This window comes from Lissotriton vulgaris, chromosome 1_1, assembly GCF_964263255.1.
Source record: "Lissotriton vulgaris chromosome 1_1, aLisVul1.2, whole genome shotgun sequence".
Taxonomy (NCBI): domain Eukaryota; kingdom Metazoa; phylum Chordata; class Amphibia; order Caudata; family Salamandridae; genus Lissotriton; species Lissotriton vulgaris.
The window spans coordinates 587,666,427-587,810,605 of record NC_141685.1 but is presented as its reverse complement, the minus strand read 5'-3'; the positions used below and the strand labels follow the sequence as shown (position 1 = coordinate 587,810,605).

Here is a 144,179-nt window from a genome sequence, read left to right as displayed (position 1 = left end):
AGCGGCACATTTGTGTGAAGTATTGTAAGTGCCATTTTTACGGTATCACGCTTTCGTGGTACTTTTTGAACATGCCTGTTTTAAGCACACTCCGAGGGATGTGCTGTCTTGGAAATGGTACCACATATAGGTTAAACGAATCTCAGCCGAGAGCCCAGAGGGAACACCTAATCGTGATATGTATGTCAAATTTGGCCTCCCCCCTATACTGTACAGTAAATTATGGCATAAATATACTAGAACCGATCCCGAGTTGCAATGGCCACTACATGGGTCGTTTGATTTGCGAAAGGTTCAGTTTGTGGAGCAATGTTTGTTTCAGCACAGGTCTAGACAGGACATGTTTGATTGTGTGCGAATGTGGGAGAAAGCAGTGCATGAACGTATGAAGCGTGAGATTGCCTTGGCGGACAAAGAGCAGCGCAAGGCTGCTTGAGATAAAGCTTTACAGCTGGAGGAAAAGGAGGCGCAGGAGAAGAAAGAGAGGGAGGCACTGGAACGTAATTTGCAAACGACCGGTCAATTTCCTATTCGACGTCCGCTTTATCCTGTCCTTAATAATGAAATTGATGATTTTTCGTTATTAGATCGATCTCTGCCTCCGTATGTTCAGCCTTCAGCCCCGTCCGAGGATTCCGGTGATGAAGGTCAGGATAAGACGAGTACGAGGTTAACTGCACAGAGAGCTTCGGATTTACGAGGGTTTGCTAGGAAATTGAACTTGAATAGAATTACTATGTCAGACCTTAATAATGAAAGGAAACTGTGGTCGGAACGAGAACAGATGTGTTTTTTGAGTACTTTTGCAGATTAAGTTATTGAGCGGTTTCGTAAAAATTCAGAGGAATTAGAACCTAAGGGAGTATCGATCTATCATGAACAAATGCGTAAAGGTTTGTTTGATATTTCAGATGCGGATACCTTTTTTCAACAATTGCTCCAGCTACGGGATGAGGCGTCCACATTGCGGGAAGCCCGAAAGGCATCAGAGCAACCTGAGCCGGAGTCGACGGAACAGTCCAAACAGTGTTCTATCCTGGGAACAGATAAGAGTTCTAAAGTGCATGTTATGCCTATGCGTGAAGCTGCACCTTTGTATGTTCCCCCTAAAGGGCAAGGTACAGATGAGGATAAAACGTCCGCAAATGCGAAAGGGTATTTTATATATAATTGGGTGTATACGCCCTGGAACAGAGCAGATGTTATGGCATTGAAAAACGCTTTACCTGATCTCCGTGAGAATCCGGCAGCATTCTATGAAGGGGTGGAGGGGGCCATTTTCTCTTGTGTTATGACTCTTGTTGATATAGATCTTTTCTTTGGATTAATCCTTCCCCCTGATATGTGGAGAGCGATCCGTAAGTCTAATGATCAAGCGATGTTTGGGGCAACTTGGAAGGAGATAGGCCAGGCTGACTTAGACAGGGAACCTGCATGCAAACCATGTAACCTAATTTTAGAACTTCCAACGGCTATTTTGAACAAATTGAAAACGCTTGTTCCCCCTAAAAAGATCGATTGGACTATGCTAGCTTCGTGCAAACAGAAGCAAGACGAATCGGTATCTGACTTTTTCACACGTTTTGAAGAAGCGTTTCATGATTACAGTGGGCAGTCATTAACAGATGATACGGGTAGGCATTTGTTTATAGATAAGTATGTGGCTAATCTCCTACCGGAGATTGCAAAAAGATTGAAAGCAAGTGAAAGTTCCTGGACCACAGCGACCCCTGCGTCTTTGTTAACTATGGCTCAGTATTACGAGCGGCAGGAAGTAGAGGCTAAAGAAAGTGTTGATAAGAAAGCGAAGGAATTGAAAACGAAGGTGATGTTGGCACAGGTTCGCGGTGCGCACTCTAGAGGGAATGATAGAGGCAGGCGAGGAGGGGGTAATGCGTCGTACGGTCGTACCGATATCGCTGAGGACCAATGCGCATATTGTAAAGAGTTTGGGCATTGGGCTGAAGATTGTCCGGTGCTTCGTGAGCAACGTAGTCAGCGTGGTCGAGGAGGTGGAAGGTCGAGGAATAGTTATTCGGGAGCGAGAGGTGGCGGAAGTGATCGTGGTCGGTTTGAAGCGAGGAGTCGTGGTCAGGATGAACGAAACACCTTTGATAGACGGAACCAGTATCAGATATCGGAGGGTGAGAATGTGGAGCATCAGGATTATGTGCATGCATAGGATTGCGTAGGGTGTGGAATCGGTTGAAGTGCCAGTAGATCAAAGAGGTCCATATGTATCAGCGGGCATTTTGGGTTCTACTGATCAGTTTTTAGTTGACACAGGAGCTACTCGTAGTGCTTTGTCTAAAAACTTGGTTCCAAGGGCTCCCCTGTCTGGCGAAACGATAACATGTATAGGGTTTGATGGCATACCCTCTCCTAGCCCATTATCACAGCCTCTTGCACTTTGTATTGTCAAATCTTTTAGCTTTTGCCCATTTTTGTTGTCGCCTCACACTCCAGATAACATTATGGGCATTGATTTGCTCAAATATTTTCGAGCAACGATACGCTGCGCTCCTGAAGGAGTGCGGGTTATTTTGAATGACAATTACCCAGATTCGGACAGATTTTGTACAATGAAGGAAATTGAAGCATTAGCCTCTCTCCCGCACACATTATGGGCGACCTCAGATACGGATGTGGGACAGATGCTCATTCCGCCTATTCGAAATACTGTCAAGGAGGGAGTACTTTTGCCACGAGTACCGCAGTATAAGATCTCTAGGGAAGGTGAAATTGCCCTGACGCACATCGTTCCGGATTTAATCATTGCAGGAGTAGTGGAGGAAGTTCCTTACAATGTCTGTAACAGCCCTATTCTTCCGATCCTTAAGAAAGACACTGATGACAAAGTCAATCGATTTATTATTGATTTGAGAGAAATTAACAAAATTGTCATTCCCCAATATCCGGTGGTGTCTGATATCACGACATTGCTTACATTGGTCCCCCCAACTGCAACGACCTTTTCTGTTATTGACCTTAAGAACGCGTTCTTTTCCATTCCCATCCATCCTGACAGCAGATACCTATTTGGCTTCACGTTAAATAATAAATCGTATCGATTTTGTCGTGTTCCTCAAGGTTACACAGAGAGTCCTAGCATTTATAGTCAGGCTTTGAAAAGACAGCTTGACTCTTTTGAACTGCAATCCGGAGTAGCCCTTATACAGTATGTTGATGATCTCCTGTTGGCTGCAGACACCTATGCACAATGTGAAGAAAGTACACTTGCTTTGCTTTCCTTTTTGGCTCAGAATAATCATAAAGTCTCTAAGAAAAAGCTACAATACTGTAGACCCGAGGTGACCTACCTCGGTCATCTTTTGTCTAAGGAGGGGCGTTCATTAACATCTGATCGAATTCAAGCGATTTTAGATACACCAGTCCCCCGCACTCAGAGAGATGTACGCGCCTTTCTAGGAGTAATGTCCTTTTGTAGACAGTGAATCATGGGGTTTTCACACATTATCAAACCTTTGTTAGCGTTATTGTCCAAAACTACACCAATGCCCCTTGAATGGACAGATGAATGTCAGAATGCTTTTGATCAATTGAGACAAGCTCTTTGTTCTGCACCCATGTTAGGTACACCAGATTACACAAAGATTTTCACGTTGTACGTGCACGAGAAAGATGGGTGCGCGTTATCAGTGTTAGTGCAGACACACGGGGATAAGCAGAGGCCATGTGCGTATTTCTCAGCCATTCTTGATCCTGTAGCGCGAGGGTTACCTGGGTGTTTTCGAGCAGTTGCAGCAACAGCAGTAGCCATACGGCAGAGTGAGGGAATAGTTTTGTCGCACAAATTGTTGGTGCTAGTTCCCCATGCAGTAGATGCCTTGTTAAATCAAACGAAAACACAGTATCTTACGAGCGCACGTTTGACAGGATATGAGCTCACACTTCTGGCGCCACATATCACACTGAAAAGATGCGCTACCCTGAACCCTGCCACTTTATTGCCATATCCGGTTGAAGAGGGCCAGGAGGAAAAGCACCATGATTGTGTTTTCCTGACCGAGGAACAAACAAAGGGTTGTGTCGACTAACAGGATATGCCACTTCCAGATGTGGATGGGGAACTGTGGGTTGATGGATCGTGTTTGAGGCTGACAGATGGCACAACTTCTGCAGCATATGCGATCACAACACTTAAGACGGTGGTAGAAACAGCACGAATACCCCAGAAATCAGCCCAAGCAGCGGAGCTGATAGCTTTGACAAGAGCCTGCGAACTGAGTGCTGGCTTATGTGTGAACATCTACACAGACAGCCGGTACGCCTTCGGAGTAGCGCATGACTTCGGCCTACTCTGGAGAGAGCGTGGGTTTTTAACTTCGCATGGAGTACACATTATGCACGGAGAACTAGTGCGTGATCTCCTAAACGCGTTACTTTGTCCAAAGAAAGTGGCGATATCAAATGCAGTGCACATAAAAAGGTCACTGACAAAGTGGGACAAGGTAATGCTTTTGCAGACAGTATAGCAAGACAAACGGCTATGTCACGAAACGACTCCCCCATGTATGTAGTGAAGTCACAGGCCGAGCGATGGCATGATGCTAGAGCAGAGATATTAGACATTCAGAAATCAGCGACTGAAGCGGAACTTGTAACATGGGCAGCAGAGGGGGTGCTGGATGATGAGGGTTGTTGGAGGAGCAAGGATATGGAACGATGGAAATTGCCTGCAGCTTACTTGCAAGCGATGGTCCAGATGACACATGGGTTGGCGCATGTTGGAGCTCTTGTGATCGCTCAATTATTAACACGAGTTTGGGAGCATCCTGAGATTGCCAATACTGCCAAGAGAGTAGTGCAGACTTGTTTGATATGTTTGCAGCACAATCCTGCAAAAGGGACGCATACTCCGAAAGGAGGGTTCGTTCCACCTTCTGCACCATTCGAGGTACTTCAAATGGATTACATCCAGCTTGAGTGTTGCAATAACCTTAAGTATGTCTTAGTGGTGGTATGTGCTTTTAGCAAATGGGTTGAGGCCTTCCCCACGAAAGATAATACGGCTTTGACAACGGCTAAGGTTTTGCTCAAAGAGTACTTCCCTCGATATGGAGTTTGCAAATTTTTTTGGAGCGATAATGGTCCCCATTTTGTTGGGAAAATTGTGGAATATGTGCTGAAGGGATTGGGGATTCAGCAAAAGTTTCACGCTGTGTTCCATCCTCAATCAGCAGGTCTTGTCGAACGGTACAACGCCACTTTGAAACTAAAGTTGGCTAAGATTGTGGCGTCCACGTCTTTGAAGTGGCCGGATGCCTTGCCGTAAGCATTACTCTCTATTAGATCAGTACCTCACTCTCGAACTTGCCTCACACCTTATGAAGTGGTGTTTGGAAGGCCAATGAATATATGGGGAATTCCTAAGCTGCGATTGTTACATGATCTGCCTTGTATAATGATGAACGATTATTTGGCACGATTAACAAATTATTTACTTTCTATTCACCAACAGGTTCGAGAAGCGCTCCCTGACAATTCTATTGGAGAGGCTCACAATCTTCGTCCTGGCGATTTTGTGATGGTAAAATCATTTGAGAGAGCGAACAGCTTGGAACCGAGGTGGCGTGGCCCCGAGCAAGTCCTGCTTGCAACTCGAACGGCTGTGCGAGTGACCAACAGGAAGCGGTGGGTGCATTCAACTCACTGCCGTCGTGTCTCTCCGGATCTGGTGAATCCCACCGTGCTGTCTGACTACAGAGACATCTTGGACGAGGAGAAAAGCCCAGCTGTGACGTCGGCCGAATCTGAGGGAGCCTTCCCGGACCACACCGTTTCTGGACAACAGCGTTACAATCTGCGGCCACGATAGGAAGAAGATTTTTTTTTTTTGTTTTGGTGCGAGACTGGTTGAGTTACCGCTCCAGGTATGTGAAACGGAAGCCGGGAATCTCAAGGGGGGGGATCAGTTCTGCCAAGAGTAGTGACACCCGTCTTGACCCCGGAGAAGAAAACAACGGCTACCTCGGAGCTCAGCACTCACATTTTAATTTTTTTAGTTGTATACTTGAGACATTGTGAACTCTTTGGAACTATGGCGTCTTCTGCATCACGAGACAAAAGAATTCTTGGTGCTATATTGTTTGTATTGACAATTGTGGTGATAGCAGTGATAGCCTGGGTAGTAGAACTTGTGGTACCTGTACGAGAACATTTGCTGCTCCATCTGAACATTTTAATTTCACCTTACCCTATCATGAAGAACGTCACCGACAGACTTACTTGAACAATAGCTTCTTTCAAATTTTGCATCATACTCACAATATGACGAACACTTCTAACTGTTGGGTATGTGGGATGTTGCCTGGGCATCAGAAGAAAGGAGGCACACCGCTTATCCCACTCCCGTTTTCCCACAATGGTTCCTACAATGCTTGGTATACTCTTCTGTTCACTCTGCGATGGCCAACAAAAGGGGGGATGCTTTTCAGTTTAAACAAGATATGCTATCATGACCGGGACGGTTATCCACAAGCTGAGGGTACTCGATTCGAATGGGAAGAGTACCGCCCCAACAACGTGTCTGCACCCCGAATTTACAGCAATCAACGGAACATTAACATGTCCAGCTCTCATGTTATTAATGTCATAGATACTAAGGCTGATCTCTGTATACGTAATAAAGGTACAATCCCGGTTGGAAAAAGTGAATGTAACACCACACTTACATTTGACAGTCCGAATGGCATATCATTTGTGGCATCTCGAAATACATATTTTATCTGTGGCAATAAAGGTTATCATCGGCTCCCGTTAGGATGGTTAGGTACATGTTATATCTCTTTTGTATTACCCCCTGTATTCATTGCCCCACCAATGTACCATAATGACTATATTTTATATCACGATTTTGTGCTAAATAGAGTCAAACGTGCTGTAGTTCTTGAAGATATCGATCAGACCGATACTGCTCTGCAACAATATGTGGATTTTAATTTGGGTTTGTTTTCCTTTGTGGGAGCTGCTCTGAACAGTCGAAAGATACGACGACTGACCCGTGTTGTTGAGGCTGTAGCTAATGATACTGCTTTTGCATTGGGAAATATAACTGAAGAGCTTCAAATATCTAGAATTGTTACGCTCCAGAACCGGATGGTTCTAGATGTACTTCTAGCCTATCGAGGGGGGGGGGCATGTAGAATTATCGGAAGTAGCTACTGCGTTTACGTTCCAGACAATTCACCATCTGTATATGATGCCATATCTAAATTACATAAAATTGGTACATGGACCTTTTCGGGGTGGTTCTGGTCAATGCTTAGTACATGGGGCTGGAAGCTACTATGTATCATAGTTGGGATATTATTTTTCTTGTGTCTATGTATTTTTCTTGTGTCTATTTATACAATGTGGCCCTGCATTATGTTCAATGTGTTTATCAGCTTGTATTCCATCTAGACGAGCTCTTGCCCAAAATGAATTGATGCTTCATAAAGAAGTCGCCCAAATTATGTCGATTGATATAGAGGATGAGTATCCTGACTATGTTCACTATGAGGTAGCTTCAGCTAAACGCTAAAAGGGTCGTCTGTCATAATTTGACGATGGCTGGGTTAGCGCTTAGCTTTGCTACACGTTATTTCCCTTATCTTGGCCTTATTCGAAAACGCCATTTTGTATGTTACGGCGGCCATCTTAGGGAATGAGTGGCCTCGTGGTCAGCATGCCCTTTAGTCCTTTGTCCGTGCCACTGACCACTCGAGTTTGCCCAGCAACAGGCTATTTTTAGTAACGGTCAAGCCTGTACATGCGCAGTTCCGACTGACCAGTCACCCCTTAGGAATGTTCCGCCAAACTGACCAGTGGTGCTGTAACCCCTCCCATGAGTTGGCTGTGTTCCAAAAATGACCATATATGTACCTAAAACTCTGTAACCATGTACCGCCTACCTTTTTTATGTTTGAAAACTGTATAAAGAAGGACTCGCACCGAAGTTCGGTGTGAACTCGCACCGAAGTTCGGTGTGATACTTCTTGCATTGCCGAAGGGTGCTGTAGGAATGTACCACCACCCCATGGGGTCTTAATAAACTTGTCTTTTGCATTTTTCAGTTTCCGTGCCAACAGTTCTTTCGGTGTAATGGATATTCTGCAGAGTATGTAGGCCTTGGTAACCCAATACCACAACTTTGCAGAGTTTCTGCCTACTAATATCTACATATATATATTGGAATAAAGTGTATGGTGAGCAGTAATAGTTCAATAAACTAGGGAGCAATGAGAAGTCTTTAGGGGGTTGTGCCTTCTGCTTCCAAGTTTCTATATACTCAATAAACAAAAAGAGAGAGGAACCCACTTTCCATTGGGTGCATGTTTATATGTATCTCAGATAAGTGAGCGAAATGCACCCAGGTAAATCAGTATGCCCTTCACAATTTCTTAGATATGTGAGTTACATGATTAATAGTATCTTAATATAAATATAGCTTCATCATCGGATCCTCACCCGATCTAATAGATGTATGGGAATATTATGTCCTAAGAGCATCACACTGTTATTTTAACCTAGTCCTAAATCCTGTATCTTAAAAATTTGGCATTTTAGTATTCAGAGCCTATTTTAATTCACCCATACTACCTGCCTTCACTCACTTCAACTATCTAAAGAGCTCCGCTTACAAACATCGCCAATCAATCAATCAGGAGTTTGTTAAAGTGCAACTACTCACCTGTAAGGGTCTCAAGGCGCTAGGGGTGAGGGGGGGGGGGCAGGTTCCATTCCATCAAGAAGGGGGTCTGTCGAAGAGCCAGGTTTTGATGTTTCTTGCGAAGATGGGGAGCGATGTTGTCTGTCTGAGGTGGAGCGGAAGGGCGTTCCATGCTTTGGCCGCAAGGAAGGAGAAGGAACAGCCTCCCGATCTGGTCTTTCTGGTGCGGGGGACCTCGGCGTAGGAGAGCTGGGCTGATCGTAGGGTCCTTTGGGGTGACTGGAATTTGAGCCGGCTGTTCAGGTATGCTGGTCCGGTGCCGTGGAGGGCCTTGTGTGCGTGGGTGAGCATCTTAAAGGTGATTCTCGCCTCGACGGGGAGCCAGTGGAGTGTACGCAGGTGCTGGGAGATATGGCTGTGTTTTGGCAGGTTGAGGACCAGTCTTGCGGCGGCGTTCTGGATGTTCTGTAGCTTGCGGATGAGGTTTTTGTTTATTCCGGCATAGAGTGCCTTGCCGTAGTCGAGTCTGCTGGTGACAAGGGCATGAGTGACTGTCTTTCGGTGTTCGAGGGGGATCCATTTGAAGGTCTTACGAAGGAGGCGGAGGGTGTGGAAGCAGGAAGATGTGACAGACTTGATTTAGGCGTCTTGGCGGAGTGGACAGTTTGGGCTGCAAGGTTACAAATTGCCGATCTTGTCTAGTTTCCTCGACTAACGCCCTTTTTCACGGATAACACAGGAAGTACGAATGAATGCGGATCGGGAGTGGACCGGTCGAGGAAACTAGACAAAATCAGCAATTTGTAACCTTGCAGCCCAAACTGTCCACTCCGCCAAGACGCCTAAATTTTGCCAATAAGATAAAATTGAATACGGATAGGAAGCGGGACTACATAAGGGTCAGCAGTAGTGTGACAAATCCGAGGGCGGAATCACCTGAGTGAGCAACAATCTACTTAGCAGATTTTAACTCATCATATTCGTGCTAAAGGTCTAAAGGTCAACAAAGTAGGCCACGTGGAATTGATAATAACCACACATCTAAAACTCAGACCATTCCTCAGAGTCCCCGATGAGGATGCTCAATATTGAGAAGAACCTCACAATAATCGTGAGATAAAGGAGTTCTCAAACCAGAAGGCAACCAACCAGTGCTGCTGAACAAGAGAGAGACATAAAAAAAAAAAAAAAATAGCCTTGAAAAAGATGGCATCAATTTGAAACCTAAGCCATCGAAACGCGTCGACGCCACATAAATTGCTCAATTGGGTAACCGTGCCAAACCTGTAGGCCGCAAGATTCAAAAGCGCCCAGGATTGGTGTTTTGAGATTGCAATACTCGATGTGCTAAATTTCAATGACAAATGATACTGTCCCAACCTTCTGTCTCTCCCCTGTATTGTGTTTTCTATTTGATTAATTTAAGGGCATTTGTTTAGTATATTTGTATAGGTAGTATTTTATGTTGACAAACCTTGTGTAAAGTAGAATTGTGTTTTTTATATATGCTTTTACTGTGTGATTTGTCTATGTTTTTAACAAAATAATAAATTTGAAATAAGTTTTTATATATACGTTTCTGTACATTTTGTGTAGTGTAAATGTCCAATATCAAAATGTGGGCTTGATTAGTGAAGAAACTTACCAAGGGAAACCTTTACTTTACTGTTGACAAGTACCCTATTCCCCTGGTTTCGGGGGTCTCTCTCATTCTAATTTAACGAGTATACTCCGATGCCAGGCAAGGGTCCAGAATGTGGAGGCTACCTCTTGGGGATCGGGACTCACTCCAGCACTCCAGCAGAGGGCAGCAGCAGCCCTTATGTAGGGGAATTCTCTCTCCTACCCTCACATATGGTTCTGGAAAGATCTTTCCCTTGTCAAGGCTCCAAACTGTCTGGGGTTGATAAAAGGCAGGGCAGGTATGGTGTCAGTTTCCTTCGTATGTGCTGAAGGAAAAGCCTTTTGAATTTTAATTCAGGCTTGGTACAGCTCCTCCCCAACCATCCTGTTAGGATGGCCCATCCTGTCTTCATCTAAGCCCCCTTTGTGGCACTGTCCAGAAGCAATATACAAACCCCAAAAGCAGTGCCATTCACAATAATGTGACCCAGGACACTGGCAAAAGGCACAGTTGGTTGGGACAAGAAAATTACAACTTTCTAAAAGTGGCATTTTTCGAATTGTATTATAAAATTCAGCTTCCTCATAAAGGTGATTTTAAATTACAATTCATTTGAGTTTAAACCATATAGTTCTATCGGTTTAAAATCTAAAGTTAGCACATATTAAATGTACAAGGGAGTCAATGGGTGAGAAAGGCCTTCAAGCAAAGAAATATGACTTTAATCATTTTCCACTACCAGGACATGTAAAACTTAAGTACACATGTCCAACTTTTTAATTACAATGCACGTATACATATTAAAAAGAAAGGTTTAGATTAACAATAAGCTTATTCTGCCAGGTTGACATGGCAGTATTTAACTGCACTCAAACTGCAGTGTCAGACTTGAGACATGTTTTAAAAGCTACTATAGTGGGTGGCACAATGGGTGCTTCTGCTCACTAGTATAATTTAGTTCACAGGCCCTGGATATGCATAGTCATATTTGCTATTGACTTATTAGTAAATTAATTATGCCAAATAGGTGTAGGCCAATTTTCCATGTTGTAGGGATCGAGCGCAAGACATTAGCTCTAACTAGCAGGGGTAAAATGCAGAGAGTTCTAATGGCAACAGAAATTAGTTCAGCAAAGTAATAATATGAAGGTAAAAACATTTGGGGGAATACCATGCTGAGGATATCAGTTCCAACAGGTTTTAAATCCTATACTATATTTTGTAGGTTTTGTCGACCACTTTTGGTGGTCAGCAACAAAACTAAATTAATGTGTATATACAGTTACTCAGAAGACCTTGGAAAAGTATTTTGGGCTAAAACATGCTTACTGGCAAGTGAATGTTTGACTGGGGGGCAGCAGAAATTGTCAATGTTTGCAGAGAACAATGACCAGAAGTGGAAAATCCAATAGGTCTGTTTTTTTTTTATTTGTTTTGATTGAGCAGAGCAGAGAACCAAAAATAACATAGCATTGATCATCATGAAGCAATGACACTAATATTTCCAGATTTAACAAACATATATATTTTATACACTTATATCAAATATACAATTAAAAACTGAAACCCATCAGACCAAGGTATACACATCCTCAAAAATAAATTATATATATATATATATAAATAAAACAAAGAGTCCTGAACACCCTATATTCATAGCCATTAACATCTAAAACTACCTAAAGTGACTAGTACGAGTTTATCATCAAACATACAAGTAAATCAGTTCGTTCATCTGTAGCTTTTTCCATTTACCCAATCTTGGCAGTATTACTACAGTACAGAACTTTTTTGGGGCGGTTTAAAGTGCAATATATTAAGGTGCTTAGTTTTCTAAAGTGCAAACGTGTTAAAGCGCTAAAATTCCTGTAATACAGCCAAGTTGTCAAAAAACTTCCAACCCCCTGCAAACCTTTTTGTTGCACTAACCTGTATAGCATATGCTTCCTCAAATCTCCTTATTCTTGCCATTTTAGTTATCCATTTTAGGTAAGATGGCGTATCTTCCGACCTCCAATTTTGGAGAATTAATGAGCGGGCTACTGTAGAGCAGATTGATATGTATGTCTCTTCAGATCTGGTCAAGTCTGATTTAGCTTTAGAGAGTCCAAAGAGAGACACTTCTGTCTCGGGGTTAATCTTTTTTTTATTTGACTGGCTCAATGCTAAAAAAATATTTTTCCAAAAGGTCTCAAGCTTTGGGCATGTAAAAAATATATGAAGCCAGTCTCCCTCACCTTGTGAGAGACATCCAGAACATTTAATATATACTTCTGATTGACATTTGTTTAGCATTTTCAGAGTATAATAAGCCAGCCATCGTGGCAAGAAGGCCATCCTTTTAAAATTAGCCACTCCTAGGGCCTTACTTCATAATTGGGCTATAGCCTGCCATTCCTAATGAGTGAAAGAACAGTTTGTATCCCGAGTTATTTTTCCCAAAAAATTGTCAACCAAGGGGAGTGCCTTGTGCTTCATAAGTAGGGAATACCAATTTCCCACTCCCTTCAATGTTACTTTAAATAACGCATTAGCCAGGGGAGTTGGAGCCCCGCTTAACGGGAATATATATTTTTTAATAAAGTTTGTGATCTGCATATATTCCAGGAACCCTGTGTTAATTCGTTTCCCTACCCTACATAGTATTCCTTCCCAGGGAATCACTTTATTTCCAATGAGAAACTGGTCCAGATGCTCAAAGCCACTATCTTTCCATCTCTTAACATGGCTTGAATGAATATGTAGGCCAAACCCCTTACATTCGTCCAAATTCAAAAAGGCAAATCTTGAAACATTTGCTTGTTTAAATAACAACTGACGTCGGTTGGCATTGTCGCAAACAGTCTTATACTGTGACTTTTTTGGTAGTTTAGTCATTTTAAAAAAAACTGGGATTTGTGTGCCGTCTCAACAATCATTTAAAAAAAATATGTGTCCATCTGGTCATTAGGTTCCACCAGGCATGCCGTAAGATCTAATAACGCAACCTCATAGTATGTGCAGATGTTTCGTAGAGCTAAGACCCCCCTGATTTATTTCTAATTGTAGTATAGGCAATTTAACCCTAGACGCCATTTTGTTCCAAACAAATTCACTAAACATAGAGTCAATTTCCTTAAAATATTTAGCATTAATTTTCAAGGGTACATTGACAAACAAAAATATTAATAAAGGAAGAATTTTAATTTTTAGGAGTGCAACACACCCAATCATTGTCAAAGGCATGGGGGACCAATTATCTAATAAGGTTTTGATTTTAATTCGCCCCACTATATAAATCAAATTGAATAATTGATCTATGTGGCATGAGACGTTGATACCCAAATATCTAATTGGCTCATCTTTCAGGACCTGGGTTCTTAAAGTCGTGGGTAAGCAGTCACCATTCAAATTAAATAATAACAACTCTGTTTTCTTTTGATTTATCTTATAGCCTCCTATTAGTTCAAATTTGCTAAATTCCAAAAGGGCTTCTTCCACGATCTGTTTTTCCAGCCAGAGGTACATTATTAAATAGTCTGCAAATATTTTTAACTTTGGCATCCCTTCGCATGGAGCTCTGATAAGGGAATTTCCATGAATTCTTCCAGCAAGGGGTTCAATGAAAAAAGTAAACAAAAGAGGGGAGATCGGACACCCTTGTCTAGTACCGTGGTTTATTTCCACGGTCCCTACTACGTCTCCATTAACTATCACCCGGGCTTGAGAACCTTGGTGGATATTTTTTAGCATGTTTAACACTTGATCTGGAAAACCAAATTTACCTAAACCAAATAAAAGCACATCCCAATTAACCAGGTCAAATGCTTTTTCAGCATCGACCATGGTAATGAGAGTGGGTTTTTTATTGATTGTGAGGTAATTAAGCGTTTGATTTAAAAAGCGAGTATTTGTAGACATGTGCCTCCCCGCAACAAACCCAGTTTGGTCACAGTGAATAAGCTCCTGGGCAATAGGCGTAAAGCAATGTGCCCAGATTTTTATTAGTATTTTAAAATCATTAAGAAGTCTAATAGGCCTATATGAGGTAAAATATTTATCATTTTACCCTTTTTAACAAAACTAACCAATATATATTCCTTAAAGTTTGGGGGAACACAGCCTCCTTGGGTGATATTGTTAAAGAGATTTACCAAAAACTGGGTCAGCTCTTTTGAAAAAGTTTTTTAAAAACTCTGTTGGAAGGCCGTCAGCCCCACAGGCTTTTGCTCCTGGAAGGGACTTAATAACACCTGTAATCACTTCTTCAGAGATATCTAACAGGAGCTGTTCCGCCCTAGGCCCTGAAAGAGAAGGAAGCTCAACTCCATCATAATAACTGCAGATTTGGCTAGCTCCAACTTTATATCTAGTTGTATATATTTGGGAGTAATGATCTCAAAAGACTTGAGCTATGTCCTATTTGCCTGTTACAGACAATCTAGTTTTGGGGTCTGTAATCTCTGTAATGGTGGATGCCTCCTGTTTGGTTTACACGCTACCAGCGATCAGCTTGCCAACCATCTTACTCTCCTCATATACACGCTGAAAATAGGTTCTAGAACTAAGAATCTCTTCCAGCGTAAAGAACTCTTTTAACTCATATTTGGCCCTATCTAGCTTTGCTTTAGCGTCCCCTATACCCACAAATGGTGCATATCTTTGTGGCTTCCACTATGGCCTGCTGGAGTATAAGAATTTTTTCTTTTCTTAATTTAACAGGAGAGGCAGATAGTGCAATCATTTGCCCAGCAAGGACAGTCTTCAACGCCCCCCAAACTGAAAAAAAGTCTGTCGTATTCACATTGATCTTAAAGAATTCAACAATCCAATCTTTTATGTCTGCCACCCATTGCTGGTCCTGCAAAAGGAGCCAATCCATCTGCCACCTGGATCTTGGCCTCTTTTTTAACCCAATTTCTATCCAAAGTTTAATAAGAGAGTGATTAGAAAATGGATTAATGTCTATATCAGTGGTTGTACGGCCCAGGGATTGTGATATTAAAAAGAAATTAATTCGAGACGCCATATGAAATTGATTTGAATAGCATGAGAATTCCAATTTTGATGGATTGGCAACACGCCAAGGAGCCATCAAAATATGCTTCTTCTTTAACGCCTCAATCACCTTTTTAGTCTTTGGTTTAAGCTCTTTTTTACTTTTATTCGAGGTATCTTTCTTTGTCCTGAATAAAATTGAAATCCCATCCCATAATTAATTTCACGGGTACCCCTCTTAATAATTCACTAATTTTACTTAGAGCAGTAGTGTCATCCACAATGGGGCCGTAATAGTTGATAAAATGCAATATTGTGCCATTCAATTTGGCCTCCACCCATATGCATCTCTCCTGAGGATCTCTCTTTACTTGGCCAAACTCCCATGGGAGACCCCTACAGAAATAAATCGATACTCCTCGCTCTGCCAATCCCGCGAAGCAAAAAAGGCATGTGAATACATTTTTGGGAGAAAAATTGTAGGGGAATTAGTTTTTAAATGTGTCTCCTGTAAAAATAGTACTTTGGGTACAAAGGAAGCTAGCCATCAAATCAGGGCTCCATATTTTTGCTTGTTCAAAATTCCATTCATGTTGAGGGAAAAACTGCTACATTTACTCATCATTAATAAACCTATGTCTATAAGCCATGCCATAGGCCATGCCAACTAGAGAAAAACTTTGCCTGCTCCTGTCCCTTATACCAATCAAAGCCCTGCTACTGCTCATGTTACCACTGCATTCACCCCCCTCAAACCCTTCCCTCCTCCTGATGTGGTCTCTTTGGGTCCCGCACACCATATTCCCCCTTTCCACAAATGGGCTGCCCTGGTCCTTCACTCTAGATGAGTACCCCCTACCCCCAAACAGAAAAAAACCCTGTGGATAAGAACTTAACCATTATACATATTTGTAAATCTAGTCAAATCAATTTCATTTTGCAGTAGAAATATCTCTCAGCAATTCCTGAGCTTCTTCCACCCGTAAGGGCATATGAAATTTCCATTAAGCCAGTACCCTTAACTTGGACTGTTGAGCAATGGAGGCCTGAGCCCCTTGTGCTTTAAATAAAAACAAGAGTTTGACTAATTCCTTGCGCCTACGGGCTGCCGTTGCTGACTTGTCCGAGAAAATCCGACATTTGAAGCCCTCATCAATGACAAATTGTTTCTGCTAGATTGCTTAAGTTAACCCTCTTCTTTGATTCTGTAGTCTGCAAAATTAATTAAAATTGTTTGAGGATATTAGATAGGAAATAGAGAGTCTAAAATTAATCCATTCGGCAGATATAGACGTTGTAAATCTAATAACTTCGAAAAATGGAAAGATAGCTCGTGTGAAATTTTACTCCAAATTGGTATTAAATCACATTCTTCAGTGGGCAGAAGAATTCCAAATAAGAGGAATTGATGTTGATATTCACATACCGGCCAAAATAGTCGGCCAAAATTGCAAAGGATTGTTAACCTATCAGGGGTTAAAAGCCTATTCTTCGGACAATCTTCCTGTAAAGAATGAAGAGTTGAAAATACGGATACAAAAAAATAAGCGGCAAGTGACAGTCAATAATCCACTCCCGTTAAAACAGACTAGGGTAAAAGATGCCGATTTTGAGTGGAGTTGGTTACCCTCTATTCTGTCGAATAAATCGGGTCCTTCATCCGGAGTCAATCCTAATCTTTAGCGATAACTTAAAGATAATTTCATGGAACGTTGCTGGTTTAACCCAGAGTTCCGATAAATTGTTATTTTTAAACTCTTTAGATACAGATATAATCTGCTTACAGGAAACCTGGCTAATAGGGCACTTACCGGTTGTGAAAGATTATTACGTGCTAGAGAGTAGCGCCACTCCCTCTATAAGAGGCCGAGCGAAAGGTGGGCTAGCTTGTTTATTATCAAACAAAATTAAATGGAATTATACCCACTTTATAGATTCGAATAAATTATTCCAGGCGATCACATTAACAAATTTCCTGAATGATGGTTCGAACAAATCAGTCATAATAATAAATGCTTATTTACCTTCTGACTTAAAATATAACTGTGGTATTAAGAAGATATGCTCTTTTATCCTCAACTTACAGGAATCTTGTCCCCCCCATACATTATACTGGTGGGTGATTTAAATGCAAAAATATCGAATGGAGCCTTAGAGTTATTTAGAAATAAAACAAAGGAGGAAATGTTCCAGATACCAAAAGCCATATTCCCAAAGAATATTAAAACAAATAAAAGAGGGAAATTAATTCTGGAGAGCTTAATCGAAGCAGACTGTATTATAGCCAATGGGAGGTTTTCCTCTGACAGTCCTGCTCATTTAACACATAAATCAGGGAATGGTGGTTCAATTTTGGATTATGTGATTGTCGATAGCACATTTTTTAGTTTTTTGAAGGACTTGATAGTGTTAGCCACCGATCTTAGTGATCATAATGTTTTGATTTTGAAGTTGAATGTATCATCTCCTCAAAAAAATCACTGGAAAATTGGGGATGATTTATTGAACCTTAATATTAAAAACAGGAAGTGCTACTGGAACTCCGGGACTATTAAAAATCTGTCCAACTTACTGGAATATACAGTAGATAATTTAGCTTTATGGGAAGGCAGAGAATTAGGCTGCTTTACATCATTTTTACAAATTTTAAATTTAAAAGCTCAAAAGCCTCTAACAGCTACGGTAATGCCCAAAATTCCCTCTGATCTCCTTAATTTAAATAAGGAAATAAATAAGTTGGTAAGGGCCCAATACCTTTTTCCCTCCCCAGACCGTAGACAAAGAATCTCACTTTTGAAGAGGAGAAGAAATAGGCTGAAGGTCACATTAAAACGTCAGAAGGAAGATGCTCTTTGGTGTAAACTACGTGAAGCAGCCAAGAATGGTCGAACTAAGACCTTTTGGTCATTAATCGGGGAGGGTTGTGGGGTGAGAGCCAGACCCTCTTCGATATCAATAAATGAGCAGACTTGGGTAAATTTTGTTCAGGGTCTATATAGTAGTAATGGTGAGGAGTTTGATCTTAATAAATTGCAGGAAGATTTATGTCCTTATGATCCTCCTTCCGAATTAGAAATTGAAGCCGCAATTAAAGCTCTCCGTTCGTCCGGTGCCCTCGGCCCAGATGAAATTCCAATTTCAGTATTGAAAACTCATAGTGCCTTATGGGGAAAAATTCTATACCCTGTTTTTAAAGCTTGTTATAATAATGGCATTGTTCCACACTCTTGGAAAGGGAGCTTGTTAATCCCTATCTACAAAAAGGGCGCCAGGGATTCACCTGAAAATTATAGACAAATAGCTCTCCTAGACGCTATAGGCAAGGTTTTCACCAAGTGTCTATTGAATTCTATAAATGACTGGGTGACCATGTCCGCAATTCTCCCACTAGAGCAGACTGGCTTTAGAAAACAACACGGCACCTTAGATAATTCTACTGCTCTCCAAATATTGATTGAAAAATATGTCACAGTCCGTAGAGGAGGTATTTATGGAGCATTTATTGACTTCTCTACGGCCTTTGATAAGGTGGAAAGAGTTTTGCTTTGGAGTAAGCTAATACAATTAGGAATGCCCTCGAGCTTATTGAAACTAGTTATCGCACTCCATACAGACACCTGGTGCAGAGTTTTAATGGGTGGTGATAGAGGACTTTCCAGGATAATACCTACCAATAATGGGCTTAAACAGGGCTGCCTGCTGGCGCCCCTGTTATTTTCCCTATACATTGCTGATTTACCTAAAGCCATATTATCCACGAGCAATGGTATTGCCCCTGTATTAGGGGGATCATCCATCGCATGCTTAATGTATGCCGACGATATTTTAATTCTGGATCTCACCCCAAAGGGTTTGAATAATCGTTTAAAAAGTTTGAACTCCTACTCCGAGGCCCACTTTTTAAAAATGAATACCTCAAAAAGTAAAATAATGTGCTTCTGTGGAAGGAGAAAACCTAAATACAGCGATTATTTCTGGTCTGTCGGGGGTGAAAGACTAGAAGTAGTTAAATCCTACCCCTTCCTTGGGAAGATAGTCACGAGTAATCTATCAGAAAAAACCCATACAGAGAAAAATGGTAGGAAAGCTCTCGCTCAAGGGAGGAGTCTTATCTCCTTATACAAAGCGACAGGTCGGAGGCATTTTTCCATATTGCTCGAAGTCTATCGGGCAAAAATCCCCGCATCTCTAATCTACGGACTGGAAATAGTGGACATGGCATGCTGGAAATTCCTGGATTCTATTGAAGGAAGAATTCTTCGTAATTTAGCCTCTGTAAACACTGCAAGCTCTACGTCATCGTTACGACAAGAGTTTGGTCTGCGTAGTGCACGGTCCCAGGCAATAGCGAGTGTGGTGCGATGAGTTTTTTATATTGCTGAAGGAAAACCTGGCACCCTGAGGTTTCAAATAAAAAATGAGTTGTTGGGTTCCTATAATGTTTACTCCTCTATTGTAAAAAACTTCAGACATGCAATTTCTTTATTACAGATAGATGAACAAAGTCTTTTTACACTATCAGCTCCCCAACTAAAGTTATCTTTAAAGACCTCGTCTTGGGAGTTGAGTTTTAGAGCTGACAGTACGATCCGAAATTCTAAGAGAGGAATGTTCCCCCTCGGTAACTCTTGTGAAATTAAAAAATTTCAACCATATTTAGGTTGGAATCTTCCTCATGCAGTTAGGCGATTTATTTTTTTGTTGAGATATGATTTACTTCCATTGAATTGTTTATTGTTTAAATGGCATGGTGGTACAGATATCTGTGACCTCTGTAAACTTTGTTCCCAGAATTTATACCATGTAGTTTTTGTTTGCCCAGCCCTTATGGTACACAGACGAAAATGGTTAAAACCCTTGTGTTTTCAGCTGGGTATTTTTACTGCTTATGATTTCATTGTAGCTATGTTTAATCCTCCTAACGAAATGTTTTGCTTTAAATTGTTTTCCTTCTTTAAATGTTTTTTAACATTGTATTGACATTTCTATTTAATTATGTAATCAATGTTGCCTTTTCTTGTTATTGATAAACTGTTATGTGGATCTCGCCAGAGTTCCGTTATCATAAAAAATAAAAACTTGAAAACTTGAAACTTTGAGGATATTTAGAATTCAGAATTGGGTGTGCCAGGACCTGATGTGCCCTGGTTATTGTAAGATCCCCCTTAAAGTCAGTGAGCACTTTCTGTTTACTAAATGTCTCAACCCAGCGAAGGGTGCCATCTTTCCCTTCAGGTACTCCCACAATGCGAAGATTTGAGCGGCATGAGTGATTTTCCAGCTCCTCTACTTTAGACTCTAGGGCTATCTTTTCCACTGTCACCTCATTGATCTTCTGTATTGTAGAGCTCATCTGGTCTTCCAATTGAGCTGTTCTTGACTTCCCCTCCTCAAGCCTTACGGGAGTGCCAGAGATTGATTCCTCGATTTTTTTCCATTCTAAGATTGAGAACAGCTATCTCCTGTGCCTGGGACTCTTTCATTTCCCGGATCTCCTCCAGTGTCAGATTAAGCAGCTCTTACACTTCCATCTGCTGTGAGTTGGCCAAAGGGGATGGTGAATCCGGTTTATCTTGCAGTTTCTCTTGCAAGTTTTTACTCCCATTCTTGCTCAACTGGTTTTGAGGATCCTGGCCCTTCTCCTGACATAGACCTGACTGATCCTGTATTTGCTGCTGACTACCTAGCTGATGCTCTGGGCTATTTACTGCCACAAAAGATTGAAATGGCAGATCTCCCCCTGCAATCTTTTCCAATGGAAGGGATTGTGTATTCTCTTTCTTTGAGCAGATGTGGCACACGGTGTCGGGGCTCGAGGCAGAAACTCTGGGGTTGAGAGATATGCAGCCTTGCAAGGGAATTAATTGTTACAGCCTCATCTGGTGTAGCAGGAAGAATTGCAGTCACCAGTGAAGGAGAAGGAATTGCGGGGGACTTTGTAAGCTGAGCACTCTTTTTGGCAAATAGCGGAAAGTCTTTGCTGTTTTTTACTCAGCCTTCTTACTAGCAAGTATGGTAAATTTGCTAGGTCCCTCTTGTGCTCCATCCCGTAATGCATTGGTTCCTATGCCCCATCCCCCTCCCTTGAGGCTCCGTCAGCTCTTCCATAGAGCTTCCCGAGCTTGAAATTGATCCGGAGAATGCACACTCATAGACAACACACAGATGGCACCTTGTGAAGTCAAAGAGGCCACAAAAGCACACAGGCCTGTACACAATACTCATATTGAGCTGGCACACACACAGAACAATTACAGGCCTTAAAGTAGAAGGCATGGGCTTGTTGCTGCAACAGAGACACTTAAGGCTGCAGCTGTAGTACATTTTTTAAAGTGAATAAACAATATTGAACAAATGAATTAAGGTGGTTTCCAAAACGACAAAAGATTTCAACTAGTTCTGTAATCGGACACAGAGGGAGGTTCAGGAAATAACCAGAAGAGTGACATATATCCTTAGTTAAAGAAACTCTGCTTTACACATCATGCCACTTTCTACACATTTCAGGGCTGCATTCCAGGCCATTGTTTTCCACTTACTATGCCATCTAGACAGAGACCAGACATACGCAAATCAGTCTCATCCTCCTCTTATAGGAACAGCTTTGGCTGAACTGCCAGGCCACATCCCCTTCAGAATGGAACACAAGCATCCTTTTTGTGGTCGTGGCATATATAGTCACTGTCAATGTGGTATAGCTTGAGTCCTACTTTCATTTCTGATATTCTTGGTATGGTCTTTTACCAGCCTTTTTGCCTTTAAACCTTCTTTTTTATATATTAATTTGTGTTGCCATTAGGACACTGTGTACTCTACCACCTCTGACCACTGCTAAAGTGCTTGTGCTCAGTACCTTACACATGGTAAAATTGGCCTAGAGCTGATTGGCAATTTAATGTACATGTACGTCCCTAGTAAAGTGGAACTGCATGTACCCATGACCTGTAACTTAAAAACTAGTAGTGGGCATCAGCACCCTATGTGCCACCCACTAAAGTTGCTTTTTAAGACATGTCTCAGGCCTGCCACTGCAGCCTGTAATGTAGTTTTAAACTGCATTTCGACATGGCAAAATTATCCTTTTGCTCTGCCTAAATCTTCCTTTTTAATACGTATGTGTCACCTCTAAAGTAGGCTTTAAATGGCCATAAGGCACTGCACATTGTATTTAAAAAGCAGGACACAAGGGTTTACATTGTACATGTCCTGGTAGTGCAAAACTTCTAAATTCATTTTTCACTAATATACAGCCTATCAGTCCCAGTAGATAACATTGGGTGATCTTATTACATTTAATAAGCATTAACCTCTGATTGGGAGCATGTAGAAATCTAATGTTTAGAGTCATATGAATTGTAATTTAAATATTCTTCAATGGTAAAGTTGGATTTGAAGTCACAATTCAGAAAATGCTACTCTTAGATAGTTGGCATTTTCCTGCCGTAACCATTTTTGTGCCTCTGCCAATGTCCTGGGTCATGTGACTGTGAATGGTGCTTCCGTTGGGGTTTGTATATTCCTGCCAGACTGTGATACAAAGGATGAACCCCACTGTGAGTAGATGTCTGGAGGTGGAGCTGTTCCATATCTCAATTACACTTCAAAGGGCTTGCCTCCACCACACTCATAAGAACTTGACACCAGTTTTTTTTATTATCCCAGTCGTCTTGGAGCTTTGGCAGGGGAAGGTAAGAAGTTTCTAGAAACAGACGTGGGGGTAGCTCAGGTTATTCCTCCACTTCAAATGCTGGTACCAGGTATAGATATTAGACCCTCTAAAAACCACTTTAATGTAGCTCCTGGAGCTGTGGAAATTTTGACAGTCTGCCTGGACCTCCAGAGGAATGCCCTGCTGCTACCAGAGTAATCCCCAGCTGCTTATAGGGCTCTCATGCTGTTGGAAGGAGTACTGGAACAGCTCCTTTGACATAGGGCTACCAGAAGTGACTTTAATGGCTTGTCTGCTGGCCTCCTGTGTGAGCTGGAGTGATATATACTCCAGAGAACCTGAACCCTGTCCCTGGCCTCTGGTGGAGTGAGTGCTAACCCCCCTCTCACTTCCCCCCCAATTGTTGTCCCCTAGGTCCTGGACTCTTGGAAGTATTGTTTGAGGTACTGCACTTGACTAACCATAAAACATGACATTAAAAAAAATTCACCAAGAAGTGCCCTGATATCTGACATAAGACTGTAACCTACCTGCCAGCTAATCAGTTCAAGGTGCATTGCCTTTCTGAACTAACTTTCAGACAGCTCCCGCTATATTCACCTTCACAGCAGCAAATCCTGTTCAGTGGGACCTCTTGATGAAGGTGTCCAGCCTTGTGGATCTCTCATTGGCTATATCCTTCAGCTTTCTCATGCCAGACATATTTTTTATTTATTTATTAGATTTGTACAGCGCAACAGCTACCCATAGGTTTCCCGGCGCTAGGGAACACACAAGAACTAAGGAACAGAAACTAGAGAATGGAACTGGACAGAAAGAAATTATTGATTAAACAACCACATTTTTACGTCCTTAAGGAATTTGAAGTAATGTTGTTCGGTGCGTAAGTGAAAGGGATGCGAGTTCCAGAGTGAGGGAGCTAAGCACGAAAAAGAGTGTCCACCCATTCTGACTCGTTTGTTCCTTGGTACTTTAAATTGGTGCTGATTGGAACATCAAAGTGTGCGGGAGGGGCGGTATTGATGAACCAAGGCCTTAAGGTAGTGAGGTGCTTTGCCAGAATTAATCTTGTGCATATAGCACAATGCTTTAAATTTAGCACGATTGTTGATCCGCAGCCAGTGAGAATGATGCAATGAGGCAGAAATTGTAGTTCTGTAGGGAAGTTTACATGGAAGTTGGGCAGCAGAATTCTGTACAATCTGTAGCCTGTGTAATACTTCTTTGCTTGCACCCAGATATAACACATTCCCATAGTCCAATCTAGATGATATATGAGCATGGACTACAGTTTTCTGGGTGGGCAAAGGAAGCATCCATAGAATTTTCCCAAGCCACTTAAGAATGACAAAACAGGTGGATGCTACTTTAACTGCTTGTTGCCTGCTAGTTCGATTCCTGAGGCGGAAAGCCGGGAATTAAGGGACGCTTTTAAATTTTAAAAATTGTATTCTGCACTTTGCACTGAAATTGTTGTTGCTATTTTATATGCTGCACCCACCTACCCTGCAGGTCTCGCGTTCTTCAGCTGGCCGATTTAGGGTTAACTGGGGACAAGGGATCTGTCTTTTCCCAAGCGCATTTTTCGTGAGCGCCATTTTGAGTGAGTGCAGGTTGGCGGGCTCGTGCTCAGGGCTATTTTGGCCATAGAGTACTTAAAGGGGCCCAGATCACCACCGCTCACTGCTAGTTCAATTCCTGAGGCGGAAAGCCGGTAATTAAGGGACACTTTAAAATTTTAAAAATTGTATTCTGCACTTTGCACTGAAATTGTTGTTGCTATTTTATATGCTGCATCCACCTACCCTGCAGGTATTGCGTTCTTCAGCTGGCCGATTTAGGGCTGACTGGAGACAAGGGATCTGTCGTTTCCCAAGCGCATTTTTCGAGGCTGCCATTTTGAGTGAGTGCAGGTTGGCGGGCTAGTGCTCAGGGCTATTTTGGCCATAGAGTACTTAAGGAGCCCAGATCGCCACTGCTCACTGCTAGTTCGATTCCTAAGGCGGAAAGCCGGGAATTAGGGACGTTTTTAAATTTTAAAAAATTGTATTCTGCACTTTGCACTGAAATTGTTGTTGCTATTTTATATGCTGCATCCACCTACCCTGCAGGTCTTGCGTTCTTCAGCTGGCCAATTTAGGGCTGACTGGGGACAAGGGATCTGTCTTTTTCCAAGCACATTTTTCGAGGGTGCCATTTTGAGTGAGTGCAGGTTGGCGGGCTAGTGCTCAGGGCTATTTTGGCCATAGAGTACTTAAGGAGCCCAGATCACCACCGCTCACTGCTATTTCGATTCCTGAGACGGAAAGTCGGGAATTAAGGGACGCTTTTAAATTTTAAAAATTGTATTCTGCACTTTGCACTGAAATTGTTGTTGCTATTTTATATGCTGCATCCACCTACCCTGCAGGTCTCGCGTTCTTCAGCTGGCCGATTTAGGGCTGACTGGGGACAAGGGATCTGTCTTTTCCCGAGCGCATTTTTCGTGGGCGCCATTTTGAGTGAGTGCAGGTTGGCGGGCTAGTGCTCAGGGCTATTTTGGCCATAGAGCACTTAATGACTATCCCAACGCGTAAGCGCAGCGGAAGCGCGCAGCGGGCGCACCGATGGCACGCCAGAGGCAAGCCCGTCTGCGCCCGTCCGCGGCCTGCCGGGGCCTGGGAACAGAACCCCTGGTTAATCTCAGCACGGTCCCCTGAGATACTCCCGGAAGACCCTTCTCTCTCTTCGATATAGTCACTGTACAAAGGAGGCTCCCTTAAACTGTGACCTGAGCCCTTTTCTCTGTCATGGCTGTGGCTTTCCATCATTACCTCCCAGATCGAAAGTAAAAATAGGTACTGCAAACTTTGCGCAGTCCATTTCTAAGGATCTAGTATTTACTTTCTTCAGTCTCAATTGTAGGTCACTTCAAAAACATAAACGAGACATCTTTGACCTACTGTCGGGCTCACAGCCAGACGCTGTCTTTCTTACGGAGACATAGTTAAATGAGAGCTCCGGCCCTGACATTGCTACTGCTCTCCCTCCAAACTACACTCTGATGGGGAGAAATTGCGTTGGTAAAGAGAGTGGAGGGATAGCTATTATTTTTAAAAGTATATATACATGTGAATGGGATGATCTTGTTCTCCCTGATTTCGAGGCGGGTCTCTTTAACCTACTGCTCTCTCCTAATTTCACCATCTCTGGTACCCTCATCTTTCGCCCCCCAGGAACAGTGAGTTCCTGGGCCGCCTCATTCTCCGATCACATTGCCCAGCTTTTGCTTCAGGGTCCCAACTTTCTGATCGTGTGTGATCTTAATATGCATTTAAATGACACTTCCCTAGCCACTACAGTCAATTTTATCGCGGATCTAGCAGCGCTCAATATCACTCTTCATATTTCTGGCCCTACTCATAAAGCAGGTAATCTGCTCAGTCTGATTTTCTCCAATTTGACTATGGTGTCATTCAAATCTGCTGTCCCCATTCTCTGGTCTAATCATTTTTTGGTAGAATTTCAAATTAAACAGGGGCAATCCCTGGAAAACTATTCTGCTATTTCTGGCCCCAGAAATAGCAAAAATTGGAAAAATATGGACGTTGACAAACTGAATCTCTGCCTTGAGAATACAAGACCAGTGTCTTCTATTACCACGATGGAGGAAGAAACGGTCATTCATCATTGGCTCAGTTCATCCATAGACTCCTGTCTTCCCCTGGTTAAGAAGAAACACACTTATTGTCACCCCCCTGCTCCATGGTTCTCTGAAGCTCTTAAGCAAGAAAAACTAAATGCAAGAATCTGGAAAGACAATGGCGTACATACTAGGAACCTAAAATCAAATCATTGTATAAATCTTCCCCTCAGTAATTATCATATACTTTGTAATGACGCCCGAGCAAGACACGTTAATTCAACTATTCTTGAAGGTCAGAACTGTCCGAAAGTACTTTTTAAAGTTGTTAGAGAACTCGCCTTGTCAGCCAAAACCCCCCTGCCTTGATTCCAAACAGTGCAACGACTTGGCTGAGTTTTTCATTAATAAAATTGATACTATTTATGCCGAGTTTGATAAACAGGCTGTTATCCCTTCTACAATCTCTGTAACCAATGGCACTTCTAATGAACACCCTCCTCAGATCTCCATACCAACTGACGATACTATTGGTTTAGATAAATGGACCCCACTTGATGCCACCACCTTTTGCAGCCTTTTGAGTGGCATCAAATCAGGATCTCCTAATGATCTATGTCCTCCGTCAGTTTTTCAAACTTTGAATCAGTCCTCACTGAATTTAATTATAGAGCTATTGAATATGTCCCTAGCTGAAGCTACAGTCCCGGCAGCATGGAAACACGCCATGATTGTGCCCTTGTTGAAGAAAGCCAATTTGCACTCCGAGGAACCATCTAATTTCCGTCCTATCTCTCTCCTCCCTATTTTTTCTAAAATCTTGGAGAAGCATATCAACACCAAGGTCACCAGCTTTGTGGAAACTCATGATGTCCTGCATACCTCTCAATCTGGCTTTAGGGCAGGATTCTCCACAGAATCCACACTGCTGGGTGTCACGGAAAACATCCGTTTACAGGTAGATAGAGGAGAAACTGTGGCACTTATTCTTCTTGATTCAATACTGTTTCTCATACCATCCTTTTAACCACCCTTCAATCTTATGGTATTACTGGACTTGCACTTAAGTGGCTTTCTAGCTTCTTACTACAAAGAACCTTTCAGGTTTTTTCGTCGACTTCTAGCTCTAAAATCCATGTTTCTCAGTATGGAGTCCCGCAGGGCTCCATACTAAGTCCCCTACTTTTCAATATTTATGTAAGTCCACTGGCAAGAATAGTGGAGCAAGCTGGGCTCACGGTATACTCCTATGCCGATGACACCCAGATCATCTTCTCACTATCAGCCAAAACTAAGCACAATACATCGGGGCTCGGTGTAGGGCTAACAAGAATTGCTGATTGGATGCATACCAACAAACTTTAGCTAAACAGTGGGAAAACCAAACTTCTTCTCTTCGGTAACAACAAGTCCCTCTGGGGCCCTCAACATTGGCCATCCCAGATGGGACCGCTCCCACTTCCAGTGCATTCGGCCCGCAACTTGGGCTTCATTGTCGATGACCAGCTGACATTGTTCAACTTCTAAAAAGTGACAATCTCTGAATGCACAAATGTTCACTGCGACTCCATCCTGCAGCTCTCTGACAACTACGAATCCTCCTCCTACACCTCTTCTAACTTACTCAGCTAAACTCGACCTTCTAGGAAACTTTTCTTTGACATTTTTTCTTAAGATGATGGTAAGTCGAGACCAGGGTTAATCCACCATGTGTATCCCACTCACGCTCCATCATGGTCAGCCTTAACTTTTAACTTTGACCGGGTCTGGAGCTTTGATCTTTTTGGCACTATTTTGTACTAAAAGCATTACAAATTCATAACACTGGTTATAGTAATTGGATTAAATTAATTTTGGTGTCATTTGATTCATTAAATGTAATGTATTTTTCTAAATTGGTTTAAGCTTTTTCTTGAGTGTATTTTCACCTTATTACAAAGCGGTACAAAAGGGGGAGGTGATTGTCCATCACCACCCCTTTTGTACCGCTTTGTTCGCCATAAGTTGGCAGGGTATGCCTAGACGTGAGTCCCTTGCTCATTTTGCCACTGGATTCAAGCAAGCCTGGCTGAGGACGGCTGGAATGCCATAAACCGTTCCTAGGAAGCTTTTTTCCGGTCCAGGGAAGGCATGGCTTAGCAGTTTGGGCTGGACTGTTCCCATGAGGCTCAGGGTCAGACTGATTTGCATATGGCCTTGTCTGAACTGGTGTGGCAGAGTGGGCTAAAGAACGGTGATGGATTAAACCCATATCTGTTGACTGGGTGTGAGTGTTTGATTGGTTCAGATGCTCCGCCCATCACCACCCTTTTGTACTGCTTTGTTTGCCATAAGTTGGCAGGGTATGCTCAGACGTGAGTCCCTTGATCACTTTGCCACTGGATTCAAGCAAGCCTGGCTGAAGAAGGCTGGATTGCCAGAAGCCGGTCCTAGGAAGTTTGTTTCTGGTCCAGGGAAGGCATGGCTTGGCAGGTGGGGCTGGACTGTTCCCATGAGGCTCAGGGTCAGACTGATTTGCATATGGCCTTGTCTGAACTGGTGTGGCAGAGTGGGCTAAAGAACGGTGATGGATTAAACCCATATCTGTTGACTGGGTGTGAGTGTTTGATTGGTTCAGATGCTCCGCCCATCACCACCCTTTTGTACTGCTTTGTTTGCCATAAGTTGGCAGGGTATGCTCAGACGTGAGTCCCTTGATCACTTTGCCACTGGATTCAAGCAAGCCTGGCTGAAGACGGCTGGAATGCCAGTAACCGGTCCTAGGAAGCTTGTTTCCGGTCCAGGGAAGGCATGGCTTGGCAGTTCGGGGGGTGGACTGTTCCCATGAGGCACAGGGTCAGACTGATTTGCATATGGCCATGTCTGAACTGGGGTGGCAGAATGGGCTAAAGAATGGTGATGTATTAAACCCAGATCTGTTGACTGGGTGTAAGTGTTTCATTGGTTCAGATGCTCCGTCCATCACCACCCCTTTTCTACCGCTTTGTTCGCCATAAGTTGGCAGGGTATGCTCAGACGTGAGTCCCTTGCTCACTTTGCCACTGGATTCAAGCAAGCCTGGCTGAAGAAGGCTGGAATTCCAGAAACTCGTCCTAGGAAGCTTGTTTCCGGTCCAGGGAAGGCATGGCTTGGCAGTTCGGGCTGGACTGTTCCCATGAGGCACAGGGTCAGACTGATTTGCATATGGCCATGTCTTAACTGGGGTGGCAGAGTGGGCTAAAGAACCGTGATGGATTAAACCCAGATCTGTTGACTGGGTGTGAGTGTTTGATTGGTTCATATGCTCCGTCCATCACCACCCTTTTTGTACCGCTTTGTTCGCCATAAGTTGGCAGGGTATGCCCAGACGTGAGTTTCTTGCTCACTTTGCCACTGGATACAAGCAAGCCTGGCTGAAGATGGCTGGAATGCCAGAAACCGGTCCTAGGAAGCTTGTTTCCAGGCCAGGGAAGGCATGGCTTGGCAGTTCGGGCTGGACTGTTCCCATGAGGCACAGGGTCAGACTGATTTGCATATGGCCATGTCTGAACTGGGGTGGCAGAGTGGGCTAAAGAAGGGTGATGGATTAAATCCTGATCTGTTGACTGGGTGTGAGTGTTTGATTGGTTCAGATGCTCTGTCCATCACCAACCCTTTTGTACCGAATTACCACTTTTTACCTCTTAACCAGTGGTGTAGTGCTTGTGCTCTCTACCTAAAACATGGTACAATTGGCATATATCTGATTCACACATTTAATTTACTTGTAAGTCCATAGTAAATGGTAGTATACGTGTATACCGAGCATGTAGATTATTTCAGCACTCATCATACCACACATTAAATTAGCCTTTTATAACATACCCAGTCTAAACCTTCCTTTTTAATGTATTTACATGTATACTTTAGTTTTACATGTCATGATAGTGAAAAACTCCTAAAGTCTGTTTTTACTACTGTAAGGCTTATCTCTACCATTCATTAACACTGGGTTACCATATTAGGTTTCATAAGGGAGAGCATGTCATTGAGAATGGTTAGAAATATGGTGTCTACCCTCAAATGGATTCTAATTTAAACCCCTCTTTAATGGCAAATCGGGTATTCAGTCAAAATTCTGAAAATGCCACTTTAAGAAAAATGTAATTTTTCTGTTCTAACCATTTGTGCTTTTTGCCAGTGTCTTGTGCAACATGACTGTGAACGACTCTGCTGTTGGGGGTTGCATATTCCTCCCAAACAGTGATAGAAATAGGGACTCAGTGTGGGCAGAATTGGGCATACTGCCAGGATGACTAGAGCAGAGCTCTTCCCTGTCCACTTACACTTCAAAGGGCTTGCCTCCAGCAAATAACCTGCTACTAACATGTCTTCAATGCAGCCTTGACAGGGGAAGGAACTTTCATGAACCAGATGAGTCAGTAGCATAGGAAATCCCAATACGTCAAAGGCTGGCACCAGGTATAAATATTGGACCTGTAGAGCTACTCATAAGTACACTCCTGGATCTGTGGACACTACAGAAGAAGGGCTGCCTTGTTCCCCAAAGAACTGCCCTGCTGCTACCAGACAATGGCCCTGCTGCTTGAAGACTGCATGGATCCTCAGAGGGCTAACCTTCTGCTTAAATGGCCTGGTCACTGAGTAGGAAGACTTGACCTGCTCCCTTCTTCATAAGCTACCTGAATGACCTCAATGTTATGTTGGCTGACTTCTATTCTAATCTGAGCTACATAGAAACAAGTTGCAGAGGCCTCCATGGCCAGCAGAACTCCTTCACTGGACCTGATTGGATCGGCAACTGGACCGGCCTGAGCCCTGCTGCCTTCTGCTGGAGTGAGTGCCCAATCCCCAATAGGTGTCTCCCCAGGTGTTTTAACCTTGGCTTGTGTCAGTTGAGCTCCTCTTGTGAAAGAAATTGAAATCCTGAAGTTTTGGGCTCTTTGTGACCGTGAACAGGCCCATTCGTGCCAGGAATCTGTCATCCACAATGACCTCTGACGTGAAGCTCTGGTGATCTCAACTATTCATGTCACTGCGACCGCCGGCAACAACCGACAAAACTAGATCTGCACTTAACACTACAGCAAAGACATTCTGCAGTGACCACAAGTATGAAGCTCCAGCGATAACTGTCCACGAAGCCCCATCGGCTCTTCACACTGCATCGATAAAAGCACACACCACTCTGTGTGCTCTGTGCTCCACAGCAAAACACCATCCATAATGCTGTCCCTGTCTTTGTGGCCTTCTCCATAGTGAATGAAGCTCATCTTGTCAGACTTTGGGCAGGACTAGCTTAATCGCAACAGCCTGTGCACCATCCCAGTTGGCCTGAATTTGGACTTTCTCCTGGTCTCACCCAAAGAAATTACCACATGTGGCACTTTGTGCTTTTGGGTGCTATATCTTCTTAAAACTTTACATTTCTCCAATTATACTGATTGTATTTCTGTCATTCGGGTATCATTTTATTTAATACAATGTACTCAAATGTCCTTAATTGGTTTGGCATTGTTCTTATGTTGTGTATTCACTTTTTTACTGTTTATATGCTGCTCAAAAATGTACACTTTACCTCTATGTTATGCCAGACTGCTTTTGCACTAAGCTATCAAAGGGTTAAGCACAGGTTAATTGAGTGTTTTTTGTTTGGTTCTCCCTGCCATGATTTATGGTTGTTGCCTGAGTCGGGCTTCCAAACTCTCAATCACATCTCTGATTTCTTACAATAATGATTCCTGTTTTTTGTATCAAGATGCTTAAAACCAAAAATAAAAGGGTGATCTTTCTACATTAAATGATGCAAGCACAGTTTTGTCTGCATGAAGAAATCATTTATTCGGAAGAGAGCCATTTGGAAAAGTAGCCCATAAAATTACTTATGTCACCAATTTTATAGAACAAATAACTAAAGTTGTTAGAAGAGCATTTTGATTATTCTCTTATTTTGTAAAACCTACATTTACATTTAACAAGTGCATCAATTTGTGCTTTATGCTGCACATGGCAGTGCTCCACAAGAGCATGCAATATGTGCATCAACAGTTTCTACAACATCTTCTGCCTTCTCCAGTTTCACCTGCCCTTCAACCAGATCCAGAGAAGCATCTGTAAAGATAGAAGGTGACATTTTATGAACAAAAAACATACTTAATTTTGAATGTTTTCCACTTTTTGCAAAGAGGCTATAATTTCATTCGCACAGGTGAAGGAATGAATAACTGGACTAAACAACAGTACATTTCTGGTTTGGATTTCTGAGGAGCATATTAATATAGAAATGTTATTGTACAGTATTTAGAAAGAACCAAAGTGTTGAGCGAAGCTCTATACAGAGACAAAGTAGCAACTATTGCTATTTTTAGACTGCTTCTAGTGCAACTCTCACTATTACATTCTTCAACTGCTTTCTCCAAAGCCCACAAAGTAAACAATTCTATTATGGACTATTGATGTAAAAGCATGCATGCGAAACGTATTAATTACATTTTTTGGGAGGTGTAACCTTTTAGAAAATATGATTTAAGCACAACAGAGTTGCAATGCAGTTTGGGATGCTGTGCTAAAATATGTGCAGCGGTTTGGGTTTCTACTTGCAAAAAAAATTCAAGTAGTAAAACACAAAATATTGGAGCACACTGGAGGCTAGTTACCATTGGACCGAGACCAAGCAATTGGCTTTGTACTCTTGGGTCTGCCTGTTGTTTATGTTTCTTGTCCATGCCAATGGCTTGCCTGCTCCTAAGTTGATGTTTTTGCTTCCATATTCTTATATATACCCTGCCGCAGGAGACTTCTAGTTTCACCCTGCTTTTAAATTGGTTGAATGTATCCTTCCACTGCTAACGTCAGGGAAGAATTTTTCATTTATTATGTTTGTCTGGCATTTGAACTTTAGCACTTGATTGATGTTTATATTTTTTTTTCTCCTCCCCTCCCTCTTTCTCTCTCTCTCTCTCTTTCTCTCTCTCAGTCTCTCATCAACCCCTGCCTAACAGTTATCCGTAGTCATGACCTCACAACCACTCTATCACTCTGGCACCTTCCTCCAACGAGTCCCATCGTCTCACTCTCACTCAATCTGTGACTCTCTCCCTCCTTGCACACAACTCTCCCACAGACTATCTCCACTCAGTCTCCCTGCCTTCTACTTGCCACTCTTTACCTGCCACTGCCACTACTGCTGTTGACTTTTCAATGCGTGTAAAACTGCAGAGCAAAGCTGATAGCATGTGCTTTAATCTTGAAATTTAAATGTATACATTTTCAAGATAGTCATTACATTATGTCTATACACAACATGGAACAGTATCCTTTTGTCACTTATAGCTCTACCATTCCAGATGGCCATCACATTGTGTCTAGACGCAGCCTGACACCAAGATTGGGAGAATAGAAAATGAGCCACCAAGATGGCTGCCTTGACAATGCTAGCACCACAATTATACGAGCATTGAAAAAGCCAATACCATCAGCAAATAAGCATTGGCAAAGCGAGATCCATTATCTTTGCCAATGCTTGAATTTGTATGAAATAAAGTTTTCTGCACTCTGCACTCTGCGGAGCTCGCGGAGTGCAGAAAACTCCTCTTCACGATGTGCAGAAGAGTTATCCCCGCTCACGATCGCAAACGGTAAGTTTGCGGTCGTGAATGGTAATTCTGCGTGCACAAGCTGCCGCATGGGTAGAATTTCTACCCGAGCAGCAGGAATACCAGCACATACTGCAATTCGCACTGCATTCTGCCACTCGCCGGACTTCGCAGAGTTTTTTGTAACTTCACGAAGTTCTGCGTAGCAAAACTCAGTGAACAATGCCCAGGTCCGGTGAAACTCACACCATCACAAGACCTGCAATGCTCCTCACTAAAATCTATATATTATGCCACAAAAAAATTGCTAAGTACATATTGGACTATATATAACATGTTTTGTTGTTTAATAATTTGTTACAATAAATAGCGTTTATAGCAATAGCGGTTTGTATGGTCATTGTCTTAATGCATAGTGGGGCTGAATCACAAAGTTAAACTTACACTTTTGTGTAAGTTTACTATACTTTTGCTATTCGCAAACTGTGAGCTAATAAAGATAATCCTGTCATATCTTATTGTGTGCGTAGCTCTCCGCCCTGACTCTTGAGTCTCCGCAGTCATAAACTTACTATTAACTTGTCATTTGTAAATTGGAAAAATATCATAAACGTACATAAAAATTTAAGTTTACCTTTGTTCATCAGGCCCTAAGTGCTTTTAAAATCATCCTTTGTTTTTAAGCTTACCTGATTTTAGACAATGAAAGCCAACAGAGACAGGAGCAGTTCTGATTGGTGAGCATCCCTTCACACAGCGTAAAACTGGATTGACAGAATAGCACTTGGAATTTTCGCCATTAATAAGGATAGGTTTGTCAAGTTTCACCATTGTCCGCTGTAATTTGCAAGCTGCAAACGATCAAAAGATGTTTTATTAAATATTACAAAACACTGCGATGCATGACAATTACAGATTTTGTGATTTATAAATAACAATAATATTACAATATTTTTAGTAGATGTTTAGAGACACTGCAATACAATGGCAGAGTTTGCACTCTAACAAAAATTAACACGTCTACAAGGAAACTTTATTATGGTCACTAATTCCAACATCCATTGTAACTCGTGAATAACATTGACAAGCAGAAGAACATAAAAGTGACCTCCGCATCTTAACACTTCAGCAGTATAAATTACTTTTTTTTTTACAAAAGGTGGGGTTTGTGCAATAAGGGGGTTGTTTGCTTATTTATGTATTTATTTGGAAGATTTATTGCGCACTACAAGTTATCTAAATAGGTTAAAAATGCTGAAGAAATGATAATCAGATGATAAAGCCTTTCAATGGAGAGAACACGAGTTGCCAAAGGTTGGGTGGTTTTAAGTCTCTAACTTGTCCGCCTTGTGAGAAGTTATTGGCAGCAGAAAGAATTAGCTCAATGACTGTGAAATGTGTGTATTTTAGCAAATTTCTGAATCTGATGGAGTCTAGTTCAAGACTTAAAGGCAATGGGATGGCATTCAAGAGGAAGGATCCACAAGATTAAACATTTTTCACCAAACTTCTTATAGCAGTATCGTCAGAGGGACTGTAATTTGTAGTTGGTAGATCTAGAGAGTTTTCTGGATGGGAGAAAGGGAAGTAACAATTTAGGCAGGAAGTCTGGTGAGTTATCATGCAGATCTTTATGGATGAAACATAGGAACTGGAAGTTGACACATTCCTTCACTTGAAGCCAGTTGGCCAGTTGGGAGGCTGTAGTGTGTGTTAGAAGTGATGGTGGCAAATCAGTACGGAGTATACAGGCAACCTGGATTTGGTCCTACTGAAGTTTGGACCTGTTTATTTTTAAGAAGGCAGGGGTTGAAGCTGTTACAATAATTAATATTGTCTATGTGAGGTGGAGTAGGGGAGAGGAGTCCTCAGAGAATAAATGAGAAGCTGTCATTGAACAGCACACATAGGCTATGAGCTTTTTCGACTGATTGTGACGTTGAGCCCAAGGAACCAGGCTGGAGAAAGGAAAGATGGACCACAGAGTAGAATCCCAAAAGCGGAATTTTTGTTTTCTCACCATTAAGGCACAGACTGTGTATCTGTATCCAACAGTAGAGCTGGGTAAGCAATTGACGACTTTTGATGAGTTATCAGAACTGCCATCAAGCCTCATTTGTAACTGGGCATCATCAGCATACAAATTACATCTTAGGTCGCAGGAGGGACATATTCTAGTGTTGTGGAACATTCAGAAAATTAAAAGCCTTGAAGAAAGTGGATCCTTAAAGGGCAGGGCCCATTTGACCTTCTGAATATGATTTAGGAGTTGTAGTGTGGATTATTCTTCCACAAAACCGTTTTTCGTGTTCAGACTATATTTTTCAGAAACAAACATTTAGTTTTATTCTATTGTAGTTAGCAAACATGAACGTTGTGTGCTACTAATCTGTACTAAAGGCATTCTGGGTGAAGTAGCATCAAAGGTACAATACCAGGGTATCAATCTTCAGAACCATGAAATCCTTGTAAAAATATTGATGACCAACATCTCAATAAGGGAAGTAAGCCTTGCATATGTACCATAACAATATATAAGTATCTTCAAGGTAAGTAGATGTGGAGATAAGGATAGTAAATTCATATGTACCTCTATATACCTACCTTGATAATATTTTGGTCATTGATATTTTGCTGTGGTATTATTCTTGCACAATATTAGCAAGCATTGGCATTGCCAATAGGGTTGGCTTCAAAGCAATGTTGAATGGTAATGTTATACATTGCAAGTGATTAGAATGGGAATGCTTATGCATTTGTGTGGAAGCAAAGATCTGTAGAATAATATTGGTGTAAAGCAGTGGTTCCCAAAAAGGGGTCCGTGGAACCCCAGGGGTCCGAACACATTCCCAAAAGGTCTGTAGGCAGCTGTTTTAAAAGCACTGTAAAGTTCCTTGTATAATCAGCAGTTTTCTGGCAACAATAACAGCTTCAAGATAACTCTGGTGATTATGAGAGATGGGGGTTTTGTCCAGTTGCAGCTTTGACAAATCTAAGGTAACACAGAGAGTTAATATGCCTGATTCAAAGAACGTGTACCATGCCTTAAAAAATAGTTTTTTATGTGCATAGCTCAGTGTGTTACTGCTTTTGTCAGAGATTCTGTTCTTACTGTGTAGTTCATCATTTACAATTGTAATCTCGCACAGGGAGCTGTGAACTGCCGTCAAAAAGCTGCATGCAAACAGCATGGTACAAGTTAGTAAGCTTTGTTTTTCCCATTCTTTTTTTATGTTGATGCTGCTAAAAAAGTTTTGTTCGGGTAGAGATACATTCTTATTATTTAAGTTAATGCTAACCGAACCGCTGTGCTATGCACTGAATCCTGAGTTTGTGTTTCTCCAGACTAAGCATGCTTTAAAAATACCTACCAGTATGGATGACAGGTGAATCGTACCTTATGAAAAAAAAATGCATACACATATGATTCATTGTCTATGTATGTGCGCCAAGTAAAGTGTTCTGGCACCCTACACTGGTATGAGAGGTGCTATAAAACAAATGAAATATAAGTGACAGAGGGGCTATGAAAATATAAGAGCAACTGTTGGAGGGTAATAGTGAGGGAATCATTGAAGAGTCCCAACAAAGACTGTTGTATCCTGGTGCACAGTAAGGTCATCATTTACTATGGGTTAAAAGCTAATACAGTTCATGATGTAATGGCAAATGTGTTCTAGAATGCACAATTTATCCTACATTTCCTTGGGGGGAGAGCCCCCTATATCCCCCTTTGTAGTGGTCAGTCTCACTCACTGTACTTGGTGTGCACCGTACAGAGACTGGTCTGACAACATTTGCGAGGGCAGCTTTGGGTTTTTAGTATGGCCCTGGCAGGAGCAGAAACGTCATACCACAAAATAAAACCATTAGTTATAATGGGGGAGCCCAGTAACCCTCAGAATCTGGGTATTGAAGCTAAACAAAAACAGTGGTTCTGTCGGGAGAAAAAACAATTCCTTCTCTTCACTGTACTTAATACGTATTATGGAAAAACATCAAATGCAGGGTACAATGAGACACACAACACTGAATGTAGTTCCAAAGGTAATTCTTTAGTATATACCTTGCAGTATTAATCAATGGATAGCTGGCTGTCAGAAACAAATAAACACATAAACTATGAAATGCTTGGTGACTGGTCGTGAGTGGTGACAAAGGTACTGAACAAGGATACAATAAGTGACATATATTCATTCATATAAACAAAACATATGTTCTTGAGTGTCCACTTCTGAGAACATTAGCGACAGCAAAATGAAATATTTCCTTATTTGCGTTGCGACTTTGCATGGACGGATTGACATAAACAACGTAGATGTTTTGACCCTATGTAGTAGTGCAAACTTAAATACATCTGTGTCAGGTCTTCATCAGGACTGTGGGTGTGTTGGACAACCTGAAATGACTCAGTCATTCATCGCTGCTCTGAGACAAACGCTTACGTCTTTGGCAAAGATTGTGAAGTGATCGCTGTGGCGGCACATACGTTTATTCATTCCACCGGCTGGTGAAGAAAATTCTTAATGATTAGAGAAGATTTGCCTACTCCAAGAATACCATACGAGGGTGTCAGCTGACACCCCTGTGAATAGGACCCACGGAAGTCATTGCTCAAGCTTCCCACGTGTTTTCAGGTTGTCCAACACACCCCCAGTCCTGATGAAGACCCGACACAGATGCATTTAAGTTTGCACTACTACATAGGGTTGAAACGTCAATGTTGTTTATGTCAATCCGTCTATGCAAAGTTGCAACGCAAATAAGGAAATATTTCATTTTGTTGTGGCTATTGTTCTCAGAAGTGGACACTCAGGAACATATGTTTTGTTTATATGTATGAATATATGTCACTTATTGTATCCTTGTTCAGCACCTTTGTCATCACTCATGACCAGTCACCAAGTATTTCACAGTTTATGTGTTTATTTGTTTTGGACAGCCAGCTATCCATTGATTAATACTGACAAGGTATATACTAAAGAATTACCTTTGGAACTAAATTCACTGTTGTGTGTCTCCTTGTACACTGCATTTGATGTTTTTGCATAATACGTATTAAGTACAGTGAAATGAAGGAATTGTTTTTACTCCCGACAGAACCACAAAATAAAACCAAACATTGAAAAGTTAGTCGCTGAGATGCAGCACTAACTTTCCCATTTTGCTAATTATTTCAATATAAGCTAATAACATCTTTATTAATTTGACTATTTTGTTTAGTGTGCACCTATTTGTGGGTTTTTTTTAGAATTAGTTTTAATATTTGAAATGTTGATAGTACAAACTGCATGGGGGTCCCTGGCTTCCAGTGGTGACTCAATGGGGGTCCTCAAGAGTCAAAAGGTTGAGAGCCACTGGTGTAAATTAAAAGGTCAGGTGACGGTTGCATTGTCAACCTAAACCTAAACATCTACGTAGGTTAATCACTGCCATTCTCCGTTCTGTGCCACTGGCAAAGAAAAACACCATTCATTTTCTAGTTATCTTAGACACTTTCCAAAGTCATGTGTGCCCCTGAAAATTCAAGCCCAGTCTGCTGTTTAAATAAACAAATGATCACAGCTGTGTGGGGGGCATGCACTTTTCTGTGTGGAAGTACACAGAGTCTGCTCAATCCAAACATGTCCTCCTGGATTCCAACATTTAAGGGGAGAAAATGCCCCTCTCCTGTTGATTCTCACATATTTGTCTGGCAATAACTGTGCTGTCTAGACAGACCATACAAACTTGATATTCAGGCATATAAGCAGCAGCAAGTAATATTACCTCCAGAACAGGACTCTTCTTCAAGCATCCAAGAGTGGCCTAGGCTCTCCTCATCTTTTGCTACTAATCCATCTGGCATCTGGTATTCCTGTTCCCGCTCATCATCATGACGACCGCAAACTCCGCATGTCTTGCCCTTCATCCACAAAGATGTTCCAACCTATGCGAGGGCAAAGTAAAAGAGAACTAATTTGTAAATACATGTATATTCTTGAGAAAATATGGGAGTATAGATCAGACACAATAGTACCTGGCATGTTATTCCATTATAGAAGAGCTTTTCAATGCCAAATTCTGGAGCAGATAGCGACAGACCATCACCTTCCTTTTCAATCATCACATGAAGATCTGTAATGAAAGAATGCAAATTGCCCTCATTAAAGGAGACGTAGTATAGTTTTAGTGCACTAGAAGACAAAGTTACATGCAGATAAATATATGTGTTGTCGCCTCTGTACTAATATATTTGAGTGGGTGAATGAGTGCAGATATTTGTACAGCAAGTTCTATAATTGGCCTCGTCAAAAGAACTCATATTTATGCTAACAGGTAAGTGAAAGAAAGGTGTTTCCCAATAATGAAATGAACCAATCCCTCTACCTGTCATGAATTTGCTTAGAAATATGGACAATTACAGATTATGGTGGAGTGGAAGCAATGCTGTTAATTGGCAGTGCCAGAACCCCACTAAACATGCGGTTTGCCCACTCTATTTTGACTTGGGTGAAGCACCAGGTTTACACCCACAGAACATCCCCTCTTTATGCCAATGTAAACATATGACCACTTAGCCCATCCACCAAATGAATCACATGTCACAGTGTCAATCAAGCCACCCTATTGAGGAAGGGTGAGTGACAGTCACTTGTTTTCCCTACATATGTCTGCCATTCAATGCATGGAGGAGCTGTGCAGGGACAATGCAGGATACCGCCCCCCCCCCCACATTGCGATTGGCCATTTGCTTTTTTTTTGGAGAAACCAGAACCCTGCTTTAGCAGCTAGTTTTCTTTAAACAAAAAGTCTTGAAGAGTAGATGCTTTAAACATTGCATCCACTTGGCAAACCTTCAGTGGTGTGAATGGAATGGCCATGCACGCAAAAATATTTAACTAAGTATGACAGTCCTTTTCCATAGTGGTGGAAGCCATGGCCTTCACCTTTGGGCATTCCATCTGCCAGGGTCATATACACCCATATAGGTTTTGGCTTGTGTTTTGTTGAGAATATTCCATTACTAATCTACAGGAAGATCTCTGCATATGTAAATTCTAATAGATCAGTGGTTTCAAATTAGTGATTACCAAACACCTTTTCTATTGACTAGTGTAATGGTCTGAATGCCTCTCTGACTCCCTAGAGCAGTGGCTGCATGTATGTGTTATTTGTATAGTGCAAACCTAAGCTAAAGGCTTCAGGTCACTGTACATGATTAAAGGAAAGGATGAAGTCAAAGATTAATTAGATAAGTGGCTGATGTCTATTCTCAGAAGTGTGCTGTTACTTATTCACAAATGATAACTGTTTCTCTATGCGGGAGACAAATTAATTTTAACACAGATTTGTGTGAAACAAAATATATCTGCCCAGATGTTGCAAGACATCATCGAGAGAGATGGATGTGCAATATGCAGGTCTAATCCTAAAATGAAATGTTGAGAGTGCCATATGAGTTTGTGAAAGTAAAGTACACTTTCACAGAATTTAAGGTTATTCATGTAAAGTAGTGACGCAGGATGTATTTCTTGACATGATGTATTTTTACGGCCATTAAACCTTTGCCATTATATGTAATATTATAACATCACCAGTATATTCAATCACTTTGTCCAGTTCTAAACAAACATAAAAGCAGGATTAAGGAAATACTCATTATGTCAATGACTTATTGAAAAAGTGTAGCAATTATTTTCATGTTGGATAGAGAACGTGTCCAAAAACAGTACCAATGTGAACAAATGTCCTTCAGGGACTACTTCATTAAATAAATGAGTTGGAAATGCAGTGTAAATGTTGTACTGAGAATCAGTTAAGTAATAACACATATCATGTGACAACTTACATATAACTCAGTCAGAACACTTCCTGATACCAAAGATTGTTGTTACAATAATTTGCAGATGTTGCAAATTTTTTTGTTGTATATGCACAATCTAAAATATAGAAATGTTAAACATGATGTGGTCTTGTCAGAAGCCAAAGGGTGAATTATTGGGAACCAAATTTCAGAACCCAAGCAGTCATCATGAAGGAACAATCTGTATTGCTGGTGATTGTTAGAGATTCAGGACTTTTTCACTATTCTATATGGCCTGTGTAAATGTTGCTTGTGTTTTTGCCAAATACATTTTAAACACTGAATTACAACATGAGCATATTTAATTAATGAAGTTTACCAGAATAAGACTGATATGGCAAACTGTTCACTTCAATGCCATTGATCGCCAATTTTAAGGTCTCCGCCGATGGGAACATGTCAATGTCGCTTAAAAAGGAAAAAAACACAATCTTGGGTTAGACCTTTTCTATATTTCTAAAGGGGAGTTAAAGCTTGTGAAGTCAAGTAATAGGCAATAAATTTTTTTAACATTATGGGCAATATCACCACAGAGAAACAGCCACCTGAGTACATGCAGGTAACCTAATGGATTCAGATTATCAGAATATATGTTCCACAGAGCTAAAACAAGATTTAAAAGCAGAGGGATAACTACAGGTAAAGCGCAGAATACCCATATTTACAGCCTGCAGAGGTCATGCTTAAACCATTGACAGTAGGATTAAATATATAATCATCGGAGTAGAAGAACTATTGAAACATTGCTTTCACTTATATAATAGACAGTTTAATTGTGTAGTTTTTACAGGGACACTTAAGGGCCATACAACATCTAGGACCCAATTGTGGGTCACCAGTTATTGAGTCAATATTTAAAGCCCCAGTGTTATCTTTTCTGGCTGGGACGGCACTTAAGGAGGGGGTATAAAACTACAGCACTATGAGTTGTACCTCGAGAGACCACTAAGATATGGTGAACAACTGGGGAATTGGGTGTAACACACCTGATTCCTCTGGTTATTTTTTATTCCCAGCTGTATTTTCACACAGAGATTTTGGTAGCCTAGAGCAACTGGGTCCTCAAGGAGAAACTGCCTGAGCCTTAGATTTTCAGAATAAATCATAATTCAAATTGATCTAGTAACAACAGTTACTAGGCTCATTCGAGATTACTATCAACTCTGCTAATGAGGGTCTTATAATGGCAAAGTATCATGAGCCAGATTATTCAATAATACCTCTATAACTAAGCAAAACAATAATGCATATTTATATTAGCTCTCAATGTGTTTGAGATTATGAAAAAAATATATATATTGCGGTTTGATTACATCTTCAAACTAGTTTAAATAACTATGGTCAGGCTGATGTAAAAAGAAATCCATGACATCTCTATTTTTAGTGCCAATATTTCAAAATGCTAAATTGTATTTTATTTACATTATGGCATCATATATCTTTCTTTGAAGACACTAGGACATATTAACCATACATTCCCGTGAATATCCAGCTCGGACAATGCACACTCTTTAGTAGTTAACAATCCACTTTCAATATTTTTTTCAGTAATGGTATAATAAAGTGCATTATCTAACATTTGACTGCGTTTGCATTCCAGAATTCCATCCTTTGGACAATAAACATTTCATGTAAGTTGCATGTTAAGCCCCAAGCAGGAAGGGAACTGGAGTGCTACCATCACACACATGTTCACAGTGTTAGTTATATATTGACATGTATAAGAAATGTCATGAACTTACTAACTGCCAAGTTTGACATTGATGGCTTTTTGATCAGGAGACCCTTCTACTGACTGCATCATCACCAGGAAGCTAAGATCAGGGCTACAGTCTTGGGCCAGGACATGGTAGCAGCTTCCAGGCATAGAGTAGTTAAACTGAACATTGTTGAAGGTGATTATTTTATTTTTCGACACTGTGCAGTGACCTATGAAGAAATAACGCATTGTTTTCAAGACCTAAGAATTATTAATACATTATGTTTTATGTTTTAAATAGTCATGTGTGGCGCATGTAAAAGTACATTTTAAAAATGTGTTTAGTTATACAATCATTGACACTAATAATAGTTACATTTAAAGATCAACATATATTCTTCAGGCGGTCGTAATCACTGATTTGACGCGCACATCTTACTTTATCTACAAAAGTATATTCAATCACTCTATAACCTTTTTGTTGTGTGGTACAGCACACCACTTTAACATACTACATACGGACTGCACATTTTAATTTACAATTGATGTTTTTGATATGAGTCAACACTCAAGACACAATCCAGTGGCTACAATAAATAAGAAATGTAATGGATGATATTGCCAAATGTTCACCTCTCAGTTGATTGAGGAAGTAGTGTGGAGCTTCAGCAAAGATATTCCAGTTTGGGGATTGAATGGCTGAGCCCTGGGTTGGGTGCCCAGCAGTGAGCGCAAATGGGAGCTGGGCGGCTCTGTAATACAGAGTGAGCTGTAGAGGATTGAGAAAAAAAATATTATAAGTGGAACCAAAATATTTTTGCAAACAGTATGTAGTGCTGCCATTGATTCCAATACTTACCCTTGGCACTAGTATCAGGGCATCAAACGTTCTTGGAGAGCTTAGTGACAGAATGATTTTCGCGTGTTTGTATGGATTCTTCTGTAACTTTTCTGAAAATCCCGCCATAAGTGCAGCTCCAGGAACAAGCTGAGCAACCCTGAAAAGAAAATTAACTCTTATGAGTGCTTAATTATAATATAATGCAACCATATGTGTATGCCTCCAAATGCTGTAATAGTAAAAGCATGTGAATATTAATGATTGCGGGTGAATGGGCAGTATTCTATATGGTGCTTGTATACCGTGATTCTACATCTGAATTTGTATATTTAACAACATCCTAAAAAAATTTTAAACGTTAAAGAGAAGGTAGAAGTTATGAAAGACATCAATTCAAACATGAGTAGATGGAATTAGGGCTGTAGCTTTGAACCCAGTTTAAGCATTTATAGAAGATCTTCTACTCCATAAACGTCCGCTATATAAAAATACAGGGGCTTGTTTACAAGCCCAGTATGCCCCCAGAACGTCACCTTTTATGATGTTGCTGCTTTTCATTGCCTCGTAGATATGGTGTGAGGCAACGCAGAGCAAGTCACTGTGTTGCCACACACTGCTTTGGGGATGCATGCAATGGGTGTTGTGGTGAGTGTTCCCACGTAGCACCATGGGATTAGACAAATTCCCAGATTTACAACATGCTGTAAGTCTGGGAATTCATTAAAAGCCTACACCTTCTCAGGGATGGCTTAAGGGTTGTCTTTGTGTGAGAAGGTGCCCCTTCTCCTGCAAAAACAACCTGATTTCAATTCAGACACCTGCATTGGCTCATGGCAGCCATTTGTGCTCCAGCGCTGTGAAAGAAGATAGGAATGGCCTCTCTTATTGTGGGAGAATTGGAGGAGGGCCACCAAAAGTTGGTCTGAAATATATATTTTAGTATGACGCACTTCAGTCAGCGTATATATGTAGGTAGATTATTTAAAGGTAAGTTTAATGTTAAATCACAAGTGGCCAGTTTACATGCATTGCCCTGGGAATGTGTAGTTTGCACTGGGGGCCAATAGGTTTTGCACTCACGTTTGCATTGGCTGAGATTCAAACTAGAGTCTCATACATCAACCCGTGTTAATCCATTCAGAGGCAGAATTTGCCCTTGCCCGCTTGGCTTCCTAAACGATATTGCTGAGTCTCATCAGATAGTTCAAACTTTCATTTCACATTGACACCACCCAAATGCTTATAAATTTGAAATGTTTCCTAGCTAACACTGAGATTTGATGAGGAAGACCTGTTTCAGCTACGTACTATTACAATACTAATCACATGTTTTGGCATAGCAGCTTGGTTGACAATGTGAGGAGACTCCTGGCTCCTCTGGTGAAATGGTAGACCAGGAAACATAATTAAGTTGGCTTCTTTTTCAACTAGGCCCTCATCATATCGCCTTAAAGAAAGTACACTTACTCAAATAATTCATTGGCATGGATCCCAACAGTTTGTGGCATGTTTATGCCAGTCCCTTTGTCAACAATCACCTGGACAAACTGACTAACCTGCTTATAGCAACTCTAAACATAAACTGGTCGAATGCAATGGGTATAAATGGCCTATTGGGGATTGAAGTTGGTGGTGTGTGCAGATGGGGTTGATGCGGTATCATTGTTTATAGATTGAACCACAATGGTAATGTCCATATTAAGGTTTGTGAAAGTAAGGCCATGTTAAATGAGGAGATGAGAGTATGGCACAGTATAGCGTAAATCAAAGAAAGTCAGTAGCATTGGAGTCTTTTCTGAAAAATGAATGACAGTGTGAGCAGCACAGGCCTATTCGCAAAGGCATTTTGTTACGTTAAGTTATTATTTTTGAAGCACTTGATTAGCCATAGAGCATCTTGTTGTTAGCTAAGAAATGACTGAGTGGTGTCCCCCCATGTGACCAATTATTATGTTGAGAAACGCAACGTTTTTAAGGCCTTACTGAAGGGTAATGGGCTGCGCAATGTTTCACTGTGTGAAGGAAGCTCATTCCAGGCCTTGGAAGATCCCAGCACAAAGCCCCTGCCACCCCAGGAACTGGTCTGGAATCCGAACTCTGTAACCACATTTGCAGTGCCTGAGTGGATGGACCTGCCCGGCATGTTCCAGTTAAAGCATTTTCTAAGAAAGGCTGATCAGTAGTCGTGCAGCGCGTTGATCGTGATGCAGAGTGCTTTAAAACAATCTTCTGTCTGACCTGAAGCCAGTGCAGATCTCCTGAAAATCTAGATATTTGGGAAATTTAAACATGAGCCAAGATGCTGCATTTTGCAGTAACTGCAAATTATTAATGTCAGATTGATGGGTGTTGAGAAATAGTCCTTTGCAAAAGTGGATATTTGCCATCACTAAAGCAGTGACGGTTAGTTTCTGCAATTGGGCAGGAATAAATGGTAACATTTTCTTCAGCAGCCTATGCGTATAAAACCCTGCTGAAGTTCAGGAAGGGGAGGAGAGCAGAGCTGAGCCACCAAGATGAAGACCAGAAAGATGGTTTTGCCCCAAACATCAATTCCTCAGTTTTACCTGAGTTGAGTTTAAGGCAATTTCTTGCCATCCAGACACTGACCACTTGTATACGTTAGTTGAATCTTCAGTCGCAACCCAAAGCACCAGGGTTAGAGAGACGAAGCTTTGTGTATTGTCAACATATGACGAGTAACAACATCTCAAAAGATCTGATGAGCTCTGCCGTAGGGGTAACATATACATTAAAAAGCATCAAGCTAACAAGGAAGAGAGTACATAGGTGATGTAAAACCACCTAGGTTGACCACTTGTTATCGCTTACTGAGAAAAGAACTCAGAAGTTCCCAGTCTACTCCAGATACCCCTATCTTCCTCAAACGATCCATCAGCAGCCCATGATTAACTGTATCAAGGGCTGCTGATAGATTAAGCAGGACAAGAGCAGCGTTTCTTTCTTGGTCCCTGGTCATCCGAATTTCTTTGGTGGCTTTGATAAGAGCTATTTCAGTGCTGTGTCCTGACACCTATTCTATTGTTTGTGTGTGACTAGTTTAAACTCACCACTTTCTCAATGTGTGTTGCTGGAAGGGGGAGTTGAGAAATTGGATGATAGCTGTTTGTGGCCAGGGGATCAAGAGATGGCTTTTTTATGAGAGGCAGAACTGAGGCTTTCTTCTAACAGGTGGGAACATTATCTGTAGCAAACATCTTCTGAGAAATAGTGGTTAACGTGGTGCTATAGTTGATGCTGCTAGGCCAGTCACCTAGGGAGGACAAGAGTCGGATGTATGTCGTTACAACGCATACTTTTACTCCGCATACCATTACAACGCGGTTTTTACAACGCATACCATTACAACGCATAGCGCTTTGAGGTGCTGGATAGTGGTAAGTATAATTTACTATTCTAACTCCAGTCCCCGTGGACCCTAGGGAAGGTGTTGGATAGTAAATTAAACTTACCTCTTATCCTAGAGCGCCCCCCAGCGCAATGCGTTGTAATGTCATGCGGTGTAATGCCTGCGTTGTAATGGTAGTGCGGAGTAAAAGTTGCGTTGTAACGGGTGTATACCACAAGAGTCACATGGCAATCCCGACTTTGAATCTTTGATCAGCTTTGTAATTTCTTCCTTAGATAGCGATAACGTTGTCAAGCTCAGTGTGTGTGACTTTATGATTATGGTTAATAGTATCAGGAGTCGTTGCTACAGTAAGAGTTTTAAAATTACTAAAGAAATCCTCCAATTTAGGGCAGAAGGAATCTGCCATTGCATTACGGAAGGACGGTGAGCAGGCCTTCAGAGAGTTGGTGTTTGGAGTGTTTTTTTTATAGTCAAAAATATTTATTTAGATGAGTTACTGGCTTTTTCACTCTTTGCTGTGAAGTAAATAGTATTTTGCTTTACTGATTTGGGTCTTGTAAACAGCTAAGCATATTTTAGAGTTGACTTTTTCCAATTTACTACAGGCAGAATGACATATTTTTTCTTGTTTTCTACAGTTCTCCTTGAGGTTCCTGAGTTCTTCAGAGAAACAGGGGGCTGATACATTATTCCTTTTCACCCAGATTTTTTTTACTGGTGCCAATGCTTGAGACACCCCATCGAGCCACTGAGTATATTGTATAGCTGCTATCTATCGATTGTTAGAGAGGAAAGGGCAGGAACTATTCAACCATGAGGTACACACTTCAGCATGAATTTTGTGTCATGCTCATGATACTGTTGAGGCTGAAGGGGTCAGGGGGCCATGAGCAGTGTGTAAGTATTGAATCTCAAATGGGACTGTGCTATGGTCAGACCAAGCTAGCGGAACTGTGTTTAAGGTAATTTAATTATTGCTGTACTATTTGAAAAGAGTCTATCAAGGTTGTGGCCAGCCATATGAGTAGGGCCTTCAACCCTTTGAGATAGACCGAAAGCTGACAATGTGGATAGCCGAGAAGTACTTTCTGGATCAGCAGATGCCTCCAAACAGAAATTAAAATCCTTTAAGACTAATAAGTTTCTAGGCAGTGCATCGGTCTCCTAGAGAATACATCCTTCTTGGGCAAAGCTCACCCATGGGCCTGGGGGACGATAGATAAGAATACCATTTAGGGTTAAGTTTTAGATATTGCATCGTAAAAAGGCATTGCTTCGCAGCTAGAAGTCATTAATGTGGAACACCAAACTCTTAAGTTGGAGCAGTATATTATTGATAAACTGCCGCCCGGTTTCCCTGAGCGGTGTGCTCTAAGGAGCGAGAAACCATGAGGAATAGAGGATTTCTGGGTTTGAGTGGATATCCGCCCAAATTTATGTTATAAAAATAATTTGAGGCTTTAAAGTGTTGATAAACAGATTAAATTAAAGGCAATGCTTTAATAAGGACCATGCGTTGATAAGTGGTCAAGGTAAACCTGTATTACGTTGTGGCGTATCAGGTGAGGGCAGATTGTGGGAATCAGATATTATCTCAGAACAGGAGCCCTAAATGCCAGACAGAAATCCGCAAGTAATGGCAGCCCTGTCAGAAAGATCTAAGTGGTCAGTCCATTCACATGTTGAGTTCTTACCCGTCTGGCCTATCGCCCACAGTGCTGTACATGCATAGCAGAGTCTAGGCCTCTATTCTGGGTTGTATAGAGCATTTTGGAGAAGTCAAGTAGCACCTCTGTAGAACTCTTTTACCTACTCCTACATGACTTTGGGAATCGACCTTAAAAAATTCAAAATGGGAATAATGACAGTAAAATGGGAATATGCATATAAAGTTATTACAAATTTAATGGTCTGAGTACTTTTTGCACTTACACTAACACGACGTTGAACATTTCGGGGCCCATTTACAAAGATATCTAATAGTACATGAAAGAGTATTACTCTAGTACTACTTTCTGTAGTCATACATACCTTTGTGAGCTGGACCCTGCAAGCATAGCATGCATTCTAGCACTTATCAATAAGCAATGCAGTCTCTTCGCACTCACAAAACTGATAAACAATCAAGACGCATACAATTATCAATCAGTGAACATCTACAATGGAATATGTGCATCCAGGATGAAAATCCTAGTCTAGAAGGAAACCTGCTGCAAATGGAAAAGAGGACGGCTGGCTATTTCACCTGATCTGTTATTAGCCAGAATTAAATGATTATAGAAAGTGGTGGCTAAACCCTGTGTTTAGTAAAATGGGTTAAAAAACTTGCACAAACTGCGAATAATGGGCAATTACTTTTAGAAAATACATGGACACAAATCTTTTTAGGGAACTCTTTTTTTTAAACTAACATCCATTTTTTGTTTTTGTACATACGGACTATGGAATTCTCGTTATAATTAAATTACCTTCCTTCTCTTTAAGTAATAACTATTTATGCATTTCTTTTTTGTGATGTACTATATGTACTATACAAGTGAAATAATCAAGAAATGTACTAATAATGATGAATAATTACCATTTTCCAGCTGATTTCAGTTTCGATGGGATTCTTGGCCACTCCACCTTCAGCCTCAAGCCCGGTTGACTTCCAAAGTGACCAGTTTGAGCCTTTGCAGCAATTTTGTAGTCCTGGCAATTCTGACCCCATTTCAGAGAAGCCTAGATCATAATGTAAAATACACCATTACAACAGATCGTATAGAAGAGGAGATTTTATAACTGTATGTGTTTGTGCTTCTTCCATGAATATCCACGGCTGCCTCACCTGTGCTTCATGAGAGTTGACAACAACCGCATTTGCACAAGCGCGCCATCTACTGGAGGCAGCGATTTCCACAGCATATGCCTGGATCTGGGGCTTGGAGGCGTGGTAGTCGGCGTATACGATCACCTGGTATCCTTGCCTCTTGTTGTCATTTCTCACAGCTTGAGCAGTAACTGCCAGCACTGGGGGCTTGTTGTCTCCCATAAATGCAGGCTACAGCCAGGAGAGACAGTGACAAAAAGGAAATATGAAGGCAATCTTTTAAAGACACAATTGTATTAGAACAATCTGATATATAATTCATGGAGGTTGAATACTAACAAATGTATGATCCTAAAAGTGACTACATTCACTTAATAATTAATATACTTTTACAATTATCCAGGCAGCAGGAGAATCCGTAAAGAATAGAAAAGCATAAAAGGGGCATATTCAATCACACATTTAAAAATGTAATCCTTTTTCAAGTAACTGGATTAAGGGTGGATTTACCCTCTGAGATCTCCTGTCCTTAGATCCATGGCTGCTGCTGCTTGAAGAGCTGGAGCTGGACTGCGAGGAAGATCTATGGCCAGAAACTCTCTTGTTGGAATTCTATTTTTTCAAAAATAACAAGAAAACATTGATGGCTACACAATGTGACTTACTTTAAAGGTCGTATTATTTTATTAAACTTCAGTATAGTATTTTCTAAGGGATGCAGAGCTACATTATTACAAAAAATAAACATATATTTTAGGAAATGTATTAAACATTATGCTAACTTGTGTTCACATACTCTCATAAAGGACGTACTGTTATTTTGCAAAATGGCAGGGAACCCTCAGCCTTTGAACCTTACTGCACACATAGTTTTACTCATTGAGTGGGACCTGGGGCAGTCTTACAGCAAAGGTTTTGAGGACGGTGGGGGCATGATGGCTACCAGGCAATATAGTTTCTCCTATCCATGGATGTCATTCTTCCATTACCTGTCAGGAGTAGGATAAAGGGAGGTAATGGCCAGGTGCACTGGGGGTGGTGAAGTTTTTGATGGGTGATATGCACCTATATTGTCACCCAAAGACAAATAACTTTTCAGTAACTTAGCTTTCATTTGGAAATGTGGCCTATGCCACAAGACAATACTCAAAAATATGTGTTACTGTGTGAAACGAATCAACCAAACAACACTACTGTTGAAGACATGATGAACCAGATGGCCAACAGGACTCATGTCTAGAGCTGGTTATAGCACTTGGCCTGGGTGAAGATTTACAAATTGTTAACTTTTTTGCCACTCGGTGGAGGGTGGGGATGAAGGACTTATACCACAACAGCACCACATTTAAAACTAACAGTAAGCCTCACTGAAAACATATTTTTTGCAGGAAAGAAGAACATCTGAGAGCAGGATTGGGCGATGTGGCTATGGGACAAGTTACTCATAACTTCCGGAGTTGACAAATGTGGAGTTCTGTTTACAAACAAATCAGGCAAATATTCTGCAAAACAAAGGTCGGCAGACACAATGAACCTCTTGAGCAGTTTTTGAAGCTATTTTATTCTGGTCTTGCCTTAAGGAGTCTCAGTCCTTACAAAACCGGTTGTATAGGGCATTCTATAACCACTGCAGTCTTCCACAGTCCTCTTAGCAGCATACCAATTAAATTGGATCTCCAAAACTGGTCTGCAACATCTTCTATTACTGGACATTCTCAATGCACTTGGATGTCAGGCTCTCCAGAGGTGCATTTCTTCAGCAGACAAACTGTAGTTCACATCAAGGGAAGTTTTAAATCTCTTAATGGATTAGGTCAACAACTCGTTGACTGTATTAGTTCTTTATATCTGCTCTTTGATCTGCTCAAATTCATGTGGTAGGCAGGCCTGGTTTATTCATTCATAGTGGGAAGAGATGTATTGCTTTTCACTCTGTCTCAACTGATAATCAAGTGAAAGAATTGCTGGTGAATTTTATCCTAGTGCAGGCTAGAGGCTGTGGGGGCAACTCGCAAAAAGCCTTTTGGCCATAAACTTACGCTTACAGACTAAAAGACCTACATTTACCACTCCCAGTAATTAAGAAAGGGAATCCTAGCAGGCAAACATGGTTTTACAACTGTGGACCTTTTGCATACAGAAAATGCACAGTAGTAATTCCCACTCAAGAATGTGGGTGAGACAAGGCATAATTAGCAATTAATTATGTGAATGCCCAAAAACATGTCTGCTCAAGTGCATTCAACACCTCCAAACCAACCTTTCCCATCCCGTGGACATTTGGAGGAGTTTCGTAGGTTTATGTAAATGGCAAGGGGGAACGAATCACCTCCAAACTTATACATGCCAACAGACCCAGCTCAGGCAGGTGACTCCTGATTTCTTAAGCCAAAAATTATTTTATTTTAGCGGTCTCACAACTAAAATTCCTTTTGCCTATATATATATGTTGATTCGGAAAATAATGCCCCTATTGCTTTTCAAAATCTTCCTCTTTTTTGTTTAAGAATGTTGGCATGCATATTTTAAGCAAATGCATTTCTCCAAGTGTAGAATTTATTTTATCTTTTTTCCCAATGGAAAAAAACGAAACTAAAAAATAGACACTATTTCCCCTGTCCTTAAGTCTACACTACCTAGACTTACGATTTGCAGTAAATAGAGGTCAGGGAATATGTCAAATGACATTCCCAGTAGTATGAATAGCCATCTGCGCATAGGGAAGCTTTCCAGTCTTTCCCAGTGGGGATGTTTGTGAATTCCAAGAACTACTATTTCTGCACCCGTTCTTAACAGTAGATTCATGAGTGTGGATTTACTAAATTATTTGTAAATTGTCTCCAGAGTATTGTGGAATCTCCCTATTAAAACACTCCCCAATGCTCCCTCACACCGTGCCACTTGCTTGTGCAGATATATCCCTGGTGGGTGATTCATCATCTCCACTTGACAGTGGCAGCTCCCACTCTCATTATGCCTTTGGGGTAATTGATGGTAAGCTAAACACATTAATCAGTGCATCCGTCAAAGCTGACAGAGATCCCATATTTTAGTTCATTAATTCAAATTCACTATAAATTAATACTTACTCTCTGTCTGTTTGTTGGATTGAAACGAAGCTGATAAATCTCAGGAGTTGACTGTATAAAAAAGTAAAATAAAATGTTGAAGGGACAAAGATAGAACTGTTTTTGGTATAGGTAATCAATATAACATAACACCATAACATATGAAGACTACATATTTTCACAAACTATAGCATAATAAAGGTTTCCTTAAGTTAACATAGTTAACAACAGAACTATATTTCACAAAAAAACTCAAACGTGCTGTGCTAACATCAAATTTACCAATTTTCTGGAGGATTCACTGCTGCTGCTGCTGCTGCTTGCGCTGCTAATGCTCCATTGTTTTTTACGGTCCTGTCGGTGATGTTGTTGGCTTCCACGACGAGTACTCTTAGGGCCTGCTCTAACTCTTTTTTTTTTTTTTTTTTTTTTTTTTTTTTATTGAGCAGAGCAGAGGTCAGTGCAAGAAATACAAAAAAGTACCTATTTAACAAACATACTTCAGCAGGGATTATTATACACATCATCAGAATAAAATCAGAATAAAATCAAGCACATGAGAAGAAACACAGTTAAAACCAAAGGACCAAGAACATTCAATTTCAGTTCCACTTAAACAGTTTAGCAGCTTCAATAATTGACACACGGCTAGTGCAAAAAACTGAATACTCTCCTCCAATTGAACCTTTAACCTAAGGTGCTAAAGTGCTCAAGTGCTGAAGTGCATAAGTGCTAAAAAAATTTAAAGTGCAATCGTGCCGTATAATTTTTTATTAAAGTGCTATATATATATATATTTTTTTTTTTGGTAAATAGTATTCGTTTCTATACCTCAGACCGTGTGTGTTCTTAGTATATTCTCGTGTGAAATGCTATGAGGTGGTGGTAGATGCACAAATAGGAAAATATTTCCAAATATTCATAAATTTTCTCGTGGACCCTACTCTTTTAGCATACGCCTCTTCAAATCTTTTCGTCCGTCGCATTTTATTTACCCATTTTAAATAAGATGGTACCTCCTCTGACCTCCAGTTTTGAAGGATTAGAGAACGGGCGACTAAAGTGCAGATTGCAGTGAAAGTTACTTCTGCACTGAGCAAATCCCTTCTCTTTGTTGAAATGCCAAACAAGGCTATTTCGGCTTCGGGTTCAATTACTTTATTTATGGCCCTGCTGATTGAAGAAAAGATCTTACACCAAAAATCGAACAGCTTTGGGCATGTGTAAAAAATGTGCAACCAATCACCCCCCTCATGAAGCTGACATCTAAAGCATTTGTTTTCTACTCCCAAAAAGCGTTTGCTTAATGCTTTAGGAGTGAGGTACGCCAGCCAACAGGATAGGAACGACATTCTTTTAAAATTGGCCGCTCTGAGAGACTTACGACCCACTTCTGAGATCCTTTCCCACTCCTGCCACGAGAAGGAACAGTTGGTTTCCAGGGATATTTTGGCCAGGATTCCGTCGACTAAAGGAGAAGCTTCCCCCTTCCTAAGGAATTTATACCAATTCCCTAATCCTGTTAATTTTACTTTGTATAGGGCAATAGCCAGTGGCATTTCCCCTGCCGGCACATTATATTTATGTATAAAATTTATGATTTGAAAAAATTCCAAAAACCCAGTTTTTAGTTTATTATCGGACCTGGCCAGAACCTCCTGCCAAGTAATGAGCCTCCCTGAAACAAAGAAGGCCCCCAAATCCCCAAAGCCTGTCTCCATCCATTTTTGAATTTTACTTGAGTGGATTTGAAGACCGAGGCTCTTGCACTCCTCTATTCTCAAATAGCGCAAACCACCCCCCACTTCCTGATTAAGAACGGACTGTAATCTTTTTATTATATCTCTAATGGTCTTATATCTGGTCTTCTTTGGTAACTTTGCTGTTTTTAAAAATATCGGAACCTGCGAGCCTGCCTCTTCGGCCATTTTTTCATAAAAAAACATGTCAGGCTGTCTACTAGGTGCCAGTAAGCGAGCTGCAAGATCCAAAATTGCGGCCGTGTAGTATGATCGTATATTCGGTAGCGCTAGGCCCCCTTGTGTAGTTCCCAGCTGTAGTGTGCTTAATTTCACCCTTGCAACTTTCTTATTCCAAACAAAATCCCTGACCATTGAGTCAATTTCCCTAAAATAGCGCAAATTGATTTTTAGTGGAACATTTAAAAAAAGAAAAACCAACAAAGGAAGGATCGACATTTTAATAAGTTCGACCCTGCCAATCAAAGTTAAGGGCAGTAAAGTCCATCTTTCCAGTAGAGTTCTAATTTTATTCCGAGTTGCTAGATAGTTCAAGCTATATAGTTGATCGAATTGATTGGAGACATAAATGCCTAGGTATCTGATGGGTTTGTTATTCAGTGCTTGTAATCTTAAATTGGATGTTAAAAAATTGCAGTCCGAATTCAGTACTAGCACCTCGGTTTTATTTTGGTTGATCTTGTAACCACCAATTTGTTCAAACTGATTAAACTCTTGGAGAGCATTATCAAAATTGAATTTATCGGGATGAAGGTATAAAATAATATCATCTGCGAATAATTTAACTTTTGACATTCCTTCTATAGGTGGCTTGATATTTGGGTTGCTGCGTATTCTTATTGCCAAGGGCTCAATAAAAAAGGTAAACAAGATAGGGGACATCGGGCAGCCTTGCCTGGTGCCACGGTTGATGTTAATCACTCCTATCGAGTTGGCGTTAACTACCACTTTTGCCTGCGCATTCTGATATATGTTTTTTAACATGCTTATTATCATGTCTGGAAACCCAAATTTTAACAAACCAATAAAGAGTGCCTCCCAATTCACCAGGTCGAAAGCTTTTTCTGCATCAACCATTGAAATTAAAGTTGGAATTTTATTAACCGAAACAAAATCTAACGCCTGAATTAAAAACCCGGTGTTTGTTGACATGGACCTTCCTGAAACGAAACCTGACTGGTCAGAATGAATTAACGCCTGAGCAATTGGTGTAAACCGCTGTGCCCATATTTTCATAAGAATCTTAAAATCGGCATTAAGAAGACTGATCGGTCTATATGAATTGACATCCTTCTCGTTTTTTCCCTTTTTAACAAAACTAACAATAATGGACTCTTTAAAACTTGAAGGAACCGCACCTCCCAATCGAACAAAATTAAATAACTTAACCAGAAAAGGGGTCAATTCTTTAACAAAAGTTTTGTAAAATTCGATTGGGAGCCCATCTGAGCCACACGCTTTTGCCCCAGCAATTAATCTCACTATTTCTGAAACTTCCGAATCTAAAATTTCGCTCTTCAATTGTACGGATGATGGACCAGGTAAAATGGGGAGATTTACTTCGTCAAAATACTTATAGATACAATCAGGTCCAACCTCGTACGTTGTAGAGTATAACTTAGAATAATGGTCCAGAAATACCCGAGCTATGTCATTTTTTTCTCTAACAATATTTTGCGTTATTGGATCAATGAGCTCAATTATAGTGGCTTTCTCCTGTTTGGTTTTAGTTTGCCCTGCTAACATCTTTCCCACCATTTGGCTCTCCTCATAAACTCTCTGTTGGTACGTTCTAGAGCTATTTATTTCTTCAATTACAAAAAATTCTTTTAAGGCAGCCTTCGCCCTTGCCAATTGTAATGTCGCATCTTCCCTTCCCAAATTACTATTATTCATAGCATTAGCCACATTCTGGTGGAGGTTGTTAACCTTGTCCCGCCTTTCTTTCCTCTGAGCGGCTGTGCGTGCGATCATCTGACCTCGGATAGCTGCTTTAAACCCGCCCCAGACTGAGAAGATTTCTGCAGTGCCTTCATTTAGGTTAAAAAACTCTAATATCCAATCTTTTGTTAAGGTCACCCAGTTATTGTCTTGGAGGAGTAGACGATCCATCTGCCACCTGGAATAGGCCTCACCTCCCCCTTCAATCACACACTCAAGTGATATTAAAGAGTGATCTGAGAAGGGGTTTATCCTTATAGAAGTATCTGACACCAACAATGATCGTGAATTAAGAAAAAAATCAATCCTCGAGGCCGTATGGAATTGGTTAGAATGGCACGTAAATTCTGCCGCTAACGGATTACTATTTCTCCATTGGTCCACTAACTGATGTTCCTGCATTAGGGCTTCCAAAACTCTCCTAGTTTGTGGTTTCAACTCTTTTTTGTTTTTATTAGAGGTATCCTTTTTTAAATCTTGGATAAAATTAAAGTCCCCACCCAATACTAATTTTCCCGGGATCCCTCTAAGTAGCTCAGTAATCCTCATTAGTGGCGTGGTATCGTCACTTATCGGGCCATAATAGTTAACAAAATTTAAACACATCCCATTTAACTTGGCCTCTACCCAAATCCATCGCCCCATTGGATCTCTCTTAATTTGTCCAAACTCCCATGGAAGACTTCGACAGAAATATATGGCAACTCCTCTTTTAGCTAACCCTGCCGAGGCAAAGAAAGCATGGGAGAAACACCTGGGAAGATATAGTTTTGGACAATTTGATTTCAGATGGGTTTCTTGAAAAAATAAAACCTGTGGTGAACAGAAAGCCAACCACCTTATTAGAGCGCCGTATTTGGACTTATTTAGTATACCATTAACATTAATAGATAAGATATGACACTTATTATTCATTTTTATCTAGGTTTTTCAAATATCTCACTACACCAATTCTCACATTCTTTTAGTTCAATGCCTCTGTTACTGCTCTTTTTACTGCTACATTTTTTTACCCCCCTTAACCCTACCCCTGTCCTCCCCGGCTTCCACCCCCTAGAGGTGGACCCCAAAATTTCCCACACACTCCACCTCTTGCCCTCCCCAATTGCTTTGCGGGGTGCCATGGATCTGCACCCAGGTTGACCCCCCGCCCCCCATGGTAAATATATTATAAACCATCTGGCTAGACTGTTAAATCATACAAACATTTTCATCTCCAACTAGAATTCTGGAGAAAAGAAAAAAAAAAAAAAAAAAAAAAAAAGACCCTCCACCAAACCATTTGACCGGAGCCAGTCGTTGACCCCACACCCGTCGCCAAATTATTGAGGCCCTGTCATCTCCTTGAGAAGCTCCTGAGCATCTTCTATGTTAGTAAACATATGGAACTTCCCCTTCACAAGGACACGTAGTTTTGACTGTTGGGCAATCGATGCCTGTGCCCCTTGTGCCTTAAACAAAAAAAGTAGTTTGACGAATTCCTTTCGCCTCCGGGCAGCAGCTGCGGACATGTCTGGAAAGAATCTACAGTTAGAAGTCTCGTTCACTGGGAACTGTTTTTGCTGTATGGCCTTGGCGAGGATCTTCTCCTTGATCCGATAGTCTGAGAAATTGACTAAGATTGTGCGTGGGCCACTTGAACTTGGCAAAGGGTGAAAAGGGACTCTATGGGCTCTGGTAATTGTCAAATCTCCACTAAACTCCGGGAGGACTTTTTCCTTGATAAAGGACTCCACCCATTGTGGCGCTTGAGCCCCCTCGATTCTCTCGGGAACACCCACTATACGTAAATTTGAACGACGTGAGTGGTTTTCCAACTCCTCGAGCTTGTTCTCCAATGAAACTTTATCCTTTGCTGCATCACGCACTTTAATGAGCAGTCCAGACATCTGGTCCTCCAACTGGGAGATCCTTGTCTCTGCTTCCTGGATTTTTCTGGGAAAACATGCAACTGCCTCTTCTATTTTATCTAGTCTAGAATGAAGAGCGGCGATTTCGTTCTCCTGTGATCTCTTCATGTCCCTAATCTCTTCCAAAATAAGGTTAAGTAGTGTTTTGACTTCCATCTGTTTAGTAGTAGCAGCGACAGCTGAATCTCCCATTAGGGTATTAAGAGATACTAGCTCCGGCTCTGGGAGTGTCACTTGTTGATTTTCCTGGCTTTGTGGCCCCATAGGAGGTGTCGGACCGCTCCCATTAGAATCATGTTCTCGGTCTATGTTATTAGTCTGGTCTAATGACCGAGCAGATTGCTGTTGCACAGAGTCTGAACCCGAAGAGTCTGAACCAGAAGGCAGGACCAAGTTTAACTCATTAGATTCCAATTCAGGAGACAGGGAGGTTGGGAGAGAGGCTGGCAGTTTTTGGGTGGTAGAGAGAGCTGGGATCTCCATGAGATTAACCGGTGATGATGAAGCGCTTAAATCCAGTGGTAGCTGTCCAGGGGGGGCCAGATCTGAAGCCACATTCTGGGATGTATTAAGCTGGGTCGGGGTGGATGGTGCTAATTTTTTCTCAAAAAGAGGAAACTTCTTCATACTTTTTTTCTGTTTTTTCTCAAATTTGGCACTCTCAGGTGTCCCTGCCTGGCTAGGTGAACCAGATAGAGGTATTGCTGGGGAGGTACTGGCTCCCTGGAGTGCACCAGAGGACTCTGCCGTAGGTTCTGGCACAGATTCTTCTTCAGAGCTCTCAAAGCTGGAATTCAGTCCCTGTTGATTCCCCAGCAATCCTGTCTTGCCTCCTCCCACAGATACATTCTTTTTCTGTGCCAGAGCCAAGCGGGTTTTTGCCGGTGAACCACACCTCCGGATAGCCGATAGGTGACCACGCCCCCAATGGTTATGGCGACGGTTTGCTGCTGATCTGGCGTGCTCGGATAGCAGCGTGTGCAGGCGCTGCAGATATTGCGAGAAAACATCGGGAAAAGCCGCGGAGAAGAGCCCAGGCTTCCACTGCTGTGCTGGAGTCCATTTGCCTGCTTTGTACTCTATTCTACAAACGAAACGGTGGAGCAGAGGAGCGATTTTTTTCATCTAAAACAGAGCTCCGGCTGCTGGGTGCTTTGAAATGCTCGGAACACTCTGAAAAACGATCTGTCAAGTCGAGTGAAAAGTGAGAGGTGAGGAGGTCAGGAAGGGCAGGAGAGGTGGTGTGCTGCGAGGAGAGGAGAGGCAGAGGCAGAGGCAGTCCGTGTTAAGGACTTGAATCTAAACAAGGAACAAGGAATTTAACTAAGGAAGCTTCAATAGGGACATTGTGCACTGTCTTCTTGTAGACAAGTAAGAAAGCTCGGATTGAAGCAGCAAATATTATTTTTTTTTTTTTTTTCTTTTCTTCTTTTTTCCTTCTTGCTTTGTTCACCTCTTGTTAGAGGTAGAGGTCAATATGGGGAGGCATAATAGATTAAACCAGCCAGCCACTGGACTAAAAGCAAAAGCCTGCTCTAACTCTTCTTGTTTGACTGCTGCTGCTGCTGCTGCTGCTGCTGCTACTACTACTGCGGCTGTTCCTGCTCTTTCTACTGCTGCTGCTACTACTCCTGCGGCTGCTGTTTCTGCTACTACTGCCGCTGTTCCTGCTCTTTCTACTGCTGCTGCTACTGCTGCTGCTACTGCTGCTACTACTGCTGCTGCTGCTGCTACTACTGCTACTGCTGGCAATGCGATGGTGGTTCTTCTTTGAACTTGTGTCTTTGTTGTTTTGTTGCTGGCTACTGCTTGACAGGCTGCTTGAATGGCGGTGGCCATGGTGCTGTCTCTTTCCTGAAGCATGAGATGAGGACGATGAAGAAGATGATGAGGATGAAGAGCTAGAGGAGCTAGAGGAGCTAGATGAACTGGATGAGTGTCTGCTCTTTCCATGTCTTAAGATTTCTGCAACATTTGGTGGATCGTCGTTGGGTCCTTTGGTGCTTCTATGCTTCTTATGTCTTTTACTTACGCTTCCATTCCTAACCTACAAAACAAAAGTCACTGTGAGCTTAAGAATTGGTGCCTATTAATAATGTAGTTTGGTTCACAAAATGATGTTGATTCCATCCACCTTAACGTTTAAATGCTAGCCAAATAATATTTTATATGATCAAAATTATAATCATTTAATGGATATCCTGTAAATCACACAAATTTAATGTGTACACACTTTCTGTAAAAATAAATAGCAATGAAAGAGTGTAGAAAAAAACTCAAGTAGAGTAACTAAAGATAAACACCACATTTTCTGACGTTGATGGTTAAAACATCATTTAAAAGATATGTGGTTATTTTTGGGAGATTGGAAGGGATGCCAGTATAACACGTTACAAATACATGCCATAAAGAGGATAAGTGGCCTCTGTTGCCTATTTTTCATTGAACTGTGGGATACAGTAAAGTCTTATGTTGTACTTAATGTGACTGAGCGCTTCAGAGTGCGACTTGGTGTAATGGAAGAAGGATAATATTCACGCTGTATCTAAAGAGTGGTAAATATATATATATATATATATATATATATATATATATACACACTAAGCAAGTAGGTGGGGCTTTCGGCTATGCCTGAAAGCAAAGACTAAAGGGATTTTTCAGCTGCGAAAAAAAGGTATTTGACACCAAAAATGTTTGGTTGTAAAAAATACTATTTACAGAGGCTGGAACAGGTGAAAATGAAGGTGGTCAGTGTTGCTCTACTTGTTTCAAAGTTCCAATGCTTTACCTTCAAACAAACAAAACATTCAGACTCCAAACCCGTCTTTTATCGCTGCTCTTGCATATAAATGCAAGTAGAAAGAATTATATTTCTCCAATAAAAGTTGGCACGCATATTTATTTTCAAAATCAGGGACATGAAAGGCCTAGCCTAACTTGGTGATCTTTAGAAATGTGAGCTTGAAGATGAATAGTGTGCTTTTACAAATGTAGTTACTAAAACAACTTCCATAGTCCTGCAGTACTTGTCTATAAAAGGTTACCTGGATCAGTTTTTGATTAACCTGTGTCTAAGAGGTCAGGATTTATGACAGATTGTCAGAATTTCTCAAAAGGATACATTTACAGAGAATACATGTGAATGGAAAATCCCAATAAGGAGAAATCACGGGTTCCACTAGGAACCTGGCATGGATCCGACCCCTTAGGTTACAACAGATCTAGATAAATGTGTAAATGACTGTTCATAGAATCAAATTACCGAGCTGGTAAATTAAAAGTGGCATACTTGAATACAGAAAACTATTTATAGAAGTGTTACACATACATACCGTATATTCTTCATCAATTCCCAGAATCTTCTTTAGCTTCATTTGGACTGCTGACTCTTCAAGTTCTTCAAGTTCTTCACCCTCATTTTCCTCCATAGCTACCATTGTGATTATTTTTGAAGCTGCCTTTGGACCAGCCTGTATCTCCAACAACAACTTCTCAATAGCTGCATCAGTGTGTGCTGCAAAGAGCACAAAGGAATATATATATATATATATATATATAGATATAGAATGCTCTGCTCTGTGTTAATTGACTATTATCTCATTCCATACTTTCCATTTCACGGTTTCAACAAGCATAAATGAACACAAATTATAGTTTAAAAACATTCTTACCTGGTTCTATCACTATTTTTGCTTCATGTTCTCCAACTACTTTGTAGAGAGGTGCGTTATTGAGGAAAGCTGCATTTTGGGATTTGGTTTCAAGGCAGACTTGGAAACCAAAGTTTTTGGCCTTGGCACAAGAGCGATAGGCGGTTGAACTCATTGTTGCAGAGTGGTGAATTCCTTCATCTGCAGAGTATGCATACTTTTTGGACATCAGTTCAGAAGACATATCCTGCATCCATTGAACATAAATAAATACTTATTTTAGCTGTTTTCTATTCATAGTAGTGTCAACATCCTAATACCTCCATACAAGGCTTACCACAATGCTATAGTTATTAATTTTCCTTGAAATACTCTATAAATCCGAAAATATGAACAAATACATATTTATGATAATTCAATGTAGTCACCCAAAATGTCTTTTACTCCCTTGTCTATTCGTTTGACAAATGTGCCTTGTTTACGAGAACTCTTTCAAAGACAAAAGTTGGATTTCTTTAGGTCCTGACCTTTGCCATCCTTCTACATCCCCATCTCTCTCTTTGACCCTCCCTGACCTCCTTCTTCTCCCCTTTTCCCTGTCCACCTCTCTTACCTACTAGCTTCTTTACCACTTCTCTATCTTTAGTGCTAGCTCTCCATACGTTCTACCATTCTTCTTCCACTTTTACTCATATTAGCCTTCTCTTTTCTTCATCTTACCGTCCTTATTCACTCCTGCTTCTGACTCTTCCTCTTTACACCTAACTCAGCTGCAAACGTTTACTACCTTCATGCATTCTGTTTTATAGTTTACCTGTAATGTTAATCTAAGTCTGACGTGATAGAATTTTGTATAGAATGTCTATAATTTTAAATGTTCAGAATCTAGTATTGGTTTCAGATTATATGCTGTTTCAAATCCTGCCTAAATGGCTGTTCACTGTATGCACTGTCATCAAAGTTAATTTCAATGTAAGTGCACAGTTGACTTTCTGGTTGAATGGCGACAGATAAAAGTGTAAAGAAATACAATTATTAATAGAAATTGAATTTTAGCCATAATTTGTTAAATATTACCTCTTAATAAAAGTAATGTGTGTGCACACACAGACATTGACATATGTGCACATGTATACATGACTGTAAAATTGGAGTGGCAAAGAGCAAGCTGGCTAATATCTGGCAGTGAGCAGCAGAATATGCTATTTATTATTTACTCCTGATAAGGTACCAATGGTTTGTGGATTCTGGTAATCAGAGTTACCTTAAGCAGATGAAAAAGTTGGCATTATCGCCGGATTGCATATACAGTTTTGTCTTAGCATTTGTTGTGGGTGTTGATTGTATTAGGTAAACAGATCTGTTTAGGCAGTATTTTCTGTCTGTAAATTGCAGAGTGTTTGATGTTCAGCCATTATTGCATCTCATATCGTGTTTATAATTGCCACAGTAGTGTTTCATTAAATCCAATTTTTCACAATTGATTAGAATTCACTAGTTTCCACAGTATTTAAAGCCAACAAATTAAAATGCCCTTAACACAAATCCTTTTACATAAAATGGCTAATAATGCTGACAGTCAAAAAGCACTAACAAATAACAGTTGACGTCAGATGGCCCCCAATGTTCCACAAATGTCTTTAGGTTGTTAGTTTTAGGAGTTCCTTGTTTGTGTCTGTTGGAAGTTTTTGATACAAAATTTACTAGAACTGTATGAAGCAAATCATCAGTGTCAATGGTTAGTGATGTCACTTTGTAAGATCTTATCTTGTCAATAAAGGTTATTAGGTCTATAATTCACTTCCACTACTGCTATGTTTTAAATTACACCCCTGCTGTGAAAACATACAAGTGTACAAACCATCATGCTAGCAGCTTCCGCCGAGGACTTTCCTGTTGTCTCAAAATGTTTCTTAAGAATGTTTTGCACAGCTCCTTGTGGTAAAAGAGGGGTCTTCTTGGCTGCATCCTGGTCTTCTACATTCCTTGTGACAGCAAACACCTGAGCCCTGAAAACACAAAGATGAAATACTTTTAAGATGTGAGGAAGGTCATAGAATATAAGGTTTGTTTGCTTGAAGCTATCACTTTTTACAGATAATCATAGCCTAAACAAAGTATTTGCTACTGTGATCTTTCTTGGAACTGTGTTAAATGGAGTGCAAAAAAAGTAGGTGTAATGTAAACTCTCTCTTATTTAGCTTGAGGTCTCTTCAAAGACCTGTGCACAGGGTTCTGTAATAAGCCAAAGAGCAGAGGTCTTCTGTTCGAGTTAATGCAATTCATTAAGGAACAAGGCAAAGAGAGAGGATTTAACAAAGGCTGTGAAGGTGGTGAACAATATGAAACACACAAAAGGTAATGGGAGGCTCCTTTCAAAAAGTCCCTAACTAGCATCCAGAAATAATGCCTTCCTGTTTTCCTGGATATGGCCTTGCATCATGACTATCGTTCACCACCGAACCCCACAAAAGGTGATGGACGGAATGCTTGCAATTTGTTTAAACCACTGACAACCGCTTGGGGTAGCATTCCAACCCATTATTTTTTTGTTCACCGTGCCACTTCAGATTGGACCCAGCCATATGCAAATCAGTCTGGATTCTGTTCCTCATTGGATCAGTTCAACCCAAACTGCCAAGCCAGGTCCTCTCCGAACTGGAACACAAGCAACCGCAGACCAGTTTTGCCCTAGTTATGGGCTCATCAGCCAAGTACAGCTTGGTTCCAGTGACAAAGTGAGCATGGGACCCACGCTGGAGATACCCATGCCACTTAGGTGGAGTGCATAAAACACTTAAAAGGTGACAGGAGGCTGCTTGCAATACGTCTAACTAATGGAAATTGCTTGGAGTAGCAGTCCAACCCATTGTTCTTTTGCTCATCATGCCTCCCCAGTTTGGACACAGCCCTATGCAAATCTGTCTTGACCCTGTTCCTCATGGGAACAGTCCAGCCTGAACTGCCTAGCCAGGTCCTCCCTGAACCAGAACACAAGCAACCCAGGGCCAGTTTCGCCATAGTTAGCGGCTCATCAGCCAGGTACAGCTTGGTTTCAGTCACACAGTGAACATGGGACCCACCTCTAGGTATACCCATTGTCACTTGGGGGTACATAAAACACACAAAAGGTGATGTGAGGCTGTTTGCATGCGGTCTAGCCTCTAGCAATTGCACGGTGTAGCACGCCTACCCATTGTTCTTTTGCTCATCATGGCTCCTAATTTGGACACAGCCCTATCCAAATTAGTCTTGACCTTGTTCCTCAGGGGATCATTCCAGCCTGAACTGCCAAGCCAGGTCCTCACTGAACCAGAACACAAGGAACCCAGGGCCAGTTTCACCCTAGTTATCAGCTCATAAGCTGGGTCCAGCTTGTTTCCAGTGGCAGAGTGACCATGGAAACCACATCTGGGTATACCCTTGCAGCTTAGGGTGGTCCATGAACCACCCACCTAAGTGGCATGGGTATGCCCAGACATGGATCCCATTGTCACTTTTGCACAGGAACCAAGCTGTACCTGGCTAATAAGCACATAACTTGGGCAAAACTGGTCCTGAGTTGCTTGTTTTCTGGTTCATGGAAGACCTGTCTTGGCAGTTTGGGTTGGACTTTTCTCATAATGAGCAGGGTCAAGACTGATTTGCATTTGGCTGGTTCCAAACTGAGGTGGCATGGTGAGCAAAAGAGCAATGGGTTTGGATAGTACCTCGAGTGGTTGCCAATCGTTAGACGAATTGCAAGCATGCCCCCCATCACCTTTTGTGTGTTTAATATATCGCCCTAAGTGGTATGGGTGTGCCACGACGTGGGTCCTATGATCACTGTGTCACTGGAACCAAGCTGTACCTGGCTGATGAGCCCATAACTAGGGCAAAACTGGTCCTGGGTTGCTTGCTTTCCAGTTTAGGTAGGGCCTGGGATGGCAGTTCGCGTGGGACTATTCCCACAAGGAATATTGTCAAGACTGATTTGCATATCACAGGGTCCAAACTGAGGTGACATGGTGAGCAAAATATCTGTGTGTTTGGATTCTACCCCTAGGGATTGCCAGGGGTTTATACAAATTGCAAACTTTCAATCCATTACCTTTTGTGGGGTTCGGTGGTGAACGATAGTCATGAAGCAAGGCCATATCCAGGAAAACAGGAAGGCATTATTTCTGGATGCTAGTTAGGGGCTGCAATTAGTTTTAACTAAGAAACCTTACTAAATGTATTATGTTGTTTGGTTTTCCACTCGGTGAGCTGCAGCAAGAGGGCCACTCTATAAGTTTATCAAACACTAATTCATGCCCCTAGAATCATGCATCAGCTCTTGTACATTGCATGACATTTCAAGAGGAATCAGTGATATGTCTCCTGCATATTGGGATCACCATATTGAAAATGGAGACAAATGGTGTGGATAATTAGTGGCCCTTTCCCCAAAATATTGTCTATACGTTTAAGTAAAATTTTATGCATGGGAGTGAGCCATCTACTAATTAAAATGATAGTGCAATGTATACCCACCTTGTAAGTAATAGTTCATTCTCCTGTTGGCATGGCATTGTTTCAACCTTGATGTTTTTGGCTTTCATGTCGACCTTAGCTGTGAATTTCAATGGTAGATTTGTACGTAGTTTGGCGTGCAACTCAATTCCAGCCTGGATAAGGTGGGTGTTTATTCCCATTGTAGCAACTGTGTGCATGGACACGCTGAAAGAGAACCAAGATGCACATATATTGCAAGACTATCTTAGTTATAGGTAAATTCCTTATACGATTTCATGGGTGTGATTATAAACCATACGTGGCAGGAGGAACGTTAAATGGTCCAAACCAAACCGCCATGAAAAGAAAGACTGTTCAGGATGATGCATTTGTCAAAATCTATGCAATACACAAGTATTCTTAGTAAGATGTGGCTCAGGGACAGCCCTTAAATCACTATGTGCCAGAGCTCAATGCCAAAGTATCAGAGCTGTATAATCAATTAGTCTCCTTGAACACAAATAGGTGAGTCATTTTAACATTTTTCAAACAAAGCAGTGAAGGACCTCCTACTGTTTATAGACCATTTAATGCAGGATATAGCCCTTTTCAAAGTGACTCTAATTCTTGCTAGATAAGTAACTGGAGGGTACACTGAGTTCCCAAGAATTATACAATTTGGTTAGGGATGGAACCTGGTACTAGAGCTCAGGTTATTCTCTCACCACAAACAACCAGCCACTAGATCACATTTCCTACCACAAAGACCACTTCTGCACTGATTGCAAGGTATGAAAAAAAGCAGTTTTTTTCTATAACAGTGGATTATATGATATTTAGTATGCTTTAAAATCCTCTATAAGAAGATGTTGCAGGTGTCACTGGTAACTTTTAATGTAATAGATCATCGGTGATAAAAAGATAGAGCAAGAAAAGCAACACAACTTAAATCAAAACTATTGAAAATGGGCCTTTGTTGATTGATAACGTCATAGCTGGAAAATGGATTAGATACATATAACCTCCCTCCAACAGGTGATCGCTCACACAGGGAGGTGGGACCATACAAATTCTCACTAGAAACAATGATCCTCTCCAGGAAATTGCTGCACACCAAGGCCACACAACCACATCTGTCTCAGAAGCCTGATTTGTACAAATAATACCCCTTATGCTGCACATGCATTCTGAACTGTTTCTCCATTGATGGGTCATCACTTTGTAAATGTCTGCCAAGGAAGGTTCTAGTTACACAGAGGTTAAGTGGCTCCTCCCAGTACTAACTCCTTTTTGTTGCAGTTACATTAAAGGGGGCTGTTAAAACCAAAAGTATCCATATACTGCATATTTTGTGTCAGCCCTACGTTGGTGCATGATAAAAAACATTGCAAAATGTATTAGTAATAGCAAGCAATCCTCCTAATGTTATTTCTACGAAGATGTTAGCTCAAGGAATGTGTTTTTATTCCGGTCAATGACTAAGGAAATGTGACCAGCTTCTTGGCAGTTATCCCCTGGTATTACTCAGACTTAGTGGGATATTGTAAATTTGAAGAAATAAAAATTATGAAAGCAAAATTACCCTCCTGCTAACTGAACCTGGTTATCCACATTTTATCAAGATCATTATTATTTGTAACTCATCGTCCAGTCTACAACATTGTTAATAAGAGTTGTATGTTAGCATTGAAGCTCTAGACATATCACATATAGTAAATTGTCCTTCCTCTTGGCAACAGTCTAAGGGCCAGATCTACGACCCTTTTTTGCGGCCGCAAATGGGAGTTCCTACCGTTTGCGACTGCAAAAAAGGGTAGTGGCATGTACAAATGCTAAATAGCATTTGTGACTCCCGCAATTAGGAAGGGGCATCCCTTCCTAATAGCAAATCACTATGCCATGTACAATTGTTTTGTGACGGCATCTGCGGCTGCAAAACACTCACAGTTTACCACCTACTTAAAGTAGGTGGTAAACCAGTCACAAACATGAAGGCGTCCATATGTTTAAGAGCAGGCAGTGGTCCCATAGAAAGTTTCATTTTTCTTTTTTAAATGCATCCCGTTTTCCTTTAAGGAAAACGAGCTGCATTACATAAAAAAGTACTGCTTTATTTAAAAGACCCCTGCAGGCCACCATCCCTGGGAATGCTACCCATTCCTAATGGGGTCGCAAATTGTTACAGCTTATTAATATTCATGAGGCATGCAATTTGCGACCCCATTAGGAATCGCTAATAGTGTCTAAGACACTAGTATACATCCCAATTTGTGAGTCTCAAATTGCGAGTCGCAAATGCGACGCAATTTGTGTGTCGCAAATTGGTGGGTCGTACAGCTGCCGCTAAGACTATTTGAGCTGTCAGGCTCCACTTCACCACTTAACAGTTTGAGTTCATGTATCATGTGTCGGAAATATAAATTCTATTTTCCACTCAATGAAGTAGAGGAGGTCCCCCAAACTCTTTGGTGTCTTGCAGCCAACAGGGAAAGAATCATACCCACCGAACATCAGAGAAGGAAAAATATTCATCTAACCATTACTCTTCCGTTGATGAGCAAATTCAGTTTGAGTACATGTATACCAAGCGGCCACGCCTCCAAATCCACTGTACCTCAAAATGGAACATGCATCACTCGTTTGTATATGATGGTGTCAAAAAAATGTCCGAAGAATTGTAAAATGACTACTTTTTGGTAACCTTTTCTCTGCATCTCTCACTAAACAAGAAGCCCACGTCCCTCCTTGAAATACGCACTGTACCTCCAGATATTGCTGGATGTGGTAAATGCACTGATCAGATTATATTATTAAAATTCTTTCACTAAAGGCTGCCAAATATTCCTATAGAGAAATGTAGCCTCTTCAGAGTGCTACATTTGTTTCAGCATGGACTACTGTATATCTGACCTCATCAGTCCCCACTCAAACACTAGGACTTTATTCAAGAATCGAGTACAAAAGGCTGCTCTTGATCTCCATGAAACTCAATTATCACTGTTGTTTGAGACTGAGAACACCATTTCATGGCTGCATGTAATGGATGACACAGAATCGTCTGTAGAAGGGACTCTCTCATATCCCAGTCATGCAAACACATTATTATTATATTTGTTTCCCACAAGAAGAAACCACCTCTATTTCTGGTCTCCTTGACCTTCATCATTTCAACTTTTAGAGACCATATACAAGTTTAGCTATCATTTATCCTTCATTCTGCCAGGCTCAAATCTAGAGGACTTTTGATAATCTGTAAACAATTCAACCATTATTCCAGGCATCTAATCACTACAAAACTACCCATTAGCAATGATGGTCAAAGGTGATCTAGTGTCTGCCCAAGATATGAGTGTATGGGATATTAGACTTAAAATTACCTTATATTTTCACTCTTCAGCATTTTCCTGCACACTATTAACCATGTTAACATCGAGCACTCAGATCAGATTAATAATATCCAGGAACTGTGCCTAGAAAGATATCATACCTATTCCAGGCATTCTTCATTTTCTAGATTAGCAATAAACCAAACGGTCATGGCAATCTATTCAATACTCTATAGCACTGTAGCATATTAAACAAAATAAAAGAATTGATTTTCTCACCTTGGAGCTACATCAGCATGGATTTGCAGATTAGACTCCAAAAGTTGTGCAATACTGAAATCCGATGATGGGGAGGGGGTCACCTTTACATCAGCTTTAAAAGACAAACATGAATATCAAAGTTAGAGAAGCAGCTCTAAAATGTAGGTGTTGTTGCTAAATACTATCCTAAACAAGTTCAAGACTTTAGCTTTTCCATGATTTTAGCTAGCAAACTATAGTCATGTGCAACTACTCACTGTTAAGAGCAGCGTTGGCCACAGCCGCAGAATATAAACTCCACTCCATAGGTAGACCGACACATGTGGGAACGATATGTCGGACCTCAGCAGCAACTACTGGTTGGGCAAATTGCCCAACAACACCATTAAGAAGTTTGTTGATAACAGTCCTCACTGTGCTATGTCTTGCTGCTGGTTCATTGACAGCCTGTGAAGAAGTACACATGCAGCAGAATGATCAAATCGGAAGTATTGGCTACATTTACAAAACAGAAAAATCTAAATGTTGGAAGTTTTACCTTGATTGCACTCTGGATTGATTCCTTGTTGATGTCAAGATAGGCTAGCTCCTGGCCAAAAACTTTAATGTTAGCGGAAATGAGTGGGACCTCAGAAGGCAATGCTTTCCAGCCCAGAAGCTGCAAAAGGAGAAAAGCATAGCAATTACAAATGTATATATTTAAATATTCACAGGTCTTTTTCTTCGAAGAAGCAAGTGTTCTTTGTAGAATATAGTGATCTTGCTTGTACTACACGCATTGTCAATCCTACCAGTGTTCCATGCTAAAAGATTAAAATTGATGGCTTTATTAAAAAATTAGCTCATAGTCTATTTTAGTATACTTCTTCCTTAGTTCGTATTATTTATCTAATAACCTTGGGCCTCATTTATGAGGCTGTGCGTCACTTTTACACCGCCGGTGCGTCACTTTTTGTGACGCACCAGTGGAGTAAAAAATGCGCCTTGTTGCGCCATATTTACAAAGTGACGCATCTAGGTAGATGCATCACTTTGTAAACCCAAGGGCCACATTATACTTATGCCAGGTAAAATGTACGCAAGGGGGGTGTATTGACGCAAGGAAGGGTCGTAGAAGTGACACAGTGAAATCTATGAGATTTCACTGCGTCACTTTTAGGACGCTGTTGCGTCAAAATCTTGCGCCTGCCTCACAGCAGGCGTAAGACTGACGCAAGCCCTTTAACATGGGGCTTGCCCCATGTGAAAGGACGCATTGCTGCAGTTGCGCCACTTGTGTGACACATTCCAGCAATGCGTCACTTTTGCGCTTACAGATACGTCAGAAATCCTGACGTATCTGTAACTCCTTGCGACATGATGCGTCATACATTAAATATGACGCATCAGGAATGTCGCAAGGAGTGCGCACTGAGAAGTGACGCATCGCTGCTTTCACGCAGCGATGCGTCATTTCTCATAAATGAGGCCCCTTGAGCTTACTGGCATGATAACTAAGGGTAGTGCCTCCACTGCAACTACTGGCTTTAAGGAGCATGACCTATGTAAGGCGGATCACAGATTACAATTTCATCTTGTTTGAACTATGAACATTAGTCTTTGTTTTCCCTTTTTTTGTATTTAGAGGAGAATAAACCAAAAAACGTATGTAAGTATTTGTTAGTTAATCTATAACATGAATCAAAAAATCTCATTTAGGTAGGAATGCAATTTTGCCTGGTATATGATTTGATTTCTGTGAAAATGACTTTAAGTTGAATTGGTTAGCGAAGAACATGGGTAACTGAACGACCGGACTGGTGGGACTGTGCTTCTTTTAAGAACTTGCTCCCATGCTCTGCGCTGATAAAGGGTGAGATTTTATTCTCAATAAATGGTGGATCCAAAGTTCTAAACATCTATATGTCTGAGGTCATGATAATGATCAGAGTTCTCCCACTTTGTTGTGTAGCAATATGGGTGGCATTGTTCCTATGACTAGCATAGCTTCAGGATTCTTTTTTGCTCTAAGATTTGGACCCCAGGCTGCAGGAACCCAGAAATGTTTCCTCTGTTCAGCTATTACACATCATCTGTGAAACAAACTTGTTCTCTGGAATTTCCAATAATGTTTTCCATTTTGAATGTTATTTTATAATCTTATTGTTTTGTGGATTTGCTTTGTCTCCGCTCTAGTAATATTTATGAATACATGCTGTGTAACGGTGGCTTATAATGTTGTAAGACAAACTTTGTGACAATCTTGTCTAATGAGGATTGGATAACATAGCCGTGCACTGAATAGTGCTGGATGGGGCCCAACCCCTCTTTGCCATTCTGTCCTTTTCGGGCAGAATGTGCTTGGTGCAACAGGACTCCAATGCACATTAAACATCCAAAATAGCCACAAGATGGAAAGTGACTATTTCAATTATCCAGTGTGCAACAATGTTTCAGCCAATCTGATTAACCTGCATTTCAGACAACCTGCTAGGATTGTCTAGTTTAGCCTGGAGTTTTTATTTAGCTCAAGGCTACCCATATGCCTCCTAGTGCTGCAACAGAGACCGCAAATCATCAGTAGCTGTAATGCAAGATTAGTCACTAAAAAGCCAGGTCTTCAAGGTTTTGCGGAATGGTAGTTTATGCTCCAGTAAGCACAGTTCCAAGGGTATGGTACTTCAAAGTTTTGGCCCCAAAAAAGAAGTACAATGGCCCCCCCATTGGGCTTTATGGATCGTAGGGACACTTAGTAGATGTGCTAAAGAAGATCTAAGAAGTCTCCCAGGCAGATATGGGTAGGCTAGCGATCTTAACAGTGAGAGGCCTTTTTTATTGATTGGTCTGTGCATTATGCATACGGTCTTGAACTGAACTCATAAACTGGGAGCCAGTACAGTTCTCCAAGAGCCCTTGCAGCAGACCGATGCTTAGGGATGTGCATCGGAAGTCATGCAGCAGCATTCTTCATGGTCAGCAACCTTCTGACAACATAGCGAGGCGACACGAGATACAAGGCATTCCTGTAATCAACACAATAGCACAAGGGCCTAAACAATCACTCTTCTAGCTGTAGAAGGAAAACAGTTGAGAACCTTTGTCAGGAGTCTCAAGATGCCATAGCAGCCACAGCAATCTTTTTGGCTTGATGATCCATCATGAGACTGGAATCTAGACACTTCCCAAGGCTCTTTATTGAGCTTTTTGGGAAAGGCAGCTAGCTCAGCCAGTCTTGTAAAGGGTTCAGGGCACTGCTGCAAAGGTTGTTGCCCAGCAGTATAACTTCAGTTTTATCCTCATTGAGTTTCAGTCTACAACCAGTCATCCAATTGGCTACTTCCTGAAGACATGGGATCAAAGATAGATGCCTAGAGCTGGGCTCGGGGGAGATTGACATGACCAACTAATTGTCGTTTGCATGGAAACCAGAGAGAGCACACATGAGCACACTATATCCGAAAGGGAAAGCATATAAAGATTAAAAAGGGTGGGTTCCGGGTGGGACTTAGGTGGAGGCTGGCTGAGTAACAAGACTGATCCAAGACCTGGAAAGTTTTATTCTCCAAGAAGGAGAGTGTAGCAAAGTCAGATCTGCTTATTATGGTTACCCCCACTTTTTGCTTGATGTTGCACTCGTCTTGACTAGTCCGACTGGGATCCTGCTAATCAGGACCCCAGTCTATCTGCTTTCTCCTTTAAATGGTCATGTATGTACTTTGGTACACTTCAGATTGGATACTGGGGTACTCTTATCAGTCCCTAGCATATAGTACCCATGTACCCATGGCATAGGTATCCCAGAGGCCTCCCGTGGGCTGAAGCATGCATTATGCCACCCATGAGAAGCCCTGCAAAATGGAACTACGTGTCTGCTCTGCAACCTGTGTAAGCTGGTGCTTGTACCACTTACTTTAGATATAGGTTCACTATATATCTATTGGTCATTACACAGAAAGCTTATAAGCCACCGCTATAGCAGGCCTTCTCAAGCCTGAAGGCAGAGTGCTGGGTTTTAGGTGAGAGGGTGCTCCTGCATGAGCAGAGCCTCTCTGCAGCCTCAGAGACCATTCTCCCGGGTTGGGTTGTCTGTGACTCAGCCGGACATATAGGTAGAGGTGCAATATGACCTCCCGGTAAATGCTATCTCGAAAACGGCTGCATAGAAACATATTGTGTTTGGTATCAAACGCTATTTAATCATAGCCGATGTCTGTTAAGTAGAAATTGAATAAGAGAGGAATAGAAGCTGCAACAGGCCTCACTGTACAACTGAGAATCAAATACCTGGGGACGAAATGCCTGTTGTCTCAGGTAGACAGTTTAGACCAGTCCATGGACCGACTTTACTGCGATGTGGTATAGGGTCAGCTGAAGGGTATTAATTGGGGAGGCGAGTGACATGTTGGTCCTGACTATCTCGGGTCATTAAGAATCTTCGCCGGAGGCAAATGAGGAGTCCCTCTGCTCTTCCTTCCCTTGTTTGCTCCTCGGACAAGCAGAGGGGAAACAACCTTTACAACATGGGCGTTACCGCGCAGTACCTTTACTACATATCCATTCGAACACATATGCCTTTACAAAACAAAATCTTACAATCATTTGCCTATATATATATATTTATATATATATGTATATATTATAGTTAGGGTGAGATTTAAATCGTACCAAACCAGTGAAATTCAGTCAATACAGTTAGCTGACCTAACTATAACTCGCTCCCCCGCATGTCATTGCGAAAGCGAGTTATAGTTAGGTCTCACATATTACATCACTCATGACATGATCAGTGACATCACTGATGACATTTCAAATCACATCACTGAATCTTACTGTGTCCTGATGCACTGACAGGTGTTTTTCCATTAGGTAAAGGCAATGCAAATTAATATTGTCATATTCATGGACTCTGCCTTTTACGAGTGAGGCCTATGCGCTTTGCCATTGCTTGTCAATAGTAATTCTGGGATATCTTTAAATACAAGAATGAAATACTCACTGTTTTTGCTATTTGAGCAATCTTTTTGCGCATCGGATAATCTGCAAATGGAATATTCTGCTTCCTGAGAGTTTGTTCCAGGCCTTCTGCTCGGACAGCAACCTATTGACATACAAATGCAATTGGGTTGAGCTGAACTGCGTCACCCAAAACCACGAAGTGCATTGCTGATTTATCAATACAATTTATTTTTGTGATTTTAGGAACACTGTTGATAAAGGATGTCCTTCCCCTCAACTGTTTGTTGTCGCCCTGGGGCTCAGGGCTGTCGGTTTCAGTCTAATTAAAGTAATACACAATTATCTGCAAGGGGTCTACAGTATCAATATATACAAAGAAAATATGTTTTTACAATTAGAAAAACAAATAAAGACTTTATAAATACGAATTAAATAATGATTCATTTTCATAGGATCTGGTTATAAAATCAGGATGGGTACAGCAGAAGTTGTGACTTTTAAGTAAATTATGATGCGGATTGAGCCCATGCCCTCTATCTTTGTTTTCTGGAAAATATATGCTACATTTGGGTGAAGCAATGTGTACTAATAATATTTTGAGAGATGGCAAACACGATTGCCCTGATACCAAATGGCTAGAATTATTTTTCCCAATCAGACTACCAAAAATAATTTAGTGAACTGCAGTATTTCCTTTCGGGTGTAGAAAAGCCAAGATTTAGCAAACCCCATATACAAAGTTCATTACATTTTGCCTTTGCCTTTATATATCTCCCATATATAGTTCCCAAATTCGGCTAAGTTTAAAAAGGAGAACTGTGCTTTGCATTTTGGAAACTAATACATGGAATGCTCACTGTGGCAGCCGGACACAACAAATACATGTACTAGCTTTCAGAGGTTTCTATTAAGATAGTAAATCAGCCTTCCAGTTCTCAATTATTTCGAGCACTAGGACCTAAATGTGAGTAGCAAAACACTTCAGAAGCTGTCCTCATTCATTCATTTTCACTTTTATGGATTTCCTTCCCAAAACTCAGGTGGCATTCGCAGAAGATGTTAGTTACCCTTCACTACAGGTGCTCAGTTTACAGGGGGCTTGAAGAAGCTCTTGAAAACGGCAGTGGGAAATTAGAAAAGCAGTGCCAACATGTTACAGCTAACGTATGGAAACTGCCACTTTGAGAACTCAGTGAAGCAGTGAAGGAAATGACCCCTCATTGTAGATGCTTCACACCTTCCTCCTTCCCCTTCTACTTTGCAGAGTTCATTTGTCTCATCTCTTCCTGCTGCCTCTTAGTTTTTTCACCTTCTAAGTGCACTGCCCTGTAACTGCGAAAAGGAGCAAAAACAGTAGCTGTAGGAGGACCAAATATATCAACTGCTATACACTTCTTAGGCCCTTTGGTGTCACTGGCATTGCCCTTATTACTATCTAAAAAACTGCCCCATGTATACACACCAACTGAGTATTTTTTAATGGTTGTGTGGTCTTTCATATGTATTTAGTGAAGGGGGTTATCTTAGTCAGTTTATGTATTCTTCATTATGTCACTGGCGCCCCTTCCTTTTGTTGTCGTTGTCCCCTTTTATTTAAGATACTGGTTAGTATGTCTTTGAGGGTTTGAAAAAGTGTCTGAGGCGACCAATGTTCTTTATTTGGTGGTGTCACCGCGTGCATTTTTAAATCAATGTACCATGCTTCGACATAATAGTTATGACTGACCAACGTGCTTCATTGCCATAGTCTGTTTGCCAATTCTGTTGGGACCGGAGGACCAACAGTCACTTAATGTCACAAAAAACCTGCCAAAAAACTGAGAAAGGAGAAAATACCCCGGTGACTGCTAAGAACAACCTTCATTTTTAGCAGTAAATGAGAGTCTGCTGAGGAGCTTAGGCATCCATCCAGTGATGTCTTTGCGGGTCAAGGGTGCATGATGTAAATGATGCTACCCCTTGCATTTTGATGAGTCAGTGTTCAGAAGAAGGATGGGAGGGGATGGGGGGTAGAAGATGACAAGGGAGAGAAAGATCAGAGTGAGATTACATTATCAAAGAAGTACATAGTGGCTAATGCACACTCGGACATTAAGATATCCCTTTCAATAACACACAGTACCTGATTGGATGTCCTCACTCAGGTTGGATTTTAAAAATCTGTGTTTATTAGGAAGGATTTAATTTTAATGAGGGATACATTGAAATACACAGTTCCACCGACTTTTGATCTTACTTAAAGATTAAAGGGACCAGTGCAAAGGCAAGAGTGTAACCGTTGAAATGTTAAAAGAGTGGAAAAGGCTCTCCACTGATTTCTTCCATTTGACAAAGTTGTTTAGTTCTGTGGATTAACCTCTCTCCCATAATACATCATTTGTCCTATTTGATAATTCCTCTACCTTGTAGGCTGAAGACAGGGGTGTGCAGAAGGGAAGTTTGGCAATGAATAGGACTGTACAAGGCAATTATCTGGCAAACAAGGGAAGCTACAGGATTAAAGCAGAGGGAATGAGTATTTCTCAACGTCTTATATTGAAACTTACTAAAGTATTTAGAAAAAAAGTATTTATAAAATAGGATATTTTTTTCAGTTGCACCCATATATGACTGCCCCTGGCAAATTTGGACTTTGTGCAATATATGAATTAGTGTAGTTATCTGCTCAAAAGGGTATGAATGGAAAAAGTGTGCTGATACATGTTGTGTTCTCTGGATTGGAGTAATCACAAAAACCTGAGTAAGGAAAAGAAGTGAGACAGCATATAATAGCTTGCAAATAAGCGCTGCATTCATGAAGTAAGACTTCAGTGCGCTTGCAGATTTGTGGTCTATTACCTCTAGGATATCAACCTCTGCACCAGTGAAGTATCCTCGGACTTTAGCAAGCATCAACACGGGGAGCAGGGTAGTGGCACTGTTCATCATGAATATATCTGCTGCTGCGCCAGCCATCAGTGGATCTGAAAATAGCAATAGTGGTACATTTTCATTTATTTCTCAGCCAATCACGAGGGTCTTGTGACTGAAATTGAACAGCAAGGTGAGCCTGACAGCAGTTCACACATATCACTCGCTGACTCCTCCCACTTATAAAGTTAGCACCTTTTATGCCAGATCACAGCACTCAATTCAGGAAAAAAAAGATTTACTCCTGCAGGTTTCGCCCTACATTTGGGGTAAGTGTCAAGTTTTACTGATGTTCAGAAATGTTTTCAAATACACATAGGGTACCGTTGCTTGTAAGAATGTTCATAGTGAGGGATAGCTTGCACAAATGTCTTGTTAATTTATTTACCCTGGGGAAAATATGTTTCCCTATGGAGGCAACCCGGCAACAAAACCCCAACAAAGTTGGGGGGATTTTTTTCAATAACCACCCTGGACACAAATGTATTTCTGTCCTTGAGAGTACTATATATTTAGCCTTTTCTTGGAATAGGGTGGAGAATGTTTGTGAAAATCCACAAATGTGCATTTATGAATGTTTACAAATTGTCGAGGCATTCTCTCACTAGAGAACCCATTCCCCCCCCACTGATAGATGTTCTCAAACAAATAACATGGAGTCTTGATAAATCAATTTACGAGTGTAACCCCTCATTCAGTGATTCACAAACGTGACTTTTCACTCAAAAAAGTGACTTGCATACGTTTTAAGCACACATCGAATTGCTTTGGAATTGTGACTGTAAGGCATTCCAACAGAAAAAGAGGCATGTGCAAACAATGATGGGGCAGTGAAAATCCACAGTGATGTTTATTTTTTCCACTTTCTGAACACACTGCACAGTAGATTCAGGTAGATTTGATCGGCCATGGCCATCACATAGCACTGGGTAGAGAAGGGCGCTGCGCCAAACTAACATGAATTTATCGTCAGCAGAACAACCAACTTAGTTGAGCCTATCAGTGTGGACCTCATTTGAATGCGGGTCAGGCCCAGGTAAAGCACCTGAAGTGTCCTTAGCAAGCACAAAATACTTAAAGAGTGAGGCCAGACTTAAAATGATCTTACTCTGGAGAGTATTTTGAAGGCCACTGGAACATCTCACAGAGACCCCCAGAGTTTTGATTCCCGAGGCTTAGCACTAGAAAGACTACTCTGCTAGGTGGACCGATTTACACACCGCTGGAGAAAATGTTGGAAGTGATGAAGGCACGCGGTAAACAGACCAAACATCCATTGCAGAATCCAGTCAGTTGTCATGGAATTGCTACAATGATCCCCACTTTGCCATTTCTGCCATATATTGGTAATATGTGCTCTGCAGTACTGGTGGCCAGATTACATTTAGTATCGTACACGAACCGTAGAACTTAAAACATTATTAATAACACAACTATTAACTTCCATTTTTATTCTGTTTTTACTCTGTTCATCATTTTTTAAATTAAATTGCGAAGTCAAATTAACAATACCATTCAAAAGTCTGAGAAATTAAATACACCAGAGAATCCCTCTTCCATCCATTTCTCTAAATCCAGTATAAAATTGAGAATTCATTATATGTACTCACACTTAAAGGAATCTATATGAAGCGCTTTGCTGTAACGATAGCTCATTCTGTCAAGAGCTGGGTTCAGTATCTTAACAGCTACACTGCATGCAGCAGCCCTAAGAAAAAGAAAGTTAAATATAATCAGAATTGTTTGTTGTATATTAGATGATCAAAACATGATCAAGGTGTCCATTATTATTGTACACAAATGCACACTTACACTTGGTGGAGAGATGGGACGCGGCTCCTAGACAAGGCCTTTATGTAAGAATAAGCAAAGCTAGCGAGCTGCAGGTTCACTTTGCTCTCCTTCGATGCGATGTTGGCGATGGTGGTCACTAAGGCAAGACCAGGTTTGGTTTCCAACAGAACCACGGTGGCCATCATCCGGACCTCAGTACGAACCCGGCGGTCCATGAAAACCTGGAGCAGGATCTCCTGAACCTATGTGGAGACAATTACAATACTTCAGGAACTCAAATATTGTTGTACAGCTCTCTCTCCCTATCAAAATGAACTTTAGGGGTAGGGGTGACTAATATGATATCCACAATGCTGGGGCAAAGACAGTGCCAAGCATATTACACAGAGACCAATTACACTTGAGCCATAGACGATACCTGGAATAATTGGGGGTATAAGCCCCTGGGATATCACAAGGCTAGCAATACGACATAAGTAACAAACGTAGGAGAAAATAGAGAATGACCTGGAGAGGCAATACTTGAAAGTGCAAATGTAAATAGGATGGTAGACGTTAGGGTTGATCAATACATACTGCCCTTACACAGCTCAGGACCCTTCCATATAAAAGATTCTTGATGATCTGCTGGGTACCAGTGAACGTGAAATCATATTTGTAGGGGACCCCAATGCAATATGGGACCCTGTAACAGGCAGATAGAGTGCACTCTTCCAGGCCCCTGTAGGATGTCTTATGCACTTCAAATACAATTCCAGAGCCAAGGCTTGGAAGATGCTTGGCGGTCTACATACCAATACATGAGGGACTGCAAATTTTATTCCCACATGCATCTATTGTAATCACATATAGGTTTCATCTTCATGCTGTAGGACATGAACAGATCCTTATTCTTGGCTGAAAAACTGGAAATGTCCCGCTAAGACAATGCACACATTGAAATACTATGGGAAGGACAGATGAGTAGAAATGTTGCACAAAAACGGAGAACGAATATGAGCGCCTTCTAAGACTCACTATTCAAAGCTGAAAAGAGCAATGGAATACCAGACTTCTTCCCGTTTAATGAGGAGGGAGACTAGCATCAAGGCAAAGGTGTGGGTATCAGTCATAGCTATGTCAGCTCAGGCACATAGAGATAAAAGACGTGAAATAGAGAAAGGCTGGAAATTGTCTCATTAGCCATTAAAATTTTACATGTGGCAATATCAAGGTCTAGAGAGCACATGTATTTTAAATGAACTGAAATCAAGCATGTTTCTATCAAAGGTGAAACAAGGGACCTCACTACATAATTTCAAATAAATAGGAAGACAGAAACAATCTTTCCTTTCCACGATTAAATGATGTCCGCAAAGATTGAATCAGTCCTTTCAAGAAGACTGACTGAGGCCCATTGAAGGAGGTCGTGCACATCTACGTTACTCTTTCCTAAAGCAGTTATTGAACTTCTGTTCCTGATCTCTTACCCTTCTGGGATCCTCCTTGGCGATGTTCCTGAGAGCCATCACTGCATCTGTCTGAACCCGGACCGGGAGCTGGAAGGCGCTGGATGAGAAGCCTGGCAGGAACTTCTGGATGCGCTTGATACTGGCCGGCTGTCCTGCATTACCCATGGCTTTCAGAGCCAGGGACATGTCCTCTTCATGGGCACTGTTTGCTGCCTCCGATGCTAGCTCATGGAGGGGCTAGAATAGAAACATCCATTTATGCATTCCAGCTTCCATGCCAATCATTGGAGAAACACAGATCTCCATCCACTCAGTCACAAACTACATAGTGCTTCTAACACATAACTTAATCCCAGGAATTATGTTTATTTACATGTTTCAAAGAAACTATTAAAGCAGACACACAGCATGTCATAACTCTGTGTAAGAGAACTTGCCTTTGGTTGTAATACGGTGTGCATTCAGTATTCTAACTCCTTGTGTGCCTTGATGGGATAGGTGGTACAGCAGACTAGAGCAAATACAATTGTGCCTTTATCTCTTCAAAGCATGTGCTTGAAAGTATCTAACTACACTACAGGGCCTGGTACCGTTGCGCCATGGTTCTGACAAAAGCGGTGTTTGTCTGGTTATGTCAGGGTTGACTTACACTGTGAGAAGCATTCCCATCCACACCTCATTTGGTAGAGAGGCGAGACACACAGAGGTTAAAGTTCAGTGTATTTATGCTAGCAATGTGCAATATAAATTATGAGTAAATAGTATTGAATGAATGCCTTCATTCAGTTACTAACTTCATGCATTAATATACATTCATATATATGTATTAGGGCACACATTCTACACAGGGAAAGTGGAAATGAAATATCCTTCTTTATTGAACACCACCTTGCATCAAATGGCCACCTATGTAAGGTGTTCCTTAAACCAACATTTTTAACTTGACTTAGATTTCACTCATATAAGTTGCTTGTGTTGAATTTGGGAATGAAGTGCATTACTCACAGAAAGGGCAGTCTCGGAACCTGCGGAGTGCTCACTTGAATACTTTTTCACCATGGACCCGTATGCCAGAATTGCAGCTTTGAATATTTCAGGGTATTTCTGATGTTTGGCAACTGTCACAAGATCCTGCAGGAATAAAGACAGAGAGAAATGGTGAGCATAACATGTATTCTGAACAGACATGGCCTCTGCAAGCATGTGGCATGGACAGACTAAGGGCCTCATGCTGACATGGTTGGTATTACCTTGTGTTAAAACCACACAGGACTGAGCATGTTGCAGAACTTTATTTAAACAATCATGATACTCAAAGCATTACAGGTAACAAGAGCGCCTATGACACCACTGCATCATCATTTCATACATCTGATTTTGGTGCACCTCTCTACCTAATCTGTATTTTACGTTGACAAATTCAAATATCTCAACAAAATCCACTGCATTTAGGAGTGTGTCGTGTCGCAAGTGGTGTATGTTGGCCTATTTGTTTCAGAGTACTCTTTCTTCCACCTTCTCCTAAACCCATGTAGAATATAACCATCAAACTTGTAATTAAAATGAGCAAGTGGATGTCTACATTGGTATCCATAGAGATGCTACCTATGAATTTATGCAGTCAAATTGACAATAACGCAAAGGGCGTGTGTGCTGTGGTGATTTGAGTACTCACTTTCCCACTAGCCACTTGTCTACAAAGAAAGGAACATACACCCTCACTCTTGTGCAGGATCCATAGTTTAAGTGAAACTGTACAACATGGATAAATAACCTCCAGCAACATGCTTAAGTCTCCAAATATTGCACTAAAACCATAAGAGTGGATCCGGATCTAACAGTAGTTTCATCTTCACATAACACATACTGGCTACTTGAATTCAAATTCTCTGCTGACTGAGCGGTGACTCTAGGAGGGCTTTCCAGACTGCTATCATGCCTTTCTGCCATAGTAGCCCCATCTAGTACCATTCTGAACCTTTGGTGGCTTGATGGTGGTCCACCTCACAGAACTCTACTGCCGGTTGCAGGTTTGTCTGAATGTGCTTGCCCCAACAAGGGACCAGTTGGATTTGATGAGCCTATCTGTTTTGAGCCTGTTTGTCTTTTTCCTTAATGTTGGTCAGTGTTCCAAAAAAAGTAATCATGTCCAAATCTTTGGATCCCTCAGGTAAGCCCATTATGTGAGTGTTGCTGCATCAAGACTGTCCCTCAGTGTCCTCTGCACTCTCATCTAGAAAGTTGACCAGCACTGAGGGTCCTTGAATTGCTCTTGTATGTCAATAATTGTGGGCTGTGGGCATCTGTCCTAGGCAGGATAAACAGCAATAGGTGTTTATTGGTGAGGGACAGGAAAGAGGTAATGATGACCCCTAAACCCTGGGCAAACACTGCCAGAGTGAGGGGGCATTATTGTTTTATTATTCAAACACAAACTCCCACTTTACGAGTTTGTTTTTGAAAAAGCTTAAGAAATGTTTGACAGCTGCCCATCATGTCTGAGAGTACCAGCCGTAAAACGTTTCCTGCTTTGAAAGGAACTGCTATAATCGTGGTTTCTGTTAAAGTAGAGAGGTGGACATCTCTAAATTGGGCAAACAGCTTGTCTGTCAGGTATTCCTTCGCCCTCTTCATGACACAAGATCTTTACACTCAGAGGAGTACATAAAATTAGTTTGGTGTAATTCCCAAGCTTGGCAGCAATAGACCCAGAAAGGATGAGAAGGACTTTTGAGGGGCAGACACAGACGCCCAAAAGTAAAACAAAAATTGCCTTGTTTCACTTGACAGATTTGAAAATACAAATGTGGGTTTATTGATTCACAAAGGTGTGGTATCAGAATATAATTGTACGAATATAATTATCTGATATAGATATAGTCCCTGAAATATCGTCAACAAAAATAATATCCACTTTGGAGTAAGCAATAGAAAATCTAAACCCAGTAGGATTATAATTTGGTTAAACAGTATTTAAGACACAACATTTATGTCAGGTGCTATTTCTCTGGAATCCATATTTTTGAGAAATCTGGGAAAGTTCTATGAAATGACTTACTTGAGCTACTTGCAAGGTCTGGTGATCTGCTCTTGTGAACTGGACAGCTAGGGTGACAGCCTGGGCTGCCTCCCTGGGACCCAGCTCCTCGTTGTGGATCTTCTGCTTGATAACCTTCAGTGCATCAATGGTTCCCACCACTGGTATAGTGTTGAGCAACCAGCGCCTGCAGTCAAAACGAACAAATATTCTGAGTCAAACAGAAAACTTTGCATCATTTCGAAAGCAAGATATTAATTTCTGAGTACTATGTACCTGTACTGAGGTCTGTCGGCAAATTGTTTCCATATGGCTTGGATATTTTCATAGTTCGCCGTGCGCAGAATCTGGGCAAGCTGCAGGAATTTGGCAGGTGCATCAGCATGTACCTGTTGTTGGTTGTTCTGCACTAAGTGCTGCAAGGTTTCTGATATCTATAAAAAGCATGTTTCGAACATATTAATCTATGGTAAGAAATTGTATTAAAAAGCATAACCAAAAACAAAGGGTGCAACAATATTCCATGTGTAAGGCATAATGTGATGGTAAAAAATAAGACATGTTTGATCATCAGCTAGAGTCCTGGTTAAGCTGTTCAGATAAATGTAGTGTCACTTGTCATCTCTATGATTGGAGTCGGGATAAAAATGTAATGAATTGGTTCTGGGAATACCATGATAGTGAGAAAGATAACTTCCAGCAAACGCATTCCACCATCACAGAGGAAATACCACACTCAGACAGAAAACAATTGGAAGGTAGGCAATTTGAGGTTTTGGAGGAAACAGACAGAAGAATCCAAGTAATGCATTTTGTCTAGGGAGATTTTATTGAACGTACTATCAGGTCATTATGTCATCAACTACATAGTTTGCAAGCTAGACTTTGTACTTTCTACACGTTATATTACATGTATTTTCCTATGCAAGGAACAAGACAATTGGGAGAGGCAGCTACATTTACCTCTTAATAAATACATGTCTATTCCAAAAAGTACTCAGTGCGATGCCTGAGAAGTACAAAGAAAAATGGGGTGAGTATTGCAGTGTGTATTCAGAAACGTGGTCCATTGTATCCCACACTCCTAAAAGTCTTTGCGTTCATGACAACTGAGCACCTGGAGATATGCTCAATGCACACAACATGCATCTCCAAACTAGCGGTAGAATAGGCGCTATCTGGAGAATTAATCTTTTTTTTCCCAGGTACAGGATATCTAAGGACATTCCTGCTAAACCTTTCAGTGAAACTAAACATTTGTACCTATCTGTTACGCTATGGAACTGAATTTCACATGAGGAAACACTGAACTATGTGGAAGAATTCCTATATGTGAGTGACCAATCACATAACTTTATTAATAGTTTAAAGAATAAATGTTATTGTGCATGTATTTTGCTGTGCAAGGACCAATATAATGAGTGTATGTTTAGCTACCAATGTATTAATGTTGTTTACATTGTTTGAGAATAGTTAAGCTACTCTATTCACTCAAATGTACAGTATTGGTAAAGTTAGGAGGTGAAATAATAAGTGGCGATGATCAGTCTTGCATCAGTTCTAGTGATGTGTGCAAGACTGTGCAAAGCATTCATGGTCCCACAATAAATGTGGAATTGCTATTTCCTTCTTGAATCGCTGATGTTAAACTGTGCTATACATACCTGGGACTCAGGACTTCTGGTCTTAACTAGCTGAATTGGCATCTGCAGAACTTCAGAAGCAAATTGGTAATGAAGGCCTCCTCGGTTCTGGAGCTCCGTCTGAGGAGCGTTCACTCGATTGCTCTTAGTTTCAACAAAGGTGAGTACTTGTCTGAAAGAAAATATAGCAAAACAAATCCATAAATTGCACTTCTTACTGAGAGTTCTTAGCATTAGGTAATACATGTTGAAGGTGGGATATGGATCTGAGAGTTGAAGTAATCTTCTAAATAGGATCATTATGAGTTCTCAAGGTTTCCAGTTCCCTACCGGAGTAATTCATCCAGTTTAGGTTCTTTTCATTTACATTCTAGGAGTTGATCCTATTATAAAATAAAGACTTTATGTCCACAAATGTAAAGAAATCCTGGAATGGAGTGTGAGAGCTCTGGGTCACTTTTACTTTGATGGAAGTACTATGTGGGGCCCTAAAATTGCCTGCATTTCCCTCCCTGAGTAATTTATCCAGTTTGGGTTGTTTTTATTTCACTCCTGGATTTGAAGTCCTGTTGATCCTATTATATTTACTATGTGGGACCCTAATATTTTCTGAATTCAGCCTGCTTATATAGCCCCCTAACAAGTTCTGTCACGTCTGCTATTATAACTGGATAAGGGATAGAAAATAACAAACTAAAACTTCTCTACTCTGTTCCATCCCACAAAGTGGTAAACAATAAGTAGTCAAAATCTTTACAATAAAAATAATAAGTGGAAAACTTCCACAAGTTTATTTTATTTGTGCTATTTTCAAATTTGAAAGTATGTCATTTGTCAGAAGGAAAGAAAAAGAAAGTTTGGATCACTAATTTATTCTATAATAAAGCACTAGTGGTGAAAAGAGCCAGAAGAGTAAAACAATTGACGCATGCAGGTTGAGAAAGACAACAATGGCAAACTATCAAGTTAGATTTTTTTACAGAAGACGCAGGAACAAAGGCAGAGGGTAAGGGATTTTATGTGTCCGTCACCATTTGGTAAAATATTATTGAAACATTTACTCCAACAGAAGACAGTATATCAAATATGTTAGCCAACAAAAATAAAAATTATTAAAAGAGAATTATTTTCATCAGCAAGCTTTTTCCTTTATATATTCACATACCACTACATCAACCACAATGCTACCACATTTTTGGTCATGTAAAACAACCTTTCAGACAAACCTGTTTGAGATGCTTTGAGCAGTTAAAAACATAATAAATAACTGTACTACAGTTTTGAAATATTATAATCATTACCAAAAATGGCCAATAAAATAATATTCACTCACGATAGCATGCCTCCTGGGGCCATATGACCCTTCTGGATACTAGGCCCAATGTATGGATATCTCAGGAGAAAATATAAGATATAGGGGCTTATTATGTGTATGTGTATTATGTGTATGGTGGTCCATTGGCCTACCTACAGTATTACAAGATTGGCAGTTGGACCGCTACAGGATTGCTGCAACTGCAGGGGATCCAAGATCATGCGGTGGTTGCACAGCGGTCAGGAGCCACAATATGCTGGAGGTGCCGCTGCGGTACTGCAGAGCAAATTCTGAGTTGGCTTTTCACTGCCCCTTTCATGGGAGCGAGCCGGCTATGAAAAGGGTGGCGAATAGTCAGCTGTCACCCCTAGGCCTGGGTTATATGAAGGGGTCAAATGTTGTGCCCTCCTGATATTGCATCCTCATTTCCTGCACGGTGTGGAAAGCATTACACACCATGCAGGAACATGCAGTCCGCAATTGCACAGTGGTGGTCTGCAGGTTAGGGTCTCCTATGAGCCTAATATATTGCTGCGGTCACACCGCCTTTGCTTCGCCCGCTCGACCAGGATTACAATTGTAATCTGAGGGGCAGGCATACCATGGCTCTGGGGGTCCTCCAGCGGAAGACGCGGTGCCGCCACCGCTGGAGGACCGTCGAACTTGTAATATGGGCCTAAGTCTAGCATGCTTAACATATTTTGAGAATTTGCAGCAATCCTGGTCACAGCTCAAGGTGTTTGAACTTATAACATACACTATATAAAATATTGCAGTGGCCAACCAAAGCAAGAGGCAGAATACAGCGTGAGGCGAAAATGTACTTTCTAGAATCGGTCTGCAGTGTGATTGCATTTATAAACTTCATTGGAGGTGTATGCTCCAGAAGCAGCTAATTGTATTTTTAAATGATGAGGGCAACAATGTGTCTTTAAAGAATGATTTTATATATATCTTGTTGGTAAGGATATAGTAGCTTAAATATTTGATCAATATTTGCAAACAGAATCAATGCAATTTATAATGTTAGAGAATATTTACCTGGCTTCCATAATAGCTGCCCCATAGACCTCATAGAACGGGGAGAACTGATACACCTGTCGAGCAGTCGCTTCAGTGATCAGAGCGCCACCATCGCTGTATTTCATCTTGTATGTATAGGTGGCTGCTCTTCTTAAACTCTTTGACTTCTATATAAAAACATTGATATTGATAAATGTATGTGCCATAAATGTAGACATGATGTAGGATAGTACAGATAAAGAAGTGGTCGAACCTGCTGGCAAGCAACACATTTCTCCAGATAGGCCATGCCGATGTTCTTCTCCACTTTATCCTTGCAGTTGTTGAGGTCCCTGGATTTCACAACAATAATGCTGTCGGCCTTCCTGTCTTCTTGGATCACATACCTTGTGTGGCAGACACCAGTGATCCCCGACTGAGGAAATCAACATAGAAAGATTAATGTTCCATTCGGAGCAATTCCTTGTCAGCAGATCCAAACAGTAATGAGGAGCTGAGAGAATGTGTAGCAAATGGTGGGGAATGGGGTCCAGAATAGCATGTATTATATAGCAGGGAAAAAAATATCAAACCTAAAATATAGACTAGCACTATATTTTCAAGGTAAGCAGATGTGAAGTTGAAAAGTCAATATCAATTTATATTCATATATGTGTACTGACAATATCGTAGAAGGTGAAGTAGATGTGTATTTTAAGTGGATATTGTTGACCTTGATATCGTGACATACGATATGATTAAAACAACAATCATCGAAGAGTGGAGTGCAATCATCGAAGAGTGGAGTTCTGTGGAAGTCTCAGCAGCTGACATTTGCTCTGGGCATATTCCTCCCCATTGTTTAATGACACAGTACCACTCCTACTGAGATAACAGCTACAAAAGCATTGAAAAATATGGTTGCCATTCAATCATACACCCATAAGGCTTAATATTAACAATGCCTCTCGGAGATCTAGGCAGTACAGAGGCACCGATTATAAGTGAGAAGAAAGAAGAATTGTCACTAATTTCAAATGTACCATCTCTCAGAAGAAATTAATTATAGTTATGAGGTATTGCATTGCCTTTACAACTCTACTGTCGCCATAACATTTCCTACCAACCTCTTGTAAGTCGTAGACATTTTGTGACCTCTTCATTGTGACCTGCAGCATGTTCACGATCCCTCTGTAAATATTCATCACAGTTTCAGAAACAGTTTCTGGGGCAAAAAAGTTGCCGACACGTCCATTGCTGTACTCAAACTTCACCGGTCTGCTCAGCTGAGCAGCAATACTTTGTGTCAGCTTTGAGGAACGAGTGAATGGATCCTTGGGCCAGATGCCATTGTATTCTTTGATTTCTGGGGCTATTATCTAAAAGTAAAATTACAACAAATATCAGGTTAATATGTTTGGCTGCACAAGTCGGGATTTACTATAGCAAATCTTTCATTCATTTCAAGAACATATTTTTAGTTGAATTCATGAATTTGTGTATTGCTTTAGGGAACTAAGCTGTTAGCTTGCTTGCTCCTAGAAACACATACGGTTATTTACTAAAGCGTAGGCGTTCGTGTAGAGCAAAGCGATGCAAAGCAATGCATCTATTTACCTCCAGTTACAATAGTGCACAGGCGCAGTAAAATATTGCACAGCAGTAGGCACGTGCCTGCTCAACACTTTGTAAATAACTCTCGAAGTACTCTGAAACAGCGCCTTTATGTTCTTTGCAGCTTGGTTGTACTTCAAAGCATACAGTGGAGTAAATATTAAAGGGTACTTAACCTTCTGGTCAACATTTCAAGTAGCAATGAGCCTTTATTATTATTATTATTGTTATTAATATTATGTAATATAATTAATACCATTAGTGTTTGCAGTACGTGTAGTGTAAGTATGTATTACTTATTAGTATTGTGTTTGATGACAATATTGGTGATATTTATAGTACATTAGACTGTTCTAGAAACCTTAGAGTGTGCATACATTTTGACACAGACCTGAGTCTTAAACGATAAGTTATTGAAAGGTTCATGGGATCAGGTCATTTATCTAATGTCCATAAAGATAAATATCAACTGAGGGCATCATGTAGATGAAGGGAGTAAAATAATATTGTCCAAAAACTGATGAATGTCCTGTACACCCTCCTCTCATTTCCCATTCCTGATTTAGAGGTTAGGAGAGGATAGTTTTCCTGATGGCAGAACTGTAGCCATTGTAGAAATCCTTGTTGTGGACCCAGCATTTACATTTCCACAAGCATGCATTTCTTTTGTGTCCATAAAGTCAACCCTGCTGGTATCGGGCAGAAATGTCCAAAAATGTCTCCGACATGCTGAAAGAAGGTGGCTAGTTGCAAACCAAGATGCCTGCACAATAGCGGAGGTTTGGAAGCTGCGTCTGACTCCAGGGTGTCACCAGAGGTACAGGACTGCCGGGGCCAGCTACCTGGACAGATGTTGGCCCAGGGAATGGAGAGCAGCAATAGGGAGAAGACAGATATGGCTCCCCACTGGCAGCGGACACAGCAAGGGTCTGGATATTTGCTGCAGTGTGGCATACAAAACGGCATGCAACATACCATCGAGGTGGTCAGGCACCCAGCTGGCGCTGGAGTACTGAATCAGGCCTCCTGTGGTGAGGGCTCCTCCTGCGTGGGTAGGAGTGTGTGGTAGACCATGCACCAATCTGGAGCTGGAGCCCGTGATGATCTAAGGGCAGCGGAAGGGGCTGGCTGCGCTTGAAACCCAAGGGCTGGACCTCTGGCTGTGGTGGCTCCACCTGCTGCATGGCTGGCGGGGTTGGCTCAGGTGAAGGTGGTGCCAGTGCAGCTTGCAGCCCTGTAGCATGAGCCTGTGGCTGGTGAGAACTGCAGGCACAGCTGGAACTCTCCCTCCTGTGGTGGAATCACATGGTGGAGGCGTTGGGAGCCCCTACATGGTTGTGTATGGTGCAGTGGGGGTGAGGAATAGCTGTCCCAATATGGGGCTCAGGGACCCTTGAGAGTGAAGCTAGAAGTTGCCTGCTGAGGAAGACCCAGGTATCAAGGGGCCGCTCACCAGTTATAAGCCTGCCAGGAGGGGTGGGCGCTGGGGACGGAGAAGCGCCGGAGGTGGGCGCTGAAGGTGAGCCACCTGCTGCTGACACACTGTATCTCCCCTGGGGTGCAGAAGAGCTAAGGCAACCGTGGGGAATCTAGGATGAGCGTGGAGTGGTGGATGGTCTGGTGGAAGGAGACACGAAAAGAAGTAGAGGCTGCCAGCTAAGCGGCAACATATACGTGACATGAGCACCTGTCAGACTTTCTACTAGTCCATCCATTTGGAGTATATGTAACTCACTGGCAGAGTTACCCACCCACTTGAAGAGTGCTAGGAGTGAGACTGAGGGGCAGAATACCCACAGCATAGGGCACCCCGAAGGTGTGAGGGAAATGGTAGTGGGGAACCACCATAGAGCTGCTACTGAGTTACATAGAGGGGACATAACCCAAATACCAACTGCCCTGATAAATTGGACCTGATCTTAAATGCTGTGAACACCTCCAGTGAGGTACTTAAAAGCAATATACCTGGACCTACTGGATAAACAAGCGGAGGACTCTGAAGGACGCAGCCGACCTAATAACATCAGAATTATTGTTGTTATGGAGAAGGCAGAAGGGTTTGATATGGTATCAACAAACAAAAGAGAGGCCTGGTCAGAAACCTGTAAGTGTGCCGCAACTGAACTAGTGTCCCAAAACCATTAGTAGCACTAGAAGTGATAGCCCTGGCCTGTTAGAAAAATTCCCATCAGCCCACCCATGTGGTGGAATGTCGTCATGTGGGAAATGTCACCAATCCAATTCGCAAACAGTGCACCTAATCATGGCGCAGAGATGGATGGATTAACATGGTGTAAATACAGACCACTGGACTTCACTGGTGATGCTAATGGGGTGCAGTGCAAAAAAATAATAAAAGTGATAAACGTGAGGGTAAAATTGACTCCAAGGGCCAAAATCAATTTTAATCAGTATGGCGCTCGGGTCAAGATTAAAATTCTGCCAAATAGTTTGAAATAATAATATGTGTGGGCAGAGTAAGTGAAGGTCGACATGTTTCAGCTGTACTGACTATTGGTCTTAGCTTTCTTCAGGACCATTTAGGGAAACTGCGACTGCCAATCAAAAAATAAAGGGATCAGTGATGCACGCTAATATACATTGGATAAGTCCTACCAGTTCCTCTGAGCCCAGATGAATACTGTAGGAAGTCCAGAACTTTATGTATCTCCTAAAGAAGAGACATAAGCGTGAATCAGAAAACCATCTAGTGCACAACAGATTTCAGGAAAACAAGCACAAGATACTGGTTTTGGGACACTAGTTCAGTTGCGGCACACTTACAGGTTTCTGACCAGGCCTCTCTTTTGTTTGTTGATAGTTTCTCTTAGGGTATGAGTGGTTCTGGTCGTTAAATATAGCCCTATTTGACCATCCCTGCGTTTATTTTTTGGGTTTGATATGGTTACATTTCTTGATAACTGGTTAACCCCAGTGGTCGTGCCTAACAGTCTGTCACCATTTTTTGTGTTGGAATGGGCACATAGGGTTCGTGCAAGGCCACTACTGGCATGAGCACCCCATTACCCGGTGGTTGCCGGTCTCCTGCACTGTAAGGAGAGGGGCATAATCTTGCAAAAAGCTTGAGAAACCCACAAATTCCAACTGGCAAATGCTGAAAACTATAACCTAGTGTGTCAGTGGCAAAGGGTGTTGTTCCTTGCTGTAAAGAAAGAACTGAGATAGACTGTTGTCTTGTACAAGCTTCTGTTTCCTGCATGTCTTAAAATCATGATGGACAGCCGCACACTCTTTTTTGATGACCCATCATTGGCTTGGGATAGGCTGGAAGCCTATAAAGTTGGTACAGACCACAGTCATGACCCTAGGCCACCGAGGTGGGGGCTACACTTTTGGAGCGGGGGTGCAGCCACTAGGGATGCCGGGTGGACATGGGCAGACCGCTCCCAATAAAGAGGCAAACCGAGAACATCCAAGCGGCAGCGATCGACACACCAACCTCCCTGAGAACATTGCCAGGGAGCTCCTATGGGAGCCGCCACTCTACTTCTTCCTCTGAGAATTGTGTCTTTGAGATCTTATCCGAGGAACTTTCCCCTGGGCTGATGTTAACTTTTAGGTTGGCGGATGATTTATAATCCAGAATATGCTCTGAACTTGTACTCACCCTGGAAGACGCTCCCAGCTGAGAGAGTTGGGAGAGTCACCGTGCTATGCTGTTCCCAAATCAGAGCACCTGAGCTGACCCACAGAAAGGCACATTATGATGATTTGCCGGAACTCGGGTGGTCCAGCTCTGATGAAGTGTAATCCTACAGTACCGTACTATGAGTGGGTCTGGGGACTGTTGCCATCTAGATAAGCACAGAGGCTGCTGCCCCCTCAGAGAAAACCCATACTACATAGTGGTATGGGGGTTTGGATGTTATCATTCAGTTTGATTCCTTGTTTTGTCCAGGGAATGTTGCTAGTCTGACCTGGGGAGAGGGAGTTGGGGATGGTTGTATGGTTTGCACTTAGCAACGGTGCATGATTGATCTGCTGTGGGGTCCAGGAAGTGGCTGGAGGTAGGGTGGTGGAGAGAGGAGGCTACAGATGTGGGAGTGCCTTGCAAATAAAGTGCAATGGAGAAACTGATGCACTATTTTTTCCTAACCTGGAATGTTCGAGGATTGGGCTCCTGTGGCAAAGGTTGTAAAATCTTGACCTTCCGAGAACGCAGAGAGGTGGACATAGATATGTACAGGAGACTCATTTGATGGCAGGGGAGACAACTAAACTGCAGAGACATTAGAGAGGCCACATATATGCGACTGGGTACTCCATTGTTCTTCACGGGGCATTGATTTAAGTCCGACAGGGAGTCCCTTGAAGGGAGATAAGACATACATTGGCGAGGGATGCTATTATGTCATTGTGGTGAGGGCTTTGATTACTGATAGGCAGCATTTATGCTCCCACTTTCAGACAACTAACACTCCTGCAGAACGCAGGTAGAACCAAATTATAATTCCACTCTTCGGTACATGACCAACATGTTCGGATGGATGGGCTTGCGGGTCTGGCAACCCGTATTGGCAAGATAAGTACCTGGGCTGCATATTGTCAGACAGTAGACTGCTGCAGATGGTGCTCCGTTGGGGCCCATCTGCACCTGGCGACTATCACCTAGCCACCTGTATGAACCCACCTTCCAAAACCCCCTGGTTGATAAGATAGTAGACTACTTGAAAACAAACATATACACTGCCTCTCATATTAACGTGGAGTGGGACGCCTTTAAGGCGGTCATCGGGGGATACTGCCTTAGCCAGTCAGTGGGGGTGGCCTTCTTTCTACACACAGAGCTGTCTACTCTAGCGGACAATCTTAGACATCTAGATAAAGGGTACCTGGAGGCCATTCCTGCCCTCCGTGAGATGTGAGGGAAGCACTTAGAGGAACTGGAAAGACTCCACTCCATGAGTAGATGGCACTACCTTATCACAGTGCACTCTGACGGTGGATGTGCAGACCGGCTGCTGGGATGGATGTCTTGATATAGGGTAGGGGGACCACATTATGCAGCTAGCAGGTCCATGGGGGAAATGCTTTACTCCCAAACAGAAATACATTACATTTTCACAGCTTACTACCAGGCCATATACAAGCCTGGTGCTCCTTTACCAAGAGACATATTGGACCTATTCCTGACTAGAGCGACCTTAACATGACTTCCTGAGGAGGACTGGGAAGTGCTGGGTGCCCCAATAACTGAGCAGGAAATTGTGAGAAGCCCTTAAGGGTATGGCCCAAGGCGAGACATCTTGTACGGATGACCTCCCAGACAATTTCTACCAAACATATGCCCCTCAACCTATACCACAGCTGACCACAATGTACGGGTGCCCTGGAGACACATCCCCCTTCTATCTCAGGCTTATCCGTCATACACCCTGGCTGAAGATGCCCTACACCGTCTGGGCAGCACACTCGGCGGATCTGCACTGAGAGACACAAAACGCGACACCGGGTAAAGTTACATTATGAGTTGTAATGTTGTTGTTACTAATCTAGTGGGATTTAGACAAGATGGGCTTGTGCAACTTTACCAGGTGTGATGACGTGCACATACAAACAAATACGACCATATGAACAAGACATGTCCCCAACAGAAGAGATGACCAAGTTGTGAGAGGCTGTGGACCTAAGGAACATCAGGGCCATACTACCTCTTTAATAGCAGTAAACTGCATGAGATGTCATGTATTTGTATCTTTGAAATGCATGTGCCGTTTTGTACTTAAAACCAATAAAGATATAACACTTGCTGAAAGAAAGCTCCAGGGCATGACGAATATTGTCTAAAATATTTCTGAAGAAAGACTTACAGTTTGGCACCTGCCTTCCAAAGTAACATAAGTGGCAGTCAGTCTGTCATGGGGCCATGATATGAGAGACATACCAGCAAGTGGCCGCAGCCTATATGATGGGAGTCATTTCGGTAAAAGAATGTACTCTAACATGTAATGCAACTCTGAATTCTGTGGGCTGACCACCATTGTGGTGGCAGAGGTGGTGCCTTCGCTATACCACCCATACACCAGCCATCTAACTGAACCTGAGCTGAGGCCCAAAGAAACTATATCCTGCCATGATGTGACACCTTTCTTACTTTACTGCTTTGTCTAGATTAGTTAAATATTAAATAGGGCACCACACAACACCTTGGAAGAGATTGCATTTTATATTAAAGGAGCATTATACTTTATCATTGACATACACTCAAGGTATGAACACTGTAAAAGCACCCCTTTTGTGAAGTAGAAACTACAGTGGCTTTTACCAAGTGTAAGTGTAACAGGCAACTGTGCGCAAGAGTATCTTAGATAGGAGGTTATTTCTCACAATGTGATAGCTTGAAATGACCTTAATTGATTCCGCTCAGGGAAATTGTATGTCAATCATAAACTAAGCTGTCATAAGAAACATTGGAGTTTAATGGGATATGCTGAGACACTCCTCTACATGGTCCTAATTTAGTTGAAATGTATATGCCTGTTCAGAGACATTTCTGTACTTTGATATGTATTTGAGATCGCTTAGTTTGTAATCACTGTTAAAAATGTTATTACTCATTACTTCTCTTTATTTACTAGAGGGGAAATTGTAGAGCTGTATGTGCACCATTACGGCAAAGATCTCCTTCACATACATCATCGAGATTGCTTGCCATGCAATGGTCTGTTGGCTGCGACCTATCACATGTTTTGGCCCTAAGATCATTTATGACTTTCCTACAGGTCTGATGTTGGAGCAAACCAGGTCATTGATAGCTAAGACACACAATATCTCATGCTCATTTTTATTATCAATCATACACCCACATCCCCCAAACAGGGTCCTCCCACCTTGATGTATGCTGTAGCACTTGCCTACGTACAGCCTCATCTGCTATGGTAGGTTTAAAAACACCTATATTTCACTCGTTGACAATTTGTTAATCCTGTTAGCATCACATTTTGAATGGTTCCTTCAAAGAGCTGAAGATGTTTCTGTTTAACATCTGGATGGTGACCAACCAGGTATTTCAAAATGACCACTCCATGTAACATTAAAAATGAAAGACTACTGCCAAAAACTGTTAAACTTGAAGCAGTGAATCAATATGCATCATTATTTTCTGGTAATTTTAAATAGGACACCACACAATGCCGCTCGTGGAGAGAATCAGGAGGGTGCCTTGGTGTTTCTACTGACGGCTGGACTTGCCGTTAATTTACCAGGACTTTCTGCCGACTTTGGGTACGAGGCTGTGTTTTTGGCTGCTAGCGGGACTGCGGGGACCAGCCTGCTGTGCGGCTCCTGATCTGCTGCAGGTGGTCCTCTTCCCGCCTCCACCTCCTGCCAGTTCAAAACCTCTTGCAGCCCCCGCTCCGCAGGTGCCGCTCGTGGAGAGAATCAGGAGGGTGCCTTGGTGTTTCTACTGACGGCTGGACCTGCCGTTAATTTACCAGGAATTTCTGCCGACTTTGAGAACGAGGCTGTGTTTTTGGCTGCTAGCGGGACTGCGAGGACAAGCCTGCTGTGCGGCTCCTGATCTGCCGGAGCTGGTCCTCTTCCCGCCTCCACCTCCTGTCATATAGACTCAGCCATACCCGCGGATGCGGGACGCGCGTGGGCGTGCGCCGTGCGATGCCCGTGCCAAGGGCGGGCCCGTTTTAGCCCGTTACAGATCGAGTAGGACCGGACCGGCCCACCCCTTTTGGTGTTTTGCGCCAGTGCCCAACAAGCACTTACTCTTTCCTGAGCGGTGGACCATTGTGGAGTAAGGACTATGACAACCCGGGAAACCAGGAGTAAAGCCACGGCGTCAAGCACTATGGTGGCAGGTACTTTGGACAACTTTCTGCTCAGAGCATATTCACTTGTGACTAACGAACTAACTATCCTAGAAAGACGGCTCTCCCAGGGAACTGAAAGTGTTAGAAGATCATCACTGGGCTTAATAGCCAATGCCAAAACCCCTGAAAAGGTTGGGGATTCCCCTACAGCCCTCCTAGATAGTATTGATCAAACAATAACTACTGTACTCCAAGAACTTAGGTGCAGCCCCGTAATGCATAGAGAATCTCTTCCGGTTATTCCTGAGGTTATTCCTGTGCCACCAATAGAAAACAGTGTGTCATCGGTGGTGGGCACGATTCTAATACTTCCCAGTCACGAGGAATTAGGGAAGGGGCTGTCCCAAAAAGGAAACGAGGGGTGCAGGTTAGGGGTGGAAAAAAGGCTAAACTAGACAAAGGTCCCACTAACTCTGAGACCATAGGCGCCACAGCACTTAAGGTGGTCCCTTCAGCTAATAATGGTATTAGTAACCTACCCCTCCAAACCCTGCCTGTGGTGCAGCCCTCCGCATTTAGATTTGGGGATCTAGCTAATGCTGGGGGTGTTCAGCTCACTCACGCCCTTGGAAATATTTTGAAAACTTTGCTTGACCCCCTGGTTGCTAGACTTGACCACATTGATCTTAGGTTACAAACAATAGAAACGGCCACCGGGGGCATGATGGACCATCTGAAATCTTTGGAAAGTATACAGAGGACCCATGATGCTAATGGGGGGTGCGCTTTTTCACCCACCCTCCCCATTTCAGTAACCATTCCTGCCCAAGTAATTCCCCCGACCCCAGAACAGAACACTGTGTCTGCTGTATTGGCTAATTCTAATAGGTTGGTCAGGTGAATGTTGAGCAGTCTAATGCTGACGACAATAGAGTGAGGCTGAAAAAGGTAGTCAATTTACCCCCTAAGGCTGCTCCCTACGTAGTGGTTTTATCCGGTGTCCCGAGCTTAGTAACCCAGCAGTAGAACCTTTTGTGTCCTTGAAAAACAAAGTAGCTAACTGGCTGAATACTCATAGACCCCTTCCTCCCCATATCTCAAGTGAAGTGTTAATGGTTAGAAGGGTTTCGTGGGTGGGATACACTGACAAAAAAATCAAGGGCGATTGTATACTGGTAAACTTTAGGGACTCGCATATCTGCAATTTGCCTGGCAGAATGGCAGATACTGCAATTCAGGCACTCCCATTGTCATTCTTTTACCCAGCTGTTAATAAACAATCTGAATTTGGGCTGGAAGAGGGTTGCTCTCATATCAACAGGTACAGCTGACTGGACCAGGTAGACTGACTACATCATGAAGCTGGTTCTGGGGGCCGAGATGGGGGGACGGGTGCCCTGAATCAGTGTAGCCGCCAGGAAGCAGGTAGTGGCACTATTATCGATAGTCAGGCTACGGGGCAAGTAACCTTGCACAATGGGTCTACGTTTTCCAACATTGTAGAACCCATCTCGCGAATCCAAGGTCCTCCATCTGATCCTATATCACTAGAAATTCTCTCTTGGAATGTGGCAGGTCTTTGTAATAAAATGGCCTGCCCTGAGTGGGGTTCCTTTATAGATACGAATGATGTATGTCTCTTCCAGGAAACCTGGGCACAGGAAGAACAATTTCGATCTGGCTTTGCCTCATACTCTGTCCCTGCAAGGTGGGGGGGAAACGGCAGACCGTCGGGGGGCTAACAATCTGGCTGGGAGTCCACTTGGGCTGTAGCGCCAGGGTTATGGATACTGCAACGGAGGATGCCCAATGTCTGGTCCTAGAGTGACAAACCGGCTCTAGACTCGCTCTGGTCAATATTTACTCTAGACCTGTGAGCATTACATCTGAGTCCAAATCCATTGAAGAGCTCTCTATCTTCCTAAATGAGATCCCTAAGGGAATTACATTTGTGATAAGGGGGACCTCAATTCTCATTTTGAGCCACTTGTGGGGCTGTTGGATGGTGTAAACCAGGAGGAGGATGACCATTGGAAAATTCCACAAGTGGTGGGTCCTCCTGCAAGGTCTTGGGCTCCATTGGCCCTACAAATCATGACCCTGACATTGGACCACTCAATCAAGGCCTGCAATGGTCGTGTAAAATCGGATATCCCCTCAAGGTGCACTTTTAATAAACCAGGGCAGGAGTCACGCCTGAACTACATCTTTGTAGAGAGCTGCGCTTGGCACAAGGTCCTTGATTTTAGGGTGGTACCTAGGGGAGAAAGTGATCACAATGCGTTGATCCTAGACTTTCTATCCCCTTGTATCTCCAAAGATAGCCCCATCACAGAGTGTAGACTAGTTAATAGGGTGCTTTTATCAAACTACATGCGTAGGGTTAGATGGGATAAATAGGTCACTCACCCAGACCTAGTGGCAGAGCTATGTGCTCGGGTAATTCCAGTATTGGAAGCCGCTGACGCCCTCAAGCTGCAGTACCCCCCGCCTGAAGCATATATAAGGCTAGGTGATCTTAACAAGGAACTAGCCAATTCTCTAGCAGAGATTCTAAATCCCCCAGGTTCTAGAGCGAGAAGCGCAGGTAACTAACCCACCTGGTACAATAAGGCCTGCAGATTAGCGAAAAACGAACTCCTCGAGGTCCTGAAACAAAACAATAATAGGGAACTTATAAAACAAAGGAGGATAGTATATCGGCAGTTAATTCACCATGCCAAGGTTGAGTGGGAAAATGAGAATTGGGAAAACTTAACATCTGCATTGTCAATAAGAGACGCCCTGAAATTCTGGCAAATTGTGAGCACGGGGTCGGCTGACCCCATTTCGGCAGTAGCACCAAACATCGCTCTGGAAGTGTGGGAAGTACACTTTCATACCTTGTATCAGGGGGACAACTCTACCAAGGACCAGGCCCAATAGGGATCAGTTCCTAGTTTTATGGCCGACACGACCGAGCTTGACTTTACTGAGGGAGAAGTCATGGCTGCCATTTCCAAAATTCCTTCTGGTAAGGCCCCAGGGCTGGATAAAGGGCCTGGTGATCTTTTCAAACACGAACCCAGGGTCTGGGCCCCCTATATAATGGTTATTCTCAATGCAATCTTGGTGGGCATGGCTGTCCCAAATACTTGGCTGGGAGCAGAGATAGTCCCTATCTTCAAGAAGGGCTCACCTCTTCTCCTAGCCAACTACAGGCCAATCCGCCTCATTGAGGTGTCGCAAAAGCTCTTCACAAGGTTGATTCTAGACCGCCTTTTAGATTGGATAGAGGAATTCCACATCCTAAGCCCTTATCAAGCCGGGTTCAGAAATAATGTATCTACCACGGACCAGATTTTCCGATTAACCATGCTTTTCTGGAAAAGAGTAAAATATCGAGAGTGGCTCAGTATACCCTGTCTTTGTGGATCTTTGTGCGGCCTTCGATCTTGTCCTTCGCAGGAAATTGTGGAGTGTCCTTTCGGAAATAGGTGTTCCTCCCCCTCTTCTGAAAATTATAATTCCACTCCACGCTGAGAATTTCGCACAGGTCAGCTGTGGGAAAGATGGTTCTTTGTCAGCTAGATTCCCCGTTGGCAGGGGGGTAAGACAGGGGTGCGTCTTGGCGCCGACCCTGTTTTGCCTCTACGTCAATGGGGCAATCGCCGATCTGAATGCAGTCCCTAATAGCAACGCTCCAAAGCTTGCTGGGTCTGGGATCTCTGCGATCATGTTCGCAGACGATACCCTATTACTCTCCAAGACCCCTATGGGGATCCAGCGAGTTCAGGACGGCTTTGTGTCTTTCTGTAGGGATCGGGGGTTAGAAATAAATACCCTGAAAACAAAGTTTATGATTTTTAACTCCCCACTAACAACACGCCCGAGCCCCACGATAGGTGGAGTCCGCCTTGAAAGAGTCCAGACGTTTGAGTATCTGGGTCTCACCCTTAATGAAAGTATGACCTGGGTACAACACCAAATAAAATCCCAACTAAGGCTCTCCCAAAAAGCGGGAGGCATTCTCAAGCTCTTAAATAAATCCTCTGTAAAACCAATTGGCCCACCACTGGAAATGTATAATTTGCAGGCACGCGGGCGGTAATCTATGGTGGCGAACTGTGGGGGCACAAGTGTGTACCCACGCTCGCCGTCATGGAGAACAAATTTCTAAGACAGTTGGTATCACTGCCCCCTAGCACACCACTATTGCCCCTCAGGCTTGACCTGGGCCTTAGACCTATAAATGAGGAAGTGGGCCTCAAACCTTTAACTATCTGGAGGTGACTCTGGGCAACCCCAGAGCTCAAGAACTATAGGCAAGAGCTTTCAGAGGTCCTAAGTCTTCCGAAGGCGCGGAAACTCTCTTGGCTGAAATACGTGAGAGAGGAATTTGAGAGACTAGGCCTCGCGCCCATGTGGTCTGACCCGGAGCATGCCTGCAGAAATTTATTGCGCAAGTACCTGGTCAATTTATATCATGAAAGTAATTTAACTGTTTCCCTAACGAATGCCCAAACTGGTACTCTGTCCGGCACGTTTTTAATGATCAAAGATTTTTACAAATTTGAGTCTGTCTTCGACGATGTTAGTTCAGCTGTTTTTAGGAAGTTGTATCTCCAATAGAGACACAGCTCTTTGCCAATCAGAGCTCTTACGAGCAAGTGGTGCCTACCTACCACCAAAAATTGCCCTGCTTGTACCTCGGAGCTGGAAAATGAATTGCATGTTGTGTTTTTTTGCCCTGTCTACCAGGAACCTAGAAAGAAGTGGATTATTCCCATTTGTAAAAATCTGAGGATTAGGCATTGTTCCCAAGCTTATAGAATACTTAAAACTGATCTTTCTCCGCTAATTGTTTTCGTTGTAACTACATTTTTAGCTGCAATGTGGAACATTAGAAGGAAACATGTGAATATTGTGTGAAAATTAGGGCCTGGTAGATATATCTGTATAGTTGCCAGAGAGCTTGATCCTTAACTTCAGATGGGCAGGGCTATAATCGATCATGCACCTATCCATGTTTACTGTCATGCACTTTGCGGTGATGAATTAGCTCCTAGGACATGCGATGATTGTAGTTTTTACTGTGTTTAGAGCAATGTATCAATTTTTAATTGTTTAACTAATCGTGATTTCTTTTATGACAACATTGTCGAAATAAAGATGAAATGAAGGAATTAATTGTTTTCAATTTTGAGAACGTTTGTCTTGAAGTCTTACAGTTGCATAAGCAGCTACATGTTTAGAGATGAAAAGGTGAACAGATCATGTTGAAAAGCATTACCTTTAAATAAATCTAGAATTTTATGCGTGTATTGTGCCCTTATTTTCCCGTGTAACATTTTCATCCTAAATTTCTAAGATGCATATATTTAATAGCAGCTGGCCACCATCCCTTCAAATGTATTATGGCGCAGAAAACATGGCTGGTCATTGTTAAGGATGTTATCTTAGTTGTATTATTTGCTCATGATAAACTCTTGTCTACATGTTCAAGATAACAGGGTATTCAAGATAACAGGGTACTCTCAGTATACATAGAAATGACTCCAATATTTTTCAGTGTTATTTCTTGGCCTATGTCTCCACTCCATAGTCATATCCTTCATTTCTATTGTCTCATTATATGATATAAATAGACAGAGGCGCTCTTTCGTGAGTTTCCGTTCAATGCCCTGTATTTACTAACTACACCTTTCCTAGAGGTCAGATGCTGTCTAATATTATTGTGGATATTTTCTTAGCTAATACATTTGAACTGTAAAAAAGTGGTAAAAGGTTAAGGTGAGTTTAAGCAAGTGAACTAATTACTAACTGAGCATAGAAAATGAGCATCCTGATATTGGTGATATCGTTGCAGGTGTAATACCACCTTATTTTTTTTATTGATAAAGTTTTATATAGCGCAAATATGACCCTAACGGGTATCAGAGCACTTTACATATGGTCAAAAAGGAGAAGCAGGTTGAGAAAACAACAACACAATTGAGAACAGTACAATAAGTAATAATTGATCAGGTCAGGGAGGAGACAACTACAAGGGTCAGCAGGATAGTTCCACAAGTCAGAGAACATTAAGCAATCAAAAGACCTGGGTGTAGATACTGTACCATATCGAGGACAGGTGAGTAAAGTTTGTGAGTTCTAGGTCAGGAATTTTCTCATCAGTAAAGCTCTGTCTTTTTTTTTAATGATCCAGTTGAGGGATTCAGTCTAATTTCAGGGGGCAGGGAGTTCCAGGTTCTCAGGGCAATACCCAAGAATGCTCGGTTGTAGATTTTCTTTTTATAAAAATTCTGTGATTTCAACAATATCGTGCTTGTGGTTCTAGAGGATCTGCAGCCACCAGTTTTTGTGCAAGGTACCTCTGGGTGTTGAAGTGTAGAGCTTTGTGAGTCATGCAAGCAATTTTTAAGTGCATCCTTGCCTCATATGAGAAACAATTTAGAGATTTCATATTGGGAGTGATGTTGTGTTTCTCAGTTCCTGTGGTGAACCTTGCAGCAGAGGTATGGGAGGGAGGACCTTAGTGGAGCCAACGTATGTCTAGGTAGGCCACAGAGGGTTGCACTTCCTTAGTCCAATCTGGAAATCACTAAGGCTTGGACAGCTGATTTGAAGTCTTCAAGGTGTTGGAAGGGTTTTATTTTTCTTAAGATATTCATATGGAAGTTCGCTCCTTTGGTGGCTGTACTGATGTGTTCCTGCATGTTCAGGTACTTGTCAATCGCTATTCCCAGAGATTTCAAGGAGTCTATAACGTATGGTGTGCAGTGAAGAGCTGTAAGTTGCTTCACCCCTACTTTGAATTTGGGTGACTTTTTGTGGATTGATTAAGAGGAATTCTTTGAGAGTGTTCGATTTGAGGTGGTTGCTGGACAGCCAATTTTCTTTTTTTTTGTAGAGCTATGTTGAGAGACCTGATATTTGCAAAGGAAGATATTTTCAGATACAATTGTGTCACTAGCATACATGTGATATTGGATGTTGGATAGATTCAGAACTTTAGTTAAACCCTTCATGAACAGATTAAAGGGAGTGGGTGAGAGCGAGTATCCCTTAGGGACCCCTAAAGTGACTAGTTTGTGTGGAGAAATGAGGTAAACCAGTTTAGGTAGGATCCCATAACTATAACCATTATCAAAAAGAAAGTGTTCATCAAAGGCACCTTTTATAAATTGACACCTTTGTGTTCAATTCCATCTCAATGCACTTGTTTTGCATATCACGCTCAACACTAGAGAACCTATGCAAATAGAGTATTAGCATTCCGCCACTAATAATCCAATGTTAAATGTCACAACTACCAGTGCATAATTTGACTCATTGGTTTCCGGTGCTCAGCACTGGCATATATTTCTCAACTCTGTCACTATAACATTCTACCACACTTTGGCGCTGTCTGTCTAATTTAGAGATCAGGAGACCACGTTTAATAATTCAATATACGTTTAAAATAAATTACTAATACCTGCCAATCAAGCCATTCTTATAGCTTTGAGGGACTGGAATAGTCTGAATTCTCACACCTGTAGGAGTGTGTTGATTAGTTGTTGTATTCATACTGCCATTGGCAATACTTGCAGGGGCAAGGGGGGCTTAAAGCTGCAGAGGCCTCCTGCCAAGGGGCCTAGCACTTACGATTTTTACAAATGAAGTGCTGACAACTACAGATCAATTACAGTCTATTGCAGTCAGTCCATCCTTGCACTCAATTATGCTTATGGGGCTCACAAATAAAGTCCAAGGGACACTGATTATAGCTCCTTCTTTAACATTTGTCTTGGGACATTTTTACTTCCATATGGCTTATGGAAAACATCTAAATTCTCTTGCACCCTGTCTGCTTTCTTTTGTGTGTGCTGGGAAACGCAGCGTTGCTGCAAAGGCTGGATTCTGCTCATTCCTGGAAACTGAATGGATTCCTTGCTAAGCATTTATGTTCAATTAAAACATATAAAAATGGCCCTGCTTTAACAACTTAAGCAGTTTTGGGGAACGTAGGGAGTGAATACGATGGCGGGCAGACTTGGTCCGCCCCCATCATAGCAGTGTTTGGAACCATCCGCCAGACATGCGGCAGTCCCACCACTGCGATTAGGATGCGCCCAACATACTGGCGGTCGTTTTCTGGGCTTTTCACATTGTGGGCGGTGCTGATGGCTGCAGCACCGCAAGCAATGCCAAAAGTGCTTGCACAGCATTTCCATGCACTATGTGGCAGGCAACACACTGTGCCTGCTACTTGATGCATGGAAATGAGGTGGGGTACCATGGGTACCCCCTAGTACTACGACACCCTCACAAAGGGGGCACACAACGGGCCTGCAAACCCAATCCCCGCCAGCATTTCCTGGAAAAGCCTTCTTGGACCCACATCCTAATGTCGTGGATGATGCCTGCTAGGCACCGCCGCCATATTAGTGGCCCTGCTTTGTCTGCCAGGAAATTGGTGCGATTGCCTTTGGTGGTAAAGCAGCGAACAGACTTTGCGTCCACCACGGTACCCACTGCCATCTTAATGTGGCAGTAGGTAAATCGCTGGGCAGGCAATGGCGGTCCTTCTGCCATCATAATGACCGCCTTAGTGCTTTGGAGGTATCATTTGCAAAGAGAAATAATTAAGGCTGTGCAGCTGCAATCACTTTGCGTCAACTATAATTTTTAATGACCTAAAAACATGCAGGGAACTTAGAGGGCAGCAGATATCTGGTACTCCACTCCCCTGGCAGAGGACCACCCAGTATATTTAGAAATTCTGGTTCCCACCTACCTGGCATCATTGATTAAGTGGTTGCTCCAAAGGCCTAAAAGATTGCCAAGTTAGCATCACTTTATAACACCTTTCCAGCAAACATTTTTTTTTCAAGAATAAACTCCTATCTGGCCATGTTGTACAGGGAATTTCTTCCTTGCTGTGATGGCCACTGATTGAAGGCTTTACTTGAACTCCCTCCACCCCCGAAAGGCTGGGGCCCTGGCCAGAGCCCACTTTGTCCATGCCTTAAACCATACCAGATTTGACCAGAATCACAAGATTTTCAGTCAAGTGCTGAGGCTGAGATAAAAAACACGGGTTCGAAATTTTACCAACTTAGCCTCTAGATCATGCCTCCTCTGTCATACAGGCAGACTTACTACTGCCTCTGTACATTACAAAAAATACATACACTAATTTCCTTTCTGATCTGTTTGTCAATGTTGATTTCCTGTGCTGATTGACCAGCAACCTTTTTCTAAGCTCTTCTCTCTTCTATCAATCTCATTACTTTTTAACGGTACATATGAGCCTACTAATTTAATTTGGCCTGCTCTCTTGTATACATGTGCTAGTATTTGTTGCTAGTATGTATCGTTTACAGCATTAGACACACCACCATTGGGCAGGTGCAGCGCAAGGATTTTTAAATATATAATGCAAGGTGACACTTGGACGGAGTATTGTAAAAACCAAATGTGCAGAGGGTCAAAAGGGGACCTCCCCTTCCGCTCGGCTTAGAGCGATGGGTACCGACGGATAGAGCGGGCCTCAATTTCCCGAGCGGTTGCTGGGCGAGGTGAGTTTTTCACCCACACAAAGCTGGGAAGAAGACTTCTCTGTCTCCAGTGGACATTGGGGTTCCAAGTTCCCGGGAGATACATGACTCTCTTAAGTACATTGCACACTATTGATTTAATTAATGTTCTTCTTTATTTGTACACCTATCACACTTTGTTGCAGTAGCCTATCATCTAAAAGGTCCTGACAAAAGCTGGAGTAATACTCCATTAAGCTGAAACTAGTTGACCATCCATCCTGCACAGCGCTATAGTGTAGTCTCACTTATCTACTACTAGGCGTGTTTTTAATCTTGACACCTACACTAATCTCTATTAGCTAACCCCTTGGTCTAGGTAGTCAATTTTAGCAAACACTTCTTCTACAGCACTGCACTCATTCTGTACTATTCTTTGAGCAAAACTGTGGCTAAATGCGCCGCTTTCCACTTCCGCACCGTCACTTGATGATATGGGCGGTGCATGGAGCGACTGCCTATTCCCATATGATGAAATGCCGCCAAAAGGGTGATCTGATGGGAATTTCACAGCCCAGTGTGACTCAATACACTCTTCCACGCATGCACCCGTGTGATCCTCGTTCACCACTCTAGGCAGCACACCACTTTGGACCTGGTCTTCTCTTTCTGTGTTTTCTACCTTGTTTTCTACCTTTTGTTTTCTATCTTAACACTTGGACGCAGCCTCATTTTCCCCGCCTACTTCTCACCTTCACAAGGGCAACGTTTTGCTAGGCTTGAGGACACCCTCTATGAATGTCCGCTCTGTGACTTTGTAATATAATGTTAGAGCTTTTTGTTGAAAGACTGAAAAGAAGTATCAACTCTAAAACTCACCTCAACCAACTAGATTACTTAGCAAGGGGATATTTCTTTATACTTCTTTTGTAGGAGATATTGCGTAATGCATACCAAACCTAGGGGTGTAGCTTCGGGGAGGGTTGGGGGGAGTTGCAGTTTTACACCCCCTAATAAATGTACTATTTAATATATAGTTGGATACATGAGCTTCTAGTCGGATATGGTAAGATGGTATGATGTCTGTTCGATTTCACCTGGGAGCTTTAAATACTATCTCAGATATCATTTCACACACATACTCGTCTCTGTTTTGAAGGTCTTAAAACAGGGTTATTTTACAAAATACTGTGTATTAAGTACCCCTCACAATCCGCCCTTCTTTCCCTTTAAACATGATATGCCAGCGTGGTTGTCGGAAAATCTAAAGCCAACACCACCGCCCCCCCCAGTCTTCCTGACCAAGCTACGCCCCTGACTAAACCTAACTAAATGTTCACGAAATTCTATGAATGTATTTTATGTTTCAGTTCTGATATTGACTGTTTTATATATTAACAACGCACAACAGCTCCCTAAAGCAATCTAAGTACACTAGGGGCCATATGTATCAAAGGGTTTTACCTATTCTGTGTCTATGGGAAAATGTGTTCATACATATGGCCCTAGAACTCCATACCTTGAGGAGATAGGCCTTCTGTGCGATGCCACTGATCTCCACCTTGCAGTTCAGTTTGACTCCAGCTCTGGCTGTGCCGCTGTCCGGCAGTCCGTTCAGGATCAAAGCCTCATACTGGTACACATAGGTCTTACTTTGGCTCAAGATGGGTTCTGAAAGGAGGAAAAACATTTACTAAAGTGTAGAGTTCCCCTGATTCTGCATTCATTAGCAGCATGCTACCAACAGTATACAATGCACTTCAGTCAATAAGAAACAGACCTACCATAGTTGTACTGCTCACTGCCTGTGAGGGAAAATATCAAATAGGTGTGTTAGAAACAGAGAAGCCAATTCCATGTACAGAAGATATCCCTGTTCAGTACCCCTCAACTCATCAAAAGAGGTGTGAACTTACCCACAAGAGCGAGCAAAAGGGCAAAGATGATTCCCCTCATGGTGACGGCGAATGGAGGCCAAAGAAGATTCACCTGCTTTTATAGGGAATCAATAGGGCTTATCTGGCCTGTGAGGTAGAGCTTTTGGCAACTCATGCTTTTTTATCAGGGAGGCCCCAAAAATTTTCATCCACAAAGACATTTAATTTTCCTCTGACATGTACCCTGTAACATCTCTAACTGCCCATGGGCCCACTGTCTGCTTTCCATTTTTATGTAAATGATTTTAATAAATTGAACATTTTGCACACTTTGAAATGGTAAAAGCCTTGCAATATTTACAGTTAGCTAATGTTATTTTTTGTTGCTGAGAGCAGGTCGTGTATTTTGGCACACCCACTATGGATCGATGAGGTACGATAACTTTGTTCCGGTTATTGTGACACGACCTGGAAGAGATCTTGTGTGTTTCATGAGCTTTCCAAGTAATTGTAAACACATGAAATAGCGACAATTTGACCTGAGAATGTAGTTTTACGTGTTATTTTTAATTAAATGAATTTTACATGTATTATGATATGAACACTGGAGTGCTGGCCTTGAATCAAAATAATTATATTGAGAAGGAGCAAACTGTTTGCACTTTTCGTTAATAAAGATTTACTTCTGAATGTAGACTATTACCAAGCATTTTGCAACACAAAGATGTCTAGAAAGTAACAAAACTGCCAAAAGTAATGTTAACTCAATTTATTGACTTATGAGTGCGTGGAATGGTAGAACATTTTATGAAAATTGAGACCTTTGACAGACATTGCTTGAACATAAACACCTTGGGTCTTGTTAAGAAAAGCAGTAGGGTTACTAGAGGTGGGAAATGGTAAATCTGTTGCATTTAGCTGGTTATATATTACAGCCAGCAATAGTTTTCTTAGAAATATTTACCACTGCAGTAATTTCCATGCCACAGGAAGTCCATAATTGCAATACAACTGTAATTTGCAGCTGGCTGTATTGTTTAAGTAATCAGGGCCCTGCTATCTAATGTCAGTTGATGCAAAATGCTACCACTGGTATTGCTTGCAGAGTTTACCAGTTTGATCATGCATCACAGTTCCTGGTTGGTTTACATTAGCTCCTTGTCATTTAAAAGCGCTAGTTCTGATACAATTTATTGTGCATTCTGCCATTTATTGTTCTGATTACCTTTTTCTTAAGTAACAGTCTAATCTCAATGTATTGTGCACTGTTTGATGAAGATGATGATGATAACAATTTATAATGCGCAAAACAATAACCCGCAGGTATCAAGGCGCCTAACAATAAAATCAGAAAGTAGAACCATTCATCCATTAAACATAGGCTTGCCGGAAGAGGCAGGTTTTAAGAGCACTACGAAATGTCTGTAGCGAGGGTAAGGACCTGAGATCCAGAGGGAGATCATTCCACCATTTGGAAGCTAGGGTGGAAAAAGCCCTGCCACCCCATTTAGCTCTTCGTATGCGAGGGGCTGATAGAAGCAATTTCCCGGAGGAACGCAAGTTCCTTCCGGGAGTGTAGTGGGAAATGATGGAGCCCACTCCTGAGTCACTGTTTTTTGAGATGGCTCTGTATGTCATGCACAGGACCTTAAACCTTACTCGGTATTCTACCGGAAGCCAATGCAATGTTTTCCGGGCCAATGTGGCGGAGGTGCGTCTGGGGATATCCAGAACAAATCTTGCTGTGGCATTCTGAATCACTTGTAAGCGCTGCAGGAGGCTCCTATTTAGCCCCGCGTACAGCGCATTACAGTAATCTAGGCGTGAGCCAATGAGTGCAACAGCTATCTGTTTTCTGGACTGTAGCGAAAGGTACTTCTGATCCTTCGCAGGGTATGTATTAATCCCCAACAGGTGGAGATGGTTCTACTCACCTGTTTGCCCATATCCAGGGCAGGGTCTATCATCACCCCAAGATTTTTAGCAGAAGTTGTGGGGGAAGGGCACACTCCAAGCGAGTCAGGCCACCAGCTGGCTGACCAGATGTTTTCGGTCCCTCCAAACACCATCACCTCAGTCTTCTCCCCATTCAGTTTAAGGGAGTTCTGAATCATCCAGTGACCAACCGCCTCCATGCAAGATCTAAACTTGGAGGCGGTCTGCACATCTGAATGAGGGAGAGAGACGAGTATTTGGGTGTCGTCAGCATAAGAAACTACCTCCATCCCGAAAGTTCTTACTAGTCTGGCCAGTGGGGTCACGTAGATGTTGAATAAGGTCGGACTAAGAGCTGACCCTTGGGGGACCCCACATAGCACAGGTCGGGATGGAGATAGAAACTCACCCAATTTGACTCTTTGTTCCCTCCCAGCAAGAAAAAAGGTCAAGAGATCTAGAGCTGCACCCCTTACCCCCACGTCCCTCAGACGAGATGTAAGTACTGAGGGGGAGAGGGTATCAAAGGCTGCAGTTAGATCTAATAGGACCAGGAGGGTGGTCTGGCCCCCATCCACTGTCGTGCGGATGTTGTCAAGCACGACGGTGAGGGCCGACTCGGTGCTATGTTCCCTCCTGAATCCGTGCTGGGAGGAATCTAAGCAGCCCGAACACTCCACAAAGTCCGCAAGATGCTTGTTCAGATGTGCCTCAAGCATCTTCGCCGGGGCGGGAAGCAGCGAGATTGGACGAAAGTTTTTTAGGACCTCCGGGTCGAGGGAGGCCTTCTTTAGCAGAGGCTTAACTACTGCCTTCTTCCACTCCGAAGGGAAGACACCGTTTCTTATAACTAGATTCATTATTTCTAGCAGCGGTGGTAAGAGGGTCTCCCTACACTGCTTGATGATTTTCAGAGGGCAAGTATCCAGGGGGGAGCCCGATTTGATCTTATTAGTCAAGATTTCAAGATCTTGCAAGGTCAGGGGTGGAAAGGAGTCCAAGGTGTCCAATGGGGAGAGGTCGATGGTAGGCAGATTCGCCTCAGCCAAGACAGTAGGCACACTAATACAGGCTCTTTGTTTTTCAAGAGCTAGGTGGATATCCTGTATTTTCGTGTGGAAAAAGGAGGCAATCCTATCACATAAATCCTGTTGGAATTGGACTAACTGGATTGTTTGGAGCTACCAGGATTAACAATATCTTTTAAAAACCCTGTATTTCCAAAACAGAGCTAATTACTATTTGCCTTTCCAAATGACCCTTAGGACCAATAAAGCATTATTCAGTGCCTCATCATCATGGGGCCACTGACACAATAGCGGGTTAAAGAATAAGGTTGCAAAAAATCTCAGATACAAATATCGTTTACCCTAATATCGTGATCCTATACTTATGATGGTAACTACAAAGATATTGGAAAAAAATAAATATTGTTGACACTCATGGAGTCCTAAATTAAACAAAGATATAATTTTCTTAGTATAACTAGAGTTTAAAGCAGTACATTTTTTATGTATTGTTTTAATATAAGGTAAATTACATATATTCTAGTGATATTTATGCTGCAGGGTCGGGGGCCCCCAGTAATGAGTCTTGTTTTTCGGTGCTGCTCACACCTGTGGGGGCATAACTCTCTCACTCTGCGCCAGACCAGTTGGAAAGCCGTGGTATTTCTGGCGGCAGCAGTGAGAAAGAGAGAAGAGTAAGGACACACCTCACTTGGACAGTTTTCAAACAACTCGCCTTTTCACAGTTATATTTGTCATTGTAGGATTAATTTATTTGCACTCAACAGCTTATTTCCTGGATGCAATTTTTAAACAGTGCAACGTAGGTTAAGAACGCTATGTAGCAGAACACCACACTACCTACGCGTGCACTACCAACACCGGTGCATTTTGGAACTTGAAGTGCGAATATGGAAGTCACATGACTGGTTTAATGAGCATCTGCAATTATGCCGAATGTTTCCTACCTTTGATCAAGAAAAGTGGAATTAAAGGGCTTGAGCTGTTTGGAAACCGGGCGCGGCAATCTTTTCTGGTGAAATATATATATGTATATTGAAATTAAACATGAACCAAAATTTGTGCTGGGATTTAATCACATCAATACGTGATAGAAAATTATTCCACCAGTTTAGAGTGGGATCATTACCAACTAAGGTTTTTACTTTAAAGTGGTTGAATTCAGACGCATCTAACAGCAATTGTCCTTTTTGCCAGAACAGGGTAGAATCCTTGGCCCACATTCTTTTTTGCAAGCCCAGCATATAGGAATCCGAGGCAATGTTGGTTGAAACCAATGTGCTCACTTTTGGGAACTAGGTCTTACAGTGAGGAATTTAGATTACTAAAAACAGCAGTAGATGGCTCCACTGTGATTGCTACAGCTAAGTTTTGGGATGGGTGTGGGTGATTCGTTGGAATGAAGGGAGGTACAGATAAATGTTCTCCCTTATTTTGGCAATTATATATGTTCCATTGTTATATGAATTTTATTGTATAAGATTTGGTGCTCTTTTTAAAATCTGGCCCATGTCATAGCAGTGTTTTTAGACCTTTTATATTATTTATTGTTTTAAAGACGATCATTATAAGTCCATTTTATAATCAAATGTGTTGATACAGCGATTTGTTGTACACTCTTACCTGGTTTCTATGTATGTTTTGAGATGACTTTTGTGATTTTTTTAAAATCGAAATAAAGTTTATAAACTGAAACTGATATATATATATATATTACCTACTGGCAGTCGCCAGTAGGTAGTTATAGCTAGGACCTAGTTTCCATAGGAAATCCGCAACATTGGAATAACTTTGGCGCTGGTCAACGAATCTTTGCGAAATTCTTTAAGAAGATGAAGCGCTCCGCTCCTATCCTGAAAGTTTGGGGGTGATTTGTCAAGCAGGGGCTTAGCAAAAAGAGGGGTCCCAAAACATGTTTTCCACATGCAATTTTTCATAGGGACCTTCAGCCGCGGCTACAGCCCGAACTGCTGAACGGAGTTACACCAAATTTGGCAAAAAGGTAGAGTTTGGTTCGCAGATCACGCTGCTGCAGGGTGTAAATCCGTGCAGTAGTTCCTGAAAAAATCAAAAGTAAAATCATAGATATATCTATGGACGAAGTAGGTTACACGTATCGTCTGAGGATCATACGCGTACCCTTACAAGCACAAGCTTCATGCTAATTGGCTGTCAACTGTCTGTCAACACTCCAAACCAGGAAATGTTGGCAGCCATCGTGTGTCTCAGTAGAGCCGAGGCACAAGAAAATTGAAAAAGAAGTGTGCAAAAGACAAAAAGGGGGCAGGGTAGAAACACCCTGACCCCCTAGTCCTGCTCAGAGGGTCCCACAAGGACCCCCAAGGCCCAAAAAAATAATATATATATATATTTTTTTTAAATCGCGGGAAAAAAACCTGGAGTCTGTTTTATTTTAAATTAGCCCCCGGGGGCAATGTATTTTAATTATAATGGGGGACCCAGAGGGGCCCCCAGCCCCTGGGACCGCCACCCCCTGGGGATTTAACATTATGTAAGCGGGGGGCAGATGCCCCCCCCCGCAGCCCCGGGGAGCGCTACCCCGAGGCTTCTTTTTTTAGGTAAAAAAACAATTGTGGGGGGCTCAAGCCCCCCCAAACGCCCAGGGGACCGCCACCTCCCCGGGGCACTACATTTTTAAATTGGGGTCTGTGGAAGACCCCCTAGCCCCGGGGACCACCACCCGCCGGGGCTTTTAAATGTTGTGAGGGGGGCCACGTGGCACCCCTCCTGGAGCCTTGTGGTGGACCTGGGGACCGCTACCCCCAGGTCTGGCTCTTACAGTGTCCTGGGGTTCATACCATACGACGTATGCTGCCTGATTCCTAAGGCGTCCGGTAAGCGTATCTAAGCAAGAAAAAGAAAAATATTTTTCAGATTTTTATCAAGTTTATGTGTTTCGATGTTGGGTGGCTCTAAAAAGAGCCCTTGTGTTTATTGAGAGATTTTAGTACCTACAAGTAAGTACCGATGCAGAGTCTAAAGTTCATGAGGAAGACTCTGTTCCCTTCATCTGTAAAATGCACACCATTTCTCCTATAGATGCCATGCATATTGAAATGCAGATTGTTGTTGTAAATGAACCCCATTCTATAGTTTCGGAGAAAAGCAGAAACAGATTTATTCACGTGTTTCCTAGCTTTCTCAATCTGTGGACAAAATTAATTGGACCAGTTCCATTTCTGTCTTTGGCATATGTTAGAATACACAAAGGCAGTTTCGGGGGAAAGTGACATCAGTTCTGCAAAGGTGTCCTTTATAAGCATTTCTAGACCTACCCCAGTCAAAGTGCCTAGGTCATTGCCACCACAGTGCACAATTATGAGGTCTGGGTGTTGGAGATGTAAAAAGGATTTCACCAATGGTATCAATTGGTGCCACTTTAATACTCTCTGTCCAATCCATTTAATGTCTATGTTTGGTAAACCTAGGTCTTTGTGAATTCCTTTCTGTTCTGCGTACCTTTGGCTCCAAAAATATAGCTGTCTCCCACAATCCACACCCTAAAAATCTTGAAGGGAGGTCTGAATTTACTCAGATGGTCTCTGCAAATGAAATGGCAGTTTGAAAAGTAAGATTTTTCTAAAATGGTGGATAAGATGCAGTTTTGAAAAAAAGAAAAGAAATGATTGGTTGTTTGACAACATTCTACACAGAAAACTAGGGTGCATGTTTCTATTTTTTAAAAACCTGATTTTTATTGGTTAACAAAACTGGTAGAAAAGAACGTTTCATAACATAAGCTGGTATATTGAAAAGTCAAGCACACATGCTGTTTTGATTTGCAACATTGTATGTTGAACTTTTGACCTCTGTGCTCAGTTAAGTTTTCCATGAAGTGTTTCTATGGTAACATTTACAACAAGGGGTGGTGAGGAACAGAGTCTCTGAATTAAGCAGAAAGCACTCACCCAGTCAAGAGATCAGGGCTAGATCCAACACCGTTTTTTAGCTCACTGCACCATCCCAGTTTCAGAACCTGGCTGTATGCAAATTAGTCTGTTCCTGTCCCAGTGCATGATGGGAACAGGGCAAACCAAACTACAAAAGCCAATTCTTACACTGGGAAGGAAACAAGCTCCCGGGGACCGGTTTCTGGCATTACAGCCGTCTTCGGCCCGGTTTGCTTGAATCCTGATGGTGCAATGAGCAAGGGTCTCACATCTGAGAATACCCTTCCACGCTTAGGGTGGACAAAAATATTTACAACAAGGGGTGGTGAGGAACAGAGTCTCTGAATTAAGCAGAAAGCTCTCACCCAGTCAAGAGATCAGGGCTAGATCCAACACCGTTTTTTAGCTCACTGCACCATCCCAGTTTCAGAACCTGGCTGTATGCAAATTAGTCTGTTCCTGTCCCAGTGCATGATGGGAACAGGGCAAACCAAACTACAAAAGCCAATTCTTACACTGGGAAGGAAACAAGCTCCCGGAGACCGGTTTCTGGCATTACAGCCGTCTTCGGCCCGGTTTGCTTGAATCCTGATGGTGCAATGAGCAAGGGTCTCACATCTGAGAATACCCTTCCACGCTTAGGGTGGACAAAAATATTTACAACAAGGGGTGGTGAGGAACAGAGTCTCTGAATTAAGCAGAAAGCTCTCACCCAGTCAAGAGATCAGGGCTAGATCCAACACCGTTTTTTAGCTCACTGCACCATCCCAGTTTCAGAACCTGGCTGTATGCAAATTAGTCTGTTCCTGTCCCAGTGCATGATGGGAACAGGGCAAACCAAACTACAAAAGCCAATTCTTACACTGGGAAGGAAACAAGCTCCCGGGGACCGGTTTCTGGCATTACAGCCGTCTTCGGCCCGGTTTGCTTGAATCCTGATGGTGCAATGAGCAAGGGTCTCACATCTGAGAATACCCTTCCACGCTTAGGGTGGACAAAAATATTTACAACAAGGGGTGGTGAGGAACAGAGTCTCTGAATTAAGCATGGGCGAATTTTGCGGATCTCGCGTTCGCGAATTTTGCGGATTTGCGAACTCGCAATCCGCAAAATCCGCGAATTCTTGCGAATTTGCGGATTTTTTTTTTTTTTGTGTTCGCAAGGATTTCTGCCAGTTCGCGAGGGTTTCGTACCAGTTCGCAATTGCGAACTTACATTTCGTCGCGCAACGGTCGCGAATTATGTTGTTTCTACGTCTGGTTCATCATCACAGGTTCCCAGCACCCTCTGTTTCACCACTGCAACCCTCTGTTACATCAATGCCACCCTCTGGTTCATCATTACTGTAGATTATGGGGGGGAAAAGCAAGCACACCATCCCTGCTTCAACTCAGATGAATTAATTTGGGGTTAGTTTATTAATGTGTCACTGTTTTAAAATTCCAGTCTGGCACCTGCTTCCTTATCTGTAATTTTGCTTTCTGTTGCAGTGCATTTTTTTCCCCAGGACCTTCTTTGTGGCCTACTTGTAGCTATTGTATGAGCCTGCTGTGAGGGTCAGAGCAGGGTCATACAATTGTTGCAACTAGCAACTGAATTCTGGAGGGGCCCCAGTCAGGAAGCACTACCGGGAATTGTTACTAATGATGAGTTTGAACTCTTGCCCCTGCCGAGTGCTTTCACTTTTGAAAAACTCGTTTTTCTGCAATTTCGCGGGGTTCGCGGGGTGCGAACACGCGCAAGATCGGATTCGGAAGCCGCAAATTCGTGCGAATATGCAATTTGTTTTTTTTGCGGCGTGTTAGTTGGCAAGGTTTTGTGCGTTTTTGCGAGCCGCTCGTAGCGCAAGACGCGAAGTTACCCTCGCGGTCGTTCAAGGGCGCAGCCATCTTGTTTGCCTGACGTATTTCCGTTTCCGGGCGCGAAGTGTAATCTCGCAAAGTCCGCGGTTTGCCAGTACAGTCTCGCGCGTGTTCGCAAGGAAAATCTCGCGCGAACTTACCCGCGCGGTCGTGAACGGGCGCGGCCATCTTGTTTCTCATTCATTGCTATGGTTCTGGGCATGGTCTTTGTATCCTCTGTCAATCTCTGCCATCCTTTGCTTGTTTGAAGTTTTTTTTAATCTATTTTACTTATTATCTATCCCTCTATTTTTCTAGCCCTATATTTTTGTGTTTACTGCTACTTTTGGTTAATTTTAAACTACTTTTGTAAACTCTTTTCTTTTCTTCTCTTCCCTATTCTATTTTCTTTATTCCTTTCCGCCCAGACCATGGTGAAGGGAGCCGGGAAGCATCCCGAGAAGGGGAAGGGTCCCGCACCCCGTGTCCGGCTCCCGTGCGGGCGTTTGAGGGGGGAGATAGTGATGCCACGGGAGATCTTTACCCCGGAGGAGGTGGCCCAACTCATTTTTTATGTTCAGCGCCGCCTCCCCAGGACCATCATGGGAGGCGGCAAGATCAGTGCCGGGTACGGGGCCCGGGAGCGCCGGAAGCGGTGGGAGAAGGTGTGCCAGGCCATTTACCACCACTCTCGGGTCTGGCGCACCTACAACCAGGCCACCCACCGCTGGACGGATGTCCTGACCCGTGAGCGAGATCTGCTCGACCTCCTTGGCCTTGAGATCCCCGGGCTTGGTGAGTAGTAGTAGCTATGTCTTTACTACTATGTTTTCTCCTGCTGTGTTATTATATTGCAAATTTTTGTTTTTTACCAAGAGCAATAATGCTGCTCATTACATTGTAGGTACATTTTATTTCAAAATCTTCTGTGCATTTCAGGTACACTGCTCTCCTTCTCAGTAGTGTTGCTACTATGCTTATTTGTTTTAGATTTTGTGTTCATTTCATTGGCCTGTGAAATTATGTATGAGTGTAGTTGAAAGAACTGCGCAATGCTACACACTAAGGTTCAGATTTTTAATTACCGGCGCATCCCTGCAAAGTTGCAGGGATGCGCCAGTAATTGTGCGTCACACCACCATCACCCATGGTGCGCCGTATTACAACAATGCGGCGCGCCATGGGCCCAAAACGTCACCAAAGCGTTACGCATCTGTGCCGTAAAGGTGGCGCATTGCTGGAGTTGCGTCGCAACGATGGTGCAGCTCCATCAATTCTCTGGGGTGCCCTATCTCCCCAATGCTGCGTCAAGCCGTACGTCTGCTTCAAGCAGGCGCAGGGTTTGAGTCACGCATCATTGTCCTCAAAGTGACTGATTGAAATCTTGTAGATTTCCCTCAGCCACTTTTAGGATGCGTTCCTGCGCAGGAACGCCCTCCCTTGCGCCGGAACACCCCTATTGGCGCAGGGCTTTACAACGTGATGCATCTCCCAGATGCGTCACGTTGTTAATATACGCCGCACCATTGCGCCTCTTTTGTGCTGTCGCTGCGTCACAAAAGTCACGCAACAATGGAGCAAAAGAGCCGCAAGGGCCTTATAAATCAGCCCCTACAGACTCAAGTCCAGTCCTTCCTTTGTACACATGGCGATAAGAAGAAATAGTGGTGGTGGATTAATAGTTTGAGTATTTTAATGACTGGTGAATGTAGTAGGAAACTTTAGTGTTGTCGCTGATCTTCAATCACGATGGACTTTGGCTGTCACTTTGCGTGCTGCGGACTGCTGCCTGCCAATCCTAGGCAAACCTTTTTAGTACTTTGTTTAGTGAGTTACATAGGGTAGTTTCCAATTCGACGGTCCGCAAATCAAGCAATACTAAAGTAATGACGTAGTCGACCACATGAGATTGGTCAATAATATATCCCGTGGAGTCGTTCCCTATTTGCTATTTCGCAAAAATATTTTGTTACTTTGTTAGTTCTTTTTTAAATGTTTGATTTGGTTGAGAAATAAATATCATCCATGTTTTCTGTTTTTCTTTCTTTCATGTTGTACATCAGCTTCCCCCAGGGGCAAGAGGAGGACACAGGAGGAGGAGGAGGAGGGTGCTGTTGTCGATGCAGGCCAGGACCGGGCAGTCGAGGGCTCCTTTGCTGGCCCCAGTAAGTTTTAATTTTAATATAGAGTACTTATTTTTTCCTAGCGTTCCTCATTCGATTTTTTCTAAATCGTCTTTGATCTTCTTGTAGACAGGATCTAAATTCTTATCCCTATGACTCCGTGTGGTATTACTAGATTATTCTTATTAGTCTGTCTGTGTAGCTAACTAAGATTGCACATTTGGCATTTCCATTGGACTCCCATTCTAGTCAGCAATAGCTCTATGCACTGAGTGTAGTCCTCTGGGATTGTCCATAATGTCTTTTCAAGTATTCTAAATGTTTATGCTTTGACCATTGCCAACAATAAAAAGGTGAATGACCACCACCAAGAAATAATAAGATACTACTTTACTTTTGGTTTGGATAGGACAATCCATTCTACTACTGTTGCAGGGACAAATCTGCACAAACAGAACTATGGACACTAAATAATGCATCGCTTAGCTTATCAATTATAATAGGTGCTGTAACTGTTAGACTTTCCACATACCTCAGTGATAACAGACTTTGTAGTTGAACCCCCAATCTCCTTACTGACTAGATAGTGTGGCAGAGTCATTTAGCTCCCAAAGTCACCGATGGCAGAGGCACGGACTCATGCTTGCAAAAATTCGAAACCCTTTAGCTCATCCACTCTAGTCTGGAGATCCAAAAACCACAGAGTCTATTTAAGTTTAAAAGCTTTATTAAAAGTAAACACATTTATTAAATTCAAGTTTGTCATAAAAGTGAACGTGTAACTGAAAATGGAAAAGTGCTTAGTGCTGACGATTAATTGGACACATTTCTTGTGGTCGAGCCGAGCTCTCACCTGGTTTGAACTTGATCCTGCTCGTGTTCTTAGAAGTCAAGGTTCTGTCTGTTAGGAGAAAAAGTGGTGCGTGTTAAAAAGTAAAAAGCAAACATTCATCAGTTGTGCCAAAAAGTGCAGCAAGACAACAGCCTTCCCTGGAAAAAGGGACATTTTTACTCTAGAGTACACAGTCAAAAATTATTAAATTGTACACTTTTTTCACATTTCTTTCTTCCTCCTAGACCAAATATTATATAGTAGTGAGTGGTGTATTCTAACATTATTAAATGTACTTTGTAGGTGGAACATCTGGAGACGGGGCCAGCGCGGAGGTGGTGGCATTGGACGAGGAGGACAACTCTGGGGAGGAGGCGGTGCAAGTGCCGGAAAAGGACATGCCTGTGAGGGTTCACACGGTGGTGGCGGGCAGAGGTAAGCTATACATTCCTCAGTCATTGAGATTGAAGACTGCAGAGTGTGCTTTCTGCACGGGTGTATTATAAAAAAAGCAGGTAGTAGCCTCCTCTAAATGTACTTCGACTTAGCTGTGAAGTTTTTGGCGAGAAGAATCCCAATCAGATCTGAGGTGAACTTGATGGATGGGATGAACGAAAAGCGAAAGAAGGGTGTAAGTAAGTGTGGAAGCACGAGAAATGTAATGATGACTGGCAAAGAAGAATGATATGTGTTTGCTTGGTCCCCGAGGTGGCTGGGAAGGTAAGAAAATGGTATGGTGCATGGCTGGGTGAATGATGAAGCAAGGATGGGTGGAAGGAGAACAGCCTGGGTGGGTGAGACAGAAACTGTATGTGTGCAATATACTTTGAATGGATGGATGCCTGGATCATTCATGGTACTATCTGACTCTTAGATAGCATATGTGAATCTAGAGAGAGTAGACGGTCACTGGATGAACTAAGTGTTACTTTGAAGAGCATGTAACACCGCACCCGTCCCGCACGTCCGTTCCAGTGTAGGAAAGGCAAGGAAAAGAAGTTGTAACGTTGTCCAAAGACTACCATGAATAGTAGCAGTAGTTTGTATTGCAACTGCAAGCACAGCATATATCCAGTTATTACGGTGGGCACTCCCTACCTCCCTTAATAACTTTAGTTTAGTAGTAGTACGTCATTCATGTGTGGGGGTATCACTGTTCACTCAATAATAAGCAAAGCACCTAAAGTCATCCCATATGTCATCAAATACATCCCATGTGAAGTGATAGATAATCAGATAATTTAGCTTCTTCATTTTCCTTTTCTAATACTCATTTGCACTGTAGGGTGAAAGCTAAATTAATTAAGCAGTAGCCCTTTTAACAGAGTATTCTCAGTGCCACCCGTAATAGAAAAGTAAGAGCTTCACCACCTGCATGTACTGGACCGGTACAGTAACGCAAGTCTGTCTCACTCACCATGGTGTGCGTCTGTTTTTCTCGGGTGCAAGTTCACTGCGCTGGCATTATGCCGGCTTGCATAAGATAACGTACCAATTTTCCTAAACAAGAGAGAAGAAGAAGAATAAGAGTGGTGTACTGTCATAGTCGACTGTAATAGAAGTCCATAGTGCTCGTAGAATTTGTTCCTTAAACTCCCACTAATGTTAGAGCAAGGATGAAGAAGTCGGAGGTTACATAGATACTGTCCTCAATAGTTATGCACTGTGCTTTCAATTTGCTACTTGTACTGTGACAACTTTCTGCTCAATCATTTTGTGTTAATCTTAAGGAGCATTGGTTACAGACTATGTCTTTCTTTTTTCATGTAGTTGCTCCTTCCAAATCCAAGACACCATCAAGGAGGAAGGAGCTGGCTCGAATGGCCCGGCAACGGAGGCTGGATGCCACTGTTGCTGAATATCGGCGGCTGGTGTCCCTGGAGGAGGAGGAGACGCAGTCTGGAACAACAACAACGTCCACTGGGACAGCTGCCTCCTCCTCCGTGCGGGCTGCCAGCCAGCGCAGTGCTCCAGCGGTACGGAGCCGGGCTACCAAAGCCAAACGCCACCGCCCAGCAGCAAAGAAAGCAGCTGCCCCTCACAGGATTTGCAAGGCACACCGGCGCCGCTTATCCCTCAGACTGTCCTACCTGGAGCAGGAGGTCCATAATTATAAGAACGTGGTGGAGGGCCTCCGCTTCGAACTTGCCACCCTCCGCAAGGAGCATGATGCCCTGGCTGCTAATTCCAACAGCACCCTGCCATAGTGTCCCTTGCCCCTTTTTTAGAGACTTTTGGGGGGTGGGAATTGGGAGTTGTGATTATTGGGGACTTTTGAAGGACAATCGTTGGGGTTAGGGAGGGTCTTGCGGGAGATTCTTTTGTTAGGGCTATAAAAATATACTTTTTGAAACTTTATCTGACCATACCTGTTTTTTACTGCTTTTGAGTCTGGTGGGTGGGGGTTTAACATAACAGTAAGTTTGTTTTCCTGAATAGTCCTAGGACTTTAGTAGTACTACCGTCAATCAAATCTCTCGTCTCTCCTAATACTCCATTATACTACCTCCAACCAAACGCCTATCTTACCTGTAATTTCTGTTTGCAAGTAGGGCTAGGCCCAGGGCTGGCTCCACGGGAAACAGCAAATAAGGTTGGCAATCCTGGGCGGATAAAATTTCCTCATAGCGGTGGTACTAGTGGTGTGACACAGTGGCAGTTGCTTGCCTATGAAAAAAAGAAAATGAAATCTGGTTTGTCCTCCTGAGCAATACAAAGGTACAATACAGAATATAGCAGGTGACAGAAGTACACTAGAACAGTGCCACGTTGTAGCCTAACAAATGTTAAAGTATAACTAATTCGGTTGAAGTTCTTTGACATTAGCCATGGGTCTTTGTCAAGCAGAGTAAGAATATATCCTCGGATTTCTTCACCAGCCTGTTGCTATCACCTTATCCTCCCCAGCAAGTGTGTGGATTTATTGCTGTAATTTAGTCACACATCAATCAAAACCACACAGCCCGGGGGAAGAGGGTTAGGGTTTGAAAAATGGATGGGTACGGGGGTTTTTGGGAAAGGTTTTGGGAGACAAGAAAAAGTAGCACAGCATGGACGAACAATTGTGAACATAAACAAATCTTTGGGTACAAACCTATCCATCAATCTTTGAAAGTGCATACACTACTGTAACTGCATGCATGTCAGTTAAAAGTAATTAGTACTTTCGACAACTGTGGAAGAAAGAATGCGACAGTACAGGGCGTGGGTGGAAATATTGATAACTATATTCAACATAAGGTCTCTGTAGCCAGATACCTGAGAGCCTTGCTGGTCACTATAAATCCATTCACAACAACACTCAATGGGGTTGGTCTGGAAGGTGTCAAGTTTACTCCCCGTGATCCAGTCGATGCAAATATGGTTCCACCTCCAAATGTCACCAACACCCAGAAGTGTAAACACAGGGTGTTCGAGGCATTAGGCGGGGGAGAAAAATAACAAACTAAAATAAAAAATGTGGGATGGGTAAAGGTAGGGTCAGCAGGGAAAGGATACCTGTAACAGAAGACAAGACAGGCATCAGTGAAGTGCTGTCCTAACATACAAGGGTACTCTCATATAGTCTCACTAAATAGTCTGCAAGTCTCCCGCCTACTCATGGGAAATGTAGTTTCATAGTACGGTAGGCGCTTAGGGGCTGCGTAACCTGACAGAAGGTATAGTAGATAGAAAAGGAGAAATTGCTTTTTTTCTAGGTGTCCCCTCACTCACCAGGGTTGCCCCTTGGTGACATGCTTCATCATTGGGGCCATCCCAGTCCTCTACGGCCTGGGGCGTGCTGCGACTTGCGAATTACGTAGGAGCACTTACAAATGACTATGTGTGGTGCAGATGTGATAGTGGAGTGGACTAAGTGATGTGTTAAGGGATCAATGTAGAAGCAGAGAGAGAGCCAAGAAATGCAGTCACAGTCAGAGAAAAAGGCAAGGGATACTGTATCTATGTGGTTGTAGTGGTCCTGTTGGAAGTGGTAAGTAAGTTGCCCGCAGAAAAAAAATCCTCCTATTAGCGGCACTCCTCCATTGCAGCCGACGCTTCGTCCATCGATGTTGGTCACCAGAAGACACCCTGTCCACTGCCTGCCTGATGCTGAATTGTGGCTCGCTACTGTGAAGCCTGACTCCATCCTTTTTTCCCCATTGCAGAGACTGAAACCCGGCCTGTAATTATTCAACGAAAAACAGGAAGTGATATAATATTACAACACCACTGATAAATAAATATAAGGTATGTAGGCTGTAAACTGTGTTTTAGAACAAAATTAGATCTTCCTAGCAGTGCTCCCACCCAGACCCTTACTAAAGCCAGTCGCAAAAATGTAGAAGACCCCCAATCAAATCTCAAAAAACGAGGCCTAGCAGAAAACTGGTGACAAAACTTACTTTGAAAGTAAAAGTAGGCCGAAGTACCCTAATTACCCATTACCCACCGTGGATTGCATTCAAACCACTTGCAAGCAACCAAGCAAAAGTAGCCATAGCCAGCATCGCTCCAAGACTCGAAATCCCCCCCACTCAAACACATGCAATAGAAATACTGCTAACCCTAACGAACCCTAAGTTAAGAATAGTGGCAAAGGCTTTCTTTAACTATGCCAAATCCCCCCTTTCCCACCATGGATTTTCTTCAAATGACTTGCAACCAAAATTACACATTCTCACGAGTGCTCTAAGACCCCAGAACTCAGTTTGAAAAATCTAGAACACCCCGAAACACATGCAATCCTGCTGCTAGGGCTAACCCTAACGAACCCTAAGTTACAAAAAGTGCCAAAACTAAAGGCTTTTCCGCGCGGATTTTGTCCCAACCACTTCTACCCGGTATTAGACCTTCCCAGGAATGCCCCAAGACCCGGCAACCCACCCGCCAAGAAGCGTAACACCCCCAAACAGGCCAAAAGCAAAATCTCATACTTGCAATATTTCTGGGCCTTCGGTCCAAACGCGCTGCGTAGCTAGGACATAAGTCGGGGTTGGCACGACGGATTTCCTGAAAAGCAAATGCAATCAAGATTAGAGTGTCCCAGCAGTGCTCCCAGACCACGAAACTCACCCGCAAACAGACGGAACCCCCCCTAAGAGCACCTCAAAGGCAAGCAAGTCATCAAAAACACAAAAAAAATTCCGCCTGGGATTTGGTCCAAAACACTTTTATCCGGTATTAGAGCTTCCCAGCAATGGCCCCAGAGCCGTCAACCCAGGAGAAAACGAGTAGAAGACCCCCAAACAGCCAAAGAGCAAAAGTACAAAAATGGGGACTTAGTCACTTTTTCACAAATTTCCCAAATCACTCCGCGCGCGCTCTGCAGCTAGGCCCTAAGTCCCCTCAGCCACCATGGCTTTGCTTCAAACCTCTTGCAAAGTAAAGTATATATAGCCAGCAGTGCTCCCACACCACGAAACTCACCCACAAACACCAGGAAGCCCCCCAAACAGGCCCCCGAAAACGCTACATCGAGCAAAATGTCAGAAATAGCCCCAAAAAAAATCGGCCTGGATTTTGTCCCAACCACTTCTACCCGGTATTAGACCTTCCCAGGAATGCCCCAAGACCCGGCAACCCACCCGCCAAGAAGCATAACACCCCCAAACAGGCCAAAAGCAAAATCTCATACTTGCAATATTTCTGGGCCTTCGGTCCAAACGCGCTGCGTAGCTAGGCCATAAGTCGGGGTTGGCACGACGGATTTCCTGAAAAGCAAATGCAATCAAGATTAGAGTGTCCCAGCAGTGCTCCCAGACCACGAAACTCACCCACAAACACCAGGAAGCCCCCCAAACAGGCCCCCGAAAACGCTACATAGAGCAAAATGTCAGAAATAGCCCAAAAAAAAATCGGCCTGGATTTTGTCCCAACCACTTCTACCCGGTATTAGACCTTCCCAGGAATGCCCCAAGACCCGGCAACCCACCCGCCAAGAAGCATAACACCCCCAAACAGGCCAAAAGCAAAATCTCATACTTGCAATATTTCTGGGCCTTCGGTCCAAACGCGCTGCGTAGCTAGGCCATAAGTCGGGGTTGGCACGACGGATTTCCTGAAAAGCAAATGCAATCAAGATTAGAGTGTCCCAGCAGTGCTCCCAGACCACGAAACTCACCCACAAACACCAGGAAGCCCCCCAAACAGGCCCCCGAAAACGCTACATAGAGCAAAATGTCAGAAATAGCCCAAAAAAAAATCGGCCTGGATTTTGTCCCAACCACTTCTACCCGGTATTAGACCTTCCCAGGAATGCCCCAAGACCCGGCAACCCACCCGCCAAGAAGCATAACACCCCCAAACAGGCCAAAAGCAAAATCTCATACTTGCAATATTTCTGGGCCTTCGGTCCAAACGCGCTGCGTAGCTAGGCCATAAGTCGGGGTTGGCACGACGGATTTCCTGAAAAGCAAATGCAATCAAGATTAGAGTGTCCCAGCAGTGCTCCCAGACCACGAAACTCACCCACAAACACCAGGAAGCCCCCCAAACAGGCCCCCGAAAACGCTACATAGAGCAAAATGTCAGAAATAGCCCAAAAAAAAATCGGCCTGGATTTTGTCCCAACCACTTCTACCCGGTATTAGACCTTCCCAGGAATGCCCCAAGACCCGGCAACCCACCCGCCAAGAAGCATAACACCCCCAAACAGGCCAAAAGCAAAATCTCATACTTGCAATATTTCTGGGCCTTCGGTCCAAACGCGCTGCGTAGCTAGGCCATAAGTCGGGGTTGGCACGACGGATTTCCTGAAAAGCAAATGCAATCAAGATTAGAGTGTCCCAGCAGTGCTCCCAGACCACGAAACTCACCCACAAACACCAGGAAGCCCCCCAAACAGGCCCCCGAAAACGCTACATAGAGCAAAATGTCAGAAATAGCCCAAAAAAAAATCGGCCTGGATTTTGTCCCAACCACTTCTACCCGGTATTAGACCTTCCCAGGAATGCCCCAAGACCCGGCAACCCACCCGCCAAGAAGCATAACACCCCCAAACAGGCCAAAAGCAAAATCTCATACTTGCAATATTTCTGGGCCTTCGGTCCAAACGCGCTGCGTAGCTAGGCCATAAGTCGGGGTTGGCATGACGGATTTCCTGAAAAGCAAATGCAATCAAGATTAGAGTGTCCCAGCAATGCTCTCAGACCACGAAACTCACCCACAAACAGACGGAACCCCCCCTAAGAGCACCTCAAAGGCAAGCAAGTCATCAAAAACACAAAAAATGTTCCGCCTCGGATTTGGCACAAACCACTTTTAGTGCTTCCCAGCAATGGCCCCAGACCCGTCAACTCACCTGCAAAGAGGTAGAACAACACCCCCACAAGTGCTGAGTCTTTCTTCATTGGGCGTAAACCAGCCCTCTGCTTTGATGGAAATAGGAGTCTGGAGGAGGAGGATAGAGGAGCATGTTCTTCTGAACTTGTGAACCTGAGGAATGCAGACTGCGGCACCTTCAAATAAATTAGCAAACAAGTGAAGACAGTTCTGCTGATGGGCTTGTTTTTGTGATTATCTGATTAAAGTTTGAATTATATTAACTGTGCACAACAAAGAAAGACAGACACACAGGAATAAAAGTGAATAAGGATGAAAAAGAAAGTTATTGATTCGTTGTCTCATTTTCAGGGCTCGAAGTCGGTATCACGGTCCAGGAATAAGAATAAGGCTTCGTCATCATACTCTGCGAATTCAGCCAGGGTGAGGTCAGTGCCACCTGACAGAGTAGAAATTCCCTCATCTATGGTGCTGGCCACCTCCTCTACATCCGGCACGCTCTCTCGTACTCTTATATCTGGTGGTATGAGGTGCTGATTCATCTTGATTATTGTTAACCTCTCCACATTTTTGGGCGAGAGGCGGCTCCGTTTGGGAGTTACAATCCCACCAGCCGCACTGAAAACCCGTTCAGAAGACACACTTGCGAGTGGGCAAGACAAGTAGTTTAAAGCCAGGTTGGTGAGCTGTGGCCACAATTCTTTTTTCCCATGCCAATACGCCAATGGGTCAGAATTAACATAGACCTCTGTGGAGTCATTCAGATAGTCCTTCACCATCGACTCAAGGTCCTCCTCCAAGGTTCCTCCACTTTGCGTAGCTCTTGCTGTGCCTCTGACCTTTTGAGAACCAAACCCACGCAGAGCTAGCCAATCCTCTTCAGCCTCCAATGTTTCTGTTGTCTTTCGTGCAGATGATCCGGTTGCCGGTGTCTTTAACGGCTGAGAGGTCACTTGTGCCACAGCCACAGGTGCAGAAGTGGATTGTTTTGACTGGGGATGGCCTGCTGATGTACTGCCATTTCCTTCAATTTCCAGCCGTTCTGTTTCAAACTTCTTGGCTGACAAGGCTAGCCAACGTTTGTACTTTGTAACATCTTCATCAGCAAAAGGAAAGAATGCTCTGCCTGCCAGCGCCTTTTTGTAGCGTGGATCCAGAATAGTAGCACAAATGTAATGCTGTTCTGAGTGGATCTTTTTAAGACGTTCATCACCTTGTAGGAGCTCTAATAATTGCTCAGCCAGAAGCAAAGAGTCTTTCTTTTTGTCATCATTTCGAAACACAGAACACACCTCCTTCAGTTGGTCCTCCAGCATGTACAACAATGGGATAGCTTTTCCCAAATTAGAGTCCTCCTTGCTGACTGCACGCGTGAAGACCTCAAAAGGACGAAGCATGCGTGTTAGGCTTTCAACTATGTTCCATTGCGGCCCACCCATCCTCAGCTCCTCTATACCCTCTTTCAAGAAATATTGATCGAGTTGCGTATACTGCTCATACAGACGCTCAAGCATGTAGAAGGTTGAGTTCCAACGTGTTACCACCTCCTGGATGAGTGCTTTCACTGGCATTTGACATTGATTTAGCATGCTCCTCAGCTGCTTGCGGGCCTTAAAAGAATGCCTGAAATGCTTGCAAATTTTTCGGCAGTTCTCCAATACACTGTATGCTGCACTGCGTTTATTACCCAAGAATTTTTGGACAACCAGGTTTATACAGTGCGCCAAACACGGCTCTCTGAAATAGTAACCGTCCCTCATGGCCTTAACTATATTGGAGCCATTGTCCGTGGAAACATAACCAACCTTGCGTTTTAGTGGGGACAGACAGTTAAGGACCTTTGTGTTAAAGACATCCAAAATGTTTTCTGCTGTGTGACGTTTCTCCAAACCAAACATGGCTAGTGTTGCATGTTTCCGAGCACCTTTAAAAACAATGTTAGTGTCAACACCTGAGTTTAGCTTTGCTTTAGCCCCTGAAAAAGAGACCCAGTGTGCAGTGATGCACATGTAATCAGCGCCTGCGCCACTGGTCCACATGTCTGTTGTCAGATGTATAGTGTGAACAGCACTCTTCTGCAAAGCTGCCCCAATCACCTTCAGAACATCTTCATGTAGTGCTGGAACCGCAACTCGGGCAAAATAGAACCGGCTAGGAACCTTCCATTTAGGGCAGAGCGCTGTCACTAATTCTAGAAAACCAACCCCTTCTACAAAAGAAAAAGGGAGAAGGTCCAGAGCTAGCATTTTAGCCAGCTTAGTGTTATACAGACGGGTCATTGGGTGGTTGCGTTCATATTGCGCTTCTGTAAACAACATCTTTTTAATGTTGCCCTGGACCAATGATTTACGGGATGATGATGATCTCTTCGACCCAGTTACGCTCGCTGATGAACTTTTCCGCATTGATGTCTCACTCTCTCCCACACTCTTAGTGTGGCTCCCATGGGGTGTGCTGCTGACATGGGAACTGGGTGTAAGTGAAGTGTTTGGATCGTCTTCTTCTACCTCCTCGTCATCAGCAGATGACAAATCAACGTTTTCATTACGTGCAATTCCGGCTTTCTTGACCGCCTCTAGGTGCGGAAACCATTCGACAGCGTGCCTTCTCTCAAGATGACCTCTCTGGCCTCCGGTACCATAGTTAGAACCAAGCTTACCACGACTAAATCGAAGCTTACAAAGGCTACAAATGGCTATGTTTTCCTTTTTTGGGCAAACACTAAAGAAGTCCCAAACTGGAGACTTGAAATGTCTTCGGGGGCCGGAGGAGGCGGCGATACTGGTGGTGGTGGTCCTGCTGCTAATGACAGATGAAGTGGAGGATGTGGATTGCCGAACTTCAGTACGTTTTGCACTTTCACCACCACGAATTGAGGTCGAGGACGAGGTGGGTACCTTCTTGCGAAGAAATATGGAAGCGGTAGGTTTTGGTGTACTACTTAACTCCAAATCTAATGATTCCATTTCCATTGCCTCCTCGCCGACATCATCATCACGCTCAGCAGCTTCTCGGGATAGGGTCAAAATGTCTCTTTGCTGCATGCCCGGTGGGGCTGCAGTGACCTTTGTGATGACTGGCTCGTCGTCATCGTGAGAGGCTTCATCACCAGCAGTATCTGTCACTTCTTGTTGAGCCTCATCACACTCCATAGGTTTGAGTTTTTGGACGACCTTCCTTTTACGCTTAGGTGCCGGTGTCAGATCATGGTGGGCCTCTGCCTCACTGTCAGACCGCAGTTGTGGTTCCCAAGACAGATCACTTGCACCAGAACGAGGTGGGCTTGAAGAAGATGTAGACACCCCCCTTGATCTTTTCCTTGCTAGGGATGTGGAAGACAATGAATGATCATCAGGAGGAGTGGCTTCCAATGATACCTCAGCTTCAATGTCGATTTCCAAATGTGCCCCTACTTCGGGAGGAACAACTATTGTGGGCACTTGTGAACCTCCATGCACCTTTGCTTGCGCATCTCCTTTTGCTGCCTCTCCTTCCACATGTACTTGGGCGTGTACTTGCACATGGTGTTGTTGCGGCTGTGGTTGTTCAACACTTGTCAGATGAGTTACAACAACCTGTGTTGATTCAGGGATATTGCTGCTACTTTCTTGCGATGAGCCAACATCACTGGTCGATGGTGATTGGAGAAGTACACTGACTGCCTCTGAAGCACTCAAGGGCTTTGACTTAAGTTGCCTTGGTGGTGGAGGCACTGAACCCAATGGAGCAGGGGTGCTGCTCTCAGGTTGGTCCCCAGCAGATCCTGCTGCTGCAGGCGTACTTTTTTTTTTGCTCCCAAAAAAAGTGGCGGGTGGCACACCAGCCTCCTTGGTAACTTGCTTCTTCTGCTCCTTACTAGCAACTTTCTTGCTAGAGGAGCTACGGAGAACTTTCTTTGGGGGCGGGGCCATCTTCTTCAGAGCAGGTCAGACAGCAGGCCGCAGTTGCACGAATTGTAGAGTTGTCTGAGGCCAGACGTGACGTCGCGTGACGTTATGCTGCACACACACACCGCTGCAGGACTTCTTCCTGGCACTGGTGGTTCTCTTGAGTCTTGTGCACCTAAAAAAAATGGAAGACAGAGGAACATCAGTTCAGTTATAGAGCACAAAAAAATCGAAAAACACTGCAAAATCAGCACAATCCCAATCCATCCATGCCCTCCATAATGTTTAAATTCAAGACAACCCACAGAAAGACTAGGCCCATGCAAGACTCACTACCCCTGGGCATAAATAAAGGTTGAAAAGTAGGCAAAATGGTTGGAGGCCTAACAACAAAGCCTGCATTCAAAATGGCCACTTGCCTGCCAGCACATGGCCAGTGCCTGTAGCTGCACTCAAAATGGCCACCAGCCACATGGCATGTCCCTCCCCATGAACACCCCCAAAAATCGAAAAACACTGCAAAATCAACACAATCCCATTCAATCCATGGCCTCCATGATGTTTAAATTCAAGACAACCCACAGAAAGACTAGGCCCATGCTAGACTCAAATACCCCTGGTGAAAAGGCCACAAGTACAGGCCCAAAAATCGAAAAACACTGCAAAATCAGCACAATCCTATTCCATCCATGGCCTCCATGATGTTTAAATTCAAGACAGCCCACAGAAAGACTAGGCCCATGCTAGACTCAAATACCCCTGGTGAAAAGGCCACAAGTACAGGCCCAAAAATCGAAAAACACTGCAAAATCAGCACAATCCCATTCAATCCATGGCCTCCATGATGTTTAAATTCAAGACAACCCACAGAAATACTAGGCCCATGCAAGACTCACTACCCCTGGGCATAAATAAAGGTTGAAAAGTAGGCAAAATGGTTGGAGGCCTAACAACAAAGCCTGCATTCAAAATGGCCACTTGCCTGCCAGCACATGGCCAGTGCCTGTAGCTGCACTCAAAATGGCCACCAGCCACATGGCATGTCCCTCCCCATGAACACCCCCAAAAATCGAAAAACACTGCAAAATCAGCAAAATCCCATTCAATCCATGGCCTCCATGATGTTTAAATTCAAGACAACCCACAAAAAGACTAGGCCCATGCTAGACTCAAATACCCCTGGTGAAAAGGCCACAAGTACAGGCCCAAAAATCGAAAAACACTGCAAAATCAGCACAATCCTATTCCATCCATGGCCTCCATGATGTTTAAATTCAAGACAGCCCACAGAAAGACTAGGCCCATGCTAGACTCAAATACCCCTGGTGAAAAGGCCACAAGTACAGGCCCAAAAATCGAAAAACACTGCAAAATCAGCACAATCCCATTCAATCCATGGCCTCCATGATGTTTAAATTCAAGACAACCCACAGAAATACTAGGCCCATGCAAGACTCACTACCCCTGGGCATAAATAAAGGTTTAAAAGTAGGCAAAATGGTTGGAGGCCTAACAACAAAGCCTGCATTCAAAATGGCCACTTGCCTGCCAGCACATGGCCAGTGCCTGTAGCTGCACTCAAAATGGCCACCAGCCACATGGCATGTCCCTCCCCATGAACACCCCCAAAAATCGAAAAACACTGCAAAATCAGCACAATCCCATTCAATCCATGGCCTCCATGATGTTTAAATTCAAGACAACCCACAGAAAGACTAGGCCCATGCTAGACTCAAATACCCCTGGTGAAAAGGCCACAAGTACAGGCCCAAAAATCGAAAAACACTGCAAAATCAGCACAATCCTATTCCATCCATGGCCTCCATGATGTTTAAATTCAAGACAGCCCACAGAAAGACTAGGCCCATGCTAGACTCAAATACCCCTGGTGAAAAGGCCACAAGTACAGGCCCAAAAATCGAAAAACACTGCAAAATCAGCACAATCCCATTCAATCCATGGCCTCCATGATGTTTAAATTCAAGACAACCCACAGAAATACTAGGCCCATGCAAGACTCACTACCCCTGGGCATAAATAAAGGTTGAAAAGTAGGCAAAATGGTTGGAGGCCTAACAACAAAGCCTGCATTCAAAATGGCCACTTGCCTGCCAGCACATGGCCAGTGCCTGTAGCTGCACTCAAAATGGCCACCAGCCACATGGCATGTCCCTCCCCATGAACACCCCCAAAAATCGAAAAACACTGCAAAATCAGCACAATCCCATTCAATCCATGGCCTCCATGATGTTTAAATTCAAGACAACCCACAGAAAGACTAGGCCCATGCTAGACTCAAATACCCCTGGTGAAAAGGCCACAAGCACAGGCCCAAAAATCGAAAAACACTGCAAAATCAGCACAATCCTATTCCATCCATGGCCTCCATGATGTTTAAATTCAAGACAGCCCACAGAAAGACTAGGCCCATGCTAGACTCAAATACCCCTGGTGAAAAGGCCACAAGTACAGGCCCAAAAATCGAAAAACACTGCAAAATCAGCACAATCCCATTCAATCCATGGCCTCCATGATGTTTAAATTCAAGACAACCCACAGAAATACTAGGCCCATGCAAGACTCACTACCCCTGGGCATAAATAAAGGTTGAAAAGTAGGCAAAATGGTTGGAGGCCTAACAACAAAGCCTGCATTCAAAATGGCCACTTGCCTGCCAGCACATGGCCAGTGCCTGTAGCTGCACTCAAAATGGCCACCAGCCACATGGCATGTCCCTCCCCATGAACACCCCCAAAAATCGAAAAACACTGCAAAATCAGCACAATCCCATTCCATCCATGGCCTCCATGATGTTTAAATTCAAGACAGCCCACAGAAAGACTAGGCCCATGCTAGACTCAAATACCCCTGGTGAAAAGGCCACAAGTACAGGCCCAAAAATCGAAAAACACTGCAAAATCAGCACAATCCCATTCCATCCATGGCCTCCATGATGTTTAAATTCAAGACAGCCCACAGAAAGACTAGGCCCATGCACCACTCACTACCCCTGGTCAAGGCCCCAACAACAGGTCAAAAATCGAAAAACACAAAATTTTACAAAAAAAAAAAATCGAAAAACACAGAAAAATCAGCACAATCCCAATTCATCTATGGCCTCCATGATGTTTAAGTTCAAGACAACCCACAGAAAGAATCAGTCCACCCACCACTGAGTACCCCTGTGCAAAAGGCCCCAAAACAGCCCAAAAATCGAAAATCCCAAAATTTTAGTTGCAGCAACTGTAATGCCCCAAACAAACTTACTTGTAAAATTTCTAATCCAACAGTGATCCAAACAAAGTCAAAAAGGCCTCAAATCCAAAGATCCAGCAGCATCCACAAAAAGTAATCCTTCCAGGTCCACATCCAAATGAAAAGTGACCAGGAGATGGACAAAGCACTGGGAGGAGCCTGCTGAACAGGAACAGGAAGTTGAAGACTATGGGGCACTTCCTTCCTCCCACCCCCCTGCCCCCTCCCCAAAATGGACTCCTCGCTAAAAAAGTGCAGGCAAATGTCAAACTAAGGAGTTATTCACATAAAAATCATCATTTCTAGAAGGTTTATGCTGCTTGCTGGTGGATTTCTTGTGCAGAATTGCAAATTTATATTTTCGCTCGCCGCATCTCAAATCTCGCAATTGCGAAGTACCGCGAGACGTGATCTCGCCGTACTCGCGTTGACAAACTCTCGCTGTGCAAGTTGGCAAGCCGCGATGACGTAATCGCGCTCGCCAAATTCCCGCGGGATCACACAGCAAGATCCAAAATGGCGCAGCACTCGCAAAATATCGAGAAAAACAACTCGGCAAACGATGATAAACGCCGCGCGCCGCAAAAATTGTATCACCAACGCCGTGCGCCGCCAAAAAAATCCGCTCTGTGCGAATTTGCGGATTTTGCGGGAAATCCGCAAATCTCGCGGATTGCGGATTTCCCAAAAATCCGCAAAATCCGCGAGCGGAACGGATTTTCCGCCCACGCTTACTCTGAATTAAGCAGAAAGCTCTCACCCAGTCAAGAGATCAGGGCTAGATCCAACACCGTTTTTTAGCTCACTGCACCATCCCAGTTTCAGAACCTGGCTGTATGCAAATTAGTCTGTTCCTGTCCCAGTGCATGATGGGAACAGGGCAAACCAAACTACAAAAGCCAATTCTTACACTGGGAAGGAAACAAGCTCCCGGGGACCGGTTTCTGGCATTACAGCCGTCTTCGGCCCGGTTTGCTTGAATCCTGATGGTGCAATGAGCAAGGGTCTCACATCTGAGAATACCCTTCCACGCTTAGGGTGGACAAAAATATTTACAACAAGGGGTGGTGAGGAACAGAGTCTCTGAATTAAGCAGAAAGCTCTCACCCAGTCAAGAGATCAGGGCTAGATCCAACACCGTTTTTTAGCTCACTGCACCATCCCAGTTTCAGAACCTGGCTGTATGCAAATTAGTCTGTTCCTGTCCCAGTGCATGATGGGAACAGGGCAAACCAAACTACAAAAGCCAATTCTTACACTGGGAAGGAAACAAGCTCCTGGGGACCGGTTTCTGGCATTACAGCCGTCTTCGGCCCGGTTTGCTTGAATCCTGATGGTGCAATGAGCAAGGGTCTCACATCTGAGAATACCCTTCCACGCTTAGGGTGGACAAAAATATTTACAACAAGGGGTGGTGAGGAACAGAGTCTCTGAATTAAGCAGAAAGCTCTCACCCAGTCAAGAGATCAGGGCTAGATCCAACACCGTTTTTTAGCTCACTGCACCATCCCAGTTTCAGAACCTGGCTGTTTGCAAATTAGTCTGTTCCTGTCCCAGTGCATGATGGGAACAGGGCAAACCAAACTACAAAAGCCAATTCTTACACTGGGAAGGAAACAAGCTCCCGGGGACCGGTTTCTGGCATTACAGCCGTCTTCGGCCCGGTTTGCTTGAATCCTGATGGTGCAATGAGCAAGGGTCTCACATCTGAGAATACCCTTCCACGCTTAGGGTGGACAAAAATATTTACAACAAGGGGTGGTGAGGAACAGAGTCTCTGAATTAAGCAGAAAGCTCTCACCCAGTCAAGAGATCAGGGCTAGATCCAACACCGTTTTTTAGCTCACTGCACCATCCCAGTTTCAGAACCTGGCTGTATGCAAATTAGTCTGTTCCTGTCCCAGTGCATGATGGGAACAGGGCAAACCAAACTACAAAAGCCAATTCTTACACTGGGAAGGAAACAAGCTCCCGGGGACCGGTTTCTGGCATTACAGCCGTCTTCGGCCCGGTTTGCTTGAATCCTGATGGTGCAATGAGCAAGGGTCTCACATCTGAGAATACCCTTCCACGCTTAGGGTGGACAAAAATATTTACAACAAGGGGTGGTGAGGAACAGAGTCTCTGAATTAAGCAGAAAGCTCTCACCCAGTCAAGAGATCAGGGCTAGATCCAACACCGTTTTTTAGCTCACTGCACCATCCCAGTTTCAGAACCTGGCTGTATGCAAATTAGTCTGTTCCTGTCCCAGTGCATGATGGGAACAGGGCAAACCAAACTACAAAAGCCAATTCTTACACTGGGAAGGAAACAAGCTCCCGGGGACCGGTTTCTGGCATTACAGCCGTCTTCGGCCCGGTTTGCTTGAATCCTGATGGTGCAATGAGCAAGGGTCTCACATCTGAGAATACCCTTCCACGCTTAGGGTGGACAAAAATATTTACAACAAGGGGTGGTGAGGAACAGAGTCTCTGAATTAAGCAGAAAGCTCTCACCCAGTCAAGAGATCAGGGCTAGATCCAACACCGTTTTTTAGCTCACTGCACCATCCCAGTTTCAGAACCTGGCTGTATGCAAATTAGTCTGTTCCTGTCCCAGTGCATGATGGGAACAGGGCAAACCAAACTACAAAAGCCAATTCTTACACTGGGGAGGAAACAAGCTCCCGGGGACCGGTTTCTGGCATTACAGCCGTCTTCGGCCCGGTTTGCTTGAATCCTGATGGTGCAATGAGCAAGGGTCTCACATCTGAGAATACCCTTCCACGCTTAGGGTGGACAAAAATATTTACAACAAGGGGTGGTGAGGAACAGAGTCTCTGAATTAAGCAGAAAGCTCTCACCCCGTCAAGAGATCAGGGCTAGATCCAACACCGTTTTTTAGCTCACTGCACCATCCCAGTTTCAGAACCTGGCTGTATGCAAATTAGTCTGTTCCTGTCCCAGTGCATGATGGGAACAGGGCAAACCAAACTACAAAAGCCAATTCTTACACTGGGAAGGAAACAAGCTCCCGGGGACCGGTTTCTGGCATTACAACCGTCTTCGGCCCGGTTTGCTTGAATCCTGATGGTGCAATGAGCAAGGGTCTCACATCTGAGAATACCCTTCCACGCTTAGGGTGGACAAAAATATTTACAACAAGGGGTGGTGAGGAACAGAGTCTCTGAATTAAGCAGAAAGCTCTCACCCAGTCAAGAGATCAGGGCTAGATCCAACACCGTTTTTTAGCTCACTGCACCATCCCAGTTTCAGAACCTGGCTGTATGCAAATAAGTCTGTTCCTGTCCCAGTGCATGATGGGAACAGGGCAAACCAAACTACAAAAGCCAATTCTTACACTGGGAAGGAAACAAGCTCCCGGGGACCGGTTTCTGGCATTACAGCCGTCTTCGGCCCGGTTTGCTTGAATCCTGATGGTGCAATGAGCAAGGGTCTCACATCTGAGAATACCCTTCCACGCTTAGGGTGGACAAAAATATTTACAACAAGGGGTGGTGAGGAACAGAGTCTCTGAATTAAGCAGAAAGCTCTCACCCAGTCAAGAGATCAGGGCTAGATCCAACACCGTTTTTTAGCTCACTGCACCATCCCAGTTTCAGAACCTGGCTGTATGCAAATAAGTCTGTTCCTGTCCCAGTGCATGATGGGAACAGGGCAAACCAAACTACAAAAGCCAATTCTTACACTGGGAAGGAAACAAGCTCCCGGGGACCGGTTTCTGGCATTACAGCCGTCTTCGGCCCAGTTTGCTTGAATCCTGATGGTGCAATGAGCAAGGGTCTCACATCTGAGAATACCCTTCCACGCTTAGGGTGGACAAAAATATTTACAACAAGGGGTGGTGAGGAACAGAGTCTCTGAATTAAGCAGAAAGCTCTCACCCAGTCAAGAGATCAGGGCAAGATCCAACACCGTTTTTTAGCTCACTGCACCATCCCAGTTTCAGAACCTGGCTGTATGCAAATTAGTCTGTTCCTGTCCCAGTGCATGATGGGAACAGGGCAAACCAAACTACAAAAGCCAATTCTTACACTGGGAAGGAAACAAGCTCCCGGGGACCGGTTTCTGGCATTACAGCCGTCTTCGGCCCGGTTTGCTTGAATCCTGATGGTGCAATGAGCAAGGGTCTCACATCTGAGAATACCCTTCCACGCTTAGGGTGGACAAAAATATTTACAACAAGGGGTGGTGAGGAACAGAGTCTCTGAATTAAGCAGAAAGCTCTCACCCAGTCAAGAGATCAGGGCTAGATCCAACACCGTTTTTTAGCTCACTGCACCATCCCAGTTTCAGAACCTGGCTGTATGCAAATTAGTCTGTTCCTGTCCCAGTGCATGATGGGAACAGGGCAAACCAAACTACAAAAGCCAATTCTTACACTGGGAAGGAAACAAGCTCCCGGGGACCGGTTTCTGGCATTACAGCCGTCTTCGGCCCGGTTTGCTTGAATCCTGATGGTGCAATGAGCAAGGGTCTCACATCTGAGAATACCCTTCCACGCTTAGGGTGGACAAAAATATTTACAACAAGGGGTGGTGAGGAACAGAGTCTCTGAATTAAGCAGAAAGCTCTCACCCAGTCAAGAGATCAGGGCTAGATCCAACACCGTTTTTTAGCTCACTGCACCATCCCAGTTTCAGAACCTGGCTGTATGCAAATTAGTCTGTTCCTGTCCCAGTGCATGATGGGAACAGGGCAAACCAAACTACAAAAGCCAATTCTTACACTGGGAAGGAAACAAGCTCCCGGGGACCGGTTTCTGGCATTACAGCCGTCTTCGGCCCGGTTTGCTTGAATCCTGATGGTGCAATGAGCAAGGGTCTCACATCTGAGAATACCCTTCCACGCTTAGGGTGGACAAAAATATTTACAACAAGGGGTGGTGAGGAACAGAGTCTCTGAATTAAGCAGAAAGCTCTCACCCAGTCAAGAGATCAGGGCTAGATCCAACACCGTTTTTTAGCTCACTGCACCATCCCAGTTTCAGAACCTGGCTGTATGCAAATTAGTCTGTTCCTGTCCCAGTGCATGATGGGAACAGGGCAAACCAAACTACAAAAGCCAATTCTTACACTGGGAAGGAAACAAGCTCCCGGGGACCGGTTTCTGGCATTACAGCCGTCTTCGGCCCGGTTTGCTTGAATCCTGATGGTGCAATGAGCAAGGGTCTCACATCTGAGAATACCCTTCCACGCTTAGGGTGGACAAAAATATTTACAACAAGGGGTGGTGAGGAACAGAGTCTCTGAATTAAGCAGAAAGCTCTCACCCAGTCAAGAGATCAGGGCTAGATCCAACACCGTTTTTTAGCTCACTGCACCATCCCAGTTTCAGAACCTGGCTGTATGCAAATTAGTCTGTTCCTGTCCCAGTGCATGATGGGAACAGGGCAAACCAAACTACAAAAGCCAATTCTTACACTGGGAAGGAAACAAGCTCCCGGGGACCGGTTTCTGGCATTACAGCCGTCTTCGGCCCGGTTTGCTTGAATCCTGATGGTGCAATGAGCAAGGGTCTCACATCTGAGAATACCCTTCCACGCTTAGGGTGGACAAAAATATTTACAACAAGGGGTGGTGAGGAACAGAGTCTCTGAATTAAGCAGAAAGCTCTCACCCAGTCAAGAGATCAGGGCTAGATCCAACACCGTTTTTTAGCTCACTGCACCATCCCAGTTTCAGAACCTGGCTGTATGCAAATTAGTCTGTTCCTGTCCCAGTGCATGATGGGAACAGGGCAAACCAAACTACAAAAGCCAATTCTTACACTGGGAAGGAAACAAGCTCCCGGGGACCGGTTTCTGGCATTACAGCCGTCTTCGGCCCGGTTTGCTAGAATCCTGATGGTGCAATGAGCAAGGGTCTCACATCTGAGAATACCCTTCCACGCTTAGGGTGGACAAAAATATTTACAACAAGGGGTGGTGAGGAACAGAGTCTCTGAATTAAGCAGAAAGCTCTCACCCCGTCAAGAGATCAGGGCTAGATCCAACACCGTTTTTTAGCTCACTGCACCATCCCAGTTTCAGAACCTGGCTGTATGCAAATAAGTCTGTTCCTGTCCCAGTGCATGATGGGAACAGGGCAAACCAAACTACAAAAGCCAATTCTTACACTGGGAAGGAAACAAGCTCCCGGGGACCGGTTTCTGGCATTACAGCCGTCTTCGGCCCGGTTTGCTTGAATCCTGATGGTGCAATGAGCAAGGGTCTCACATCTGAGAATACCCTTCCACGCTTAGGGTGGACAAAAATATTTACAACAAGGGGTGGTGAGGAACAGAGTCTCTGAATTAAGCAGAAAGCTCTCACCCAGTCAAGAGATCAGGGCTAGATCCAACACCGTTTTTTAGCTCACTGCACCATCCCAGTTTCAGAACCTGGCTGTATACAAATAAGTCTGTTCCTGTCCCAGTGCATGATGGGAACAGGGCAAACCAAACTACAAAAGCCAATTCTTACACTGGGAAGGAAACAAGCTCCCGGGGACCGGTTTCTGGCATTACAGCCGTCTTCGGCCCGGTTTGCTTGAATCCTGATGGTGCAATGAGCAAGGGTCTCACATCTGAGAATACCCTTCCACGCTTAGGGTGGACAAAAATATTTACAACAAGGGGTGGTGAGGAACAGAGTCTCTGAATTAAGCAGAAAGCTCTCACCCAGTCAAGAGATCAGGGCTAGATCCAACACCGTTTTTTAGCTCACTGCACCATCCCAGTTTCAGAACCTGGCTGTATGCAAATAAGTCTGTTCCTGTCCCAGTGCATGATGGGAACAGGGCAAACCAAACTACAAAAGCCAATTCTTACACTGGGAAGGAAACAAGCTCCCGGGGACCGGTTTCTGGCATTACAGCCGTCTTCGGCCCGGTTTGCTTGAATCCTGATGGTGCAATGAGCAAGGGTCTCACATCTGAGAATACCCTTCCACGCTTAGGGTGGACAAAAATATTTACAACAAGGGGTGGTGAGGAACAGAGTCTCTGAATTAAGCAGAAAGCTCTCACCCAGTCAAGAGATCAGGGCAAGATCCAACACCGTTTTTTAGCTCACTGCACCATCCCAGTTTCAGAACCTGGCTGTATGCAAATTAGTCTGTTCCTGTCCCAGTGCATGATGGGAACAGGGCAAACCAAACTACAAAAGCCAATTCTTACACTGGGAAGGAAACAAGCTCCCGGGGACCGGTTTCTGGCATTACAGCCGTCTTCGGCCCGGTTTGCTTGAATCCTGATGGTGCAATGAGCAAGGGTCTCACATCTGAGAATACCCTTCCACGCTTAGGGTGGACAAAAATATTTACAACAAGGGGTGGTGAGGAACAGAGTCTCTGAATTAAGCAGAAAGCTCTCACCCAGTCAAGAGATCAGGGCTAGATCCAACACCGTTTTTTAGCTCACTGCACCATCCCAGTTTCAGAACCTGGCTGTATGCAAATTAGTCTGTTCCTGTCCCAGTGCATGATGGGAACAGGGCAAACCAAACTACAAAAGCCAATTCTTACACTGGGAAGGAAACAAGCTCCCGGGGACCGGTTTCTGGCATTACAGCCGTCTTCGGCCCGGTTTGCTTGAATCCTGATGGTGCAATGAGCAAGGGTCTAACATCTGAGAATACCCTTCCACGCTTAGGGTGGACAAAAATATTTACAACAAGGGGTGGTGAGGAACAGAGTCTCTGAATTAAGCAGAAAGCTCTCACCCAGTCAAGAGATCAGGGCTAGATCCAACACCGTTTTTTAGCTCACTGCACCATCCCAGTTTCAGAACCTGGCTGTATGCAAATTAGTCTGTTCCTGTCCCAGTGCATGATGGGAACAGGGCAAACCAAACTACAAAAGCCAATTCTTACACTGGGAAGGAAACAAGCTCCCGGGGACCGGTTTCTGGCATTACAGCCGTCTTCGGCCCGGTTTGCTTGAATCCTGATGGTGCAATGAGCAAGGGTCTCACATCTGAGAATACCCTTCCACGCTTAGGGTGGACAAAAATATTTACAACAAGGGGTGGTGAGGAACAGAGTCTCTGAATTAAGCAGAAAGCTCTCACCCAGTCAAGAGATCAGGGCTAGATCCAACACCGTTTTTTAGCTCACTGCACCATCCCAGTTTCAGAACCTGGCTGTATGCAAATTAGTCTGT

At 42.9% G+C, this 144,179-nt stretch overlaps 1 protein-coding gene across 2 annotated transcripts; it reads right to left on the bottom strand.

Annotated features, from left to right (window-relative positions):
• Positions 1–32,360: 32,360 nt before the first annotated feature.
• On the bottom strand, positions 32,361–110,051 carry LOC147747520 (vitellogenin-A2-like). 2 transcript variants are annotated; one of them, XM_086953985.1, is made up of 36 exons: positions 110,005–110,051; positions 109,873–109,893; positions 109,608–109,759; positions 90,315–90,566; positions 89,462–89,623; positions 89,227–89,375; positions 86,892–87,042; positions 85,504–85,661; positions 85,249–85,414; positions 83,196–83,321; positions 82,209–82,427; positions 80,758–80,981; positions 80,556–80,653; positions 78,874–78,998; positions 76,076–76,177; positions 71,639–71,758; positions 71,358–71,547; positions 71,119–71,212; positions 67,553–67,738; positions 64,899–65,046; positions 63,059–63,284; positions 62,720–62,901; positions 60,918–61,434; positions 54,059–54,174; positions 53,798–53,848; positions 51,219–51,320; positions 50,727–50,939; positions 50,478–50,620; positions 44,545–44,683; positions 44,319–44,454; positions 43,729–43,915; positions 42,306–42,394; positions 40,160–40,257; positions 39,910–40,069; positions 34,830–34,991; positions 32,361–32,656 (listed from the first exon to the last, which is right to left on the bottom strand). In XM_086953985.1, exons 1-36 carry the CDS (start codon positions 110,042–110,044, stop codon positions 32,541–32,543), a joined length of 5,520 nt encoding a protein of 1,839 aa, XP_086810111.1. In that variant the 5' UTR covers positions 110,045–110,051; the 3' UTR covers positions 32,361–32,540. The 2 variants fall into 2 exon arrangements, with proteins under 2 accessions (XP_086810111.1, XP_086810112.1); XM_086953986.1 differs by lacking the exons at positions 54,059–54,174; positions 60,918–61,434 and having other exon boundaries at positions 110,005–110,047.
• Positions 110,052–144,179: the final 34,128 nt, after the last annotated feature.

Bases quoted from the DNA above. Each gene is read 5' to 3' on its own strand.
- LOC147747520 (XM_086953985.1), bottom strand. From the start codon at position 110,044: ATGAGGGGAATCATCTTTGCCCTTTTGCTCGCTCTTGTGG. The intron at 71,213-71,357 runs GTGAGTAGTTGC...TGTCTTTTAAAG, and splicing joins GGCCAACGCTGCTCTTAACA to CTGATGTAAAGGTGACCCCC. The intron at 32,657-34,829 runs GTAAGCTTAAAA...CTATCTTTACAG, and splicing joins CTTTCATTGTCTAAAATCAG to ATGCTTCTCTGGATCTGGTT.